At 45.0% G+C, this 143,811-nt stretch overlaps 3 protein-coding genes across 12 annotated transcripts; 2 read left to right on the top strand and 1 right to left on the bottom strand.

Annotated features, from left to right (window-relative positions):
* The first annotated feature begins 8,132 nt into the window (after positions 1-8,132).
* On the top strand, positions 8,133-33,528 carry LOC100064454 (adhesion G protein-coupled receptor E2). Of its 5 annotated transcripts, none has more exons than XR_011440594.1 (20): positions 8,159-8,257; positions 10,728-10,781; positions 11,080-11,229; positions 13,746-13,901; positions 15,552-15,683; positions 17,167-17,313; positions 17,399-17,445; positions 17,573-17,650; positions 18,071-18,248; positions 20,924-21,031; positions 21,222-21,442; positions 21,627-21,806; positions 22,874-23,071; positions 23,354-23,589; positions 24,316-24,522; positions 26,562-26,628; positions 27,037-27,128; positions 28,122-28,290; positions 28,376-28,486; positions 32,544-33,046. XR_011440594.1 is itself a non-coding variant. In XM_070273010.1 (20 exons), exons 1-20 carry the CDS (start codon positions 8,227-8,229, stop codon positions 32,550-32,552), a joined length of 2,511 nt encoding a protein of 836 aa, XP_070129111.1. In that variant the 5' UTR covers positions 8,159-8,226; the 3' UTR covers positions 32,553-33,480. The 5 variants fall into 5 exon arrangements, 3 of the variants coding, with proteins under 3 accessions (XP_014596923.2, XP_005611888.2, XP_070129111.1); XR_011440593.1 differs by having other exon boundaries at positions 24,256-24,522; XM_070273010.1 differs by lacking the exon at positions 24,316-24,522 and adding an exon at positions 16,561-16,707 and having other exon boundaries at positions 32,544-33,480.
* Positions 33,529-48,202: 14,674 nt separating this feature from the next.
* On the top strand, positions 48,203-79,147 carry LOC102149984 (adhesion G protein-coupled receptor E2). The gene is given in 21 exon segments (XM_070274996.1): positions 48,203-48,447; positions 48,544-48,597; positions 48,896-49,023; positions 51,538-51,693; positions 53,349-53,480; positions 54,042-54,188; positions 54,649-54,795; positions 54,881-54,904; positions 54,907-54,926; positions 55,067-55,144; positions 56,645-56,822; positions 56,905-57,012; positions 57,163-57,386; positions 57,947-58,126; positions 59,200-59,397; positions 59,681-59,916; positions 77,484-77,550; positions 77,803-77,894; positions 78,571-78,631; positions 78,793-78,960; positions 79,046-79,147. Coding segments are annotated over 21 exon segments (2,745 nt in total).
* Positions 79,148-96,429: 17,282 nt separating this feature from the next.
* On the bottom strand, positions 96,430-138,983 carry LOC100064396 (adhesion G protein-coupled receptor E2). 6 transcript variants are annotated; one of them, XR_011440591.1, is made up of 18 exons: positions 138,879-138,981; positions 136,337-136,390; positions 135,929-136,057; positions 133,262-133,417; positions 130,161-130,307; positions 130,029-130,075; positions 129,817-129,894; positions 128,711-128,888; positions 128,521-128,628; positions 128,149-128,372; positions 127,407-127,586; positions 126,139-126,336; positions 125,621-125,856; positions 106,448-106,514; positions 106,104-106,195; positions 105,047-105,533; positions 104,851-104,961; positions 96,430-99,637 (listed from the first exon to the last, which is right to left on the bottom strand). XR_011440591.1 is itself a non-coding variant. In XM_014741459.3 (18 exons), exons 1-18 carry the CDS (start codon positions 138,907-138,909, stop codon positions 99,629-99,631), a joined length of 2,214 nt encoding a protein of 737 aa, XP_014596945.2. In that variant the 5' UTR covers positions 138,910-138,983; the 3' UTR covers positions 96,430-99,628. The 6 variants fall into 6 exon arrangements, 4 of the variants coding, with proteins under 4 accessions (XP_014596945.2, XP_070129108.1, XP_014596946.2 ...); XM_014741459.3 differs by having other exon boundaries at positions 105,047-105,215; positions 138,879-138,983; XM_070273007.1 differs by having other exon boundaries at positions 105,047-105,215; positions 126,139-126,204.
* Positions 138,984-143,811: the final 4,828 nt, after the last annotated feature.

The raw sequence follows: 143,811 nt of genomic DNA, 5'->3' as shown, positions 1-143,811 counted from the left end.
AATTCTCCAGAGAAGCTGTCTGTTCCTGGACTTTTATTCTTTGGGACGTTTTTGATTACTGTTTCAATCTCTTTACTTGTGATTGGTCTATTCAGATTCTCTATTTCTTCTTGATTCGGTTTTGGGGGTTGTAAGAGTTTAAGAATTCCTTTATTTCTTCTAGATTGTCCAATTTCTTGACATATAGTTTTTCATAATAGTCTCTTATAATCTTTTGTATTTCTGCATTATCTGTTGTAATTTCTCCTCTTTCACTTCTAATTCTATTTACTTGAGGCTTCTCTCTTTTTGTCTTAGTGAGATTGGCTAAGGGGTTGTCAATTTTGTTTATCTTTTCAAATAACCAGCCGTTTGTTTCACTGCTCCTTTCTACTATCTTTTTTTGTTTCAATTTAATTTATTTCTGCTCTAATTTTTATTGTTTCCCTCCATCTGCTGAGTTTGGGCTTTGTTTGCTCTTCTTTTTCTAATTCTTTTAGGTGTAGTGTAGGATTGCTTATTTCAGATTTTTCTTGTTTGTTAAGGTAAGCCTGTATTGCTGTAAGTTTCCCTCTTAGGACTGCTTTTGCTGCATCCCATGTGAGTTGCTATGGTGTGCTTTCAATTTCATTTGTCTCCAGATGCTTTTTGATTTTCCCTTTGATTTCTTCATTGATCCGTTGGTTGTTCAGTAGCATGTTGTTCAGTCTCCACATCTTCGTCCCTTTCTCAGCTTTTTTCTTGTCGTTGATTTCTAGTTTCATAGCATTATGGTCAGAAAAGATGCCATATGAGTTCATCTTCTTAAATTTCTGGAGGCTTGCCTTGTTTCCCAACATATGGTCTATCCTTGAGATTGTTCCATGAGCACTTGAGAATAATGTGTATTCTGCTGTTTTTGGATGGAGTGCTCTATATATGTCTATTAAGTCCCTATGGTCTAGCTTTTCATTTAATTCCACTATTTCCTTTTAGACTTTTTGTTGGGATGATATTTCCGTTGATGTGGGTGCAGTGTTGAGGCCCTTTGCTATTATTGTGGTGTGGTTAATATCTCCTTTTAGGTTTGTTAATAGTTACTTTATGTACTTTGGTGCTCCCGTGTTGGGTGCATATATATTTACAAGTGTCATGGCTTCTTGGTGGATTGTCCTTTTTATCATCATATACTGCCCCTGTTTGTCTCTCTTTACTTGTTTTTTCTTGAAATCTGCTTTGTCTGATGTAAGTATGGCAACATCTGCTTTCTTTTGTTTTTCATTAGCTTGCATATCCTCTTCTGTCTCTACACTCTGAGCCTGTGTTTGTCTTTGGAGCTGAGATGTGCTTCCTGGAGGCAGTATATTGTTGGGTCTTGTTCTCTAATCCATCCTGCCACCTCTGTGTCTTTTGATTGGGGAATTCAATCTATTTTCATTTGTAGTGATTATTGCTATATGAAGGCTTAATGCTGCCGTCTTATCACTCATTTTCTGGTTCTTCTGCATTTGAGATAGTGTATTTTTACAACAAGAATGAATTCACGTTTTACTTCTTACGAAAAACAAATAAAAATTTAAAAATACTGTGCCTTTCTCAGGTAAAGGCAAGAATGCAGTTGCCGAGAGGCTCACTCTAAGGGATGACGTTTTCCAGCTCTGACTCCTAACATGCGCTCTGCCCGCAGTGCTGCTTGAACTTCATTCTGCCTGCAGAGCGCCATACATACAGACACCTGCTGTCTTCTGTTAAACTGCAGGTTCTGGTCAGTAACCATTAGGCCTTCACCTTCGGTCTGGAAGGAAGACTTCTGTGAGGCAACCTCATGGTCCGTGTGTTAAATATTCTATCAAAATACTTTAAAAATTGATACCTCAATTGGTTTGCACTTCTTACTCCACATCCAACACCAAAGCAATGCAATGAGTAAAGAAAGAAAAACAGGTACAGATTCTTTAAAGAAACACCAAGCAGTCATTATTTGCAGCTTGCATAATTGTCTACCAAGAAAACTTCAGAGTTTGATGGCAAATACTGAGAGTTCAATAAGACACTCACAGCAAGATCAACATTCAAAATCAATGGTTTTCTATCAAAACAAAAACCAATTTTAAAGTACAATAGGAAAAACTGTTTAAAATTTTGTAAAAACTTCAAAAATACCTAGGAAGAATCCTGCAAGAAATGCCTGAAGCTCTCAAGGAGAAACTGTAAGTGAAACGGAAAGAAATCATAACCTCCATAAAGAGGCAGTTTACTGGGGGGGTGGGGATTCTTAATATGGTCAGGAACCATCTCCACAGTCAATTCATCTCCACAGTCAACACAGTCATCAATTCCTAAGACATTTTTCATGGAACGTAGTAAACTAACTATGAAGTTTACTGTGCGCAGAAGAAACAATGTGAAAGGAGAGGCAGCACAGCTGTGAAGAATAATTAGTGACCAAGTTTTCACATTTTGCACTTCTCACCCTCTGCTTTGTCTTGATGAAACTTTAATCAGCTTCTCTCTTTCCTGCAGCCCCCAGAAATCTGCTTCCCCTCAAGGCTGAACAAGAACAAAAAAAGTGGAACGTTTCCCCCTCCCTCCCACCATTCCCCATCAGCTTCCCCTGGGAATTTGCTGATGACAAGAAGACTCTTGCTGTCAGAACTCATTGGTCATTTCCTCTTCTTTCTCCAGCTTCCTGTCCAAATATTCTGATTTTCTCTGCCTGCCTCCTACTTTACCCTTTAAAAGAAAACCCTTGTCTGTGTGATTGTGACAAGCTCACAGAGTCCATCCTCCCTATTGCAATAGTCTTTCTAACTCAAGTCTTTCCTTATCCTACTCACTTGGTTTTATGTGACATAAGTACAGAAATTTGCCTCATAAGATTTACAAGATCAACAAACCTATGGAATTTTAAAAAGTGTGACATGTTTCAGAAAGAGAAACAGAATAAAGAACGCACCAAATATAGCAATTTAGTGTTCAAAAGAAATGGAATCTCAAATCAACGTGTGAAAAGTGTCATGTGAAATCAGTGTAGAAACAATATTCTCCCCAATAAATGGTGTCAGAACAGCAGGATATTCATTTAGGTAAAATTATCTACTAAACAAATTCCATGTACATTAAAACCTACCAAAATGATCACAATATTAGAAAATGAAGGGCAATATTCTAGACAAGAACTAACTCAAAAATCCATACAGTAAATAATGGAAAAACTGGATCAGAAGAAGATGAAAAGTTTATGGTGACACCACCCTCAATTTCATCATTATTCCAATTGTCATAGGGATAAGATTTACCCCATTTATATCAGTGTGAGAACGGACATGCGGTATCATTAGTGAGACTGTTGTTCCAAGACACTCCTGTCCTCGTTGGTCGGACACTGTGCAGTGAATAGGGTGTGCATGTCATCCTGGACCCAGTGCCCAGTGTTCGACTCTCTGACTGGTGGCATCCTTAGCACCTGCCCTCCCTGACAGTACGGTTACTGCTTCCAGGCCCTGGGGGCAGCTGAGCTAGGACAGTCCATGAGCAGTCGGATTCCAGTGTGGAGGGACAGCTGGATTCACATCTGGTTGGTGATGCGCATGCTCTGCAGGTTCCTGGGGCTCCTGTAAGGGCAGGAGAAGGGCTTTGTCAAGAGAAAACATCTAGGATTTGTAACTGCAGCTTAATATGAAAATGCACATTTGAAAGGAGTAACCTGGACTTATTTTCTGTGTGGAAACCCTAATTGGTGATTTGGGGTTGTGGTTCTTTATTCTTTTAACCCACTGAAAATGGACCATCCTCCAGGGAAATTTTTGAATCTCCAAACAAGAAAGTTCCAGCATTCTCTGATGGATCAGAGGAAGCTTAGAGACCTAAAGTTGTTGACTCCATTGCTTCCAATTTAGCAGCCGCTCAAATTCAGTTGAATATTTTCTCTTCTCCCGTTATCCTTCCCCAGAAATAAAGCAGGTGACAGTGTTTTCAGGAAGAATACTTTATGTGACAAAAGACACCATAATAAGAGTTTGGAGACATGTGGTACAATAAAAAGTTTTGCTTTATTTAGCAAAAGATATCTAGATACAGATACGTGCGACACATAAACACACCCACGCACGTATTGTTAACTCCTTAAATAATAAGAATGAAGGAATACGATAGAAAGTGTGTCAAAGATATGAGCAGGTAACTCACAGAGAGAATCTTGAAAATGCAAAAATATGCAAAAATTCGTTGAAATTTACTCTAGTAAATGAGAAAAGCACAGATTGAAATGATAATAAGATAAATTTTTTGCCCTTCAAATTGGGGAAAATGAAAACATTTGATAATGTATAATTTCAAGATTCCAAGACATCTGTGATCCCTAAGCGTCCTAATGGAATCTTAGAATTGTAGAGTTGAGAGGTACCGTGCAGTTCACCTGGTCTGGCCTCGTCATCCTAAGGATGGAGGCACCTGTGATGCTCAGAGAGGTTGGCTTATATTCTTGAAGTCTTTGACTTTCTCCATCCACAAATACATAAGGAACACACCTTCTTGACATTTTAAAGTCCCTGCTTCTCTCTTCTTTTATTAATTTCCTTCTAAATGAGATAAATGATTGACTGGAACATGCAAGTCACTTAAGCCGTGGGTCAACAAATTTTTTCATGTTAAAAATGAAATTCAAAAAAGTATGAATGTGGGAAATTGATCCACTTCTATAGCACCTGGGTAATTTGATAGATCCTACTAGATAGAAGTTTGGCAGAACTTATTACAATGTAAAACATACATGCTCTTCAACCAAGTACCTGAACCACTTGATGAATCTCTTAAGGAAATTTACAAATGATCTCCCTGTGATATTTCTGAGACGTTCACTGCAGAATTATTGTAACAATGAGAAACAAGAGCCCATCTAAATGTGCATCAAACAAGGAATGGAAGATATAATTTATTCATATTGTGTAATCTAAATATATGCAACAACAGCCACAAGGATAGATGTGAATCTGTATGTACGTCATGCGAAAACTCACCAAAAAGTACTGTTGCCTGAAGGACAAGTTGAGAACAATTGATGGTATGAAAAAGTTTATGTTAAAACACAACTACAACTATAGTAAATATAAACATTTTATACATAAAACAACCATAAGAAGACTCTGAAAGGTGCAGAGAAGGCAGATAGCACAGGGACTCTGAGACCCAAGTAAATGTAGTGTTGATTCTGTGGGTTTTCTTCCTGCCTCATACATCCCTGACTTTGAACGAAGCGGGTGCAACCCAGCAATACCAATGGGTGCAGATAAAAGAAGTGCCCGCGAGAGAAGCCTGCTCCCCCTTTAACCAAAAGACCGAGAAAGGGGTGGCCAACACAACAGAGAGTACGTCAATAGTAACTGCCCACTCCAACCAAACACCACAGAAAACACCGTGTCTTCCCCTCAACAGCAGAGGTCAGTTGCGAAGCCCAGCCCTCCACTCCCGCCGTCTGTAAGGAAGCACTCCTCCCACCCCAGCAGCTGCAGCAGAGAAGGAGCTGAGACGATCATCACGCCCATTGAAAAGAGCCCCTGTCTCTGGAGTCAGTGGAGGCATGTGGGGAGGTTTCTCCACAGCCCAGTCAGGTGGTGTCAACAGAGGCCTGGTTCTGAGCGAGACCCTCCAACCCCACCCAGCCGTAACAAGGTATCCCTCCCCCATGGGAGTGTCAGTGGAGCCCAAGTGGGAAATCTGGATCCCACCCTCATGGGTCAGAAACAAGATGGCAGCCCTTTCCCCACTGCAATGATGTCGGAGGAGTCTGCCAAAACTGAAGACTTTAGTAACATAATACCTTAAGTTTATGAGTCTATGAGTTTGAAAACACAATACCTTACATATACAGGGTACAATGAAAGAGTCATTGTCCTCCCAAGAACCAGGAAAATCTCAGTTTGATATGAGACACGTGTTAGAATGATCTGACAGGTATTTTAAAGCCCCCATCAGAAAAAATGTTCCAATGCTCAATCACAAACAAAGTTCTCTGAAACAAATGAAAAACCAGAAAGTCTTGGCAAAGAAACAGAAAACCTTGACAAAGAAACATCTGATATAAAGAAGACCTAAATGGAAATATTAGACCTCAAAAATGCAATAACTGAAATGAGAAATCTACTAAACAGGCTCAATAGCAGAATGGAGACAAAAGAGGGGGATAAATCAGTGAACTTGAAGACAGAACAATTTAAATTATCCAGTCAGAGCAAAGAAGACTAAATAGACTATACAAAAAAAAAAAAAAAAAAAAAAAAAGAGCAGGGTCTCAGGGACCTGCAGGACTATAACAGAAATCTAATATTTGTGTCCTTGAATTCCAGAGGGAGATTAAAAACAAGTGTGCACCTGAAAAGTTATTCAGGAAAAGTGCCTTAAAACTTCCGAAATTTGCCAGAAGACAAAATGCAATAGATTCGAGAAGCTGAGGCTACTCCAAGCCGGGTAAACTCAAATCTAGGCCAAGATACAGCACAATGACACTTTTGAAACTAAAGACAAAGAACGAACCCTGAAACAGTGAGAATAAGGAGGCCTGATCTATAAGGGATAACAACTGGAATCACTGCTGACTGGTCATCAGAGACCACGGGGGCCAGACCAAGGCACACACTCTGCAAGTGTTGAGACAAAAGAGTTGTCATCCTAGAATTCTAATACAGAAAAAGTATCCTCAGGAATGAAGGGAAAATGAAGACATCTTTTTTTTAATTAAATTTACTTTTCCCCCAAATATTAAGTAAATGTGATGTAATGGACACAATTGTGTCCCCCTAAAATTCATATGTTGAAGCCTGACCCCCGCATAAGGACATGTGGAGATGGGCCTTTTGGAATAATTAAGGTGAAATGAGGTCATAAGGGTGGGGCCCTAGTCCCACAGGATTGATGTCTTTTTTTTCCTGGGAAAGATTCGCCCTGAGCTAACATCTGTTGCCAACCTTCCTTTTTTTTCCCACCCGAAAGCCCCAGGGCACAGTTGCATATCCTGGTTGTCAGTTGTTCTGGTTCCTCTACATGAGCCACCATCCCAGCATGGCCCCCGACAGACGGGTGGTGTGGTTCTGCCGCAGATGTGGTGAGTGCCGAATTTAACCACTAGGCCATCAGGGCTGCTCAGGCCTGATGTCTTTAAAGGAGAGGAAGAGACAGCAGAGATCTCTCTCTTCTGTTCCACACGCAGAGGAAAGGCCACATGAGGACAAAGCGAGAAGGCCTCCATCTGGAAGCCAGGAGAGAGACCCACCAGAAACCAGCCCCGCCAGCACCTTCATCTTAGACACCCAGCCTCCAGAACTGTGAGAAAGTAAATTTCTGTTGTTGAAGCCACCCATTCCACGCTATTTTGTTGTGGCAGCTCTAGCAGACTAACACACATGGACGTGTGGAAAACACAGAAAATGTAAAAGCTGAAAGCAAAGAAAATCACCATAATCCCACCACATAGACTATTGGAAGATTTGGGGAGTGTGTTTTTGTCCTCTTCTAAAACGTACCACGAATATTTTCCTTTATCAATAAATATGAATCGGGGACCATTTTGACATTGTTGAAGAGTGAGACAACTTGGTTTTAGACCTGCCGGGGTCTGGGATGTTGGGCAGGATGAGGGGGACCTCTGTGGTGCTGGAATATTACACCTCGTGACTGCAGGACGGTTATGGGCACGCGCACTTGGGATAAAGTGACACCCACCTGTACACACGCGTTGTCCCAGTGTCAGGTGCTCAGTTTAGACCTTGGACGATCATCCCATAAAAATGTAAGCTTTGACAGAAACTGGGTGAAGGGTACACAGGACAGCTTGGTATCGTTTTTGCAACTGCCTGTGAACCTATATTTATTTCACAATAAGAACTTTGAGAAATCTGTTAATAGATAATAAATAGACATGTCTTTTCATACTGAACCGAGATCCTTGTAGGGGCAAAGAGATCAGTAGAATCATTCTTCATGTTTGGGAAGCCTTTTAAACACAGTATCACATCTTCTATCAAAAAGATATGAATATCAGCCTCAGGCAGGGTTTGAGTGAAAATATTAGTGATGTTGCACAAATACTTAAAAGCAGAACTATGAGGTTCAGAGAAGTTAATCATGGGGCAGATCAGGGGAAGAAAGCATTGACATAAGAGATTTCCTAAGTCAGCTCATGAAGACGGAAGTCATACTAAAAACAGGAAGACTTTGTCACACACAGACCAAGATCCCACATCCTCCGTGGCTGAGCTTGCTGGACTCTGCACCATGAGAAACAGATTTCTAAGGTTGCCGCCAGGTAGGAAGAATTATAACAACGATGAGAGAAGAAAATAAGCTACCTGGGAAGTGTCTTTACAGTTTGAGAATGTTCTCTGTTCTTTGCCCGATTTCTGGCTCGTTTTCCCACCATCTCTGTAAGGAAGAGCAGGGAAGAAGTTTTAAGAAGGATATTAGCTCAGTTCTGTTCAGTCCTCAAAGGAGAAAGTCAGTGAAACTCATTGCGAGGGCAAAGGTGAGGACTAAGGGATTTACCACCCATATTAGTTCAGGTTCTCCCGAGAAACAGAACCAACAGGATGTATCTCTCTCTCTGTCTCTGTGTCTCTCTCCGTCTCTGTCAGTCTGTCTGTCTACCTACCTATCTAGATTTACTTTAAGGACTTGGGTCATGAGATTGAGGAGGTTGGAAAGTCCAAAACCTGCTGGCAGGCTGGAAACCCAGGGAAGACTCGATGTTGCATCTCAAGTCTGAAGCCAGTCTGGAAGCAGAATTCCCTCTCCCTCAGAGGGGGTCAGTCTTTTTTCTCTTAACTTCTTCATCTTATTGAGTGAGGCCCACTCAGATTGTGGAGGGTAATCTACCTGCCCAACGTCTACTGGTGTAAATGTTACTAGGATCTAAAAATACCTTCACAGCACCGTCTAGACTGGTGTTTGATCAAATATCTGGGTGCTGCGGCCTGGGCAAAGGGATGCATAAGATTAAACATCATGCCACCTATACCACTGGTTTTCAGAAGAGTAGACAACCAAACTCTCAGAAAATTCTAATATTTAAGAAAAACAAAGCCCTTAAGTCTATCAGTTTTGTGTGGGTCGTGGAATGATCAGAGTTCAACGAGAGTGAATTAGTGAAAACTGATATCTGTGAGGTCAGCTTACTTCTGATTAGCCTCTATTTCCCTCAACGTTTAGGATAATACCTGTCACCTTTTGGGTTAGATGTTACCTACATGTTGTCCTCATTGGTTGTAATTAGTTGCCTGGTTTTTATGAAAATAGCTGTATTTCTTACCATTTGCTTTCTGGAACATGATTGTTTTTAAAAATCTGCACGTATTTGGCAGGGTCCAATGTGCAAAATACTGTGGGGCTTTGAAAGAAATGGAGAGCAAAGTTAGCTTCTCCCAGATGTGCACATTTTTAGGTGTGCGTGTATAACATCTCAGTAGACTATTGACCTTACACACGCATGGGACATTAGGATCATTTGTGCCTGCTCTGGGTGCCACACTCCAGGAACAGGAGCACGGTTGACAGGCATCTGAGGCATGGGTCACCTGCACAGCTTTCCCGAGGCGCAGCTCCGGGCTGGATGTGGACTCGGGCAGTCTGGCCCTGGAGCCTGGCTCTCCTCAGCACCAGACGGAGCCACAAGAGAAAAGGACATTTCGTGGGCAAGGAGGGCAGAGTAGAAGTCTAGGAATCTGACCTCTGAGAGAACCAAACTGAGCGTGTGATTCCGCCTGACCCTGGAGTCTGACCCATGCAGCTGTGTCTCAGGGAACAGGAAGGTAGTAGAGGAGCAGGAGGGAGCTGCTCTTCCTTTCCTTCTTTTGCTTTTTCCTTCCCTTTAGCTGACGTGTGTTGTCTGTTTGCTCTGTGTCAGGCACTGCCCTAACCCGTTGTTAGTGTTCTCTAATCCACGGTCAGAATAAAGCTCACCCTATCACAGTTACCGTTGCACCCACTTTGCACTGGGGCAAGTGTGGGCAAAGGATGGGCAGCGTTCCTGAAGCCGTGCAGTCACCAGGGGGAAGTCTGGGCTGCAGACGTGAGCGTGTCCATCCCCAAACCCATCGTCGTCCAGGGTCCTCCGCCACCTTGCACAGGGAGAACTGGCAGTGCAGCGTTAAGGGAAATTCATCTTTGCTTCTAGCCGAAAAGAAAAATCCCGTAAAGGCATGCAGATTTGAAAAGATTTTCAGCTCACGTGGATGTGACGACCGACCCTGTGAGGCAGACTGGTTGTTGCCTGTACAGCAGATTCCATTCCTTAGCACCCATAGTGGCTTTGACCCCACAACGCCTGCTCAGTGACTCATTTCTCAGGACTGGCCTGGGAGCCAAGGGGGAAGGCTGTGCCCTCAGTGCACTAGAGGACTCCAGGAGCTCATTGGAGGAACCAGGAAGCCATGGCTGCTGTCCCTGGAGAGTCCACTCACCAGAGAGAGTCGCTCTCCCTCCAGCTTCCTTAGTTCTCACTCCTCACCTGTCGTCACCGCCCCCTCCTGATTCCAGGGCTCCGTGCCCTGCTGGTATGTCTGTGGCTGTGGCTGTCAGTGACCGAGTCCTCGGGGAGTCCTGGTGGATGGAGGGAGAGGCTGAGTCCTCGATTCCTGTGAAGGACAGGAGCCTTGGGGATGCTGCCGGAAAGCCGTGCGCTACAGGCCAGAGCCACCTCCACGGGAGGTGGTGGTCATGCGGACAGGGGCTGAAATTGGAGCTTAACTCTCTTGTCTTTGTCATTTCTCTGTCTGCTCCAGGATTCTTGGTGCTGCTGCTGTTGTCATTGGGACTTGCAGCCCAGAACCTTAGAGGTGAGTCTGCCCAGCCAGTCCCATTAGTGACATAAGCTGGGGCGTCCATGCTGGGGTCTAGGTCCTGTCACCCACAAGGTGGGGAAAGGAGCCTTATTCTGCAAGCGAGGCTCAGAGATGGCCCTCTGGGGACAAGAGACGCTCATTCTTCTCCCCTAGATGTCCAGAGTTTTCTGAGCTCTTCTTCTTCTGATGGGGTCGTCCCATTCTGCCCTACTCTCCTCTACTCTTGGAACCCTAGCTGGCAGCTGACTTTCTCTGTTCCATGGACTTTCTGAACGTGGTCCTTGTCCCACAGCCTCTGCCTCCACAGCCTCTGCCCCTCCAGGCTGTGCTCCCTGGTGCCCTCGGAACTCCGTATGTGTCAGTGCCACCGCCTGTCGCTGCCATCCGGGATTCAGCTCCTGGTCTGGGGAGATCATCACCAGCCCTGCAGACAGTTGTGCCGGTACAGTAGTGTCTTGGGGTGGTGAGGACACTTGGGGATGTTGGGGGAGACTGTGGGGCATCCAGAGTCCTCAGCCCTGAGAGCAGCACAGAAGCACGTTGTCAGGGATGAGAGAGGAGACAGGCAGGGGAAGTGTGAGGGACGTGGGCACCTGCTTTCACGGTCAGTAGGGAGAGTGTCGCGAGCTCACACAGGGCAGCTGGGCTCCAAGGGCTCCGAGTGCTGCTCTGCCCCTGACTGGCTCTCCGACATTTGGGAAATTAGCTCTCCTCTCAGTTTGCTTGTCTGTGAGTTGGGGATAATCACTGCACCTGCCCCAGGTGGATGGTGTGAGATTTAACATTTCTCTGTGGGAAGAACAGGGAAAGACTAGTACACAGCGAATTCTCAACAAATGACAGCTATCATCATTGCTACTGATGTTATCATTGTGCTTATTCTAATAATACAAAGAAAGGGGAGAAATAATGGAAGCAGCAGGAGGAAAGACACAGCCCGGGCCGGGGAGCTCAGGCCTTCCTACCAGCCAGAGCTCGCCAGGAACCCAGCTCACGACCACTGTCTCCCACCTCCTGCTCACAGCAGCCCCGTGAGGCAGGCAGAGCTTGGCTTGTGGTTTAAATGATCAGATTTGGTGGAAAGAGATCGAGTGACTTTTCCAAAGTCCTACAACTAATCATGTGGTCGAATCGAATTCCAGGTGTAAAACAAAGCAGTTTTCCTTCTTCAACAATACAGGGTTATAAAAGAACATTGTTCTATTTAAAAATAGTTCAGATGGTAAATTTTGTGTTGCGCATTTTACCATGATTTTTAAAATTGGGAAAAGAAGAAAATTATACTGTTTTACACTAGGAAATACTCCTCATTGACTCAAAATCGTCTTGGATGTGTATTTATTGATATTGATGGTAAAAGATTTCTTATATGTTTGAAAAAATGAGAGAAAATACCCTTAAAAGTTTCACTAGTCTGTGGAGTGGATTATGTATAATTTTCTTTGCTTCCTAGTATACGTGTGTTATTTAATATTTGGGGGAAAGTAAGTTTTGTCAGGTGGAAAAAGCCGATGTTGCTGTGACAATGGCCCAGCCATCCACGACCCTGGCGGTGTTCCTAAAGGCTCCTCTGTGTGTGCGTGTGTGTCTCATGGAGCTTTGTAGACAGGTGACCATGGACAGGAGACCCTGCTGCTAATGCCCCTGGATCCTGGCGCCTGTCTGGGAGGGCGCCTGTCAGGTGGAGATGTCCCATCCTCGTGTCTCCCCGCCATCCCTTGCACCTCATTCTCAGTGGTCCCACACTTGACTTCACACCCTCCCGTCAACCTTGGGAAGAGATGTCCAGCCATTGCCGCCATCATAGAACAGAGGAGGGAAGCCCCGTTGCCAGGTGGGGGCTGAACACGAATCCCTCAGGCGTGTGTCCCTCCTGCGTCCTGTCCTGTCCTGGTGCTGACACCCGCAGCCTGGGTCTGGGCCTTAGAAGGGAAGTATGCAGGTGCAGAGAAGAGAGCTCCCATCTGGGGGAGACTAGCCATCTGCCTCACTCACCATGACACTGTGAGTCCTCTCAGGCACTGAAGTCTCTGGTCCCCTCCTTGGATGCACAAGGGCCGCCATCCTGCCCTGCATGTTGATTCATTTTTGTGTCTGTGGTACTTACTAAGCTGATGCTGTTTTCAGTTATACTGTGCAGCCCCTGCTCTGTGGGCCCTGAGCTGCTCAAAGGGGATGTGGCTCATGGGCATCTTTCCTCTCATGATGGGAGAACAAGGAGAGAGAAGATGCCAGAAGACACCCCGATGACTCAGCCCTGAGCGGCTTGTGCTGCTTCCTCATTTCACATCCACCACAGGCTCTGATAAGGAGAGACTTCCCTCAGGGGTGGAGACGGCAAGACTCCCCTGGAGACATCCTGGGGCATCTTGGAAAGGCCTGACCTGGGGAGCTGGGGGAGTGCCTGATGGGGAGTGTGGGTGCACTTGGGCCACTGTGAGTAAAGGGGAACGGAAGCCAGCGCTGGGCAGGCTCCTGACCACCTGGCTTTATCCCCAGGTGTGAATGATGAGCGTGGCCGTGGACAGCCCCTACTATGGCTCCATCCCCTTCCTCGGCATCGAGAGTGGCCTTCAATGCCACTGTCACCCTGACTGGAATGTCCTCCCAGGTCCCTGATGGTGCTGAGAGCACCCCAGGGGAGGGTCCGGAGCTGAGTCAGTGCCTCCGTCCACCACTCCAGCTATGGAGAGGGGTGCACACCTCCTTCCAGCCCTTGTCATGGGACAGCAGAGTTTCTGAATCTAGGTGCCTTCAGGCCCAGCCAGAGAACAGAGATGAGCAGACAATTAGCAGAATTTCTGGAGCAGATGGCTCCAGCCCAGCCGTGTCCCAGGGGTGCCCCCCGGGAGCTGAGTTCTGTGCTGTCCCAGTGGCTGGGTCAGCCTGGGACCAGGGTCTCTGATCTCTGGGAACTCTCACCTTTGGGAGGTAACCCTTTGTCCTGTTGTGTTCCAGACATCAACGAATGTGGACCACCCTTGGCGGTGTCCTGCGGAAAATTCGCGGATTGCCAGAATGTGGATGGGAGCCACTACTGCACATGTAGCCCAGGATATGGGCTCGTTTCTGGGGCAACAACGTTCAGAAACGAGAGTGAGAACACGTGTCAAGGTAAGAACCACCCCACGCCTGCCATCCTCGCGTCTATGAGGTTTGGGGTCATTTGCGCCACTTTCTCCAGGTAACAGAGGGCCGTCCTGGCACTGACCTAGTCACTCGCCCTCTTTGAACCCCAAGGCTCAGAAACTTCCACAGAGGGACACTTCTGCAATTTTGGAATGTGGTCCTTGCCCTCCAGGCATCTTATTTTCATGAAACAAAAAAGAGGGTTGGCATTGAGAGACCTCACAGGCTCACAGTGTCTTGGTACCAGCACAATATCCATCCTCTTCAGTCACTGCCAGAAGCCCACAGGGGCTCGGCCACACCTGGAGCCCCCTCAGATCCCCCAGGCCATGATGGACCCAGGCGCCCCATCCAGAAACACGAGAGGGGGGAGATTCAAGGGCAGGTCCACATTCCCCGGCTGGTGCTGCCCCTGGCCAACATCCCCACCTGGTGAAGACGCCTCCTGGCACCTGACCCGACTGCTCTGCCTCTATCTAATTCTCTGAACAAGGGTCTGCCCGGACCCTCTCCAGTAATTTCAGCTCATGGGCCCGTGGGCAACGCGGATGACCGGGACCCGGGGGAAGCAGGGTCAGAGGTGGACAGCATGACATGGAAACCCCCCACACAAACCCAGAGAATCGGGTGAACAGAAGAGCTCCTGTCTGGACCAAATGGCAAGAGAGGACATTGTCATGGACCATCGCCTCAGGCTGACCCTCTCCCAAGGGGTCAAGCCCGGCCTCATGTCAACCTGGACCACTTGGGGCCAGAAGATGGAGGCTGAAACAACCCCACGGGACCCACAGTCTGCATCTCTTGGGGGAGACTGAGGACTGAGAACACAGAAACCTCCGCCACCCCTCGCCCATCAACACCTGCTCCCCTTCCAGCCACCAGCCCTCGCCCACCACTGGCCTTGATCCGATGTGAATCTCCCCACTTCTGTCAGTCCAGAGGATGTCTTCATGGGAATCAGGAAAAGGCACCTTCACAGCCCCAAGGCTTCCAGGCCGGCCGTCAGCCCCACTGTCCACCCAGCCTGGCGCCCGCTGTCTGTGTCGCCCTGGACTGTCCAGCACCATCTCCACTCTCCCTTCTGCTGCCGAATGCCTCCTTCTGCAGCGGCCTGGCTCAGGGGTGGCTCATGGTCCATTTCCACGGAGCTGGAGTCTCAGAGTGAGCATGGATGGAGAACACTGTCCTGCCAGGCTCACGGGGATTCCAAGGAGAGCTCAGCCAGAAGCACCCGCCCTGAGCAAAGGCCATCACTGGGTCCAGGATGGTGCTGCTCGGGGAACGCAGCATTTCCCTGCTCTCGATCCCAGGGAGGCCCACCTGGCCATTGACCACATCCTCAGACACAGGTGGCCTTGCTGTCCCCACCCTGTCTGGAAGCTGCCCAGGGAGGCTGAGAGAGTCAGAGCTGGGGACAGGGAGGACTCAGGCCACCTCCAGCCACTTCTGGACATCAGCGCATCCAGGCCACCACATCCACCCACAGGCCTCCACGTGAATGAGAAAGGGTGCCCACTCACCCGGGAACAGACAGTGGGGCCTTCCAGATGCTTCTCTGCCAGGAAATATGGCTGCCTCCCAGCCCCGAGGGCTGCCCACGGCTACAGGCCGCGTCACCTCTCCTTCCCCTTGCAGACGTGGACGAATGTCAGCAGAAACCCAGAATCTGTAAAGGCCGCAGTGTCTGCATCAACACCCTGGGCAGCTATACCTGCACGTGCCCGCCCGGCTTGGAGCTCAACCCAAAGGACCCGAATCTGTGCACAGGTAGAGCCCCGGGGAGACACCGAGGCTGGATGGACTGGGAAGGAGCCGAGGCGGGTCCTGCAGCCCGAGGAGGAGCCGATCCTCAGGCCCTATGAAGACACCCGCTGAGCCTGCCCAGGGCCCCGCCTCCCTGAAAGTCCCCCACAGAGCAGGGAGGTGGCCGGGCCTCTGAGCCTGGGTCCCCTATGGATCCCCCCTGCCCCTGAGAGCACCCCCAGATCTCGCCCCTTCCACATGTGTCACCTGGGAGCAGAGGGAGGTGCCAGTTCTGAGAATGAGAATCTGGGTCCAGGCCTAGGAGGAAGTGGGTAAGAGCCCTGATCGGGAAGTCCAGCTGCCATGACTAGTTTCCCTCTTTCCCTCAGTTTTCTCCTGAAAACTGGGGATGTTGTCCCTCCTGAGAGCATCCTGAAGAAGCTGACATAACGAGGCTTTTCAGGAACGTGGTGTCGTCAGTGCTGCCCGGGGAGATGGGGCGGGGCAGGGCCAGCCCTCTGGGCTCTGGTCCAATAAGGGCAGGGGTGCCGCCACCCACCCACCCGCGGCACGTGTGTAGCTATAGTGCCTTAGCCTCCCTGGCTGGAGCCCCTCGCAGCTCCCCCACAGTGCATCCCGCACCATGTGTGAAGGGACTCCATCTGTCGGGGTCAAACTTGCACACACATGGTTCTGCCCTGTCACCCTGCAGGGGCCTCTGGGCTTCTGGTGTGTTTAGTGGAAAACGCTGCCACACGGTTGTGTCCCGACAGGGTGGGTGGCTGGAAAGCGGGGCGTGGGGGTGTCTTCAATGTGAGGTGCTAAGGAATTTGAGAGCCGGGGCAGTGAGGGGGGTGCAGTGAGTGGAGGGCAGGGCCTGACCCTCTGGCTTTGTCCTGAGATGTGAACGAATGTGCCTCGGGGCACAATCCCTGCCACAGCTCCACCCACTGTCTCAACATCGTGGGCGGCTACAAGTGCCACTGCTACCCTGGCTGGAAGCCGGTTCCTGGGTCCCCCGAAGGCCCAGACAGCACCATCTGTGCAGGTCGAGAGCCCGGCGGCTGCACTCCTGGGGACCCCCACTCAGAACAGCTGCTCACATACTCGATGGCTCCCACGCAGACCCAGCAGCATGAAGGCTGAGGGCGGCTGCTGGGCCAGGCGCTAAGCCTTTAGAGACCAAATGGGAAAAGATCTGGGGGTCCTGGGGAAGGAGCTGGGGTACCACGGGGAAGGGTCACGGGACCCCAGGCAGCAGCTGATTACTAACTGGGATGAAGGTTCCCACTATTTCACAACCTGCACATCCGTCTGGCTCACCTGTTGTGTCACCTCTGCACTCCCCATGACCTCTGGTCACCACTTGGGTGTGCCCTCACCTGGTGGCATCACCTCCAGCCCAGGGGGTGAGGGGACGCAAATAGAGAGAAGGGGGTGGGGCGTGGAGGGGAGAGGGGCCTCCTCCAGGCTGTGGCCTGGCCTTACCCCGTCTTCCTGTCCCCAGATGTCGACGAGTGCAGCTCCGGGCGGCACCCATGTCACAGCTCCACCATCTGCGTCAACACCGTGGGCTCATATAGGTGCCACTGCCACCCAGGGTGGACACCCCTGCCGGGGCTCCGGGACAACCAAAACACCACCGTGTGCGAAGGTACCTGATCTCACACGACCCCAGACTCCACCCTAACAAACAGAGACCCTCTCAGCCCTAATGAACCCCTGTCTGTCCCCTGCAGAGGTGTCCTTCCCCATCTGGACTCCGCCCCCAGGAATCCAGAGCCAGGTGAGTGGCTCCAGCAGGGACCGGGAGGCAGGAATCTCCCTGTGCAGCCCGCTCTGTCCGCCTGTTTTCCCTAAGCTTCTCACCCACTCTCGAGGCTTCCTGACACCCTCTGCTCCCCTCCCCCCAGCATCTCTCCCACTTCTTTGAAAGAATCCGGGATCTGCGCAGACGCTTCCAGTCAGCCTCGGCCCAGGACACCTTCAAGGTAGGGGCAGGACCCACAGGAGACAAGGTGGAGTCACCCCTTCCCCATAGAGGCCTGGGAAAGCTTTGGTTCGGGAGGAGCCGGACCCCACCATGGTGGTGCCCTGCTCTGAGGCCCCGGTCCTCCCGAGTGTGTGGCGACAGCCCCCAGCGTGTGTCTGTACTCACTGTGAGACGCCCACGTGCAGCTATTGACACCTTCCCTCTTGCTTTCCTGGACTTTGGGTTGACGTCACCCTTGGCATTCACCAACAGGATGACCTCTGAGTGGCTGGATTCTGGGAAAAAAGACACAGGGAATCCCATCCGGTGCCACGTTTATTCCCAAATAGTCTCTAGGGTCTGTTCTTTGAGCTAAGTGGGCAGGGTCTTCATGCAGACCCTCTGCTCATGGCCCACTGGCTCTGTCCCCATCCTCCAGGGTCTCATACACGCGGTGGATCATCTGCTGGAGACCCCAGGGGACCTGGAGACCCTGCCCCGCTCAGAGCAGCACTGTGTGGCCGCTAACCTGCTCTTTGGCCTGGAGGATGTCCTGAGAGGGCTGAGCCAGGCCCTGTCCAATGGGTCGTTGACCTTCAATTCACCTGCAGGCACAGGCAAGTACCCGAGTCTGCCCCCGGATCCTGCTCTGCCCGTCCTCCGCGTCGTTCCTCCCCTACCTCACTGGAGCCAGTGACCATGCTTGCATCTCACTGTTACTCATAAACAAATTAGAATGAAAGGTTAAAAGAAATGAAGAAAAACTATAAATAATAGGCATTTTCATCATAATATACATTACCAGAAGAGGATGATTTGAAGTTAATTTAATGAATTTCACATAAAATGGGAATGGCTTCAAAAGAAAACATTATTAAATGTGGACAATATTAATTTAATATTATTTGATATTGAAGTATGATTTGTTTTATTGAGGTTAAATTCACATAAAATAAAATTCACCATTTGTACCAAAGTGTAAAATTCAGTGGCATTTGGTACATTCATGGAGTTGTACAGCCATCACCTCTATTTCTGAAATATCTTCATCGCCCCGGAAGTAAACCCTGCAGCCACTAAGCAGTCGCTCCTCATTCCTCCCTCCCCCAGCCCCCAGCAACCACGAATCTGTTTTCCGTCCCTGTGGATTAGCCTATCGTGGACATTTCATGCACATAGAATCCTACAACATGTGACCTTTTAGTCTAGCTTCTTTCACCCAGCATAGTGTTTTTGAGGTTCATCCATGTATTAGCATGTGTCAGTAATTCTTTGCTTTTTATGGTTGAATAATATTCCCATATAAGTATATACCTCTCTGTTTATCCATTCATCCATCGATGGACAGTTGGGTTGATCCACCTTTTGACCATTGTAAGTGGTGTTACTCTGAATACTGGTGTACAAGTTTTTGTTTGAATACCAGTTTTCAGTTCTTTGGGGTACATACTTAGGAGTGGAATTGCTGAGTGATATAGAAATTCCATGCTCAACATTTGGGGAACCACCAAATTATTTTTCCAAGATGGCTGCACCACTTTCTGTTCCCACCAGTGAAGTACAAGGGTTCCAATCTCCTCATCCTCAGAGACATTTGTTACCTCCATTTTGTTTTTTCATCACTGGCTTTTAGTGTCTGTGAGGTGATTTGTCATTCTGGATATGATTTGCATTTTCCTGACGACTTACCACATTTACCATCTTTTCATGCATTGGTTGAATATTTGTGTCTGTTTTTTGGTGAAATGTTACTGAAGTCCTTTGCCCATTTTTAAATTTGGTTGTTTGGCTTTTGGTTGTTGAGTTGTAAGAGTTCTCTGTGTATTCTGAAGGTAGACCCTATGTGATTTCAAATGTTCTCCCATCCCATAGGTTGTGTTTTCACTTTCTTCAAGTTCTTTTCCTGTCAATGAACAGATGCTTCAATTTTGATGAAGTCCATTTTATCTGTTTTTTCTCTTGTTGCTTGTGCATTTGGTGTCCTATCTAAGAGTCCATTCCAAATTCAAAGTCATGGAGATTTACCTCTATATTTTATCCTCACTGTTCTGATATTAGCGCTGAAATTTAGGTCTCTGGTCCATTTTGAATTAATTTTTGTGTATTGTGTGAGGTAGGTGTCCAGCTCCCTTCTTTGCTTGTGGATATCTGGATGTCCCAGCATCGTTTGTGGAAGAGACTATTTGTTCTCCATTGAAGGGTCTCGGCATTCCTTGTTGAAAATCAACTAACCGTAGATATATGGGCTGATCTCTGGACTCGCAATTCTATTTTGTTGTCCTATCTGTCTATTCTCATGCCAGCACCATAGCGTGTTGATTACCGTAGGTTAATACTAAGTTTGAAATCAGAAGGTGTGAGTGCTCCAAATTTGTTTTTCATTTTCAAGATTGTTTTGGGTCTTTGGGCCTCTTGCAATGCCATATGAATTTTAGGATTAGCGTTTCCATTTCTACAAAAAATAATAAATGTTGTTGCATATTGATTGTATTGCACTGAATTTGTGGGTCATTTTGGGGAGTATTGCCATCTTAACAATATTAAGTTCCAAATCATGAACAAAGGATGTCTTTCCATTTATTTAGGGTTTTTAATTTCTTTCACCAATGTTTTAGAGTCTTCTGTGTATGTATCTTGAGTCTCTTTGGATAAATTATTCCTAATATTCACTGAAGATGTTTTCATCTGTGTCCATAAGAGGTGTGTCCGTAGTTTTCTTTTATTGCGACGTCTTTCCCTGGGTTTGTTTTCAGGGTCGTGGTGGCCTTCTAGGGTTATTTAGGTAGTGTTCCTTCCTCTTCTATTTTATAGAGGAGTTTACAAAGGATTCCTGTTAATTCTTCCTTGAATGGTGGGTAGAATTCACCAGTGAAGCTGTCTGGTCTGATCTTTTCATTTTGGGAATTTTTTTGATTACTGATTAAATCTCTTTACGTCTTTATATGGCTGTTCATACTTTTTTATTCTTCAGTCACTTTTGTAGTTTATGTCTCTAGGAATTTGTCCATTTCATCCAGGTTGCCTAATTCATTATTGAATAATTACTCATAGTTTTTGTTATAATCCTATGTAAATTCAGATGATATACCTATATAACCATTATTATTTTTACTAAATATTAGATGCAATATTATAATGTATATAAAATAATGGTTTTGTTTGGTACAAAAATAATAGCATTACACGTAATATTGGCATATACATACATATATGTATGAAATAATGGTATTGTATCAACCACTGCAGGCACAATTACTAATCTAAGTCCCTATGTGCCTCGCATGACTCTCAGAGCTGACCCTGGAGGTGCTGGAGCAGGGAGACAGGAGTATCTCCTTGAGTCAGAATCGGGCAAAGATGCTGCTGAACTGGGAGACGGTGCAGGGATCTGCTGACTCAGGTAAAGGCTGAGATGGGGAGAAGGCCACTGAGGCTTCACAGTGGGACAAGTGTCCAGGGATGGGACAAATAGAGGATTAAATGTTAAAGGGAAGTGTCGGGTACGGAGAAGCCAGAAGGAGAAAGTCCCTCTGAAGAAGGAGGGGTCCTGTTGGGGACACCAAGATGTCAACCTTGCCCTCGTCCTGCAGGCCCTTCTGTGGTGGGCCTTGTCTCCACCCCAGGGATGGGAAAGCTGCTGGCTGAGGCGCCCCTGGTCCTGGACCCTGAGAGGCAGGAAGTTGTATGGGAGACACACAAGGACTTGCTGCAGGAAGTCACCCATGTCCTGCTCTCAGATGTCATCACTGCCTTTTTGAGCAACAGGGACACTCAGAACCTCAGCTCCCCAGTCACCTTCATCTTTAACCATGTGAGTCCAGGTGGGAGGGGGCTGTGGGTGGGGAAGAGGCCTGAGTCCTGGGCGCAGCCTTGGGGTTCAGGTGGGGTCCCCATGGGTGCATTATTTACCCAGGAAAGCCCTTTATGAGCCAGGTTCGGGTCAGCATTTCTGAGCACCAGAACTACGAGCTCACATTTACTCCCTGATCCTGCAGTCAGTGACCCCTCGGCCAAGGAAGAAGGTGCTCTGCGTCTTCTGGGAGCACAGCGGGAATGGAAGTGGTCATTGGGCCACCACAGGCTGCACGATGGTGGGCACCAGAGACACCAGCACCACCTGCCGGTGTACCCACCTCAGCAGCTTTGCCGTCCTCATGGTCCACTACAATTTGCAGGTGAGGGCCCTGAGAGGGGCTGCGTTCAAAGTCTATCACACTGTAACCAATTCCCACAGATGCAGCAGCTTAAAGACCCACAGATGTGTCACCCCCAGTCTCTGCAGCTCAGCAGTCCTGCATGGTGCAGCTGGGCTGTCTGTCGGCATCTTACAGGTCTTACGAGCCTCTCCTCTGAACTCTGAGGTCCTCCTCTAAGCCGCGTGGTTGTTGGCAGAATTCAGTTCCTTGCGGTCATAGGACTGAGGCCCCACTTTCTTGCTACCTGGCAGTGGGGGACCATGCTCAGCACCTGGGGGCTACCTGCATTCCTTCTCACGTGGTCCTCTCATAGGTTCTCTCATAAGGTGTCAGCATGCCTATCTGGAGGCCAAAGCTGAAGCTCCCTTGCATCAAAACTCTCTGACACTTTGAGTGTTTTTCTCCAGAAACAGCCTGAATCTTTCAGGGGCTCACCTGGTTAGACGAGGCCCACCCAGGATAAACTCCTTCTCTTCAAGTCAGTTGATGTAGGACCTGATGTGGGACCTCCATCTGCCATATCCCTTCACAGCAGCACTCGGATTGGCTTTTGACTGGAAATCTGGAAGAAGGGGTGTGTCACCTGGGGGCAGGGATATGGTCGCCAAATTAGACCTCTGCTCACCTCAGGGGTCTCTGGTGCAGCAGTGCTCAGGGGCTGCAGAAGGTCGACTTGGCAGAGGGCAGAGGGCACCAGGGGAGCCAGCGAGAACAGGTGGGTCAGGGGCCGTGTTGGCCTCCTCCCCTGACCGGGTGAGCTGGTGAGTTCCTCTAGGTCACCAAAACCAGAGACTCACTCAGGTGACCTCTAAAGGGAAAAAAGCCCTTGTGAGAGGCAGGGCTTCGTCCAGGCTCTGAATCAATCAGTTCACAATCCCATAGTGTCCTAACGTTCTGAACCTGTAGGTACTTAGTCAAACATCACAAGTTTACCTGGCTCCTCCATTCCTAATTTTTCTATGCCTAAAAATAAAGAAAAATGGTGGAAGGGCCATTACCCCAGAGCAGGAAGGGGTGACTCTGGTCTCCTCTTTGCTGGGTCCCAGGAGGAGGATCCCGTGCTGGATGTGATCACCCACGTGGGGCTGAGCCTCTCTCTGCTGTGCCTCCTCCTGGCGGCCCTCACCTTCCTGCTGTGCAGAGCCATCCAGAACACCAGCACCTCGCTCCACCTGCAGCTCTCACTCTGCCTCTTCCTGGCCCACCTCCTCTTCCTCACGGCCATCGACCGAACAGAGATCCAGGTACTGACCCTGTCACAGGGGACCCTCTGGCCTGCCCAAGGGGGTGCTGAGTCCATGGAGCCACGCTGCCCTGGATGCCTTAATGAAATGATCTTGGGTCCCAGGGAAGGTTAGGGGGTGAGTGACCAATGTCACATTGACTGATGCAACTAGACGACAAACCCTCTCTGACCGCTCCTTCATACGCATCAGACTTCTCCCCAATGGCAAGGCACGGGAGAGGTCCTGGGGCCACACTCCACCCCCACAGTCCCTCCTGGTGACACCTCATTCCTCCCCCAGATGCTGTGCGCCGTCATCGCAGGCGCCTTACACTATCTCTACCTGGCCTCCTTCACCTGGATGCTGCTGGAGGGGCTGCACCTCTTCCTCACTGCGCGCAAACTGACGGTGGTCAACTACTCCAGTGTGAGCAGGTTCATGAAGAAGCTCATGTTCCCTGTGGGCTATGGAGTCCCGGCCGTGATCGTGGCCGTTTCTGCAGCATCCAGGCCTCGTCTCTATGGAACATCAACCCGGTAAATGCACTTTCCCGTTTGTCCTTCTCTTCTCTAGCACAACCACGGCCATCATGGAACCAACACAACACTTTAATTTTACCAGGATATGATAGGCAGGGAAAAACTCAGTAACCACTCCAAAGACATTTCCTGGTTTCATGATTGCATTCATTGAAGTGACTGTTTTAATTCCTTAAGATTTAATCCTTTTAAATGCTAATTATATTATGTTAATAATTCTATATTTATGCAATACTTATGTTTTATATTAACTATACACTAATATAATATTGATGATATGTTAATAATTATGAATTAATATAGTTAAAATATACGATGTGACTCGTGTTGATGTTTTAGATTTTATTACATTAAATATTAATTTTATGTTATTTTAATGACTATATTATACTAATGGCTATCATATGTAATATTAATTGCATCTATATATTAGTGTATGTATATTAATATAATACCCATTGCATTAGTTTTGGAGACTGTTTTAAATCTTCTAGAAAGCGAAATTAAAGAGAAGGGGTGGCATTGATTTGTGTAATCCACTTCTCTCTCCTAATTAAAAAAAGGGAGATAATTTAGACAATGAAATCATTATGACAAGAGCTAAGATTTGTAAATCACTTCTGTAGAGCAGTCTTTGTTCTAAATATTTTTCATGTATATCAGATCAAATCATCCTCCGCACAACCTTCTGAGGTAGAAACAAGTAATATGCCGGTATTACAGATGACAAAACTGAGGCACAAAGAGATTAACTAACACGGCCGAGATCTCAGAGCTGGCTGGTGGCAGAGTTGGGATCAAATCCAGTGTCACTCACAACGCAGTCCTACACTGATAAAATCAATGTTCATCTGCATCGGACGAGCCCTGGCCAGCTAGCCTTCCTAGATAACAGGATAAAAGCGAACTCCATCTGTAAAGGGCCAGACGGTAAATACTTTTGGCTTGTGGGCCATCCCATCCCTGTTGCAAATACTCATCTCTGTCCTTGTAGCACAAAAGCAGCCACAGACGATACGTAAGGGAACGAGTGTGACTGTGTCCCAGTACAGCACATTCACAAGATCAGTTGGCAGCCCACCTGGCACAGGCTGCAGTCTCCTGCCCAGCCTCAGTAGCTTTCTCTTCCCTTCTCCCTGATGGAGCCACCTCTCCATGCTCCTCCCACCTCCCATCTCATTCACAATTCCCTTCACCTGGGATCAAATTCCAGTCCTGTCACTTGCATCAGTGTGGCCTTGAGTGACTGCCTCTGTTTCCTTAAGCCTCAGATGCCTGACCCGTCAGGAATAAAGGCATTATGCACGCGAGCCCCGCCTTAGTGCTGTGTCAGGCTTACTGTTACTTCTTCTTCTTTTTATTTTTTTTTGGCTCTCGTCTTTGGTGTCCCCAGTTTTTTCGCCTTGTCTCTACCTACTCAGCTTTCTTATCTCAGTGTAAACACAATTCATTTCTCTCAGGGAACCCTTCACAACTATCTGAATCTGCCACACCCCAGCCCAGGTGAAGGTTCCAGCTACACATGCTCATATTCCTCATACTATGATCATAAAACTCGTCATCTTGTTTGTTTCTCCTGCCTGACTGTTGACCTTCCACCTGGCTGGAGCTCCCAGAGGACTGAGAACAGTCTATCTTAGTCACGACTGGGGCTTCAGAGCCATGCACAGATCCTGGTAGAAAGGAGACACTCGATATTTGTCATCTAAACCATCAATTAATTGATTGGTTGATATTTTTACTTTTAAAAGTTTGTATTTTTTTCTGCCAGCCTTTTTGGGAGCCAAGACTTGAAAGAAGTTTTCAAAAGGAATTTATTTTTTAAAAAACCACTTTGTTAAGGTATGATAGACATGTAAATAGATGCACATATTTGACGTATAGCTCCTGATGCGTTTGGGGATGTGCATACGCCTGTGAAACCATCACCACCATCAAAAGTATATACAAAATTCAGTTATGCAAGATGAAAAGATCAGGAGACCTACTAAAGAGCACATGTGTATAGCTAATAATATTGTGCTGTACACTTAAAATTTACTAAGAGGGTATGTCTTACATTAAATGTTTTTACCAAAGAAAAGCAATAATAATAATAATATTAATTAAAAAAACAGACAGAGAAAGACAAACACTGCATGATTTCACTCATATGTGGAAGATAACAAATACATGGATAAAGAGAACAGACTAGCGGTTACCAGTGGGGAAGGGGGGTGGAGGTTGGGAGAAAGGGTAAAGGGGTGCATATGTGTGGTGATGGATAAACAGTAGACTACTGGTGGTGAGCATGATGCAGTGTATCCAGAAATTGATCAGTAATAATGTACACCCGAAATTACACAATGTTATCAACCATAATGATCTCAGTAAAATTACTTGAAATAATAATAATGATAATAATAAAGGAGGCAAGAGGGCTTGCCTTGTGGCATAGTGGTTGAGTGCAGCATGCTCCACTTCAGTGGCCCAAGTTTGCAGGTTCAGATCCTGGGCATGGACCTACACCACTTGTCAGCCATGCTGTAGCCGTGACTCACATATGAAAGAGAGGAAGATTGGCACAGATGTTAGGTCAGGGACAATCTTCCTCAGCAAAAATAATAGTAATTATAATAATAAAGGAAGCAGGAAGAAACTTTGGGAGGTGAGGGATATGTTTATTTACCAATTCTTTATCCACAAAGACCAATATATTGTTTTTTTTTCCTGAGGAAGATTCGCCCTGAGCTAACATCTGTCACCAATCTTCCCCTTTTTGCTTGAAGGATATTGGCCCTGAGCTAACATCTGTGCCAATCTTCCTCTATTTTATATGTCGTTGCCACCATAGCATGGCTGATGAGTGTGTAGGTCCGCACCCAGGAACTGAACCCAAGCAGCCGAAGCAGAGTGCACCAAATTTAACCACCAGAACACCAAGCTGCTCCCATCACAAAGACCAATATATTCTTGAATCTCTTTCTTAGATGCTGGCTCAACACAGACAAAGGGTTTATATGGGCCTTCCTTGGCCCCGTCTGCACCATCTTCTCTGTGAGTAATGGATCACATCAGAGCCTCCTACCTGCCCAGCTGAGGGCCATTCAAAGTCAGGTGTATAAGGAGGGTTACAGGCAGGGTGAGCAGTCATTCCAGTTTGCCCAGGACTGAAGGGGCTCCCATCAGATAGGAATTTCACTTTTAAAACCGGGACTGAAGTGTTTCCTGAGACATGAGATTTCAGGGCTAAAACCAGAAATTCCCCTGCAAACTGGGGCGAGTCGGTCAACCAAGTTACAAGACAATGATATACCTGTGTTACTGGGTGTTGGGTCTGGTTTTCTAGGACTGCTGTGAAATACAAATGCTCTTGCTGCTGGGTTAGGTGTTGGATGAGCTAGGAGGAAGGCTGAGCAGATGTGCAATGCATTTACTATGCCTTGTGGGGATATTCATCTGCAGATCAACTTGGCTTTCTTTCTGATGACCTTCTGGATTGTGAAAAACAAGCTCTCCTCACTCAACAGTGACGTGTCCACCCTCAAGAACACGAGGTGAGGGTGCAGCAGAGGCTGCACACCATCCCCCATACAAAGCATGGTCCAGGGGCAAGGTCATATGGTCCCAAGCTCCCGATGTCCTTCACCCAGATTCTGAGGGGACTGGAGGAGAGAGGTGCACCCAGCCGCCTTGGAAGCCAGCTCAGATACAGTACTTTGCTGCTGACACCCAAGCCAAAAGCCTTGTGTCCATCCGTAACCCCAGCATGAAGCACCTAAGCTACATAGAGAACTGACTTTGTTCTGATAAACGGGGATTACTTTCCTGGCTCAATGAAAAAGGGCCTAAGAACATTCATATCTTTATAACACGCTTAGGAAATCACACAGCTGTTCCCAGAGCCCAGCACGCCCTTTCCCGCCCACACCTCCATGCGTGCTCTTCCTGAAGCCCTCTCCCACTCTCCCACCAGCTAAAAGCAGGTTCATTTGCCACTTATTACATCTTCTAAAGGTTTGGGGATGTCCTTTGCTTTCCTCAACTTTGCACAGAATCAATGGCCTCTATTCTGAGCAAAGGAGGCTCTGGGTCAGTCCATGGAGAAGGTGAGGATGGGAACAGTGCTGGATGGACCTGGGCAGAAGTACCTTGCACTTCACAAATTTATAAATGACCATTTGTTTTTGTCCTTCCACTAGACTGTAAGGTCTGTGAAAACAGAAATCTTGTCTTTGTTGTTGTTAATTCCCAGGCCCACTCCCAGAGCTGGGTGCACAGTGACCTCAGCACTGTAGGTTGAGTGAAATTAGGGATCTTCATGAAACATCATGATATTTTGGAAATCCACATTATGCGATGTCACTACCATCTTAGTCTAATTCAAAATGCCATCCTGGACAAAGATAGCATTTCTTTTTGGGGAATCATGGCCAGTATGATCTAAGTTGATCACAACTCAGTCAGAGGCATCCATGGAGTAGAGATGAAAATGACCTTGGTTTTGCTGCTCTCTGTGCATCACAAGCCTCCTTTCTTCTCCTCTCCAGGATGCTGACGTTTAAAGCTACAGCTCAGCTCTTCATCTTGGGCTGCACGTGGTGTCTGGGAATCCTGCAGGTGGGACCAGCTGCCCGGGTCATGGCCTACCTCTTCACCATCATCAACAGCCTGCAGGGCGTCTTCATCTTCCTGGTGCACTGCCTCCTCAGCCAGCAGGTACCACTGTGTGACGCCCACTCAGGATTCTGCCCATCCTCTCTCCTCCCAGTGAGCTGACTCAGAGTCTGCTTTGCCTCTGCAGGTCCAGCAGCAATACAGGAAATGGTTCAAAGGGGTCACGAAAACCAAAGCCGAGTCTGAGAAGTACACGCTGTCCAGCAGGGCCGTGTCTGATGCCTCCAAACACAGTGCGGTAAGGGCACGCATTGCTCCCAGAGCACTTCACTAACAGATCTGCTTGAGCAGCACATGCCTACCACACCGGGCAACCTGGGTATATAGGAGGAGATGCCCTAGGATGGCTCACATGTGGTTTACTCCTGGACTCACTCAAGGCACTCCCCTGTCATGAAAGGAGCTCTTCCTCTGCTTTCACTCACTGTGTTTCTATGCTCACCTTGACCCTTGCACATGGCCATCTTATTCTCCACACGTGTGGAGCACCCACTTTGTGAGAGATGGTGCATGTGCTTTTTAATTTTCCTTGAGAAGAAGATAGAAAACACTTACTCACAAGCAGAGAAAGATGCTATAGTATGCTCTACGAGCAGGAACTAATGATCTGAAGCAGAGATGCACGAGCTGCTCAGAGTCACAGCACCATTCTTTCTCCCAAGTCATTCCAGGCTACCCCTATATCTGAAGGACAATAAACACATGGTATGTATGGTCATAAAAGGCAGGTGAAATCAGCATTAAGTTGGATCTGAGACTGTCCTTAGAAGTCTGCAATCGTTCCTGGTATTTTCAACACACACATACAATGCAAAACCAGGGAGGAGAATCACAGAATGCGTAGGAGAGATTCTAGCAAGGTGAATAGTACCAAGAATTGTATTTTCAGGTTTACAAACCATTTTCTTGTATTTTTTATTCCTGTGTTCTTCCCATTAGCACTTGGAAGTAAGTGTTATGCTCCCACTTGATGGGTGAAGAGAGTGAGACTCATGGGGTCTGGATGTGTCGTGCAGGGACTTTAGCTGCTTCGTTCTTCCTCCCAACTTCCATGAGCCCCCCACCTGGCAAGGCCTCTGCATTTCTCTCCTCCGCCTGCTTGTCCACCCTCTGCAGCTGCCCCTTCCCGAATACTCCACTCCTCAAAGGTCTCATCCTTCTAACTCTTCCCTCTTCCCAGCACATGTTCCTACCAACTTCTTCACAGGGAAAATCAACTCGGTGGATGAAACAGGGTTAACCTTGTGCTCTCAAAAACGCCAGGCATTTGACACCTGGTTCATTCTCTCCTCGTTCCACCTTATTCCCACAGATAGACAAAATCAGCTTCCAACTTTTAAAATCTAATCCTTCTGCCTGTATTTTTAAAAATTATTTTATTGAGGTCATATTGGCTTATAATGTGTAATTTTCAGGGGTACATTATTATATGTGAGTTTCTGTGTAGACCGCGGCATGTTCACCACCAATACCCTAGTTTTTATCCATTACCATACATATGTGTCCCTTTACCCCTTTTCCCCTCCCCCTACCCCCTTTCCCTCTGGTAACCACTAATGTGTTCTCTTTATCCATGGGTGGGTTTATCTTCCACATATGAGTGAAATCATACGATCTTTGTCTTTCTCTGCCTGAGTTATTTCACTTAGCATAATACGCTCAAGGTCAATCCATGTTGTCGCAAATGACACAGTTTTGTGTTTTTTATAGCTGCATGATATTCCCTCGTACTTATATATACACCACATTTTCTTTATCCATTCTTCCATGGATGGACACTTGGGTTGCTCCCACATCTTGGCTAATGTGAATAATCCTGAAATGAACATAGAGGTGTATAAATCTCTTTGAATTGTTTATGTTCTTTGGATAAACACGTAGTAGTGGGATCATATGGGTCATATGGTATTTCCATTTTTAATTTTTTGAGGAATCTCCATAGTATTTTCCATAGTGGCTGCACCGGTTTGCACTCCCACCAGCAGTGTATGAGGGTTCCCTTTTCTCCACATCTTCTCCAAAACTGGCTGTTTCTTATCTTGTTAACTATAGACATTCTGACAGGTGTGAGGGGATATCTCATTGTAGTTTTGATTTTTATTTCCCTAATAATTAGTGATGTGTCACATCTTTTTGTGTGAGTTTTCCTCCACCTGTATTTGGTTCCTGACATTCGACTTCTCAATAACTTTACATTATTGCTCATACATTCTCTCTCTGGTTCTTGCACAGTCTCCCCTTCTGAACAGCATCTTTTCCACCTTCATTGCAGCATGCTAAGTCGCTCTCGTTAAAAATATTAATGCTATATGTTTTACCCCTCCCTGTTCTTCTATACACTCAAGACTAGCTTTTGCCTCCTTCATTCCACCAAAAGAGCTCTCTCTTAAGCCCCCAATGGCCTTCATATCAAGGGGTGAAATAAATATCCTTTGGTCCTCTCAGCAGTATTGGATGCTGTGGTTAATGCCTCCGTCATGAAACTTCTCTCTGTCTCTGGCTTCTATGTCTCAACACTCCCTGGAGTTCTTCCTTGCTCTCTCGCTGAGCTTTATTCATCTTCTTTACATTTCATCTACCCTACCTGGCTTGGGTCTAGAAACACTTCTATTCTCATATTAACGTACCTCAGACAATCTTGTCCACAGGGACTCAATGAACCACGCAGGAAATGATGGTCAAATATATTTCTCTGACTCTGAATTACCTGTGAGCTCCAGACCACTAATCCCAATTGCCTACTCGAGACCTCCACTTAGATATCTCAGAAGTAGCTCAACATTGTCATAACAGAACTTATCGTGTTTTTCACCAGTTTAATCCTCTTCAGGATTTCTCATCTCTTTGGGTGACATCTCCAGCCATCTTGCTCTAGCCAGGACCTGGAACATCCTTCACATTATCCTCTTCTCTACCCTGTTCCACCCCAAACCAATCCATGGCTGAATCGTGCTAATATTTCCTCCTCAGTAGCTCACAAATCTGTCTTGTTGACACCGTGTCCATCACCTTGTCCCTAATTCCAGCTCCCATCTTCTCTTGGCCAGATTGCAGTATCCTCCTAACTCGTCTGCCCTCTACTCTTCTCCGTCTTCCTATTAGTTTTCCACATAAAATTCAGAATTATCCTCTCAAAACAAAAATTTGATCTTGTACCGCCTTGCATAAAAATCCCCCGAATGGTTCCCCATTGCCACTAGCAGCAAGACCAAAATACATGAGGTTCCAATTTCCTCCACATCCCCACCAAAACTTGTTATCATTTGTGTTTATACCTTGGTGGGTGTGAAGCAGTTTTTCATTATAGTTTTGATTTGCATTTCCCTAATGTCTAATGATGTTGAGCATCTTTCCAAGTGCTTATTATTCATTTGCATGTCTTCTTTGGGGAAATATCTATTCAAATCTTTTCCCTATTTTTAATTCAGTGATTTCTCTTTTATTGATAAACTGTAAGAATTCTAGGTGTGTTCTGGATACAAGTCCCTCGTCAGATATTTGATTTGCAGTTATTTTCTCTCATTCCGTGGGTTGACTTTTCACCCTCTTGATAGTGTCCATTGATGCACAAAAGCTTTTTATTTTGATCGAGTCCAATTTATCTATTTTTTATTCACTTGTGCTCTGGGTGTCAGCCCTAAAAAAGAATTGCCTAACCCAGGGTTCCAATGATTTACACGTATGTTTTCTTCCAAGACTTTTATGCTTTTAAAATTACATTTAGGTATCTGATCCATTTGGAATTAATTTTCTAAAATGCTGTGAGGTTGTTAACATGGCGTGACATCCACATGCTTTTGCATATGCCTATTCATTTGTCCCATCATCATTTATTAGAAAAATTATTTTTCTCTCCATAAATTATCTTGACATCCTTGTCAGAATAAATTCACCATAAATGTAAGAGTTTATTTTTGGTCTCTTGACTCTATTCCATTCATCTCTCTTGATCATTGTAGCTTTGTAGTAAGTTTGAAATTGGGGAATTGACTCTACAAATTTGTTCTTTTTTCAAGAGTTATTCTGGACTAATTGAAGTCCCGTATAAATTTTAAGATGTGCTTGTCAATTTTGAGAAAAATTTAACTGAGATTTTGACAAGAATTGTGTTAAATCTGTAGATCAGTTTAGGGGGATGCTGCCATCTTAACACATTAACCTTTCAGACCCATGAACACAGATGTTTTTCTGTTTCTTTAGAACTTCTTTGACTTCCTTTGACAATGTTTTATAGTTTTCCTTGTACAAGTCTTGCACTTTTTAACACAGTATCATTTTTCCGCTTTCCTTCTCAGGAGAATTAAGTGAACAACTAAGCCAGAAGATCTTGTATCCTGGAATATTCTGAACTTCATCCTTTGGGCAAAGTCTATAAAAAATACTTCTTCACGTCTGTTACCAGTTACTCTTCATGGCACCATTGCGGGAGAAAGTGTGCAGGAAATGTTTGACATTCAGTTGCTGGAAGATTTGGGTTTCCTCATCCATACAGCATGATGTCATTCCCTGCAAAGTCAGGGAGCTATGGCCCAATTCCTCAGTTGCCTTGGATTAACCCCCTCTGCCCTAACCTCTTTTCCAACAAAGATGCTCCTCACTTTGAAGATCTATAGTAAGGAAAACCAACCTCAAATGACTTTCTTAAAATAGCATAAAAGAGAAAAATATTGTTCAACCTCCTGCATGTAGTGTAAACAACTAATCCAGTTGCCCAACTTTCCTCCCTTTGGTACCAAATGTCGTACGTCTCATGAAACACTTGGGCTACAGGTGAAGTAAAACAGTTGGCCTCCCTACATACATGCTTCAACTTCTTCACTCTCCATTTCTAAATGCTTACTAATTTATTCATTCAAAAGTGTATTTTTATTACTCACCATATGCTACACACAGAACAAGACAGATCCAATTCCTGATTTCACTGAGCTCACAAGGAAAAAATAGTATTTCTTCTCTTAGTGTGAACCCTGTGGATAGAGTCTGTGCATCTTTACATTTTATAAGCAGAGCTGTGTAAAAGTGTATTTTAATAGTACCCGTTATGTAAGATGTATTTGTATATAACATTATTTCAACCTCAGCATGCAGTCTAGGCAAGATCCAAATCCAGAGCTGTGACACCTACAAGAAATTCCCTGTGGGCCCCACTGACCAAATCTGCATCAATTTGAACATCAAGGAAAATTACTGTAAATAAATATAACATATTAAATAAAAATATGCATGAATTTATGGTGATATATAAAACATCAGCCAATAAATGTAGAAGATATGATAAAATGAGAATATCATGTTGTTTTCAATATCCAGTAAGAGGCCACTAAAAGCACTGGGTGAAAGGCTGCTGGAGGACAGGCTGGTCCCACAGTGACCAAGAACCCCCTCAGATTACTGGTTCATCACAAGGGCCAAGGTGCACGTCTACAGCGTGGAGATCTGCCAGTCACCATCTGAACTTAATGATCAGGCTCAACATCACCACTATGGGAAACCTGACATCAGGTATCTCCTGAGAAGACATGAAGTTACAGCATCCCATTTGTGGTGAATAAAGAATTTTGACAAATCAGTCTAACCTAAACCTAATCCAGCCTTTAGACCAAGGGTGGACAAACTGGAGCATGCAGGACAAGTGCAGGCAGCCGCCTGCTCTGGTGAATAAAGATTTATTGGAGCACAGCCACACCCATTCATGGATGTATTGTCTATGGCTGCTCTCATGCTACAGTGTCAGAGTTGAGCAGCTATGACAGAGACTGTAAGAATGACAAGCTAAAAATATATACCACCTGGCCCTTTATAGGCAACCTTGTCAGTACCTGTTCCTCCATATCTAACTTTCAGTATACACGGAATACAGAGGACAGAAGAACAGGTTAAATGACATCAAGAGGAAACAATCAGGCAAGTTGAGAGTGTGGGGCATTCAACAAGCAATTGGCTTGGCTTCTTCTAAAGTCAATATCATTTTAAAAATGACTAGAGGCTGCTTGAGATTAAGAGACAGAAGTGACAATACAATCAAATTCCATGTCAATTTTAGTGGGACTCTGATTCAGATATACAGCTATAAAAGGTGTTTTGCAGGCAATTGGGATAATTTGAATATGCGTCAGATATTAAAAGTTATAAAGTTGTTAATTTTCTTGGTTGTAATAATCATATTATGGTTATCTGGAGAATATTCTTTGAAATCTTCAACATTTGTTGAAGGAATATTGAAGAATGGAGCATCATGATGTCTGCAAGTGACCATCAAATATTTTAGCAAGAACATGTATGTTTGCATATAGAACTAAAAAGACTTCTCAATGTAGCACTATGCTAATAATTGCTGAATCCAGATGACAGTCTCTTATATCACCCTTTCAGATTCTTTCTATGCTTAAAAATTGTAAATTGTAAGAAAAGTGACTACATATATTTAGTTATTAACTTATTAAAGATATCCACTCATAAATTCCTGATGTCCAAATCAAATGCTTTTTCTCCTGCAGAAAACTAATTTTGGGAAATGACATTTCATAAAATTATGAACTTTCATGGCTATATGGTGATGGATTTAAAATCTGAAAGTTGAAAATAAAATTTTTTAAATATTAGAAGAAAATACAGGAGATCTCTTAGGAAATAGAAAATGGAAATGAGTATCACTCCCAACTTAATAAGAAGAAAAATCCATATAAACTACAAAATCATTCATTCTCTTGAACCCATAAGAGAGCTGAGGCCACAGGGCAACAAAGTAACCTAAACTCTAAGGGAAGGCAGGCTCGTGCAGCAGAGACTGTCAGCGCACCGGCTCACCTGTGGCAGAGCACAAACGGCAGGGATCTGCGTGCCACACAAACGGTTAAGAAGAATCCACCTTCACTTTTTAATGATTGACCAGGGCCAAGGTGGGCAATTGCATGAGTGTAGAATTTCTGAGGGAGTGGCAGGAACGTGCAGAGACCCTCCCTGAGATGCAGCCACGCTGGGCAGGTCTACAGCTGAAGGCGGAGCAATGAGGAACACCCTCTGGCAAAACAGCCACAACCAAAAGCACAAGATCACAAGGTAACGGTAGAGTAAACTGAAGCCCAGGGCACAATGCCTCCTGACCAGATAAACTCAAGCCCCCTCAAAAGCAGCCTAGCAGAAGAATAGCGTGCCCACTTCCAGTAATAAATATAAATCCCTCAGTGTCTACTTGTGATGAGAAACAGCTATTTTGAGTTGCTGCCAAGCCATTTTATAGCGTCACAACCCTGCCCACACCCAGAGTCTGGACATTTAGATAACGACCTGAGCTTAGGATTTCTGCCACAAGTTCCTGTGGTTTCTTTTTTTCCCCTGGGGCAGCTTTTAAAATAACCACTTAGAGTCGAGCCCATGAAAAGTTAGTGACGTCTGCCCCAAGCACCCCATAATCGATAGGTGCTTGCTACCCTGCTCTCTATCTCCTGCCCTCATCACCTGGGCCAGAGGACTGTCCTTCCCTTGGTCATTGCACACACACCCTCCAGTCCTGTGATCTGTAAGTAATAAATCTTGTTACTTTACTGCCTTTGTTTGAGTGTGTGGAAACTGTACCTTCAGTCAGGACAACGCTGGGTTTTCACTTCCTCAGAGTGGGAGCTTGGATGCTGAGGGTGCCATCCACTGACCCACGGGGGTGGCTCATGCCTGCTCATTCAGCAGGTCACAATGCATATTCTTAACTTAATACACTAGCTATGGGCCCTCCCAAACACTACTGTCCTACACACATTGTCCAGCATTTGATCAAAAATTATGAAACACAAGCAAAAGCAAGAAAACACAACCCATGGAGAAATCAGAAGAACCAGAATTAAAGATAGGCTAACAAGCAGGAAATTTTAAATAACTAAGATTAATGTGTTAAAGGCTCTAGTGTAGTCGTTCTCACCAGGGGCACAGTTTTGCCCCAGGGTGCAATTTCTGGAGACATCTTTGGTTTCTCAGCTGGAGGGGTGCCTACTGGCATTTAGTAAGTGAGGGCAAAGGATTCTGCCCAACAGTCTACAACGCACAGGACAGCCTCGGCCACAAAGAGTTATCCAGCCCCCAAGGATCAATACTGCTGAGCTTGAAAAACTATGCTCTAACTCCTTTACGTTATAGATGCTAAAAACGGGTGTTTCCTTTCTCCCTTAGAAACAGGAAAATTTCCACAGCAACAAATAAAGCGTAAAAAGAAAGTAGGTTTCAAGAAGAAATTTCATGTTCTCTTCTGTTACCCTCAAGGTTGAGAAACCCTGTTCTACCCAAAAAGGTGGACAACATGTATGAAGATATGGGAAATTTCAAAAGAAAATAGAAGTAACAGTTTAAAATTTCATTAATAACATCCTTTCAATCAACAATCAAAATCCACAGGCATAGAGAAAAATTGACAAGCCTTACTACTGAAATAGAAGTGTCTGGATGATAAACTACACCATTAACAAAGCCTGAAGACAAGATGAAATATTTGCAACGTTAACAAAAGATTAATATCTAAGATGTACAAAGAACTTGTAAAACTCAATAATTAAAACTCTAACAAAATGTTAAAAAAGAAATGTAGAGGTAATTAACAGGAAAAGAAAAGTTCTAATAAGTATGTAGTAATCAAGGAAAGTGAGGTTAATATAAGGAATTGATACTGTCAAGCATCATACTGTAAAAATCTAGAGGGTTGGATAGCATGCAACATTGGTGAGACCATAGTGAAATGGATAGCCCCATATGGTACGAGGGTAAATTGATACAGACACTGTATGTTGCAATTTGGTACTAGCTATGAAAATTTAAGATGCACACACCCTGGGGCCCAGAAAGCCCACTTCTTATAACCTACCTTAGAGAAACGCTCCCATGTCCATAGAAAAATATTTACAAGAAGGATTTTTGCAGGATATGTGCCAAAGGGAAAGAGCGGAAGAGATGCAAGCAGTAGAATGGACAACACCAGAGTGGACCCTGATGTGGTCAGAGACCTTGGTGGTTGTGACGTGTCAATGGAGGTGCCTCCATTGTAACTGGGGTACCCGTCTGGTGAGGGATGTGGACAAGGCCATGCATGCGTGGGGGTAGGGGGCACGTGGGAAATCTCTGTACCTTCCTCAGTTTTGCTGTGAACCTAAAACATCTCTAAAAAGTTAAATTTTGTAAAAATAGAGCAATTTGGCCGAGGCTCAAATCTTCTCTAGAGGCTGCCCACTTGTTCTCCTGTCCTCTAAGGTGCCCCGGAAACTACTACACCAACGCGGTCACTCTCACACTTTGCTTCTGAGCTCACCAGTGAGCTGGGAGAATCTTCCCAAAGGACCGTAACCCAGTACAAAGACAAAAGCCTTTTTATGGCACTTAAGAGTGCACAGCAATAGCCATTCATTTTACTTAAACATTAGTAATTACAAATATCTATTAGGGAGTAAAAATGTGCGTTTCCAAATTAAAAGTAAGGTTTTTTAAAATTTTCCAGAGGACTAAATTCAGTATTCTACCCTGAAATCTGGCCTCAGTGCTTGGCAAAGTTGGGAAAGTCTTGTGGTGCAAGTGTGCCTGCAGAGAACTGAAGGGCCTGTGTGTGGGGGGAAAGACGCTTCGCCAGATGGAAAACACCAGAACTGTTTTGACTTCGTTGTGCTTTTCAATCACTGATATTTTTGTCCTCTAATTAAAAATGACTGTTAATTTTTCTTAAATATGCAAGCATTGATGAAATGTAAAAAAGAATAAGATACATCTGTCTATAACACAGCTTCTACACTGACATGAAATGAGCTACAATGTACATAGTTGAGCATAAAAAAGAAACTTGAAATGCAGTCTGCATAGTACTGTTGAGTTAATTCTTATGAATAGTAAAATATGGTATGTTTTACAGGTGCAAAGTGAGGAGCCTAGGTTTGGGGACACTGATTAAAGGGTATGACAACTTCTGTAATATCTGAGATGTTGCAACAAGAATATGTTATTAGTAATGTGGTCAAAATGTTGTAAGTTCTGCCTTGAGTTTTTAAGGAAGAACACGCATCCTATCCATAAAGGATTTCTGCTGAGGGGAGTAGGATCGGGGCAGGGTTCAAGAAGAAATTTGGCAGAATCTCTAATTTGTGGATGGTTATTTAAAACTACAACATAAGCACACAGTGTCTGTGTACTTAATAAATAGCGTGTAAAAAGAAGAGGTGTCTTCTGGGTGTTTGGAAGAACAGTCAAGTTTTCTCAGTTATTACCCATTTTTGTTTTGACATGAAGATCAAATAGAAATACAGAAAAAAGACAACGCTAAAATTTCTCATGAAGAGCAATATTATGGGAACACAGGAAGCTTTGGGGTCCCAGCCTCCCCAGGCCTTACACGTGCGACTGCAGGGAGCCCCAGATCTCAGCTCAGTGTGGGGGCCGTGATGCTCTGGGTGGAGCGGGAGCAGTAAGTTATGGGTGTTCACAGACTCACCCTCTCCCTGCCCCTTACGGAACATTCAGCCTTAGACCGTTCAGTTCTCCAGCTTCCAGACGCTGCAGCCCTGAGATCTGTGTTAGACCATGGGCCTGAATTCTTCTTATCAGGGTAACAGGTCAAGGATTTCACAGACAGGTCTGGGGTCTTTGCTGTCCTCCACACTCAATATCACATCCGTTTGTCTGTCAAATAATCAATGATGTACCCACTTCAAATTTCCCAGTCCTCCTTCAAAACTAAAGTGTTTACTTACTAATAGGGAGCAGTTTAACAAATCAGAGTTCAACCATAGTAGGAAAACCTATGGAACTGTGAAAAAAATTGAAGGAATATGTACATAAAAAGGAATAGTTTCATGTGAAAATGCTAGTTGCAAAACCTTACACATATTTAATACAGGTTTTTAAAATATAGATAGATACATAAAAATAAGTAGATTAACATTTAGAAAAATGCTTGGGTACATTACAAAGTGTGAGTCTTGAGTCCCTTTGTAAAGGAGAGAGAACACGCATGTTCACATGTGCCTGTGTGTTGCAGGGCTCAGCTATGCGACATAAGGGAAATTTCTCATATTTTGCTGAGCACATACGTTGCTGAAGTCATTTAAAAGAGAATACTGTTATATTTCTTATGGTGTGAAAAAGAAAAATAAATTCCAAGTTGCTACAAAGCAAAATACTTTGAAAACTGATACCTGAATTGGCTCACAGTTCTTTGCCTCCAAGTCCAACCAATGCACTGAGGAAAGGAAAATAAACAGGTACAGTGCTTGAAAGAAAACACAACACAGTCACTATTTGCAGGTAACATAACTGTCTACCAGGAAAAGTTCAGAGAGTTCACTGACACATACTGAGTTCCCAAAGATGTCCATAGCAAGATCAAAATACAAAATACAACGGCATTTTCCATCAAGGGAAAAACAAATTTTAAAATGCAATAGCAAAAACTGCTTAAAATAAAAGAAATAATGCTTCAAAAATACCTGGGAACAATCCTACAGAAAACGCATGAAGCCTTCAAGGAGGAAAATACGAAGTTTAACTGTGAAACATCATAGCCTCCATAAAGAGAGAGTCATGCTGGCAGGATGGGGAAATCTTAATCTTTTGAGGAAGCCATCACCTCCAAATTAATCTGTACAGTCAATGCGATTGCAAAGCTCCAGGGTATTTTTCATGGAACTTAGTAAACTAGCTATAATGTGTATGTAGAAGGAAAAATAGGAAAGGAGAGGCAGCACAGGTGTGAAGAATAGTCAGTGACCAGGTGTTCACATTCTGCCATTTCTCACCCTCTGCTTTGTCGTCACCCAACTTTAACCAGCTTCTGTCTTTCCTACAGACCCTGGAACTCTGCTTACCCTCAGGCCTGAACAAGTACAAAAAAGGGGAGCTGCCGCCCTTGTGACTTTCTCCTGGGAACTGGCTGACCACGGCGAGACTCTCTCCCCGTCAGAACGCACCAGTCAGTCCCTTATTTGTCTGGCTTCCCTCCAAAGGTTTCTGCTCACCTCTGCCTGCCTCCTTCGGGTAAAACATTTTTCCATGTGATTTCAGATTTCTGAGATTGGAGCGTTCTCTCGAATATGGTAGTCCTTCTAATGAAAGTCCCTCACTCTCAAAGTCCAGTTTGGTTTTACTGGAAATAAATACAGAGATTTGCCTCCTGGGACCTATAAAACCGTCAAAACTACAGCATTTTTAAAAGTGCGGTGCAGTTCCAGGTACAGAAAAATTTTCGACGAAACAGAATAGAGAATACATTATATGTAACAATTTAATATTCAATACAAGCAGAATTTCAGTGCAATGTGTGAAAAGGGGCATGTGAAAACAGTGTAGAAACAATATTCTCTCCGATAAATAGCGTCAGAGCAGCAACCTATTCATTTGTGAAAACATCTTTACTAAACAGATTCCAGGTACATTAAAATTTACCAAATTATTAAATTATTAGAAAACGAAGGACAATATCCTAGATAAGAACTAAAGTAAAAATCCATACAGTCAATAATGGAAAAACTGGATCAAAATAAGACGAAAAGTTTATGGGTTCATGGTGACATCTTTATTCCAATTGTCATGAGGATGAGATTTACCCCATTTATATCAGTGTGAGAATGGACAAGCGGTATCATTAGTGAGACTGTTGTTGCAAGACACTCCTGTTCATGGTGGTCGGACACTGTGCAGTGAACAGGGTGTGCATGTCATCCTGGACCCAGTGCCCAGCGTTCGACTCTCTGACTGGTGGCATCCTTAGCACCTGCCCTCCCTGACAGCACAGTTACTGCTTCCAGGCCGTGGAGGCAGCTGAGCTAGCACAGTCCATGAGCAGTCGGATTCCAGTGTGGAGGGACAGCGGGATTGTCCATCTGGTTGGTGATGCACATGCTCTGCACGTTCCTTGGGTTCTCGTCAGCGGCGGGGGAAGGGTGGAATCAAGAGAAAACATCTAGGGTTTGTAACTGCAGTTTAATGTAAACATCCGCTTTTGAAAGTAGCAACTGGCCTTATTTTCTGTGTTCAAACCCCAGTTGGTGATTTGAGGTTGTGGTTCTTTGTTCTTTTAACCCACTGAAAATGGACCATCCTCCAGGGAAATTTTTGAATCTCCAAACAAGGAGGTTCCAGCATTCTCTGATGGATCAGAGGAAGCTTAGAGACCTAAAGTTGTTGACTCCATTGCTTCCAATTTAGCTGCTGCTCAAATTCAGTTGAATATTTTCTCTTCTCCCCTTATCCTTCCCCAGAAACACAGCAGGTGACAGTGTTTTCAGGAAGAATACTTTATGTGACAAAAGACACCACATTCAGAGTTTGGAGACGTGTGAACAATGAAAAGTTTTGCATTATTTAGCAAAAGATATCTAGATACAGATACATATGACACACAAACGCATACACACATGCACACATTGTTAACTCCTTAAAGTAAATAAGAAGAATGAAGGAATACGATAGAAAGTGTGCCAAAGATATGAGCAGGTAACTCACAGAGAGAAGCATGAAAATGCAAAAATACATGAAAATTTGTTGAAATTTACACTGGTAAATGAGAGAAGTACAGACTGAAATGATAAGATAAATTCTTTACCCTTCAAATTGGGGAAAATGAAAACCTTTGATAATGTATAATTTCAAGATTCCAAGACATCTGTGATCCCTAAGCGTCCTAATGGATAACTGCTCAGCTTATGGATCTTAGAATTGTAGAGTTGAGAGGTACCGTGCAGTTCACCTGGTCTGGCCTCGTCATCCTAAGGATGGAGGCACCTGTGATGCTCAGAGAGGTTGGCTTATATTCTTGAAGTCTTTGACTTTCTCCATCTACAAATATAGAAGCAACACACCTTCTAGACATTTTAAAGTCCCTGCATCTCTCTTCTTTCATTAATTTCCTTCTAAATGAGATAGATGATTGAACTAGCATAGAAGTCACTTAAGTCACAGGTTTACAAAATTTTTCATGTTCAAAATGAAATTTAAAAAAGTATGAATGTGGGAAATTGATCCACTTCTATAGCACCTGGGTAATTTGGTAAATCCTACTAGATAGAAGTTTGGTGGAACTTATTACAATGTAAAACATACATGCTCTTCAACCAAGTACCTGAAACACTTGATGAATCTCCTAAGGAAATTTACAAATGATCCCCTTGTGATATTTCTGATATGTTCACTGCAGAATTATTGTAACAATGAGAAACAACAGCCCATCTAAATGTGCATCGAACAAGGAATGGAAGACATAATTTATTCATATTGTGTAATCTAAATATATACAACGGCAGCCAAAAAGACAGATGTGGATCTGTATGTACCTCATGCGAAAACTCTCCAAAAAGTACTGTTGCCTGAAGGACAAGTTGAGAACAATTGATGGTATGAAAAAGTTTATGTTAAAACACAACTACAACTATAGTAAATATAAACATTTTATACATAAAACAACCATAAGAAGACTCTGAAAGGTGCAGAGAAGGCAGACAGCACAGGGACTCTGAGACCCAAGGAAATACACAGTGTTGATTCTGTGGGTTTTCTTCCTGCCTCATACATCCCAGACTTGGAATGAAGAGGTTGCAACCCAGAAATACCAATGGGTGCAGATAAAAGAAGTGCCCGCGAGAGAAGCCTGCTCCCCCTTTAACCAAAAGAGGGAGAAGGGTCAGCCAACACAACAGAGAGTAGGTCAACAGTAAATGCCCACTCCAACCAAACACCACAGAAAAGACTGTGTCTTCCCCTCAGCAGCAAAGATCAGGTGGGAAGCCCAGCCCTCCACTCCTGCCGTCTGTAAGGAAGCACTCCTCCCACCCCACGGGCTGCAGCAGAGAAGGAGCTGGGATGCTCATCACGCCCATTGGAAAGAGCCCCTGTCTGTGGAGGCATGTGGGGAGGTTTCTCCACAGCCCAATCAGGTGGTGTCAGCAGAGGCCTGGTTGTGAGCGAGACCCTCCAACCCCTCCCAGTGGTAACAAGGTATCCCTCCCCCATGGGAGCATCAGTGGTGCCCAAGTGGGAAAGCCGGATCCCACCCTCATGGGCCAGAAACAAGATGGCAGCCCTTTCCCCCACTGCAGTGATGTTGGAGGAGTCAGCCAAAACTGAAGTCTTTAGTAACATAATACCTTAAGTTTAGGAGTCTATGAATTTCAAAACATGATACCTTACATATCCAGGGTTCAATGAAAAAGTCATTGTCCTCCCAGGAACCAGGAAAATCTCAGTTTGATATGAGACACGTGTTAGAATGATCTGACAGGTATTTTCAAGCCCCCGTCAGAAAAAATGTTCCAATGCTCAATCATAAACAAAGTTCTCTGAAACAAATGAAAAACCAGAAAGTCTCAGCCAAGAAATAGAAAATCTTGACAGAGAATCATCTGATATAAAAAAGACCTAAATGGAAATATTAGACCTCAAAAATGCAATAACTGAAATGAGAAATCTACTAAACGGGCTCAATAACAGAATGGAGACAAAAGAGGGGGATAAATCAGTGAACTTGAAGACAGAACAATTTAAATTATCCAGTCAGAGCAAAGAAGACTAAATAGAATATACAAAAAAAAAAAAAAAAAAAAGAGCAGAGTCTCAGGGCCCTGCAGGACAATAGCAGAAATCTAATATTTGTGTCCTTGAATTCCAGAGGGAGATTAAAAACGAATGTGCATCTGAAAAGTTATTCAGGAAAAGTGCCTTAAAACTTCCGAAATTTGCCTAAAGACAAAAAGCAACAGATTTGAGAAGCTGCGGCTACTCCAAGCTGGGTAAACTCAAATCTAGGCCAAGATACAGCACAATGACACTTTTGAAACTAAAGACAAAGAACGAACCCTGAAACAGTGAGAATAAAGAGGCCTGATCTATAAGGCAGAACAACTGGAATCACTGCTGACTGGTCATCAGAGACCACGGGGGCCAGAGCAAGGCACACACTCTGCAAGTGTTGAGACAAAAGAGTTGTCATCCTAGAATTCTAATACAGAAAAATATCCTCAGGAATGAAGGGGAAATGAAGACATCTTTTTTTAAATTAAATTTAATTTTCCCCCAAATATTAAGAAAATGTGATGTAATGGACAAAATTGTGTCCCCCTAAAATTCATATGTTGAAGCCTGACCCCCATGTAGCAATATGTGGAGATGGGCCCTTTAGGAATAATTAAGGTGACATGAGGTCATAAGGGTGGGGCCCTAGTCCCACAGGATTGATGTCTTTTTTTTCCAGGGTAAGATTCCCCCTGAGCTAGCATCTGTTGCCAACCTTCCTTGTTTTCCCTCCCGAAAGCCCAAGGGCACAGCTGCATATCCTGGTTGTCAGTTGTTCTGGTTCCTCTACATGAGCCACCATCCCAGGATGGCCCCCGACAGACAGGTGGTGTGGTTCTGCCGCTGACGTGGTGAGCACCGAACTTTAACCAGTAGGCCATCAGGGCTGCTCAGGCCTGACCTGTTTAAAGGAGAGGAAGAGACAGCAGAGATCTCTCTCTTCTGTTCCACACGCAGAGGAAAGGCCACATGGGGACAAAGTGAGAAGGCCTCCATCTGGAAGCCAGGAGAGAGACCCACCAGAAACCAGCCCTGCCGGCACCTTCATCTTAGACAGCCAGCCTCCAGAACTGCAAGAGAATAAATGTCTGTTGTGAAGCCACCCATTCAACGCTATTTTGTTGTGGCAGCTCTAGCATACTAATACACATGGACATGTGGAAAACACAGAAAATGTAAAAGCTGAAAGCAAAGAAAATTGCCATAATCCCACCACATAGACTATTGGAAGATTTGGGGAGTGTGTTTTTGTCCTCTTCTAAAACGTACCACGAATATTTTCCTTTATCAATAAATATGAATCGGGGACCATTTTGACATTGTTGAAGAGTGAGACAACTTGGTTTTAGACCTGCCAGGGTCTGGGATGTTGGGCAGGATGAGGGGGACCTCTGTGGTGCTGGAATATTACACCTCGTGACTGCAGGACGGTTATGGGCACGCGCACTTGGGATAAAGTGACACCCACCTGTACACACGCGTTGTCCCAGTGTCAGGTGCTCAGTTTAGACCTTGGACGATCATCCCATAAAAATGTAAGCTTTGACAGAAACTGGGTGAAGGGCACACAGGACAGCTTGGTGTCGTTTTTGCAACTGCCTGTGAACCTATATTTATTTCACAATAAGAACTTTGAGAAATCTGTTAATAGATAATAAATAGACATGTCTTTTCATTCTGAATCGAGATCCTTGTAGGGGCAAAGAGATCAGTAGAATCATTCCTCACATTTGGGAAGCCTTTTAAACACAGTATCACATCTTCTATCAAAAAGATATGAATATCAGCCTCAGGCAGGGTTTGAGTGAAAATACTAGTGATGCTGCACAAATACTTAAAAGCAGAACTATGAGGTTCAGCAAAATTAATCATGGGGAAGATGAGGGGAAGAAAGCATTGAGATAAGAGTTTCCTAAGTCAGTCCATGAAGACAGAAGTCATATTAAAAACAGTAAGTCTTTGTCACACACAGACCAAGATCCGACATCCCCCGTGGCTGGGCTTGCTGGACTCTGCACCATGAGAAAGAGATTTCGAAGGTTGCCGCCAGGTAGGGAGAATTATAACAACGATGAGAGAAGAATAAGCTACCTGGGAAGTGTCTTTACAGTTTGAGAATGTTCTCTGTTCTTTGCCCGATTTCTGGCTCGTTTTCCCACCATCTCTGTAAGGAAGAGCAGGGAAGAAGTTTTAAGAAGGATATTAGCTCAGTTCTGTTCAGTCCTCAAAGGAGAAAGTCAGTGAAACTCATTGCGAGGGCAAAGGTGAGGACTAAGGGATTTACCACCCATATTAGTTCAGGTTCTCCCGAGAAACAGAACCAACAGGATGTATCTCTCTCGCTGTGTCTGTGTCTCTCTCTGTTTCTGTCCGTCTGTCTGTCTACCTACCTATCTAGGTTGCCTTTAAGGACTTGCGTCATGAGATTGTGGAGGTTGGAAAGTCCAAAACCTGCTGGCAGGCTGGAAACCCAGGGAAGACTCGATGTTGCATCTCAAGTCTGAAGCCAGTCTGGAAGCAGAATTCCCTCTCCCTCAGAGGGGGTCAGTCTTTTTTCTCTTAATTTCTTCAACTGATTGGGTGAGGCCCACGCAGATTGTGGAGGGCAATCTACCTGCCTAACGTCTAATGATCTAAATGTTATTAGGGTCTAAAAAATACCTTCACAGCACCATCTAGACTGGTGTTTGATCAAATATCTGGGTGCTGGGGCCCGGGCAAAGGGATGCATAAGATTAAACATCATACCACCTATACCACTGTTTTTCAGAAGAGTAGACAACCAAATTCTCGGAAAAGTCTAATATTCTGAGGAAAACATCATCCTTTAGTCTATCAGCTTTGTGTGAGTCATGGAATGATTGGAAGGACAATAAGAGTAAATTACTGAAAACTAATATGTGTGAGGTCAGCTTACTTCTGATTAGTCTCTATTTCCCTCAACATTTAAGATAATACCTGGCACCTAGCAGGTTAGATGTTACCTATATGTTGTCATCATTGGTTGTAGTTAGTTTCCTGGTTTTTATGAAAATGGCCATATTTCTTACCATCTGCTTTCTGGAACATGATTTTTTAAAAAAAATCTATGCATATTTTGGAGGGTCCAATGTGCAAAATGCTGCGGGGCTTTGAAAGAAATGGAGAGCAAAGTTAGCTTCTCCCAGATGTGCACATTTTAAGGTGTTCATGGATAACATCTCAGTAGACTAATGACCTTATTCACATGCATGGGACATTAGGATCATTTGTGCCTGCTCTGGGTGCCACACTCTAGGAACAGGAGCACGGTTGACGGGCATCTGAGGCATGGGTCGCCTGCACAGCTTTCCCGAGGGGCAGCTCCGGGCTGGGTGTGGACTCGGGCAGTCTGGCCCTGGAGCCTGGCTCTCCTCAGCACCGGACGGAGCCACAAGAGAAAAGGACATTTCATGGGCAAGGAGGGCAGAGTAGAAGTCTAGGAATCTGACCTCTGAGAGAACCAAGCTGAGCGTGTGATTCCGCCTGACCCTGGAGTCTGGCCCACGCAGCTGTGTCTCAGGGAACAGGAAGGTCGTAGAGGAGCAGGAGGGAGCTGCTCTTCCTTTCCTTCTTTTGCTCTTTCCTTCCCTTTAGCTGACGTGTGTTGTCTGTCTGCTCTGTGTCAGGCACTGCGCTAACCCGTTGTTAGTCTTCACTAATCTATGGTCAGAATAAAGCTCATCCTATCACAGTTACCATTGCACTCACTTTGCACTGGGGCAAGTGTGGGCAAACGATGGGCAGCGTTGCTGAAGCCTTGCAGCCACCAGGGGACATCTGGGCTGCAGACGTGAGTGTGTCCATCCCCAAACCCATTGTCCGCCAGGGTCCTCCACCACCTTGCACAGCGAGAACTGGCAGTGCAGCATTAAGGGAAATTCATCTTTGCTTTTAGCTGAAAAGAAAAATCCCATAAAGGCACAGACATCTCAGGGTGCTGCCAGGTAGGAAGGATCATAACAATGGTGAGAGAAGACTAAAGCTACCTGGGAACTGTCTGTCCAGTTTGAGAATGTTCTCTCTTCTGTGCTCAATTTCTGGCTCATTTTCCCACTATTTCTGTAAGGGAGAGCAGGGAAGAAGTTATAAGAAAGATAGGTAGCTCCATCATATTTAGTCTCAAAGGAGAAAGTCAATGAAGCTTATTCGTAGGGCGCAGGTGGGGACTTAACAGAGATTTTAACAGATCTGAATAGAGTTTCAGCTCACGTGGATGTGATGACAGACCCTGTGAGGCAGACTGGTTGTTGTCTGTAAATGAGCTTTAATTCCTTAGCGCCCATAGCGGCTTTCACCCCACAGCGCCTGCTCAGTGACTCATTTCTCAGGACTGGCCTGGGGGCTAAGGGGGAAGGCGGTGCCCTCAGTGCACTAGAGGACGCCAGGAGCTCACTGGAGGAACCAGGAAGCCATGGCTGCTGTCCCTGGAGAGTCCACTCACCAGGAGAGAGTCGCTCTACCTGCAGCTTCCTTAGTTCCCACTCCTCACCTGTCGTCACCTCCCCCTCCTGATTCCAGGGCTCCGTGCCCTGCTGATATCGCTGTGGATGTGGCTGTCAGTGACCGAGTCCTCGGGCAGTCCTGGGGGATGGAGGGAGAGGCTGAGTCCTCGATTCCAGTGAAGGACAGGAGCCTTGGGGATGCTGCTGGAAAGCCGTGTGCTGCAGGGCCAGAGCCACCTCCACGGGACAGAGATTAAAATTGGAGCTTAACTCTCCTCTCTTTGTCATTTCTGTGTTTTTTCTGCCCCAGGACTCTCAGTGCTGCTGTTGTTGCCATTGGGAGCTGTAGCCCTGAGTCCTGGAGGTGAGTCTGCTCGGCCAGCCCCATTTTGACATAAGCTGGGGCGTCCATGCTGGGGTCTGGGTTCTGTCACCAACAAGATAGGGAAAGGAGCCTTATTCTGCAAGCGAGGCTCAGAGTTGGCCCTCTGGGGACAGGAGAATCTGCTTCTTACCCCCTAAATGTCCAGATTTTTCTGAGCTCTTCCTCCTTGATGGGGGTCATCCCTCTCTGCCCTCCTGTCCTCTACTCTTGTACCCTCCTGCTGACAGCTGACTTCCTCCATTCCATGGACTTTCTGACCATGGTCCTTGTCCCATAGCCCTTCCAGGCTGTGCTCCCGGTGCCCTCGGAACTCCACATGTATCAATGCCACCGCCTGTCGCTGTCATCTGGGATTCAGCTCCTGGTCTGGGGAGATCATCACCAACCCCACGGACAGTTGTGATGGTACAGTAGGGTCTTGGGGTGGTAGGGTCACGTGGGGACAGTGGGGGAGACTGTGGGGCATCCAGAGTCCTCAGCCCTGAGAGCAGCGCAGAAGCACTTTGTCAGGGATGAGAGAGGAGACAGGCAGGGGAAGTGTGAGGGACGTGGGCACCTGCTTTCACAGTCAGTAGGGAGAGTGTCGCGAGCTCACACAGGGCAGCTGGGCTCCAAGGGCTCCGAGTGCTGCTCTGCCCCTGACTGGCTCTCCGACATTCGGGAAATTAGTCTGCTCTCAGTTTGCCTGTCTGTGAGTTGGGGATAACCACTGCACCTGCCCCAGGTGGATGGTGTGAGATTTAACATTTCTCTGTGGGAAGAACAGGGAAAGACTAGTACACAGCGAATTGTCCACAAATGGCAGCTATCATCATTGCTACTGATGTTATTATTGTCATTATTCTAATAACACAAAGAAACGGGAGAAATAATGGAAGCAGCAGGAGGAAAGACACAGCCCGGGCCGGGGAGCTCAGGCCCTGCTACCAGCCAGAGCTCGCCAGGAACCCAGCTCACAACCACGGTCTCTCACCTCCTGCTCACAGCAGCCCCGTGAGGCAGGCAGAGCTCGGCTTGTGGTTTAAATGATCAAATTTGGTGGAAAGAGATCGAGTGACTTTCCCACATCCTACAACTAATCATGTGGTCGAATCGAATTCCAGGTGTAAAACGAAGCAATTTTCCTTCTTCAACAATACAGGGTCATAAAAGGACATTGTTGTATTTAAAAATAGTTCAGATGGTAAATTTTATCTTGTGCATTTTACCACGAGTTTTAAAAATGGGAAAAGAAGAAAATTATACTGTTTTTACACTAGGAAATACTCCTCATTGACTCAAAATGGTCTTGGATGCGTATTTATTGATAATGAAGGGAAAAACACTCCTTATAGATTTGAAAAAATGAGAGAAAATTCCCTTAAAAGTTTCAGTAGTCTGTGGAGTGGATTATGTATAATTTTCTTGTTTTCCTAGTATTCATGTGTTATTTAATATTTGGGGGAAAGTCAATTTTGTCAGGTGGACAAAGCCGACGGTCTTGTGACAATGGCCCAGCCATCTACGACCCTGGTGGTGTTCCTAAAGGCTCCTCTGTGTGTGCGTGTGTGTCTCACGGAGATTTCTAGACAGGTGACCATGGACAGGAGACCCTGCTGCTTATGCAGCTGGATCCCAGCTCCTCTCTGGGAGGGCGCCTGTCAGGTGGAGAGGTCCCATCCTCGTGTCTCCCCGCCATCCCTTGCACCTCATTCTCAACGGTCCCACACTTGGCTTCACTCTCTCCAGTCAACTTTGGGAACAATGTCCAGCCATTGCCGCCATCATAGAACAGAGGAGGGAAGCCCTATTGCCAGGTGGGGGCTGAACACGAATCCCTCAGGCATGCATCCCTCCTGCGTCTTGTCCTGTCCTGGTGCTGACACCCACAGCCTGGGTCTGGGCCTTAGAAGGGAAGTATGCAGGTGCAGAGAAGAGAGCTCCGATCTGAGGGAGACCAGCCGTCTGCCTCACTCAACATGACGCTGTGAGTCCTCTCAGGTGTTGAAGTCTCTGGTCCCCTCCTTGGATGCACATGGGCTGCATTCCTGCCCTGCATGTTGATTCGTTTTTGCGTCTGCGGTTCTTACTAAGCTGATGCTGTTTTCAGTTACGCTGTGCAGCCCCTGCTCTGTGGGTCCTGAGCTGCTCAAAGGGGATGTGGCTCATGGGCATCTTTCCTCTCATGATGAGAGAACAAGGAGAGAGAAGATGCCAGAAGACACCCTGATGACTCAGCCGTGAGAAGCTTGTGCTGCTTCCTCATTTCACATCCACCACAGGCTCTGATAAGGGGAGACTTCCCTCAGGGGTGGAGATGGAAAGACTCCCCTGGAGACATCCTGGGGCATCTGGGAAAGGCCTGATCTGGGGAGCTGGGGGAGTGCCTGATGGGGAGTGTGGGTGCACTTGGGCCACTGTGAGTAAAGGGCAATGGAAGCCAGCGCTGGGCAGGCTCCTGACCACCTGGCTTTATCCCCAGGTGTGAATGATGAGCGTGGCCCTGGACAGCCCCCACTATGGCTCCCTCCCCTTCCTCGGCATCGAGAGTGGCCTTCAATGCCACTGGCACCCTGACTGGAGTGCACTGCAGGGTCCCCTGTGGTGCCCAGAGCACCCAGGGGAGGGTCCAGAGCTGAGTCAGTGCCTCCGTCTACCCCTCCAGCTGTGGAGAGGGGTGCACACCTCCTTCCAGCCCCCATCATGGGACAGCAGAGTTTCTGAATCTAGGTGCCCTCAGGCCCAGCCAGAGAGTGGAGATCAGCAGACAATTAGCAGAATTTCTGGAGCAGATGGCTCCAGCCCAGCTGTGTCCCAGCGGTGCCACCCAGGAGCTGAGTTCTGTGCTGTCCCTGTGGCAGGGTGAGCCTGGGGCCAGCGTCTCTGCTCTCTAGGAACTCTCCCGTTTGAGAGGTAACCCTCTCCGCTGTTGTGTTCGAGACGTCAATGAGTGTGGACCACCCTTTGGGGTGTCGTGTGGAAATTTTGCAGATTGCCAGAATGTGCATGGGAGCTACTACTGCACATGTAGCCCAGGATATGGGCTTGTTTCTGGGGCAACAACATTCAGAAACGAGAGTGAGAACACGTGTCAAGGTAAGAACCACCCCGCGTCTGCCATCCCCTCGTCTATGAGGTTTGGGGTCTTTTGCACCACTTTCTCCAGGTAGCAGAGGGCCATCCTGGCACCAACCTAGTCACTTGCCCTCTTTGGACCTCAAGGCTCAGAAACTTCCACAGAGGGACACTTCTGGAATTTTGGAACATCGTCCTTGATGACATGGCATCTTATTTTCATGAAACAAAAGAGAGGGTTGGCATCAAGAGACCTCACGGGCTCACAGTGTCTTGGTACCAGCACAATATGCATCCTCTTCAGTCACTGCCAGAAGCCCACAGGGGCTCGGCCACACCTGGAGCCCCCTCAGATCCCCCAGGCCATGATGTACCCAGGCGCCCCGTCCAGAAACCCGAGAGAGGGGAGATTCAAGGGCAGGTTCACATTCCCCAGCTGGCTCTGTCCCTGGCCAACATCCCCACCTGGTGAAGACGCCTCCTGCCACCTGACCCGGCGGCTCGGCCTCCATCAAATTCTCTGGACAAGGCGCTGCCCGGACCCTCCCCAGTAATTTCAGCTCATGGCCTGTGGGCAACACGGATGACCGGAACCCGGGGGAAGCAGGGTCAGAGGTGGACAGCATGACATGGAAACCCCCCACACAAACCCAGAGAATCGGGTGAACAGAAGAGCTCCTGTCTGGACCAAATGGCAAGAGTGGCCGTCATCATGGACCATCACCCCAGGTTGACCCTCTCCCAAGGGGGTCAAGACTGGCCCCATGTTGACCTGGACCACTTGGGCACAGAAGATGGAGGCTGAGCTCCACTCCACGGGTCCACAGGTCTGTGTCCCTGGAGGGAGGCTGAGGGCTGAGAAGACAGAAACCTCTGCCACCCCTCTCCCATCAGCACTTGCTCCCCTTCCAGCCACCAGCCCTCACCCACTGCTGGCCTTGATCCAATGTGAATCTCGCCACTTCTGTCAGTCCAGAGGATGTCTTCATGGGAATCAGGAAAAGGCACTTTCACAGCCCCAAGCCTACCTGGCCAGACGTCTGTCAGCCCCACTGTCCACCCAGCCTGGCGCCCGCTGTCTGGGTCGCCCTGGACTGTCCAGCACCATCTTCACTCTCCCTTCTGCTGCCGAACGCCTCCTTCTGGAGGGTCCTGGCTCAGGGGTGGCTCGTGGTCCATTTCCACGGAGCTGGAGTCTCAGAGTGAGTGTGGATGGGAGAGTACAGTCCTGCCAGGCTCACGGGGATTCCAAGGAGAGCTCAGCCAGAAGCACCCACCCTGAGCAAAGGCCATCACTGGGTCCAGGATGGTGCTGCTCGGGGAATGCAGCATTTCACTGCTCTCGATCCCAGGGAAGCCCACCTGGCCATTGACCACATCCTCAGACACAGGTGGCCTTGCTGTCCCCAACCCAGCTGGGAGCTGCCCACGGAGGCTGAGGGAGTCAGAGCTGGGGACAGGGAGGACTCAGGCTGCCTCCAGCCACTTCTGGACATCAGCGCATCCAGGCCACCACATCCATCCTCAGGCCTCCACGTGAATGAAAAAGGGCGCCCACTCACCCGGGAACAGACAGTGGGGCCTTCCAGATGCTTCTCTGCCAGGAAACGTGGCTGCCTCCCAGCCTGAGGGCTGCCCATGGCTACAGGCCGCGTCATCTCTCCTTCCCCTTGCAGACGTGGACGAATGTCAGCAGAAACCCAGAATCTGTAAAGGCCGCAGTGTCTGCATCAACACCCTGGGCAGCTACACCTGCACGTGCCCGCCCGGCTTGGAGCTCAACCCAAAGGACCCGAATCTGTGCACAGGTAGAGCCCCGGGGAGACACCGAGGCTGGATGGACTGGGAAGGAGCCGAGGCGGGTCCTGCAGCCCGAGGAGGAGCCGATCCTCAGGCCCTATGAAGACACCCGCTGAGCCTGCCCAGGGCCCCGCCTCCCTGAAAGTCCCCCACAGAGCAGGGAGGTGGCCGGGCCTCTGAGCCTGGGTCCCCTATGGATCCCCCCTGCCCCTGAGAGCACCCCCAGACTTTGCCCCTTCCTCGTCTGTCACATGGGAGCAGAGGAAGCTGTCACTTCCACTTTCCAGAAAGGGAACCTGGACCAGGGCCCAGGAAGGAGCCAGCAAGAGTACTTGGTCAAAAAGTCCAGCCCCCATGACTCAGTTTCCCTCCTGGTCCCCTGCCTGTAAAGTGGGGTCTGTGGTCCCTGCAAGGCCACGTTGCAGGGAGGCCACCATAAGGTGCTTTGAGGGTGAAGGCGAAGTTCACCAGGTGGTGGCGCATGCAATAATGGTGGGGTCCTAGTGCCAGGCAGTGAGGGGTGTGCAGTGAGTGGAGGGCAGGGCCTGACCCTCTGGCTTTGTCCTCAGATGTGAACGAATGTGCCTCGGGGCACAATCCCTGCCACAGCTCCACCCACTGCCTCAGTGTCTTGGGCAGCTACAAGTGCTGCTGCCGCCCTGGCTGGAAGCCGGTTCCTGGGTCCCCCAAAGGCCCAGACAGCACCGTCTGTGCAGGTCCAGAGCTCGGCTGCTGCCCTCCTGGGGACCCCTACCCAGAACACCTGCTCACATACTCGATGGCTCCCACGCGGACCCAGCAGCATGAAGGCTGGGGGCGGCTGCTGGGCCAGGCACTAAGCCTTTAGAGACCAAATGGGAAAACATCTGGGGGTCCTGGGGAAGGAGCTGGGGTACCATGGGGAAGACTCCCGGGACCCCAGACAGCAGCTGATTACTAACTGGGGTGAAGGTTCCCATTATTTCACAACCTGCACTTCCGTCTGGCTCACCTGCTGTGTCACATTTGCACTCCCCATGACCTGGGGTCACCACTCGGGGTGTGCTGTCACCAGGTGTCATCGCCTCCAGCCTAGGGGGCAAGGGGACACAAATACGGAGAAGGGGGCGGGGCGTGGAGGGGAGAGGGGCCTCCTCCAGGCTGTGGCCTGGTCTGACCCCATCTTCCTGTCCCCAGATGTCAATGAATACAGCTCTGGGCAGAACTCATTTCACAACTCCACTGTCTGTGTCAACACCGCGGGCTCATACAGGTGCCGCTGCCGCCCAGGGTGGACACCCCTACTGGGGCTCCGGGACAACCAACGCACCACCGTGTGCGAAGGTACCTGATCTGACACGACCCCAGACTCCACCCCAACAAGCACTGACCCTGTCACCCCTAATGAACCCCTGTCTGTCCCCTGTAGAGGTGACCTTCCCCACCTGGGCTCCGTCCCTGGAATCCAGAGCCAGGTGAGTGGCTCCAGCAGGGACCGGGAGGAGGAATCCCCCCCCTCCCCCCCCCCAGTGTAGCCTGCCCTGTCTGCCCCTTTTCCCCAAGCTCCCCGCCCACCCTCGAGGTTCCCTGACCTCTACTTCTCCCCTTCCCCCAGAGTCTCTCTGGCTTCTTTGAAGGAGTCCAGGATCTGCGCAGACACTTCAAGCCAGCCTCGGCCCAGGACACCGTCTGGGTAGGGACAGGACCCAGAGGCCCAGGACTGTCCCCTGCGGTGTCTGGGGGATGCTTCCGTGTGAGTGGAGACAGCCCCAGCAGGGCCTCTGCTCAGGGAGACTCATGTCCATGTGGGCCACATACACGCCATGTCTACACCAGTTACTCAAGCGCGGACGTGCCCACACAGCCTGAAAAGCACGCGTGCACTCGAGGGGGAGAAGGGAGCAGTTAAGGATTTTCTCTCTAGAGCTGGGCCACAAGGGTTCAAATCCCCCGTCCCACCCTCTGCCCCTCCCTGCCGTGTGACTTCAGGCAAGTGACTCCGCCCGTCTCCTCACTTCATAAAGGAACTAAGAGAAGAGGCTCCAAGAACAGCAGCTGGCGCCCGGGGCGCGGTGTGGAGCACGCTTATCAGGTAGAAAAGCGGGAGCCCGTATGTCATTTTAAATTTCCTGGTAGCTATGTTAACAAAAAGTACAAGTAAACAAGGGAAATTACTGAGAAAATGGCCTTTAACCCAATAGATCCAAAATATTACCATTTTAACCCAGAATCATAAAAATGTCACTGAGATATTCCACGTTCTTTCAAACTAATTGTTTGCAATTTTGCTGCGTATTTCACATTCAAGCTTGGCTCCATTTGGAGCAGCCACATTTCCAGTGCCCGACGGCCACGTGGCTCGTGGCGACTGTTCTGGGCGGAGGGGCAGGAGGCCCGTCCTGAGGGACTTCGAGCGCCGTGGCTGTGACACACGCACAGGACACAGGCTGCCTCCTCACTGGTCTTCTGGCTCCTGCGGGGTCTTGATGATGCCCGCGTGTGTTCCCCAGGCCCCAGGTGGTCCTCCTGTGTCCCTGGTGTCGACGAAAATAATCCATAACCAATCTATAAATGAAAATTTGGGTGAGTTTATTCTGAGCTTAAATCTTAGGATTATAACCCGGGAGAGTCTTTCCACAAAGGAACGGAGCACTCCAAAGAAGTGGGGGTACATAGGGTGGTTTTATACCCTCAAAGAGTGTGTTTCACATATGATTGAAGTGTCCCTTTTACAGTAGTCACTAGGCTGCCCTGTCAGCACAGCTCTTGATGGAAATGGCAGATAGGTCTGCTGTCTTAGTGAACCCCGCAGGGTGGCAGGTGTGTTGCCTCGGGCTGGGCGGGGTCACAGATGAGCGCTGCAATCTGTTCCCAGCCTAAAGAAAGATGCTTAATCTTTAAGGAGATGCCAAAGTTGGGAGGGGGAGGGAAGTTGCACCTTTATCTCAAGGGCCTTTGCTCTTGCCATAGGGAATCTCTAAAGCAGATATACAATGCATGCTCAACGGCCTCAGTCAGGCCCTTTTGGAAAGACAAGTTCAGGCCGAATTAGGTTTACACCAAATGGCTTCCTCATATACTCCAATATATCCTATTCCTTGCCATTTTTATTTGACACTGGTGGGGGAGAGCAGGGTCATTCAGGGGGCCCCTGTGGTGCGATGACCCAGGGGCTGTCACCCACCACCCCCAGGACCTCATCCAGTCAGTGGACGAGCTGCTGAAAGCCCCCGGGGACCTGGAGACCCTGGCCCTGCCTGACCGGCACCACACGGTCACCCACCTGCTCTCGGGCCTGGAAGAAGTCCTGAGGACCCTCGCCAAGGCCGTGCCTGGAGGCTCCTTCACCTACCAGTCTCCTGCAGGCACAGGTGAGGCCTCGTCCTGCCCTGCCTGCCCCAGCCCTACACGCGTCCTGCCCCGGACCCCCAGTCACTGCCCCTCTCCCCTCAGAGCTGTCCCTGGTGATCCAGGAGCAGGGGCACGGGAACGTCACCCTGGGCCAGAGCCACGCACGGATGCTCCTGGACTGGGCCGTGGCGGCCGTGGCTGCGGGGTCGGGTAAGGCAGGGTGCGGGGGGCACCCGTGGAGAGGGAGGGGGCTGGGATGTGGCCAGGGGTGAGGGTCAGACGGGCCCCCAGGAATGGCCAGCCTGGATGAGGCATCTCAGGGAGGAGGGAGGGCAGACGGGCCGGTGTGTCTGTCCGCAGGCCCCACCGTGGCAGGCATCCTCTCCAACCCCAACATGCAGAAACTGCTGGCCAACGCCTCCCTGGAGCTGGACCCCGAGAGGCAAGCCGAGCTGGAGGAGACCCACGAAAGCCCCCTCTATGGCATCCAGTTGAGTCTCCTTTCGACCGTCAACTCGGTCTTTCTGAGCAACACGAACACGACGAAACTCGACCCCAAGGTCACCTTCGCCTTCTCCCACCCTGTGAGTCCTGGGGTGGGGAGGGGTCAGCCCCACTGCTCACCCGGTGGCCAGGGTCACAGTGGTCCCTCTGCAGCCCACCTGCGCCCACTCTGCTCCTTCCTCAAACCTCAGGGCCTTTGCACTTGCTGTGCCCTCTGCCTGGGACACCTTTCCCTCCCGTGACTCAGCCCTTTCCCTGTTTCCAGTGTGTTCAAATGTCCCCTTCTCTTTTAGGCCTCCCCGGACCTCCTGATTGAAAATTACAACCTGGAGCCACAGCTCCCCTTCCCCTCCGCTGTGTCTTTCCTTTTATGTTTTTAAATAGCGCCTGACACCTTCCAACACACTGTCTAGTTTACTTACTTATCAGGTCTATTATTTACCCTCTGTCTCCCCGAGCGTGTCAGCCCCCCAGGGCAGGGACGTGGGTCTGCCCTGGTCACTGCTGCGCCCCCACCTGGCACACGCAGCAGGTGCTCAGCAGGCAGCTGCAAATGAACAGCATCCTCAGCCTCAGCCCGCGCTCAGGACCCAAGGGAGGTTCCAGGCTAACCTCTCTGGTCAACCCCACCTGCCCACAGCCAGAGAAGCCCGGGACACGGCAGGAGCTGATCTGTGCCTTCTGGAAGGGAGCTGATGACGGGGGCGGGCACTGGGCCACCACAGGGTGCCGGACGCTGGGCAGCTGGAACGGCAACACCACCTGCCTGGGCTTCTTGCCAGGCAGCATTGCTATCCTGGTGAACCCCGAGGATGTGGAGGTGAGGACCCTGAGAGGGGCTGTGTTCAATGTCTGTCACACTACAACAAACTCCCACAGATGCAGCAGCTTAAAGACCCACAGATGTGTCACCCCCAGTCTCTGCAGGTCAGCAGTCCTGCGTGGTGCAGCTGGGCTGTCTGTCGGCATCTTACAGGTCTTACAAGCCTCTCCTCTGAGGCCTGGGGTTCTCCTCTGCTCTGCCTGTTGTTGGGGGACTTCAATTACTTGCAGTTGTAGGACTGAGGTCCCACTTTTTTGCTACCTGGCAGCGGGGGACCATGCTCAGCACCTGGGGGCCGCCTGCATCCCTTCTGATGTGGTTGTCTGCTGGGGTTTCTCACAAGGTGTCAGCGTTCCTATCTGGAGGCCAGCAGCTGATGCTCCCTCACATGAAAACTCGCTCGAACTTTGAGTGTTTTGCTCCAGGAAGACCCTGAATCTTTCAATGGCTCACCTGGTTAGACCAGGCCCACCCAGGATAAACTCCTTCTCTTCAAGTCAGTTGATGTAGGACCTGATGTGGGACCTCCATCTGCCATATGCCTTCACAGCCGCACTTGGATTGGCTTTTGACTAGTACCCTGGAAGCAGGGGTGTGTCCACCCGGGGGCAGGGATATGGTCGCCAAATTAGACCTCTGCTCACCTCAGGGGTCTCTGGTGCAGCAGTGCTCAGGGGCTGCAGAAAGGATGACTTGGAAGAGGGCAGAGGGCACCAGGGGAGCCGTTGAGAACAGGTGGGTCAGGGGCCGTGTTGGCCTCCTCCCCTGTGCAGGTGAGCTGGTTACTTCCTCTAGGTCACCAAAACCAGAGACTCACTCAGGTGACCTCTAAAGGAAAATAAGCCCCTGTGAGAGGCAGGGCTTCGTCCAGGCTCTGAATCAGTCAGTTCACAATCACATAGTGTCCTAACGTTCTGAACCTGTAGGTACTTAGTCAAACATCACAAGTTTACCTGGCTCCTCCATTCCTAATTTTTCTATGCCTAAAAATAAAAAAAAAAAAATGGTGGAAGGGCCATTACCCCAGAGCAGGAAGGAGTGACTATGGTCTCCTCTTTGCTGGGTCCCAGGAGGAGGATCCCATGCTGGATGTGATCACCCACGTGGGGCTGAGCCTCTCTCTGCTGTGCCTCCTCCTGGCGGCCCTCACCTTCCTGCTGTGCAGAGCCATCCAGAACACCAGCACCTCGCTCCACCTGCAGCTCTCACTCTGCCTCTTCCTGGCCCACCTCCTCTTCCTCACGGCCATTGACCGAACGGAGATCACGGTACTGACCCTGTCCCAGTGGACCCTCCAGCCTGCCCCAAGGGGGTGCTGAGTCCATGACGCCATGCTGCTCTGGATACGTTAATGTAATGATCTTGGGTCCCAGGGAAGGTCAGGGGGTGAGTGACCAATGTCACATTGACTGATGCAACTAGACAACAAACCCTCTCTGACCGCTCCTTCATACGCATCAGACTTCTCCCCAATGGCAAGGCACGGGAGAGGTCCTGGGGCCACACTCCACCCCCACCCTCCCTCCTGGTGCTGCGTCACTCCTCCTCCAGGTGCTGTGCGCCATCATCGCGGGCGCCTTACACTATCTCTACCTGGCCTCCTTCACCTGGATGCTGCTGGAGGGCCTGCACCTCTTCCTCACTGCGCGCAACCTGACGGTGGTCAACTACTCCAGTGTGAGCAGGTTCATGAAGAAGCTCATGTTCCCTGTGGGCTACGGGGTCCTGGCCGTGATCGTGGTCATTTCTGCAGCATCCAGGCCTCGTCTCTATGGAACATCAACCCGGTAAATGCACTTTCCCATTTGTCCTCATCTTCTCCAGCACAACCACGGCCACCATAGAACCAGCATAGTATTTTGATTATCCAAGACCATAATATGGAGAGAGACACTAAGTAATAATCCCTAGGATGTTTTCTGGAGGAAGATAGTAACAGTTAAGGAGAATGTCTTTCAATCTCTGTCCTTGAAATTACAAAGATGAAATCAAAATTAAAAAAATCTAATCTGCTTCCTTATTGAAATCCAAAGGATATTCCAATTTTTCATTTGGAAAAGTAGACCTTATTTAAATAATCAAAATAATAGATTGTATCATAGTTAAGATTTACAAGGTGCTTATTTTTGGCCAGGCACTTTTCTAACCATTTTTGTCTGTGTTATCTTAATCAGTCCTCACACCAATAGTATGAGGTAGATGTGCACTGTCACTTGCCCCATTTTGCAGATGAGTAAACTGAGGCACACATAGTTTAGGTGAATGCCCATAGGTGCACTGCTGGCACGTAGCAGAGCTGGGATTCCAATCCAGACAGCCACGCTCCAGAGCTTGCAGTCTTTTATTTTCAGCTTTTCATACTAGGTTTATTGTTTTTACATTTTTATTAAAATATATTTCACATCCCTAAAATTTACCCCTTTAAAGTGTCCAGATCAGTGGCTTTTAGACTAACCATTGAGTTGTGCAGCCTTTGCCACAATCCGATTTTAGAACACTTTCAACTCCCCAAAGGAAAGCTCGTGTACAGTACCATTCACTCCCCATTCCCGCTACCCACTCCTCCACCCCATCCTCCGACAGTCACTCATCCACTTTGTGTCTCTGTGGATCTGCCCATTGTGGATATTTCACATAACTGAAGTCATGCATGTGATCTTCTGTGACTGGATTCTTTCACTTAGCATGGTGCGTTCAAGGTTCATCCATGTTGTAGTGAGTATCATGACTTCATTCTTGTTGTTTTGGAAATATTATTCCATTATATTCATATTCTGCATTTTGTTTATCTGCCCACCAGTTTATGAGCTTTTACTTATTTCCATTTTTTTGCTGTTATGAATGATGCTGCTGTAAACATTCACGTACAAGTTTTTGTGTGGACGCATATTTTCATTTGTCTTGGGTGTATATCTATGAGTAGAATTGCTGGGCCATATGGCAAGTCTTCTTTTTTTTTTTGCTGAGGCAGATTTGCCATGAGCTAACATCTGTGCAAATCTTCCTCTATTTTGGATGTGAGTTGCCACCCTAGCATGGCCACGGGTGGTGTAGGTCCACACCTGGGGATCAAACCCGGGACGCTGAAGTGGAGTGTGCTGAAGTTAACCACTATGCCACTGGGGCTGGCCCCATGAAGTCTTTGTTTTGCCCGCTCGATTCTGTTGAGCCACTCTGAGTATTTTTTCATTTCAGTTATTGTACTTTTCCACTCTAGAATTTCCATTTTGTTTCATTCATAATTTTTATTTCTTTATTTGTATCCTTTATTTGGTGAGACAGTAGTCACACTTCCCTTTAATTTTCCAGACATCATTTATTTTAGTTCTTTTAATATATTTATAATAATGCATTTAAAGACTTTGAGTACTAAGACCAAAATCTGTGCCTCTTCAGGGGCATATTCTTTTGGCTGATTTTTTTCATGTATACGATGCATACTATTTTGTTTCCTTATATATCATACATTTTTTAAAAACTAAGTGTTTTAGATCATATATTGTAACACTCCTGTTATCAGATTCCTCAAAGGTGGTGGTTGTTTCTAGTTTGTTTTTGTTCGTTAGTGACTCTCTTGAACTAATTCACTCTCCATTGTCCTGAAACATTCCGCCTCACTCTCCATTGTCCTGAAATGTCCCGCCTCACTCTCCATTGTCCTGAAATGTCCCACCTCACTCTCCATTGTCCTGAAATGTCCCTCCTCACTCTCCATTGTCCTGAAATGTCCTTCCTCACTCTCCATTGTCCTGAAATGTCCTTCCTCTCTCTCCATTGTCCTGGAATGTCTCACCTCACTCTCCGTTGTCCTGAAACGTCCCACCTCACTCTCCATTGTCCTGAAACGTCCCGCCTCACTCTCCATTGTCCTGAAATGTCCCGCCTCACTCTCCATTGTCCTGAAATGTCCCACCTCACTCTCCATTGTCCTGAAATGTCCCTCCTCACTCTCCATTGTCCTGAAATGTCCTTCCTCACTCTCCATTGTCCTGAAATGTCCTTCCTCTCTCTCCATTGTCCTGGAATGTCTCACCTCACTCTCCGTTGTCCTGAAACGTCCCACCTCACTCTCCATTGTCCTGAAACGTCCCGCCTCACTCTCCATTGTCCTGAAATGTCCCACCTCACTCTCCATTGTCCTGAAATGTCCCACCTCACTCTCCATTGTCCTGAAATGTCCCTCCTCACTCTCCATTGTCCTGAAATGTCCTTCCTCACTCTCCATTGTCCTGAAATGTCCTTCCTCTCTCTCCATTGTCCTGGAATGTCTCACCTCACTCTCCGTTGTCCTGAAACGTCCCACCTCACTCTCCATTGTCCTGAAATGTCCCGCCTCACTCTCCATTGTCCTGAAATGTCCTTCCTCAATGATGAATGGATAAACAAAGTGTGGCATAGCCAGACAGTGGAATATTATTTAGCCATTAATAAAGAATAAAAAATATTATTCACCCATGAAAATATGCTGCAACATGAATGAGCCTTGAAAACTATGCTAAATGAAAAAAATCCAATTTTAAAAAATCACATATCTTATGATTCCACTCACGTGAAATGTCCAGAATTGGCAAACCATAGAGATAGAAAGTAGATTAACGGTGCCCTGAGGCTAGGGTGGGGGTGGGGCACCTGCCAGTCAGGATGAGGTGTGACCACTAATGTGAAGGAAGTTTCTTTTTTATTCTCTCAAAAGCATTTTGTTAATATAAAAATCACATATTTTTCTTTTAAATATATTTCTACTACCAATGGTTGCATACCATATACTTTGTTCTGCACTTTAAATTTTTTCATTTAACATCGTATCTTGAACATTCTTCAGCTATACATATAGAGATTCTTCATTTCCTTTTACAGATGATAAGATTTTATTATATAAATTTTTCATAATTTCAATAGCTAGCCTTGTATTGATGGACATTTAGTTTGTTTTCAATCCTTTAGTTTTATAAACAGGTAGCACGTGCTAGGGTGGAATTTGTAATTTTTAAAAAATTGTTTTATTTCGATCATATTGGCTTATAACTGTGTAATTTTCTTTGTACATTATTATATTTCAGTTTCAGTTTCTCACCACTCATAGTGTAGTTTTTATCTGTCACCATACATATGTGTCCCTTTACCCTTTTTGTCCTCACCCATCCTCTTATCCTCTGGTAACCACTAATCTGTTCTCTTTCTCCATGTGTTTGTTGAAAATTTCCTACAGTTACATTGTGGTGATGGTTGCACAACTCTGAATATACTCACGATCACTGAAATGCACAGTGTAAATCCGTGAATGTTACAGGTGCGAAATATGTCTCAATAAAGCCAGAAAAATGATTTTAGACTCAGTGGATGGCTTTTGCAGCAGGTGAAGGATAAATAAATTGAATAGTTCAGGAAAACCCTCTCAAACCACATTAGGTTCACGAGACTCTTGAAAACTTGAGTCCCACGAACCTAAAGAAATTTCAGGCCCCTGCCTCAACACTGTTTCTCTCAGTGACATCCACTCATTGCTCATATCTCAACTAACCTGTAAATTCCGGTGGGAATCTTCACTAACCATCCTAATCTCTCAGGCCCAGAACTAAGTGGGACAACTATGATACATTGTCATTGCCCCACATTTTTGTTTATTGTCACAGTGTGTCTAACTGTGTGCCTCTTACTGATGTGATATTTCTGGGGCTTAAAAAGATGTTTACTTTTTTTTAATTCATTATGTTTTTTAAAATTTTAATTTTTGGTTTTATTGCAGTAACGTTGGATTATAACATTATATGACTTTCAGATGTACATCATAATATATTTGAATTCTGTGTAGATTACACCATGTTCACCACCCAAAGACTAATTACAATCCATCACCACACACATGTGCCTAATTACCCCTTTCACCCTCCTCCCTTCCCCTCTGTAACTATCAATCCAACATCTGTTGCTATGTGTTTGTTTGACATTGTTTTTATCTTCTACTTATGAGTGAGACCATATAGTATTTGACTTTCTCCCTCTGATATTTCACTTAGCATAATACCCTCAAGTTCGATCAAAGTTGTCACAAATGACTGCATTTCATCATTTTTTATGGCTGAGTAGTGTTCCATTGTGTATAAATACCATATCTTCTTTATCCATTCGTCCCTTTATGGGCACCTAGGTTGCTTCCAAGTCTTGGCTATTGTGTATAATGCTGCAATGAACATAGGGGTGCATGTATCTTTATGCATTTGTGTTTTCAAGTTCTTTGGATAAATACCCAGCAGTGGGATAGCTGGATCATCTGGTAGATCTATTGTTAATTTTCTGAGCAAACTCCATACTGCTTTCTATAGTGGCTGCACCAGTTTGCACTCCCACCAGCAGTGTACGAGGGTTCCCTTCTCTCCACAGCCTCTCCAACATTTGTTGTTTCCTGTCTTGTTAATTATAGCCATTCTGACTGGAGTGAGGTGATACCTCATTGTTGTTTTGATTTGCATTTCCCTGATAGCTAATGATGTTGAGCATCTTTTCATGTGCCTGTTGGCCATCTGTATATCTTCTTTGGAGAAATCTCTGTTCAGATGTTTTGCCTGTTTTTCAATTGGGTTGTTGGTGTTTTTGTTGTTGAGATGTATGAGTTCTTTATATATTTTGGATATTAACCCTTTATCAGATATATGGTTTGCAAATATCTTCTCCCAATTGTTACTTTGTCTTTTCATTTTGTTGATGGTTTCCTTTGCTGTGCAGAAGCTTTTTAGTTTGATGTAGTCCCATTTGTTCACTTTTTCTTTTGTTTCCCTTGCCCGGTCAGACATGGAACTTGAAAATATGCTGCTAAGACCGATGTCAAAGAGTGTACTGCCTATGTCTCCTTCTAGAAGTTTCATGGTTTTGGGTATTACATTCAAGTCTTTAATCCATTTTGAGTTGATTTTTGTACACAGTGTAAGATGATGATCTACTTTCATTCTTTTGCATGTGGCTGTCCAGTTTTCCCAACACCATTTATTGAAGAGACTTTCCTTTCTCCATTGTATGCGCTTGGCTCCCTTGTTGAATATTATCTGTCCATAAATGTGTGGGTTTATTTCTGGGCTCTCGATTCTGTTCCATTGATCTGTGTGTCTATTTTTGTGCCAGTACCATGCTGTTTTGGTTACTATAGCTTTGTTGTATATTTTGAAATCAAGGAGTGTGATACCTCCAGCTCTGTTCTTTTTCCTCAGAATTCCTCTGGCAATTCAGGGTCTTTTGTTGTTCCATATACATTTTAGGATTCTTTGTTCTATTTCTGTGAAAAACGTTGTTGGAATTTTGATAGGGATTGCATTGAATCTATAGATTACTTTAGGAAGTATGGACATTTTAACTATGTTAATTCTTCCAATCCAAGAGCATGGAATATCTTTCCATTACTTTGTGTCTTCTTCAATTTCTTTCAACAATGTTTTATAGTTTTCAGTGTATACATCTTTCTCCTCTTTGGTTAAGTTTATTCCTAGGTATTTTATTCTTTTAGTTGCAATTGTAATTGGGATTGTATTCTTAATCTCTGTTTCTGCTACTTCATTGCTAATGAATAGAAGCACAACTGATTTTTGTCTGCAGATTTTGTATCCTGTGACTTGACTCTATTCGTTTATTATTTCTAAAAGTTTTTCGTGGATTCTTTAGGGTTTTCTCTCTATAAAATCATGTTATCTGCATATAGTGACAGTTTCACTTCTTTTCCAACTTGGATCCTTTTTATTTATTTTTGTTGCCTGATTGTTCTGGCTAGGACTTCCAATACTATGTTAAATAAGAGTGGTGACAGTGGGCATCCTTGTCTGGTTCCTGTTCTTGGAGGGATAGCTTTCAGTTTTTCTCTGTTGAGAATGATATGTGCTGTGGGTTTGTCATATATGGCCTTTATTATGTTGAGGTATTTTCCTTCTATACCATTTTATTTAGAGTTTTTATGATAAATGGATGCTGTATCTTGTCAAACGCTTTATCTGTATCTATTGAGATAATCATGTGATTTTTTATTCTTCATTTTGTTAACGTGGTGTATCACTTTGATTGATGTGCAGATATTGAACCATCCCTGCATCCCTGGAATAAAACCCACTCGATCATGATGTGTGATCTTTTTAATGTATTGTTGTATTCGATTTGCTAGAATTTTGTTGAGGATATTTGCATCGATTATCATCAGTGATATTGGCCTGTAATTTTCTTTTTTTGTGTTGTCCTTGTCTGGTTTCAGTGTCAGGATAATGTTGGTTTTGTAGAATGAGTTATGAAGCCTCCCCTCCTCTTCAATTTTTTGGAACAGTTTGAGAAGGACAGGTATTAAGTTATCTTTGAATGTTTGGTAGAATTCACCAGGGAAGCCATCTGGTCCTGGACTTTTATTTTTTGAGAGGTTATTGATTGCTGTTTTGATCTCCTTGCTGGTGATTGGTGTATTCAAATTCTCTACTTCTTCTTGATCCGGTTTTGGAAGGTTGGATGGTTCTAAGAATTTATCCATTTCTTCTAGATTATCCAATTTGTTGACATATAGCTTTTCATAGTATCCGCTTATAATCTTTTGTGTTTCTGAGGTATTTGTTGTAATTTCTCCTCTTTCATTTATGATTTTATTTATTTGAGCCTTCTCTCTTTTTTTCTTGGTGAGTCTAGCTAAGGGTTTTCAATTTTGTTTATCTTTTCAAAGAACCAGCTCTTGGTTTCATTAATTTTTTCTATTGTTTTTTTGTCTCTATTTTGTTTATTTCTGCTCTGATTTTTATTATATCCTTCTTTCTGCTGATTTTGGGCTTTGTTTTTTCTTCTTTTTCAAGTTCCTTTAGGTGCACTGTTAGGTTGTTTATTTGGGTTTTTCTTGTTTGTTGGGGTAGGCCTGAATTGCTATAAACTTCCCTCTTAGAACTGCTTTTGCTGTATACCATAGATTTTGGCATGTTGTATTTTCATTTTCATTTGTCTCCAGGAGTTTTTTGATTTTGCCTTGATTTCTTCATTGGCCCAATCGTTGTTCAGTAGCATTCTGTTTAATCTACACATTTTTTTTGGCTTCTCTTATTTTCTTCCTGTAGTTGATTTCTAGTTTCATATCTTGGTGGTCAGAAAAGATGCTTGGTATTATTTCAATCATCTTAAATTTATTGAGATTTGTTTTGTGGCCTAATATGTGATCAGTCCTGGAGAATGTTCCATGTGCATTTGAAAAGAATGTGTATTCTGTGGGTTTTGGATGGAATGTTCTATATCTACTAAGTCCATCTGGTCTAACGTGTCATTTAAGGCCAATCTTTCCTTATTGATCTTCTGTTTGGATGATCTATCCATTGGTGTAAGTGGAGTGTTGAAATCCCCTACTATTATTGTCTTACTGTCTATTTCTCCTTTTATGTACGTTAATAGTAGCTTCATATATTTAGGTGCTCCTATGTTGGGTGCATAGATATTCACAAGTGCTGTATCCTCTTGTTAGACTGTTCCCTTTGTAATTATGTAGTGCCCTTCTTTGTCTCTTGTTACAATTTTTGTTTTAACGTCTATTTAATCTAATCTAAGTATTGCTGCCCTAACTTTCTTTTCTTTGCCATTTGCATGGAGTATCTTTTTCCATTCTTTCACTTTCAGTTAGTGAGTGTCTTTAGATCTGAAGTGTGTCTCTTGTATGCAGCATATACGTGGATCTTTTTTTTTTTTTTTATCCAATTGGCCACCCTCTGTCTTTTGATTGGAGCATTTAGTCATTTGACATTAGAGCAGCTATTGATGAAACTGTATTTATTGCCATTTTGTTACCTCTTTTTCCTAGTTGTTTTAGTAGTTCTTCTCGTCTTCTTTCTTCTTCTCTTGCTCTCTTCCTTTGTGGTTTGATGGCTTTCTTTAGTAATATGCTTGATTTATTCCATCTTACTTATTTGTTTACTTATTATAGGTTTCTGTTTTGTGATTACCATGAGGTTTCTGTATAATAGTCTACATATATAGCAATCTATATTGAGTTGATATTCTCTTTAGCTTGACCTCTTTCTAAAAGCTTTACTCTTTTAATCCCCTCTTCACACATTTTATGTTTTTGAAATCATATCTAATCTCTTGTTTTGTGTGTGTCTATCCATTACCCTCTTATCATTGTAATAGGTAATTTTAGTACTTTTGTCTTTTCACCTATATATCATCTTAATGCTGTATTTTTGCCTTTACCAGTGATTTAATTGCCGGGTTTTTTTTTATATAATTTTCTTTTTTGTTCTCTGTAAAGATTGGCACCTGAGCTAATAACTGTTGCCAATCTTTTTCTTTTTTTCCCCCCTTCTTCCTCTCCCCCAATCCCCTCAGTACATAGTTGTATATTTCAGTTGTGGGCCCTCTTAGTTGTGGCACATGGGATGCCACCCCGACGCGACCTGATGAGCGGTGCCATGTCGGCGCCCAGGATCCAAACTGGTGAAACCCTGGGCCACCAAAGGTGGAGTGTGTGAACTTAATCACTCAGCCATGGGGCCAGCCCCCTGATAATTTTCTTATCCCTATTTGTGGTCTTCTCTTTCCCACTTAAATAAGTCCTTACAGCATTTCTTGTAGAACTGGTTTCTTGGTGATAAAACTCCTTTAATTTTCCTTGTCTGGGAAGCTCTTTATCTCTCCTTCCATTCTGAATGATAGCCTTGCTGGATAGAGTATTCTTGGCTGTAGTTTTTTTTCTTTGACCACTTTAAATAAGTCTTGCCACTGTTTTCTAGCCTATGACTTCTAGTCTTCTGGCTGAGAAGTGCACTGATAGCCTTATGGGGTTTCCTTTGTATGTCACTTGTTGCCTTTCTCTTGCCACTTTTAGGATTCTCTCTTTATCTTTAATTTTGAACATTTTAATTTTAATATGTCGGTGTAGGCCTCTTGGTGTTCATCCTGTTTGGTGATCTCTGTGCTTCCTGTGCTTGGATGTCTGTTTATTTCCTTAGGTTAGGAAAGTTTTCAGCTATTATTTTTTCAAATAGATTCTCTGCTTCTTTGTCTTTCTCTTCTCCTTCTGGGACACCAATAATACGAATGCGAGTGCACTTGATATTGTCCCAGAGGTCCCTTAGACTGTTCTCATTCTGTCTAATTCTTTTTTCTTTTATCTGTTCAGCTTGGGTGATTTCCTCTAGTCTTTCTTCCATCTTGCTGATCTGTTCTTCTGTATCATCTACTCTGCTATTGAGTCCCTCTGGTGAATTTGTCATATCCAGTATTGTATTCTTCATTTCTGATTGGTTCTTTTTTTACATTTTCCAATTCTTCGTTCACTTTCTCATTGTGTCCATCCAGTCTTCTCCCAATATCAGTGAGTATCCTTAGGAGTTTTTGTTTGAACTCTTTTGTGAGGTAAATTGCTAATTTCCATTTCATTTAGTTCTTTTTCTGGGGTTTTTGTCCTGTTCCCTTGCTTGGAATGTATTCCTTTGTCTCCTCATTATGCCTCTTTCTCTGTGCTTCTATCTATGCATTAGGTGAATCAGAGAAGTGGCCTTATGTAAGAGATGCCTTATGAGGCCCAGCAGTGTGCTTCCCTCTCATCACCAGTCCAAATGATCTAGGAGTGACCCCTGTTTTGCCTACTTGTGTGCTTCTGCTGTGGCAGGGTTGCTCTTACTGTAGGTACTCTGGGAGTCTAGTCTTTCCTTCCCTAGCCAGCTGTTTTTAAATTGGGTTTGGGGACCCCCAGCACCATTGCCTACAAGGTCTATTAGCACACTCCTTTTGCAGTTTTCCTGTTAATTGGGTAGGTACTCATGTAACTGATTGCTAGGCTCAGGGGCTTACAGTTGCTGTAGGTCTCAGACCTCCAAGGCTATTGTCAGCTCTCTTAGGATTGCAGCTGAGTGTGGCTGGTGTAGACAGGGGAGCATCCAATTGTTTCAGGCTTTGGAAGGTGGATCCAATCCTCTTTGTGGCTAATTGTGAAGCACAGGTCTTCTGTCACTGATAAGCACCACCCCCCACAGCTCTACACACATTGTCAACACAGCCCTGGTCCATGCACACTTCCTGATCACCTGGAGCATACCCAATTGCCCCACTGCAGTGGCCCCCACCTCTCCACCAACGCCCCCCACCGTTCACCTTGTCCTCACACAGGCCCTGTCCCACAGCCACAGAGGCAGACACACTCGCCTGCCTTAGAGGATCAAGGCACCCAGTCTATGCAGGTCGACAAGTAGTCTGAGGGCTTGCTGTTGGGTGAGGCTGATCTCTAGGATGGGCTTCCTGCCCTGGCTGAACTGGATTAAATCTGTGCTCTAGTGGGTATGACAGACCTCTGGGCTATCAGGCCATGGGAAGAACATCAATGACATCTGCCACCATCTGTGTCAGCATGCCTGTACAAGGTCACAACAATGGCTGCCACCGAAGTCTTAGTCTCTGGAGAGGTCTCACCTCTCACTGAGATTCACCCAGAGCCTATCAGGTGAGTCTCTCTTCACCAAAGGATGGTGCAGCTGTCTTTTTGGTGATTTTAGGTTGCTGAGATGGGTGAGTTTGTGCATGGGCCCTTTAAGAGCCAGGTATTTTTGGCTTTCATCCGATAGCTTTTCTGTGGGTATTTGCTGCTGCAATTAATAACCAGCAATGCCAGATAGTAGGACCCTTGTCTCAGTTGTGCTGAGTCTAAAGGATGCTTACAGTGGTAACGAACTCCCACTCAGGTCCCCACTCTGCCAGGGAGGGCTGTGTACCTTAGGGTGGCTCTTGCCTGGCTGGCTGTGAAGTTCTGCTGCTTGCAAAGGTAGTTTTTTTCTCTCCAGAAGGCATGTCTGCCTCTTCCGCCTCAGTTAGGACTGTCCCTTGTTGTAGGAGTTCTTTTTATCCAGTTTTGAGTTTCTCTCCAGGGTAATTTTTCCAAGAATAGTTGTAACCTGGTTGTGTTTGTGGGAAGAATCTGCCTACACCACCATCTTGACAAGATCCTTTCTTTGTTTTTAATTGAGTTCATAATAGTTTACATCATTGTGAAATTTCAGTTATTCATTATTTCTTGTCTGTCACCACATGAGTGCTCCCCTTCACCCCCTTCCCCCTCTCCCCCTGGTAACCACTGAACTGTCGTCTTTGTCCATGTGTTTGTTTATATTCCACATATGAGTGAAATCACCTGGTGTTTGTCTTTCTCTGTCAGGCTTATTTCGCTTAGCATAATTCCCTCCAGGTCCTTCCATGTTGTTGCAAATGGGATAACTTTGTCTTTTTTATGGCTGAGTAGTATTCCATTGTATATATATATACCACATCTTCTCTATCCAATCATTGGTCAGTGGGCGCTTGGGTTGCTTCCATGTCTTGGCTATTGTGAATAGTGCTGCAGTGAAGATAGAGGTGCATATGTTACTTTGGATTGTTGATTTCAAATTGTTTGGGTAGATCTCAGTGGTTGGATAGGTGGGTCATATGGCATTTCTATGTATATGAGCGTTCTCTTTTCTCCACATCCTCTCCAACATTTGTTGTTGTTTTGTCTTGATAATTATAGCCATTATGACTGGTAATTATAGCCATTGTGATATAGCATTGTAGTTTGATTTGCATTTCCCTGATGATTAGTGATGTTGAACATCTTTTCATGTGTTTATTGGCCATCTGTATATCTTCCTTTGAAAAATGTCTGTTCATATCCTCTGCCCATGTTTTGATTGGGTTGTTTTTTTGTTGTTGAGTTGTGTGAGTTCTTTATATACTTTGGATATCAACCCCTTGTCTGATAAATGACTTGCAAATATTCTCTCCCAGTTAGTGTGTTGTCTTTCCATTTTGTTGATGGTTCCTTTGCTTCGCAGAAGCTTTTTAGTCTGGTGTAGTCCCATTTGGTAACTTTTTCTTTTGTTTCCCTTATCCGACTAGACATGGTATTTGAAAAGATGTGGCTAAAACCAATGTCAAAGAGTGTACTGCCTATATTTTCTTCTAGGGTTTTTATAGTTTCACTTCTTACATTTAAAACTTTAATCCATTTAGTGTTGATTTTTTCGTATGGTGCAAGATAATGATCTACTCTCATTCTTTTGCATGTGGCTGTCTAGTTTTACCAACACCATTTATTGAAGAGACTTTCCTTTCTCCATTGTATGTTCTTAGCTCCTTTGTCAAAGATTAACTGTCACAGATGTGTGGTTTTATTTCTGGGCTTTCAATTCTGATCCATTGATCTGTTTGTCTGTTTGTCATGGTTTTGTGCTGGAACCATACTGTTTTGATTACTGTAGCTTTGGAGTATGTTTTGAAGCCAGGGATTGTGGTGCTTCCAGCTTCGCTCTTTTTTCTCAAGATTGCTTTAGCTATTCAGGGTCTTTTGTTGTTCCATATAAATTTTAGAATTCTTTCTTCTATTTGTGTGAAAAATGTTGTTGGAGCTTTGATAGGGATTACATTGAATCTGTAGATTGCTTTAGGTAGTATGGACATTTTGACTATGTCTATTCTTCAGGCTCATGAACATGGAATATTTTTACATTTCTTTATGTCTTCTTCAATTTCTTTCAATAACGTCTTATAGTTTTCAGCGTACAGGTCTTTCACCTCTTTGGTTAAGTTTATTGCTAGGTATTTAACCCTCTTTGTTGCAATTGTAAATGGGATTGTATTCTTGATTTCTTTTTCTGCTTGTTCATTGTCAGTGTATGGGAATGCAACTTATTTTCAAAAATTGATTTTGTACCCTGCAATTTTGCTGTGGTTGTTGATTATTTCTAATACTTTTCTGTTGGATTCTTTAGGGTTTTCTATATATAGAATCATATCATCTGCAAATAGTGAAAGTTTCACTTCTTCCTTTCAAATTTGGATTCTTTTTATTTCTTTTTCTTGCCTAATTGGTCTGTCCAATACCTCCAGTACTATGTTGAATAGGAGTGGTGAGAGTGGGCACCCTTGTCTTGTTCCTGTTCTCAGAGGGATGGCTTTCAGTTTTTCCCCATTAAGTAGGATGTTAGCTGTGGGTTTGTTGTATATGACCTTTATTATGTCGAGATGCTTTCCTTCTAGACCCAATTTATTGAGAGTTTTTAAAATTATAAATGCATGTTGGATCTTGTCAAATGCTTTCTCTACATCTATTGAGATGATCATGTGATTTCTATTCCTCATTTTATTAATGTGTTATAGCACATTGATTGGTTTGCAGATGTTCAACCGTCCCCGAGTCCCTGTAATGAATCCCCCTCAATGGTAGTGTACGATTCTTTTAATGTATTGCTGTATTCAGTTTGCCAATATTTTGTTGAGGATTTTCGCATCTAAGTTCATCAGTGATATTGGCCTGTAGTTTTCCATCTTCGTGTTGTCTTTGTCTGGTTTTGGTATCAGGGTAATGTTGGCCTCATAGAATGTGTTAGGAAGTGTTCCATCTTCCTCAACTTTTCGAGTTACAAAAGACAATGAGAGACAAGAGGGGCAGTATAGAATGATAAAAGGTTTATTCCACCAAGAGGACATAATACTTATTAATATATTTGCACCTAACAATAGTTTGAGAAGGGTAGGTACTAAATCTTTTAATGTTTGGTAAAATCCTCCAGAGAAGCCATCTGGTCCTGGACTTTTGTTTTTTGGGAGGTTTTTGATTCTTGTTTCCATCTCTGTACTTGTGATTGGTCTATTCAGATTCTCTATTTCTTCTTGATTCAGTTTTGGGAGGTTGTATGAGTCTAGGAATTCATCCATTTCTTCTAGGTTATTGAATTTGTGGGCATATAGTTTTTCATAGTATTCTCATAATCCTCTGTATTTCTGCAGTATTTGTTGTAATTTCTCCTGTTTCATTTCTAATTTTACTTATTTGAGACTTCTCTCTCTTTTTCTTGTTGAGTTTGGCTAAGGATTTGTCAATTTTGTTTCTCTTTTCAAAGAACTAGCTCTTAGTTTCATTAATCCTTTCTACTATTTTTTTTTAGTCTCTATTTCATTTATTTCTGCTCTGTTTTTTATTATTTCCCTCTTTCTTCTGACTTTGGGCTTTGTCTGTCCTTCTTTTTCTAGCTCTGTTAGGTACGTTTTAAGATTACTTATTTGAGATTTTTCTTGCTTGTTGAGGTGGGCCTGTATTGCTGTGAATTTCCCTTTTATGACTGCTTTTGCTACATCCCATAAGAGTTGGTATATTATATTTTCATTTTCATTTGTCTCCATGTATTTTTTAATTTCTTCTTTGATTTCTTGAATGATCCAATGGTTGTTCAATAGCATGTTGTTTAGTCTCCACATATTTCTGACTTTCCCAATTTTGTACTTATGGTTGATTTCTAGCTTCATAGCATTGTGGTCAGAAAAGATGGTTGGGATGATTTCAATCTTCTTAAATTTATTGAGGCTTGCCTTGGTTCCCAACATATGGTCTATCTTTGAGAATGATCCATTTGCACTTGAGAAGAATGTATATTCTGCTGTTTTCAGGTGGAATGTTCTATATATATCTATTAAGTCTATCTTATCAATTGTTTCATTTAAATCTACTGTTTCCTTGTTGACATTCTGTCTGGATGATCTGTCCATTGATGTATGTGGTGTTGATGTCCCCTACTATTATTGTGTTGCTGTTAATTTCTTCCTTTAGGTCTGTTAATAATTGCTTTATGTACTTTGGTACTCTTGTCTTAGGTGCAAATATATTAATAAGTATTATGTCCTCTTGGTGGAATGGACCTTTTGTCATTACATACTGCCCCATTGTCTCTCATTGTCTTTTTAACTTGAAGTCTGTTTCGTTTGAAAAAAGTACGGGAACACCTGCTTTCTTTTGTTGGCCGTTAGCTTGGAGTATTTTCTTCCATCCCTTCCCTCTAAGCCTGTGTTTGTGTTTGGAGCTGAGATGTGCTTCCTGGAGGCAGCATATTGTTGGGTCTTGTCTTTTAATCCATCCATCTACTCTGCGTCTTTTGGTTGGAGAATTCACACCGTTTACATTTAAAGAGATTTTTGTTATATGAGGGCTTAATGCTGCCATTTTACCTTTTTTTTTTTTTGGTTGTTCTATGTTTCCACTCTTCTCTTCCTTTGTATTTCTGATTGTCATTTCATTTTGTTGGTTTTCTGAGACGGATTTCTCAGTTTTCTCTCTCTTTGTGAATTGTGGCTCTGCTCTGATTTTTTGTTTAGTGATTACCATGAGGATTGTAGGAAAGATATTGGAGATGAGATAGTCCAGTTTCTTATAACCTCTTAGCTCCATTAATCTAGGCAGGTTCCTTCCTTTTCATCTCCTCTTCTGAGTAACTGCCATTACAAATTTTATGTTTTGAATTTTGTACGTTTGTGGCTGAGTTGAAGTGCTTATCATTGTGTTTGATGCTTTCTTTCCCTTCATCTTATAAGTTGTAATTGAGCCTTTGAATCCCTGCTCTGCTAGAGAGCTGCAGATTTCTGATCATGTCAGTTTATTTGTCTCCTTGCTCAGAGCTTTGTAGACCTTTGACTTTTTGTTGCTGGTGTGAGGGCTTCTTTATTTCTTGTAGGGGAGGTCTAGTGGCAATGAACTCCCTCAGCTTTTGCTTACCTGGGAAAGCTTTCATTTCTCCATCGTATCTGAAGGAAAGTTTTGCTGGATAGAGTATTCTTGGCTGAAAGTGTTTGTCTTTCAGTATTTTGAATATATCCTTCCATTCTCTCCTAGCCTGTAGGGTTTCTGCTGAGAAATCCACTGAAAGCCTGATAGGGTTTTCTTTGCAGGTTATTTCCTTCTGTCTTGCTGCTCCTAACATTTTTTCTTTATCACAAACTTTTGCCATTTTTACAATTATGTGCCTTCAAGAAGGTATTTTAGTGCTGATGAAGTTGGGCGTTTGATTAGCTTCATTTATCTGTAAATCTGAAACCACCCCACCCTTGGTAAGTTCTCAGCAATTATTTCTTTGAACAAGCTCTCTGCTCCTTTCTCCCCTGCTTCTCCCTCTGGAATACCTATAATCCTCATGTCACTTTCTATAATTGAGTTGGATATTTCTCAAAGAATTCCTTTTTTTTTTTTTTACCAATCTTAGTTCTGTCTCCCCCCCACCTGTAGAATTGCCACATTTTTATCTTCAAGGAGACTAATTCTTTCTTCCATAAGATCAGTTGTATTTATTAATGATTCTTGATTATTTGTTATTACATCAATTATGTTTTTCATATCCAGAATTTCTGCTTGATTTTAGTTTTATAGTCTTATATAGTTTATATAGTTTTATAGTTTTATTGACTCTTTTGTTGCAGAGGTTCATTTTATTGCTGAGCTCCTTGAATTGTCTCTTTGTGTTTTCTTGTAAGTCATTGAGTTTCCTTATGATGGCTATTTTTGAATTCTCTGTCATTTAGGTTGTATATTTCTGTGCCTTCAGTGTCAGTTTCTAGAGAATTGTCATTTTCCTTCTGCTCTGAATTGTCACTGCAGTTTCTCATGGTGTTTGATGAACTAATCTTTTGTTTGGGCATTTGTCATCTTCTTGGGGCACAGATTCCCCCTGTTACTGCTGGGGGGAGGGGAGCAGGAGCAGTGTTCCTGGCCCCACCTTGTCTGCTGGAAGCTGTGAGGGTATTATGGGTGCTTGCCTGGGGTGTGTTCAGGCACTTATGTGGACTGTCCTTGTCAGTCGGGGCTTCCTCGCTGGGCTAGGTTCACTCTGGCGCTGCAGGGGCCCTCCCTGCCCAAAAATGATCACCAGTGGGCTCAAACCTACCATGCCTATTCCCTCAACAGCCTGGGAACTGCCTCTTTTGGGGCTCAGCAGCACTGTGAGCTCTTGTGAGTTTTCCTGGGAAGATTTTGCCCCAGAATGTAGATTTGCTGACATCTCTGTTTATGGTCCACAGTCCATGGTCCACAGGCCTGCTGTGCTTGGAGGGGTGCGGTGGGCTCCCCCTCTCTGCTGGGAGATTGACCATGAGCACGGGCTAAGGGTTACTGCTGCCTCCTCTTACAGTCGCCCTGGTGCATGTTCCCACTTTCTGGGAACATGTACCAGGTGGGAAAGCATTCATATGTGTGCACAGGCCCACCAGTAGAGAGCAGGGTGTGCTCACCTATCTCCACCACTTCCCAGGGGGCCAGTCCATCCACCCTCAGATGTATAAGCTGCGTGTGTCTTTCAGGAGTCCTGTTGTGCTGTGTGGGCCTCCTCTGTTGGTCAGGGCATGCCAATTTAGTTGTAGTTCAAAAGGGAGAGAGACGAAGGGGACAGCTCACTCTGCCATGTTGTTTGGAAGTCCAATGTTTACTTTCTTCACTGCTGTATCTTCAGAGCCCAACCACATAGCCTATCACAGACAAGATACTCAGTATTTGTTGAAGGATGAATGGATGTCATTACATTGTCCTTCTATTTCCCTAAGGACCCATGTATTTTTTATTCTCTGTCTTGCTCAGCTGCTGGCTCCGCTCAGAAAGTGGATTTATATGGGGCTTCCTTGGACCAGTCTGTGCCATCTTCTCTGTGAGTGATGACTTCAGAGCATCCTTCATGCTCAGCTGAGGGTCATTACAAGGGCAGAATTATAAAGGGGTGAATGAGCCGGAATGTCCTTGGGTTGTCATGGTTTCAGTTTGGTTTTCTAAGACTGCCCCCAAAACTACAAACTCTAACACTGTTAGGAAATATGAAAACTATGTGGAATTGATGTTGGATGGGCTAGGATACAGAAAATGATTGGAATTTAATCAATAATCCTTCTGCGGTTTCCTGAAGGTCAACCTAGCTTTCTTTCTGATGACCCTCTGGATTTTGAAAAGCAGGCTCTCTCCCCTTAACAGTGATGTGTCCACCCTCCAGAACACAAGGTAAGCCGGAGGAGCAGGTGACAGCCCACAGCCGCATGTGGTCCCAAGGGCGAAGCCATGGTCCTCAGCAGCCCCTGCTGCCGCTTCTCAGGGTCTTCTGAGAACCCAGAGTAATCAGACCCAGCTATGCTTCTGTAGCAGCCAGCTCAGACTCAGCGGTGTGTGGCTGACACCACAGCCAAAACTTTCCATCCATCTCTAATCCCAGATTGTTCCTCCCTCAGCAGCAGGAAGAATTGACATTGGTTGATAAGCATTCTTTGGACTTTTATCAGCAGTCCCATGACAAAAGTGCAAAGAAGATTTATGTTCCCATGAAGCACTCAGAAAACTCTGTGTCTGCTCCCACACCAGCCTACACTTTCATACAACACCTTCGGCTAAGGTTACTTCTCACCCCTTGTCCATTTCCTTCTCTGGAAAAATCCTAGTCAACATCAAATCTAGGAGGTTGGGCAGCCCTTTGCTCCAGGAACCCTTGTGCAAATTTAACACTCTTTCTTCTATATTCCTATCATCATCTTTTCCAAATGAAAATAGAATCTTGCCTTTGTTATTTTTAATGCCCAGACCCCAGCACAAAGCCCGATGCACAGTACCTCCTCAGTAGTGTTTGCTGAGTGAAAATAGGGATCCCCGTGGAGCGTCATAAAATTTTTGAACCTTACATTTGAAGTATCACTATCCTCCTCGATTTGAATCAAACTGCCCTCCTGTACCTGAGTGCCGTTTCCATTGTGGGGAATCATTGATGGTAAAGATCAAAGATGATCACAGCGCAGCCTGAGAACTCATCACCAGCAGAGGAAGGCAGGAGCATCCATTGGGTGGAGATGAAAATACTCTTGGTTTTGTTGCTCTGGGTGCCTTAGGAGTCTCCTTTCTCCTCCTCCACAAGATGCTGACTTTTAAAGCTACAGCTCAGCTCTTCATCTTGGGATGCACGTGGTGTCTGGGAATCCTGCAGGTTCGTCCAGCTGCCCACGTCATGGCCCACCTCTTCACCATCATCAACAGCCTGCAGGGCGTCTTCATCTTCCTGGTGTACTGCCTCCTCAGCCAGCAGGTACCACTATACAGCTGCCGCCCAGGACTCTTCCCATCCTCACCCCTCTCAGTGAGCTGATCCAGAGTATGCTTTTCCTCTGCAGGTTCGGAAACAATATGGGAAATGGTTCAAAAGGGTCAGGAAACCCACAGCTGATTCTGAGACTTTCACGCTTTCCAGCAGGGCTGTGCCTGATGCCTCCTAACCCTTCATGGTATGGTCATGCGTTGCTCCCAGAATATTTCACCAACTGATCTGCTCGAGCAGCACGTGCCTATCACACTGGACAACCTGGGGACACAGCAGGTGATGCTGTAGGCTGGCTCTGGCTCACCTTTGGCTCACTCCTGGACTCGTTAACCATTAGCCATGGTCTCATGTCAAAAGTTTATTTAAAAAACATATTTTGCTCTTACTGCTTAGGGAACAGTGTTCGCTTGACTTTTTACATTTTTTTGTTTTAATTAAATTCATAATAGTTTACGTCAATGTGACATTTCAGTTGTATATTATTCCTTGTCTGTCACCACATAAGTGCCCCCCTTCACCCCCTGCACCTACCCCCCGACCCTCCTTCCCCTGGTAACCACTAAACTGTTTTCTTTGTCAATGTGTTTGTTTATATTCCACATATGGCTGTTATCATCTGGTGTTTGTCTTTCTTAGCCTGGATTATTTCGCTTAGCATAATACCCTCCAGGTCCATCCATGTTGTTGCATATGGGACCATTTTGTGTTTTTTTTTACAGCTGAGTAGTATTCCATTGTGTATATATACCATATCTACTTTATTCAATCATCAGTTGATGGGCACTTAGGTTGCTTCCACGTCTTGGCTATTGTAAATAATGCTGCAATGAACAATGAACATTGGGGTGCATGGGACTTTTGGAATTGCTGACTTCAAGCTCTTTGGATAGATACCCAGTAGTGGGATAGCTGGGTTGTATGGTAGTTCTATTTTTAATTTTTTGAGGCCTCTCCATACTGTTTTCCATAGTGGCTGCACCAGTTTGCATTCCCACCAGCAGTGTAGGAGGGATCCTTTTTCTCCACAACCTCTCCAACATTTGTTACTATTTGTTTTGGTTATTTTTGTCATTCTAATGGGTGTAAGGTGATATCTTAGTATAGTTTTGATTTGCATTTCCCTGATGATCAGCGATGATGAACATCTTTTCATGTGCCTATTGGCCATCCGTATATCGTCTTTGGACAAATGTCTGTTCATGTCTCCTGCCCATTTTTTGATCAGGTTGTTTGATTTTTTGTTGTTGAGTTGTGTGAGTTCTTTATATATTATGGAGATTAACCCTTTGTCAGATGTATGACTTGCAAATATTTTTTCCCAGTTAGTGGGCTGCTTTTTTGTTTCAATCCTGTTTTCATTTGCCTTGAAGATGCTCTTTAGTCTGATGAAGTCCCATTTGTTTATTCTTTCTATTGCTTCCCTTGTCTGAGAAGACATGGTGTCCAAAAAGATCCTTTTAATACTGATGTCAAAGAGTGTACTGCCTGTATTTTCTTCTAGAAGCCTTCTGGTTTCAGGTCTTAGCTTTAGGTCTTTGATTCATTTTGAGTTTATTTTGGTGAATGGTGAAAATGGTCAATTTTCATTCTTTTACATGTGGCTTTCCAGTTTTCCCAGCACCGTTTGTTGAAAAGACTTTCTTTTCTCCCTTGTATTCCCTCAGCTCCTTTGTTGAAGAATAGCTGTCCATAGACGTGTGGTTTTATTTCTGGGCTTTCAATTCTGTTCCATTGATCTGTGCACCTGTTTTTGTACCAGTACCATGCTGTTTTGATTACAGTAGCTTTGTAGTATGTTTTGAAGTCAGGGATTGTGATGTCTCCAGCTGTGTTCTTTTTTCTCAGGATTACTTTAGCAATTCGGGGTCTTTTGTTGCCCCATATGAATTTTAGGATTCTTTGTTCTATTTCTGTAAAGAATGTCATTGGGATTCTGATTGGGATGGTGTTGAATCTGTAGATTGCTTTAGGTAGTATGGACATTCTAACTATGTTTATTATTCCAATCCAAGTACAAGGAATGTCTTTTCATCTTTTTATGTCGTCATCCATTTCTTTCAGAAAAGACTTGTAGTTTTCGTTGTATAGGTCTTTCACTTCCTTAGTTAAATTCTTCTTTTATTCGTTTTGTTGCGATTGTGAATGGTATTGTGTTCTTGAGTTCTTTTTCTGTTAGTTCGTTATTAAAGTATAGAAATGCTACTGATTCATGTAAATTGATCTTATACCCTGCAACTTTGCTGTAGTTGTTTATTATTTCTAAAAGTTTTCCAATGGATTCTTTGGGGTTTTCTATATATAAGACCACGTTCTCTGCAAACAGCGAGAGTTTCACTTCTTCCCTCCCTATTTGGATTCCTTTTATTCCTTTCTCTTGCCTAATTGCTCTGGCCAGGACCTCCAGTACTATGTTAAATAAGAGTGGTGATAGAGGGCACCCTTGTCTTGTTCCTGTCCTCAGAGGGATGGCTTTCAGCTTTTGTCCATTGAGTATGATGTTGGCTGTGGGTCTATCATATATGGCCTTTATTATGTTGAGGTAATTCCCTTCTATCCCCATTTTGTTAAGAGTTTTTATCATAAATGGCTGTCGGATCTTGTCAAATGCTTTCTCTGCATCTAGTGAGATGATCACGTGGTTTTTATTCCTCAATTTGTTGATGTGGTGTAGCACATTGATTGATTTGCAGATGTTGAACCATCCCTGTGTCCCTGGTATGAATCCCACTTGATCATGATGTATGATCCTTTTGATGAATTGCTGAATTCAGGTTGCCAAAATTTTGTTGAGAATTTTTGCATCTATGTTCATCAGCAATATTTGCCTGTAGTTCTCCTTTTTCATGCTGTCCTTGTCAGGCTTTGATATCAGAGTGATGTTGGCCTCGTAGAATGTGTTGCTAAGTATTCCATCCTCCCTAATTTTTTGGAATAGCTTGAAAAGAATAGGTATTAAATCCTCTCTGAAAGTTTGGTAGAATTCCCCAGGAAAGCCATCTGGTGTTGGGGTTTTATTCATTGGGATGCTTTTGATTGCTGTTTCAATCTCTTTCCTTGTGATTGGTCTGTTCAAATTGTCTGCTTCTTCTCGACTAAGCTTTGGGAGATTGTAGGAATCCAAGCATTTATCCATTTCCTCTAGGTTATCCATTTTGTTGGCATATAGTTTTTTGTAGTATTCTCTTATAATCCGTTGTATTTCTGCGGAGTCTGTTGTTATTTCTCCTCTTTCATTACTGATTTTGTTTATTTGAGCTTCCCTCTTTTTTATTTGTAAGTCTGGCTTGGGGTTTATCAATTTTATTTTCTCAAAGAACCAGCTCTTTGTTTCATTGATCCTTTCTACTCCCTTTTTTGTTTCAATAACATTTATTTCTGCTCTGATTTTTTATTATTTCTCTCCTTCTGCTGACTTTGGGCTTTGTGTGTTCTTCTTTCTCTAATTCAGTTAGGTGTAGATTAAAATTGCTTACTTGGGATTTTTCTTGTTTGTTAAGGTGAACCTGATAAATGAAACCAAGAGCTGGTTCTTTGAAAAAATAAACAAAATTGGCAAACCCTTAGCTAGACTCACCAAGAAAAAAGAGAGAAGGCTCAAATAAATAAAATCAGAAGTGAAAGAGGAGAAATTATAACAGACACCTCAGAAATACAGAAGATAATAACAGAATACTATGAAAAGCTATATGCCAACAAATTGGACAATGTAGAAAAAATGGATAAATTCTTGGAAACATACAACCTTCCAAAACTGGATCAAGAAGAAGTAGAGAATTTGAATAGACCAATCACCAGCAAGGAGATCAAACAGCAATAAAAAACCTCCCCAAAAATAAAAGTTCAGCACCAGATGGCTTCCCTGGTGAATTCTACCAAACATTCACAGAAAACTTAATACCTATCCTTCTCAAACTGTCCCAAAAAATTGAAGAGAAGGGGAGACCTCCTCCTAACTCATTCTATGAAGCCTACATTATCCTGATACCAAAACCAGACAAGGACAACCAAAAAAAGAAAATTACAGGCCAATATTACTGATGAACATCGGTGTAAAAATCCTCAACAAAATACTAGCAAATTGAATACAACAATACATTAAAAAGACCATACATCATGATCAAGTGGTTTTCATTCCAGGGATTCAAGGATGGTTCAACATCTGCAAATCTATCACCATGATACACCACATTAACAAAATGAAGAATAAAAATCACATGATATTCTCAATAGATGCAGAGAAAGCATTTGACAAGATACAGCATCCATTTCTGATAAGGTGCACCTGTATTGCAATGAATTTCCCTCTTAATATGGTTTTTGCTGCATCCCATATAAGTTGCTATGGTATGTCTTCATTTTCATTTTTCTCCAGATAATTTTTGATTTCTCCTTTAATTTTTTCAATGATCCGTTTGTTGCTCAATAGCACGTTGTTTGGTCTCCACATCTTTGTCCTCTTCTCCACTTTTTTCTTGTATTTAATTTCTGGCTTCATAGCAGTGATCAGAAAAGACACTTGTTATTATTTCAATCTTCTTAAATTTATCAAGGATTGCCTTGTTTCCCAACATATGGTCTATCCTTGAGAATGTTCTGTGTGCACTTGAGAAGAATGTGTATTCTGCTGTTTTTGGATAGAGTGTTCTATATACGTCTATTGAGTCCAACTGGTCTAGCTTTTCATTTAATTCCACTTTTTCTTTGTTGATTTTCTGTCTGGATGACCTGTCCTTTGATGTGAGTGGCGTGTTGAGGTCCCCTACTATTATTGTGTTATTTTTGATATCTTCTTTTAGGTTTGTTAGTAGTTGCTTTATGAACTTTTGTGCTCTTGTTTTGGGTGCATAGATATTTACAAGTGTTAGCTCTTCTTGATGGAATGTTCCTTTCATCATTATATACTGCCCCCTTTGTCTTTCTTTACCTGTCTTATCTTGAAGTCTACTTTGTCTGATATAAGCATGGCAACACCTGCTTTCTTTTGTTTGCCATTAGCTTGGAGTATTGTCTCCCATCCCTTCACTCTGAGCCTGTGTTTGTCACTGGAGCTGAGATGTATTTCCTGGAGGCAACATATGGTTGGGTTTTGTTCTTTAATCCATCTCTCCACTCTGTGTCTTTTTATTGGAAAATTTCAATCCATTTACATTTAGGGTGATTATCAATGTATGAGGTCTTAATGCTGCCATTTAATCACTCGTTTTCCAGTTCTCCTGCATTTCCGTTCTTTCTCTTCCTCTGTGTTTCTGTCTACCAATTGAGTTATGTAGTTTTTTATGTTGGGTTTCTTTGTTTTCTCCTTATTTATTATTTGTGTCTCTGTTCTGCTTTTTTGTTTAGTGGTTACCATGAGGTTTGTATGCAAAATCTTGTGGATAAGAGTAGTCCATTTTCTGATGGCCTCTTATTTTCTTAGACTAAACCAATTCAGTCCCCTTCCTTTTCCCTCCTCTGTTGTTTTTGTCACATCTCATTCCATCTTGTGTTGTGAGTTTGTGGTTAAAATGGCAAGAGTATCTTTGTTTTTGATGTTTTCCTTCACTTATTTTTAATCTTATTCTCGAGTATTTGATAACCTGTTCTGATGTATAGCTACAATTTTCTGATTTTGTCTACCTATTTGTTTCCTTACTCCATGCTTTGTAACCCCTTTCTCCCTTTTTCTTTTAGGTATGAGTGCCTTCTTGAGGATTCCTTGTAGGGGAGGTCTTGTGGCTATGAACTCTGTTAGCCTTTGTTTATCTGGGAAAGTTTTTATTTCTCCATCATATCTGAAGGATATTTTTGCTGGATAGAGTATTTTTGTCTGAACGTTTTTGTCCTTCAAAGATTTTAATATGTCATTCCAATCTCTCCTAGCCTGTAAGGTTTCTGCAGAGAAATCCACTGAAAGCCTGATAGGGGTCCCTTTGTAGGTTATTTTCTTCCGCCTTGCTGCCCTTAGTATTTTTTCTTTGTCATTCACTTTTGCCAGTTTCACTACTATATGCCTTGCAGTAGGTCTTTTTACATTGACATATTTAGGAGATATGGTAGCTTCTTCCACATGGATTTCCATCTCCTTCCCCAGGTTGTGGAAGTTCTCTGCTGTTATTTCTTTGACAAGCTTTCTTCTCCATTCTCCTTCTCTTTTCCCTCTTGAATACTTATAATTCTTCTGTTGCACTTCCTAATTAAGTTGGATATTTCTCAGAGACTTTCTTCATTTCTTTTTAACCTTAGTTCTCTCTCTTCCTCTAACTGGAGCATTTCAACATGTCTATCCTTGATTATGGTGATTTGCTCCTCTATGATGTCTGCTTGAGCAGTCAGGGAATCCATATTTTGTTCTCTCCCATCCATTGTGTCTTTCATCTCCAATGTTTCTGATTGGTTCTTCTTTATAGTTTCAATATTCTTTGTGAAGTAGCTCCTGAACTTGTTGAATTGTTTCTCTATATTCTCTTTATCTCATTGAGTTTTTTGATGATAACTACTTTGAATTCTCTGTCATTTAAATTACATATTTCTGTGTCTTCAGGACTGATTTCTGGGTCCTTGTCATTTTCTCTCTAGTCTAGAGTTTTAATATAATTTTTTTATATTGCTATAGGGTGTGGCTATTTTCTTCTGCATCCTGGTATTATTGATCACTGTTACTACCTATTGCCTCTGGGTGGGGGTCAAGAGCAGCATATTCTGAGCCCTCTGCATTCTGCAGGGATCCCAGATGCTGGAGTCAGGTGCTGGGCTTGTGGGGGGTGGAGGGGAACTTTCTTCTGCATGCTCTCAGGGTTTTCTCACTCTGCACTCGTTATCTGCACTCTCAGGGGTGTTGACTTGAGGAAGTCACCCTCGTGACAGTTTTCACTGTGGTAGAGGACTTCCCCCTAGGCTGTGAGGGCCCTTGGGGATGTTTGATGTTCCAAAAAATGGGCACCCCCTCCCCACTTCCTTCCCTCTGGGAGGCTGCACACAGTCCTGGATCACAATCTTCTGGGGAGGAAGCAAAGTTTTCTCTTACCCTGTTCCACCTCCTCTGAGGGAGTCTCCAGCCTCTCTGCCTTCCATCATATGGCTTTGTGGATTTCTCAGATGTCTTTTGAGTTGCGTGCATGTTCTCTGTTGGAATATGAATGTCTTTTTCATTGTATCATGGAGAGGAGAGATCACTGGGAGAGCTCACTCTGCCATGATGTTGATGTCACTCAATCTTGACTTTTTTACATCAATGCTTCTACCTAATACCTACTATGTCTGTGCTTGGTTAACTAGATAAACAAGAATCAATGATCTAAAGTGGTGATGCATGCTCTAATCAGAGCCACATTATTCTATACTTTTTCTCTGCACCCACTTCTGTTTCATAGTCACTCGGCAGTACCACCAAAAAGGCAAAAGTGGAGGGAAATGATGTATACATTTATTAATTAAACACACATAAGTGTTAGCTGGCATTTTAAATTTTCTTAAAAAGACTGCCTGATATTTTCAGCACCTTCTACCCTCTGCAAAACCACAAGGGAAAGGAATCGCATGGGATAATTCATGGCAGTGATTACCAATTGGTAATCACCATTTACCAATCACCAATAAACCATTGGTAAGAACCAATACTTAGTGGCTTAAACTTAAAAAGCCCTTTTATCCATATTTTCTCACTTCTTCCATCTTCTTTTAAGCCTATTCAGTCGTCTTTACCATTTAAATGAGTCTACTATTCTACCAAGAAGTCCTTGTGCATTTCTCTTATTACCTATTTCACCCAGCACTAGTTCCACCACTGAATCTTCTGTCTCCACTCCCTTTCTCAGAAAATGTTCTCATCACCTATTTCACAGAGAAAATCAAATTCATTACGATGATACTTTGTAAATTTCATGCCATCCACCATACCCACCAAACATCAGCATGCATCCCCTCCACATTCTTGTGTCATTGACACAATTCCCTTCTCCTCTCTGAAGACAATGCTTCCACCTGCACTTTGGATCCCATCATTCCTGCCTTATCAATTATCCTTACATTATTGCTCACACATTCTCTCCTTCTCTCTTTCCCTTCCTCCTTCCCTCCTTCTTTTCTTCCCTCACCTTCTCAACAGTGTTCTTCCCATAGTCATGGAAACATGTGTGGTTCTCTTCTATCTTAGAAACATGTACAACTTGGCCCCCTTCTAGCTACCAGCCAAGAATTGACTTTTCTCTGTGTCTCCATTTCCTTGCCTTAAACTTACTCCCTAAATCCATGCAAATATGGCTTCCTTGCCCCATGATTCCACCAAAACATATATCTCTTAGACCTACAGTGATCTCCATGTCCATAAAAGCCCTCTCAGAAACTTCTGACACTATTTATCACTCCTTTCTCACAAAACTCCAACCTTATCCCCTCTATATTGTACTTACACCCCCCTCAGTATCTTTCTTCCATTCCCTCTAGATTTTCTCTCTGTCTCATTCATAGCTCTAGCCAATAGATTGCTTCCAGAACAATTTCAGTTCTCATTAATTCCTTTTCTCTTAGACAATAGCATCCATTCCTAAGATTCAGTCACATCTAGATGCAAATGATGGCCGTGTATGTTTCTCTAGCTCTGACCTTTCCTATGAGATCTAGAAGAGTATCTCTGCTTACTTATTTGACACTGTTGATATCTCAAAGACACCTTCAACTCAGCCTTCCTATATAAGACTTGCGATCTTTATCCTAATCTCGTCCTTTCCTATGGTGTCTGTTTTTATGAATTGCACTACATCCATCCTATGGCACAAGTTTGGAAATTAAAAGTTACTCTCAACAATTATTTTATTTCTTTTCACAAACTATCTATTGTTCAGTCCTGTTGTTCTCATCTTCTCAATACGTCCCTAATATGTCCAGCTTTCTCAATATCCATCACCTCCTCCTTGGCCAGGCTGCCATCTTTGCTCACCTGAACAACTGTACTATCCTCCCCACTGACCTGCCTTTTCTCTTCTTGTCACTTTCCAATGCATCCTGTGTGCAGAAGCCTGAGGGAGCTTTTCAAAACACAAATAGAATCATGTCACTCCTTTGTTAAACCCATTTCATGTAGGATCAAACCCCAAATCAATACTTCAATGAGAATTTGCTTGGGTTGTCTCCTGCTTAGCTCTCCAGCTTCATATGCTACATAGTCACCATTATTCCAGCCACAAGGGATTTCTTTCAATTTTTAAAATTCACTGTGCCTCTTTGGAACAAAGGCTTTGCACATATTCTCTCTTCTTAAACATTATTTTGTCTTCCTTGATTCAAAAGCCTTCAGGTCTCAGCTCATGTATCAATTCTTCCAAGAAGCCTTCTCTGCCTCCTCAGAATAGGTCAGATTCTCGGGGTTTTCACTCTGGTAGTCACTCTGCCTTTCCTGCACAGCATCTGTCAGAGTCATTTCACTCTTGTTTTTCACTATCTGGTTAATGTCTGTCTTCCCTCCTGATTTGAGCTCCAGCAGGCACCATGTTGCTTTTCCTTCCTATTGCACATGCATCATTGCACACAGGACCAGGCCTGTAGAAATACTCAGTATTTAATTGCTGCATGAATGATCAAATTAATGAATAAACAAACTGCAGCTGCAGAAGAGGCAGGAACTGTCTGTTTGTCAATCTCTCTCCAGCGTCTAATATTCCCAAGTGCTCAAAATTGCCTACTGAGCAAATGAATGAACGAATGAACTACCTGACCATGATGGGGGTAAATATTGGAATAAACTATTGAGCAGTTTGTGGTCACTCTTTCTCTTGGGAATTTCAAGATAATCCTCTGCCTTAGTTATTGTTTTGTTATTAACCATCATGTCTACCTGTTAACACCCTAATATTTCCTTATTATCCAAGAGCTTTGTGTAGATCTTAGTTCCCAGACTGAAACAGATCTGGAATAAAATAGCAGCTCTACCAAGTGCTTTCTATGTGAACTTGGTCAAACTGATCAACATTTTAAATCCTCAGTTGCTCCCTTAATCTCTTGTCTACAAATGAGACAATTTTCTGAGTCTCGCCCAATCAGAACTAATTAATTGCTTCCATTTGAGGCTTTCAAGTGAATCGTGCTTTGGTGGGAGGGGGATTCACATCCCCCCACAGTAAATGTTGATTCGTCCAAGGATGCACAATGTAACTAAGCAGGAGCAAATGCAGCATCCCTGAGTACAGCTGATGTTGAACACGTAAGGGAGGGTCCCACAGATCTGAGAGGCTGAATTCTCATTGTTCCACAGGCCTGTCCCACTCGGGGCTTGCACTCATTCAGGAAGAACATAGCAATAATCCACGCCTTTCTGTTTAGGGGGATGCTAGCAGTACCTGTCCCTCATGTTCTTGAGTCAGCTCAGCCTCAGCAAGGCCATATCCTCATTCCTAGGAGCTGGTTCCCAGGAGTCCCTCAACCAAGTCAGAGCTGCCCTCACTCCAGAATCCCAGAAAACTGATTCTTCCACATCTATACTTTGAATGTATTTATTCTCTATTGCTGTTGGACCAAATTACCACAGACTTACTGCTGAACCCAACACACATTTATCTTACTGCTCTAGAAGTAGAAAGTCCCAAATCGGTCTTAGGAACCAAAATCAAGGTGTCATCAGAGCTGCGTTCCTACTGGAGATTCTAGGGGAATATCCGTTTCCTCACCTTTTCCAGCTTCTAGAGGCTGCCTGCATTTCTTGGCTAGGGGCCCCTTGATCCACTCCATCATCAAAGCCTGCAGTGTAGCATCTTCAGTCTCTCGGTCTCTCTCTCCTCTGCTTCTGTCACTCGATCCCCTTCCCCCGTTTGACTCTGCTGCCTCCTCCTTTCCCTTATAAAAACCCTAGGCATTAAATTGGCTCACCTGGATAACCTTCCCATCTCTGTTTCTCAACTTGGTCCATTTCCATGTAAAGTAACATATTCATAGGTTTCAGAGATGAGGATGAGGGCATCTTTGGAGGATCATTATTCTGTCTATTTATTGTACATAGGTTTGGTTTTCCTATTGTAGAGCCATCAACATCTGCCTCATGGTATAGATAATTGAACAAATATTTACCCCCCTCTCACCAGGCTAATCTTCCTCCTTCCCAGAGATGATATACATAGAGAATCAAAGAAACGTACACTTTCTGTGAGAAAAATGCAGCAATGACATCAGACAGCCAATGAAACCTTCTAAAATTCAAGAAATCTCATTACTTATATCTACTATCTATGGGTAAAGGACCAAGGAAATTTACTGGTTAATGTAATTTTATCTTCTACAGTTTCCTAAAATTTGGTGTCTCCATTGTGTGAAGATGTAAAAGTGTCTCCCTCTCGTTTGTCATCTCTGCCATGGCTTCCTGCAGTTTCATTCAAGGGAAACAAAATATTTTCTCTTGTTCTCAGGTCTGAACAATTTCCTGGAGTACAGTACTGACAAAGTTTTTGAGTAAAGATAAGCAGGTGAAGTTGCCCATCTAAACACCAGAAATTACACTGAGCTTCCTGTATACTGAGGAATAAATAACCCACATTGCAGATGGAAAGAATAAGGGAACAAAAAGAATTTAATGCCTCTTCCTTTCTATCTTAGGTGAATAACTATAGATAATCTTTCCTGCATTTCATTCATTTCTCAGCTGCTGTCTTATATGACTCCATCTATGCAGAGGGATCAGGAAACACATTTAAAACAGGTGGATAATTTTTTGGAGCAGATTTAATTGCTGTTATCTTCTGTAACTTGGGGGTTAGGAAATGTAGGGAGATGGGACTTCTGAGAAAGACCAGGGTCTAGCAGAATGCAATCTGATACGGCCTTTTGATCTGACCCTGACAAATCCATCTGGCAAGGAAATTCTGTGATTAAGGCCTTCCTAATTTGTTTTTCAAAGGAGACTTTAGATCATCTCTAAAATATTATCTTCCACGTGAATTGAAAAGATCTTTTGAACTGTTATTCTTTGAGCCATTAGGGGAAGATAAAGAAGACTTTGTAGTGTGTTTCCAGAAACTCATCGTCAGCAATGTGAATGGAGTCATGGTGGACATGCTCATGCTCGATTCCTGTGAAATCTAGAACTTTTCTGTGCCCCACAGTATGCTCAGAAAGCACTCCACACAGAAAAGGTCAGCTGAGGGCCAGTTCTTTGGTATCTTTGGGTTAAGCCCTTTTCTGAAGCCTCTCCTTCCTACAAACACTCTTCCAGATGCTGAAAGTCTATGAGCAGGAAAACCAGCCTGAAGGTATTTTCAAACCAACAACATCCAAAAGATCGGGAATGTTCACACCATAGTCTGGATTTTTAAATTTCTTTGTTCTGTTTTCTATAGGTTTAATTATTCACTCCTTCAAAAGTATTAATTACTCACCATGTCCAAGGCAGAGATCAGGAGAGAATGGGCCCTCCTTCATGGTGCTTTCATGGGAAAGGAGGTGATTTTACAGCCAGAGTTGACACTGAGGCTGAAAGATTCCTATAAACCAAGTCCTACAGCTAGACAATTGAAGTATGAACTATTTCACAGACTCTATCTCCTTTAATCCTTACGCAAAGCTGCAGATATTTTGAAAACTCAGATCATGATGTGTATACTTTAGGCTTTGTGGGCTAATGTAATAGTTAGGGTTCTCCAGAGAAATAGAACCAATAGGATACACAGAGACACACACAGACACACACAGATACATAAATGTGAAATATGAAAAGACTTATTATGAGGCATTGACTCACTTGATAATGGAGGCTGAGAAGTCCCACAGTCTGGCACTGGCCATCTGGGAACCCAGGAAAACCGGTGGTGTAGTTTGAAGGTCTAAGAGCCAGGGAGCCATAGATTAACATCAGGGCATGAAAGCCTGAGATCCAGCAGCACCGAGGGCAGGAGACTGATGTCTCAGCTCCAGCACTCAGCCTGAGTCAATTCAACTTCCTCCATCTTTTATTCTATGCAGACCCTCAGTAGATCGGGTGATGCCTATCCTCACGGGACAGGGCCATCTGCTTCACACAGTCCACAGACTCAAATGCTAAGCTCCTCTGGAAACACCTCACAGATACACCCTGAAATCACGCTTAACCAGCCATCTGAGCATCCTGCGCCCCAGGGAGGAGGACACAAAAATTAACCATCACAGCCAGATAGCTACAGCAACAGCTCAGCTCTGCCATTGTAGCATGAAAATGGCTATAGACGCTCAAAATTGAATGCTCATGGCTGTGTCTTCATAAAACTTTATCTATGGAGATATTATGGGTGTTCTGGGGAGCTCCTCATCTGACACCAATTTATTCATTCACTCTTCAAATATTCGGTGAGCACTTACTCTTTGGAAAGGCATCATGCTAAACTGAAAGAAACTAAAATTAACAAGGCAGACGAGATCCCCAGATCCCGGAGTCGTGAGGACATGTGGATTGGTCAGCTCAGGCTTCCATAACAAAACCACAGACTGAGCAGCTTAATCAACAGAAATTATTTTCTCACCGGTCTGGAGACTGGGAAGGCCAAGAGCAAGGTTTGTCAGGGTGGGTTCTGGTGAGAGCTCTCTTCCTGGCTTGCAGATGGCCACCTTCTCACTGTGTCCTCGCATGGCCTTTTCGTCCAGCTCAAGCCTGATGAGACAGAGAAACGAAACTCTTTGATGTCTCTACTTACAAGAGCACTATGCTATGATGAGGGTGCCACTCTCATCTAACCCTAATTATCTCCCAAAGGGCCATCTCCAAGTCCCATCAGGGGATTGCATATTGGGGCATCAGGGGTTAGGGCTTCAACACATGAATTTACAGGGCAGCACAAACATTCAGTCCACAACAGTCTGTAAGGTGGAAAACCAGGAGAAAGAGAAAATTAAGTATAGGAGATACTGTGGTCTAGGGACACACAGCCCTGTGGGGACACAGCAGAGGTGGAACCAGCCGTGGTTGGAGAGAGCTGGTGGGAGAGAGCTCTCGGTCAAGTGAGGGCAGCGTTCCGAGATGTTTACAGTTTGGGAGGCAGATCTCAGCATTCGCCCTCATATCTTCGCCTTTACAATCTATCAAATATATTCTCCTTATTTATCAGGGGAATAACAATAATAATTTCCTTGTGGGTCATTTTTGAATGTTAACTGAGAAAATAAAGATTAAGTTCTGGTAGGAAACCCAAAGACAAACAAGAATTAACCAGGACGAGTGAGCTTGGGGGTTCCCAGCTCATTTATCCAGAACTCTGTCAGTGATTTAGAAACAGCCATGAGACAGGCTCTGAAGTGGGGTTCCACTTCTCATGACAGGGCTCCAGTACATGACCACGCCCATCAAAGAGAGCAGGTGGGCAGGTTGAAGAGGTTTCTCCCTTCAGCTCTCCACGTTGGGGGTCTGCTGTGACAGCTCCCCTCACTGGTTGCCCCCTTTCCTGGTTCTGATGGTCACCGTGTGGATGAGGAAACAGGGACTCATTGAGGATTTAGCCCCTTGGTGGAGAACATAGAATCCAGACACAAGAAGTATATAACAAGAAGCTGTCGGACGCTAGCAGTTAAGGAGCCCATGTTCACGGAACCGGAAGTGTCTAGCTCAGGGACCATAAAACTACAGACAGCAGGATCTGCAGACTTGGAGTCATTAAATCTCAGTGATGACTCAGAGATGCCAAGAGTCTGGGCACTTGGGTCCTAAGATTGTGCATGCAAGAGTGACGATCCCGGATGTGGAAGTTCCTCAGGGTAGGAGGGGTGGCCTAAGAAGTGAAATGGAAGGAGGGGTATTGGGGAAGGAGTGGACAAAAGGAGTGAGTGGAGGGGCATTGGGGCTGCTTGGGGCTGCACGAACCTTGGAAGGACCCAGCTGGGCCACTCAGTCTTCCTCTGGGGCATTCTGGTGTGGGAGTTCGAAAGACCGATAGTGAGATGAGGCCAGGGCCCTGGGAAGAAGTGCGTGGGAAATTGTGTGAATGAGGATGGGAAAGTTGGGGAGAAGGTGAGGTGACCTGATTGGAATTGGGTTGTGTTGGAAGAGACTGGTATTGGGGGACCTGGGGAGTCACTGGGGGGATGAGGAGAAAGTGAGGGTTACAGGTAGTTGGAGAGAGACTGCATCAGGGGTAACTGCAGGCACAGAGAGGGGCAGGGTAGGATGGGAGACACCAGGAGGGACAGAGGATACAGGGAGATGTGCAGGAATGGGGAGCTCAGAGGGCTTGGGGCTGTGGGACGGGGGCTGCGTAGGTCTGAGGCGGTACAGCAAATGGAGGAACAGGAGGGGTGGGGGTGATAAATTGGGGAGGTCTGGGGGCCTGAGGGAAGTGAGGAGAGCTGCCTGGACTGGCAAAACTCAGGATATGCTGAAGATTATGGACACAGCAATCCGGGATGGACAGAGGTCCTATGGTTCTCAGGTGATTGGGACCACTGAGTATAAACAGGGTGGGTGACAGGGACAAGTATGAGAAACTGGAATGTGTGGTTGACAAAGAAGGGAGTGAAGTACAAGAATCCTGAAAGAATGAAAAGGAGTGAGGATTTAGAGAGGAATTAGAGTAACTTTGATATGGAGTGGAGTTTGGGAGGGAGACAGGAAGGCTTGAGGGGTCTGGCTACCTGATAGGGCTCAGGGGGCCAGGTGAGGGGCGGAGAGGCTGCTGCTGGAATGCAGATGAGGGAGAGCATGGAGAGAATGGGCAGGCTGGGCCAGCAAGACCAGGGAGAGAAGCAGCTGATGGGCATTTGAAGGAATCAGAGTGTTCCCACTGCTCTTTGGCAGCTGGGGGCAGGGTGATTCTGGGCTTCACAGAGGTGACTGAACTAGGGAGCTTGGAATGGGAGAGAAAATGGGACAATTAGGGGACAGGCAAGGGGTTTGGATAGGGTGGACGTGGCATATGTAGTTGGACTAGGGAGATAAAGGTAGGAGAACACAGTGATGGTTGCAGGACAGAGAGGGGAAGGAGGTGGAGAAAAGGACTGAGAAGTGGTGAGAAGAGGGGGGAGCCTGGAGGAGCGAGGTGAAGAGACCAGTCTCAGGAGTTTCTCCAAGAAAAGAGGAGGAAGGAGCAGTTGTGCCCACACCTCTCTCTCTGCCCCCTCATCCATGGGTAGATGTGCCGTGTAATGCCTTCGAGCAACTGTTGTTGCGATAATGAATACAGCACTGACTCCTTCTTCGGAGAGAACACAGGATGGTTTTCTGATTTCAAAGCAATGCAGGAAAAACGCAGAACATTGGAAATGTTTGAAAAGCACAAAGACAAACTAAATGCCAGGAATCTCACAGTGAAAATATCATGGTTGACTTGATGTGCATGTTTCTCTCTGTCTCTCGCTCTCGTACTTTGACTTCCTGTCACCCACACTGAAGTGGGTAACACCCCCTGGGGCACACTTGGTTCTCATCCCCTCCAGGTTGTTCTGAGGCCAAAGAGCCTGGCGTGGAGCTGGTCCAGGAGGCTTCTGCTCATGTCGACTACCACTCACTCAGAAGCCACCACTGGGAGGGTGGAACCCTATGAGTGAGGTCAGTGTTCGCCAGCTCCAGGCACTCCTCTGATGGCGTCATGATTTCTGCCACACATGATGTCCTCTGTCAGTTACATTTATCTTTACCCTGACTCTCAGGTTTTTTCACTTAGCATTATCCTAAGCAATCACCAATTTTCTTCTTCAATATACTTGAAATTAATCCGAGTTCATAAAAATTGAGAAAAGCTACATCTATATAACAACTAACATCTCAAGGATTATATCTTGGACAGAAGATTTTAAGGGTGCTCATTTCTTCCATAGCACTCACCTCCGTTTGTGCTGAGCTCCGTTCCTTTGTGCAATTGCTAACTCACACATGTCTCTCTCACCACATTTCTGCTCTAAGGAGTTAGAACTGTGTGTGTTTTGCGTCCCCACTGGGTATCGAGTGCCAAGCACATAGCACAGGGCCAGACTCATGGGAAGGGATCTATCACCATTTGCTAAGTGACCAAATAGATTATTTACACATCAAACAACTCTGTAAGCAAAGTAGCTTTTACACCCACTTTAGGGTGAAGAAAATGAGGCTTAAGGATAGGAACTAGTTTGTCCATGTTCACGCAGCCAGCACGTAGCAGAGCCAGGATGTGTCCCCATTGTAGAGAGACTGCAGATAAACACAAATGCTCAAAAATGCTGCTACCCAGAGACAATGCCTGAAAGGAGGGTTGACAGGAAATGAAGTTGGACAGTCTGCGTGGAGTGGTACTGGAAGCAATCTGCATGCTGGGAAAGGAGGAGTTTGGGGTTTATGCCATCTGCCTTACAAAGCTATCTGGAGCTTTCAGACAGGAAAGTGATTTATCCTTCTGAGGATTGTTGTCTTTACGGAGAGAGACGAGTGAAATAAAGAGACTGGAAAATGGTAAAATGTGTTTCTGTTCCCACACCCAGAGATGACGCCATCCTCTAGAGTGAGAATCAGAGAAGTCAGGGTTTGAGCATCACCAGCCACAGACAGAAGTAATTATTCACCTACATGGCTTTGTTGCTTTCTTTTTAATAATTTTTGTGTTTGATGTTTTTATTTTTCACTGTACAAAAAATTCAAAAATTGCTTCTTGGTTAAATCATTTAAACACCACAGAAGTCTATAAATTGAAAGTTTCTCCTCACATCCCATTTCTGACCCATCTCTCCCTGCAGACACACACAGTCATTCTTTCTACAGTTCCGTCCTGTTTACAGTTTATATCTGTCCTTCTAGTCATTGTTTTTATGCATGTACACACATATCCCTCTGAGTCAGGGACTAATGTTCAGGATGTGGTGCTCATAATGGAAGGAGATGATCCTTCACATACTACACCAGAGGTCAGCAAGCCTTCTGTAAGGGCCCAGACAGGAAATATTTTCAGCTTTGTGAGCCATCCAGTCTCTGTCACAATGTCAACTCTGTGGTTGTAGCAAAAGCAGCCACGGACAGTAGACAAACAGCTGGATGTGGCTGGGTGCTCCTTAACTGCTGGCATCCGACAGCTTCTGGTTATATACTTCTTGTGTCTGGATTCTATGTTCTCCACCAAGGGGCTAAATCCTCAATGAGTCCCTGTTTCCTCATCCACACGGTGACCATCAGAACCAGGAAAGGGGGCAACCAGTGAGGGGAGCTGTCACAGCAGACCCCCAACGTGGAGAGCTGAAGGGAGAAACCTCTTCAACCTGCCCACCTGCTCTCTTTGATGGGCGTGGTCATGTACTGGAGCCCTGTCATAAGAAGTGGAACCCCACTTCAGAGCCTGTCTCATGGCTGTTTCTAAATCACTGACAGAGTTCTGGATAAATGAGCTGGGAACCCTCAAGCTCACTCGTCCTGGTTAATTCTTGTTTGTCTTTGGGTTTCCTACCAGAGCTTAATCTTTATTTTCTCAGTTAACATTCAAAAATGACCCACAAGGAAATTATTATTGTTATTCCCCTGATAAATAAGGAGAATATATTTGATAGATTGTAAAGGCGAAGATATGAGGGTGAATGCTGAGATCTGCCTCCCAAACTGTAAACGTCTCAGAATGCTGCCCTCAGTTGACTGAGAGCTCTCTCCCACCTGCCCACTCCAACCACAGCTTGTTACACTTCTGCCGTGTCCCCACAGGGCTGTGTGTCCTTAGACCACAGTATCTCCTATACTGCATGTTCTTTCTCCTGTTTTCCATCTTGCAGACTGTTGTGGACTGAATGTTTGTGCTGCCCTGTAAATTCATGTGTTGAAGCCCTAACCCCTGATGCCCTAATACGCAATCCCCTGATGGGACTTGGAGATGGCCCTTTGGGAGATAATTAGGGTTAGATGAGAGTGGCACCCTCATCATAGCATAGTGCTCTTGTAAGTAGAGACATCAAAGAGTTTCGTTTCTCTGTCTCTTCAGGCTTGAGCTGGACGAAAAGGCCATGCGAGGACACAGTGAGAAGGTGGCCATCTGCAAGCCAGGAAGAGAGCTCTCACCAGAACCCACCCTGACAAACCTTGCTCTTGGCCTTCCCAGTCTCCAGACCGGTGAGAAAATAATTTCTGTTGATTAAGCTGCTCAGTCTGTGGTTTTGTTATGGCAGCCTGAGCTGACCAATCCACAGGTCCTCACGACTCCGGGATCTGGGGATCTCGTCTGCCTTGTTAATTTTAGTTTCTTTCAGTTTAGCATGATGCCTTTCCAAAGAGTAAGTGCTCACTGAATATTTGAAGAGTGAATGAATAAATTGGTGTACGAGGAGCTCTGATGAATTTCCTAGGATGGGAGTCCGCAGCGACTCACGGGTTAAATTTGCCTCGCTGCCTGTTTCTGTGCAGCCCACAAACTAAGAATAGTCTTTACATTTTTACATTGCTGAGAAAAGTCAAAAGAAGAATGATATATCTTGTCACATGAACAGTGCATAAAATTCAAATTTGCTCTCCATGTGTAGTTTTATTAGAACACAGCCATGAGCATTCAATTTTGAGTGTCTATAGCCGTTTTCATGCTACAGTGGCAGAGTTGAGTTGTTTCTGTAGCTATCTGGCTGTGATGGTTAATTTTTGTGTCCTCCCTGGGGCGCAGGACGCCCAGATGGCTGGTTTAGTGTGATTTCAGGGTGTATCTGTGAGGTGTTTCCAGAGGAGAGTAGCGTTTGAGTCCATGGCCTGTGTGATGCAGATGGCCTTCTACCGTGAGGATGGGCATCACCCGAACCACTGAGGGTCTGCATAGAATAAAAGATGGAGGAAGTTGAATTGACTCAGGCTGAGTGCTGGAGCTGGGGCATCAGTTTCCTGCCCTTGGTGCTCCTGGCTCTCAGGCTTTCAGGCCCAGATGTTAATCTACTGCTCCCTGGTTCTTAGGCCTTCAAACTACACCACCGGCTTTCCTGGGTTCCAAGATGGCCAGTGGCAGACTGTGGGACTTCTCAGCCTCCATTATCAAGTGAGTCAATGCCTCATAATAATTCTTTTCATATTTCATATTTATGTGTTTGTGTGTGTGTGTGTATCCTATTGGTTCTATTTCTCTGGAGAACCCTGACTAATACACTGGCCCACAAAGCCTAAAATATACACATCATGATCTGAGCTTTCAATATATCTGAAGCTTTGTGTGAGGATGAATGGAGATGGAGTCTGTGAAATAGTTCATACTTCAATTGTCCAGCCGTAGGACTTGGTTTATAGGAATCTTTCAGCCACTGAGTCAAGTCCATGAAGGAGGGCCTGTTCTCTCCTGATCTCTGCCTTGGACATGGCGAGTAATCAATATTTTTGAATGAGTGAATAATTAAATTCATAGAAAACAGAACAAAAAAAATTTAAAAATCCAGACTATGGTGTGAACATTCCCGATCTTTTGGATGTTGTTGGTTTGAAAATACCTTCAGGCTGGTGTTCCTGCTCATAGAATTTTGGCATCTGGAAGAGTGTTTGTAGGAAGGAGAGGCTTCAGAAAAGGGCTTAACCCAAAGATACCAAAGAACTGGCCCTCAGCTGGCCTTTTCTGTGTGGAGTGCTTTCTGAGCATACTGTGGGGCACAGAAAAGTTCTAGATTTCACAGGAATCGAGCATGAGCATGTCCACCATGACTCCATTCACATTGCTGACACGATGGGTTTCTGGAAACACACTACAAAGTCTTCTTTATCTTCTCCTAATGGCTCAAAGAATAACAGTCCTGATTTTCCATGGGAGAAGAGGATATAGTTCAAAAGATCTTTTCAATTCACCTGGAGAGATAATATTTTAGAGATGATATATAAGACTATAGAAAGATAACAAAAGTTTGCTTTGGGAAAAAACTAATTTAAGATGTCTTTAATCACAGAATTTCCTTTCCAGATGCATTTCTCAGGGGAAGATCAAAAGGCCGTATCAGACTGCATTCTGCTAGACCCTGGTCTTTCTCAGAAGTCCCATCTCCCTACATTTCCTAATCCCCAAGTTACAGAAGATAACAGCAATTAAATCTGCTCCAAAATATAATCTATGTGTTTCCTTATCCTTCTGCTTCAGGATTTGTGAAATATTACTTTGTGCATGCAGTCATATAAGACAGAAGCTGAGAAATGCATGAAATGTGGGAAAGATTACCTATAGTTATTCACCTAAGATAGAAAGGAAAATGTATTAAATTATTTTCATTCCCTTATTCTTTCCATCTGCAATGTGAGTTATTTAATCCTGGATGCACAGGAACCTCAGTGTAATTTCTGAAAATTAGTTGGGAAACTCTCCTGCTTATCTTTACTCAAAAACTTTGTCAGTACTGTTCTCCAGGAAATTACTCAGGCCTCTGCAGAAGAGAAAATATTTTGTTTCCCTTGAATGAAACTGCAGGAAGCCATGGAAGAGATGACAAACGAGAGGGAGACACCTTTACATCTTTACACAATGGAGACACCAATTTTAGGAGATCACAGAAGGTAAAATTACATTAACCAATGGAATTTCTTGGTCTTTTGCCCATAGATAATACATATACATGATGATATTACTTGAATTTTGGAAGGCTTCATTAGCTATCTGATGCCATTGCTGCATTTCTCTCACAGAACGTGTACGTTTCTTTGATTCACTGTGTATATCAGCTCTGGGCAGGAGGGAAATTGGTGGGGTGAGAGGATGGTAAATATTTGTTCTAATATCTCTACTATGAGGGAAATTTTGATGGCTCTACAATAGGCAAGCTAAACCTATGTACAATAAGTATGGTAGAGAGAATAGTGATCCCCCAAAGATGCCCACATCCTCATCTCTGGATTTGTAAGTATGTTACTTTACATGAAAAAACAGATTTTGCCGAAATAATTATACTAAGAATCTTGAGATGGGAAGATTATCCAGGTGAGCCAATGTAATGCCTAGGGTTTTTATAAGGGAAAGGAGGAGGCAGCAGAGTCAAACAGGGGAAGGGGATCGAGTGAAAGAAGCAGAGGAGAGAGAGGCAGAGAGACTGAAGATGCTACACTGCAGGCTGTGATGATGGAGTGGATCAAGGGGCCCCTAGCCAAGAAATGCAGGCAGCCTCTAGAAGCTGGAAAAGGTGAGGAAACAGATATTCCCCCAGAATTTCCAGGAGGAACGCAGCTCTGATGACACCTTGATTTTGATTTCTATGACCAATTTGGGAGTTTCAACTTCTAGAGCAGTGAGATAAATTTGTGTTGGGTTCAGCAGTAAGTCTGTGGTAATTTGGTCCAACAGCAATAGAGAATAAATACATTCAAAGTATAGATGTGGAAGAATCAGTTTTCTGGGATTCTGGAGTGAGGGCAGCTCCGATTTGGTTGAGGGACTCCTGGGAACTAGCTCCCAGGGATGAGGATACGGCCTCGCTGAGGCTGAGCTGACTCAAGAACACGAGGGACAGGTACTGTTAGCATCCCTCTAAACAGAAAGGCGTGGATTACTTGCTATGTTCTTCCTGAATGAGTGCAAACCTCGAGTGAGACAGGCCTGTGGTACAGCGAGAATTGAGCCTCTCAGATCCATGGGACCCTCCCTTACGTGTTCAACATCAGCTGTACTGAGGGATGCTGCATTCGCTCCTGCTCAGTTACATTGTGCATCCTTGGACGAATCAACATTTACTGTTGGGGGCATGTTCATCCCCCTCCCACCAAAGCACGATTCACTTGAAAGCCTCAAATGGAAGCAATTCATTAGTTCTGATTGGGCGAGAGTCTGAAAACTGTCTTATTTGTACATGAGAGATGCAGGGGGCAACTGAGGACTTAAAATGTTTCTCAGTTTGGCCAAGTTCAAATGGCAAGTACTTGGTGGAGCTGCTATTTCATTCCAGATCTGTTTCAGTCTGGGAACCAAGATCTACACAAAGCTCTTTGATCATAAAGAAATATTAGGGTGTTAACAGGTAGGCATGATGATTAATAACAAAACTATAACTAAGGCAGAGAATTATTTTGAAATTCCAAAGAGAAAGAGGCACCTTAAACTGATCAATAATTTAATCTAATATTCTACCTCCATCATGATGGAAGTTCATTCATTCATTCGTTCATTTGTTCAGTAAGTAACTTGGGAAGTGTTAGACGTGGAGAGAGATTGAAAACAAGACAGTTCCTGCCTCTTCTGCAGCTGCAGTTTCTTCGTTCATTAATGTGATCAGTCATGCAGCAATTATGCGTTGAGCATTTCTACAGGCCTGACCCTGTGTGAAATGCTGATGATACAATAGGAAGGAAAAGCAGCATGGTGCCTCCTGCAGCTCAGATCTAGAGGGAAGACAGATATTAACCAGATAGTGAAAAACCAGAATGAAATGACTCTGACAGATGCTCTGCAGGAAAGGCACAGTGGCTATCAGAGTGAAAAACCAGAGACTCTGACATATTCTGAGCAGGCAGAGAAGGCTTCTTGGAGGAATTGACACATGAGCTGAGATCTGAAGGCCTATATAGTTTTGAGTCAAGGAAGGTGTAAGAGTGTTTCAAGAAGAGGGAATATATGCAATGCCTTTGTTCCAAAGAGGCACAGTGAATATAAAGAATTCAAAGAAATCCCATGTGGCTGGAATCATGGTGAGTATGTGGCAGACGAAGCTGGAGAGGTAATCAGGAGACAATCCAAGCAAATTCTCATTGATTATGGATTTGGGGTTTGATCCTACTAGTAATGAGTTTAACAAAGGAGTGACATGATTTTATTTGTGTTTTGAAAATATCTCTCAGGCGGCTATGTAAAGGATGCATTGGAAGGTGACAAGAGGAGAAAAAGGTGGTCAGTTGGGAGGATAGTGCAGTTGTTCCGGCAAGTGAAGATGGCAGCCTGCCCAAGGAGAGGGTGATGGTGATTGAGCCAGCTGGACATATTGGGGACAGATTGAGAAGATGAGAACAACAGGATTGGGGCCGGCCCAGTGGCATAGTGGTTAAGTTGGTGCAGTGGGCTTCACCAGCCTGGGGATTCACGGGTTCAGATTCTGGGGGCAGACCTACACACTCTCATCAAGCCAAGCTGTGGTGACATCCTACATAGGAGAACTAGAGGGACTTATGACTAGGATATACAACTATGTATTGGGGCTTTGGGGAGAAAAAAAAGGGAAGAATGGCAACAGATGTTAGCTCAGGGTCAATTGTCTTTACCAAAAAACGCATACCTAAAACCCAAAAAGAACAGCATTGTATAGCGGATAGGTTGTGAAGTGAAGTAGGATCATTGTTAAGAGTAACTTTCAGAGCTCAAAGATGTGCCACATGATGGATGCAGTGCCATTTAGAAAGAAAGACACCATGGGAAAGAACTGGATTAGGATAAAGATTGCAAGTCTTATATCGGAAGGCTGAGTTGAAAGTGCCCTTGAGATATCAAAAATGTCAAATAAGTAAGTGGAGATATTGCTCTAGACCTCAGAGGAGAGTTCAGATCTAGAGAAACATACAGAACCATCATTTGCATTCAGATGTGACTGAATCTAAGGAATGGGTGCTATCGTCTAGGAGGAAAGAAATTAACGAGAACTGAAGTTCTTCTGGAACCAACACATTGGATAGAGCTATAAAGGAGACAGAGAGAAAACCTACAGAGAATGGAAGGAAGACATGGGGGGTGTGTAAGGAGAATCTATAGGGGATAAGGATGGAGAGTTTCGTGAGAAAGTAGTGATAGATGGCGTCAGAAGTTTCTGAGAGGGCTTTTAGGGACACGGAGATCACTGTAGGTCTAAGAGATATATGTCTTGGTGGAATCATGGGGGAAAGAAGCCATATTTGCATGGGCTTAGGAAGTGAGTTTAAGGCAAGGAAATGGAGACTGAGAGATAAGTTAACTCTTGACTGGTAGCTAGAAGGGGGCCAAGTAGCACATGTTTGCAAAATGGAAGACAACTAAACTTGTTTATGTAACTTTGGGAAGAAAACTGTTGAGAAGGTGAGGGAAGAAATGAGGGATGGAGGGAGGAAGAGAAAGAGAGAGAGAGAGAGAATGTGTGAACAATAATGTGAGGATAGTTGATAAGGCAGGAATGATGGGATCCAAAAAACAGGTGGAAGCATTGTCTTCAGAGAAGAGAAGGGAATTGTGTCGATGACACAGGAATGTGGAGGGGATGCACGCTGACGTTTGGTGGCTATAGTGGATTGTGTGAAATATGCAAAGTATTGTAATGACTTTGATTTTGTCTGTGAAATAGGTGATGAGAACATTTTTGAGAAAGGGGGAGGAGAGAGAAGATTGAACAATGGAACCAGTGCTGGGTGAACAAGGTAACAAGAGAAATGCACAAGGACTTCCTGGCAGAATCCTAGACTCCTTTAAATGGAAAGGATGACTCAAGGGATTTCACAGAAGATGGAAGAGTTGAGAAAACATAGGTGAAAGGACTTGTAAGTTTAAATCACTAAGTGTTGGTTCTTTGTAATCACTCCTGTGAATTATCCCATGCCATTCCTGCTTTTCCCTTGTGGTTTTGCACAGGGTGCTGAAAATATGAGGAAGTCTTTTTAAGAAAGTCTAAAATGCCAGCTAACACTTATGTCTGTTTAATTTATAAATATGTGCATCATTTCCTTCCATTTCCCCCTTTTTGTGAGTGCTGCTGAGTGACTGTAAGAAAGAAGTGTGTGCAGAGAAGGATAGAATAATGTGGCTCTGAGTAGAACGTGCATCACCACTTTGGATCATTGATTCTTGCTTATCTAGTTAACCAAGCATGGCACATAGTAGGTGTTCAGTAGGAGTGGTGATGCAAAAAAGTCAAGATGAACACAGTTCCCTAAGGAGTAAAAGCAAAATATGTTTTTAAAAATAAACGTTTAACCTGAGACCACTGCTAATGGTGAACGAGTCTGGGAGTAAGCAAAATGTGAGCCAGCCTAGGGCATGACCTGCTGTTCACCCAGGTTGTCCAGTGTGATAGGCATGTGCTGCTGAAGCAGATCAGTTGGTGAAGTATTCTGGGAGCAACGCATGATCATACCATGAAGGGTCTGGATGCATCAGACATAGTCCTGCTGGAAAGCGTGAAAGTCTCAGAATCAGCTTTGGTTTTCCTGACCCTTTTGAGCCATTTCCCGTATTGTTCCCGAACCTGCCGAGGAAAAGCATACTCTGGATCAGCTCACTGAGAGGGGTGAGGATGGGAAGAGTCCTGGGCGGCAGTTGGATAGTGGTACCTGCTGGCTAAGGAGGCAGTACACCAGGAAGATGGAGACGCCCTGCAGGCTGTTGATGATGGTGAAGAAGTAGGCCATGACGTGGGCAGCTGGACCCACCTGCAGGATTCCCAGACACCACGTGCATCCCAAGATGAAGAGCTGAGCTGTAGCTTTAAAAGTCAGCATCCTGTGGAGGAGGAGAAAGGAGGCTCCTAAGGCCCCCAGAGCAAGAAATCCAATGCCATTCACATCTCCACCCCACGGATGCTCCTGCCTTCCTCTGCTGGTGATGAGTTCTCAGGCTGCGCTGTGATCATCTTTGATCTTTGATTCCCCACAATGGAAATGGCACTCAGGTACAGGAGGGCAGCTTGATTTAGATGGAGGACGATAGTGATACTTCAAATGTAAGCTTCAAAAATTTTATGACGCTCCACAGGGATCCCTATTTTCACTCAGCCAACACTACTGAGGAGGTACTGTGCATCGGGCTCTGTGCTGGGGCCTGGGCATTAAAAATAACAAAGGCAAGATTCTATTTTCATTTGGAAAGGATGACGATAGGAATATGGAAGAAAAAGCGTTAAATTTGCACAAGGGTTCCTGGAGCAAAGGGCTGCCCAACCTCCTAGGTTTGATGTTGACTAGGATTTTTCCAGAGAAGGAAATGGACAAGGGGTGAGAAGTAACCTGAGCTGATGGTGCTGTGTGAAAGTGTAGGCTGGTGTGGGAGCAGGCACAGAGTTTTCTAAGTGCTTCATGGGAACATAAATCTTCTTTGCACTTTTGTCATGGGACTGCTGATAAAAGTCCAAAGAATGTTTATCAACCAATGTCAATTCTTCCTGCTGCTGAGGGAGGAACAATCTGGGATTAGAGATGGATGGAACGTTTTGGCTAGAGTGTCAGCCACACACCCCTGAATCTTAGCTGGCTGCCACAGAAGCATAGCTGGGTCTGATTACTCTGGGTTCTCAGAAGACCCTGAGAAGGGGCAGCAGGGGCTGCTGAGGCACATGGCTTCACTCTTGGTACCATACGTGGCTGTGGGCTGTCACCTTCTCCTCCGGCTTACCTTGTGTTCTGGAGGGTGGACACATCACTGTTAAGGAGAGAGAGCCTGCTTTTCAAAATCCAGAGGGTCATCAGAAAGAAAGCTAAGTTGACCTTCAGGAAACCACAGAAGGATTATTGATTAAATTTCAATCATTTTCTGTATCCTAGCCCGTCCAACATCAATTCCACATAGTTTTCATATTTCCTAACAGTGTTAGAGTTTGTAGTTTTGGGGGCAGTCTTAGAAAACCAAACTGAAACCATGACAACCCAAGGACATTCTGGCTCACCCACCCCCTTATAATTCTGCCCTTGTAATGACCCTCAGGTGAGCATGAAGGATGCTCTGAAGTCATCACTCACAGAGAAGATGGCACAGACTGGTCCAAGGAAGCCCCATATAAATCCACTTTCTGAGCGGAGCCAGCAGCTGATCAAGAGAGAGAATAGAAAATACATGGGTCCTTAGGGAAATAGAAGAACAAGGTAAAGACATCCCTTCATCCTTCAACAAATACTGAGTGTCTTGTCTGTGATAGGTGTTCTGCTTGGCTCTGAAGATACAGCAGCGAGCAAAGTAAACACCGTTTTAAGCCCCTGAAATCTCACATCAGTAGGAGGCACACAGTGAGACACACTGTGACAATAAACAAAATGTGGGGCGATGAGAATGTATCATAACTGTCCCACTTAGTTCTGGTCCTGAGAGATTAGGATGGTTAGTGAAGATTCCCCCCGGGAATTACAGGGTAGTTGAGATATGAACAACAAGTGGATGTCACTGAGATAAACAGTGTTGAAGTAGGGGAGAAGTCTGTAAATTCTTTAGGTTCACAGGACTCTAGTTTTCAAGGGTCCTGTGAACCTAACATGGTTTCAGAGGGTTTTTCCTGCGGTTTCAATTTGTTTATCTTTCACCTGCTGCAAAACCCATCCACTGAGTCTAAAAACATTTTTGTGGCTTTATTGAGACATATTTCACACCAGTAACATTCGCGGATTTAAACTGTGCATTCAGTGATTGTTAGTATATTCAGAGTTGTGCAACCATCACCACAGTCTAACTTTAGGAAATTTTCAGTTCCTCAGAAAGAAACTTCAGAGTGATGTCAGCATCATGATGGAGTGAGTTATTCCCTTTGTCTTCCCTCTAAGTTACAACCCACTGGAAAATCCATTGATGGACAGAGACTCCGTACACAGCGTTACAGGATGCCTGAGAGATCCACGATCTATACATCTGAAGGTGGGTGGACTGGACCCCAAGGACGCAGAGGAACTAGGGGAGCAGCCCCTTCTCCCTCCCCTCACAGCAGCAATCCAGGCAGGGGTCCTCACACCTGTGCATGTGCAAATGAGCACACGCTGTGGGGCAGAAACTAGAGGCACAGGGTGGTCATTGCCCATCCCCCTGTGGATCCACTGTATGTGCCTGCAAACAGAGACTGTGGGAGATGAAGCACCAGACATGGCTTGGTCCCTGCCCCTCCTCTAGTTGAACTGGTATATGTCCCTGTGAGCAGACACTGCAGGGGCAGAAACAACAGGCATGACTTACCCCTCCTCCCACACTGAGCACTGGCAGGCGGTGCACACACGTTGAGAATTCAGGACACGGAGGGGACCCAGTGACCCAGCCCCGTTTTCCCTTCCCTGGCAGTGAGGACAGAATACAAAATTCGGATTTTCCTGCCTGGATCAGGTCACTGTGACCTGAGTTTTCAAAATATACCAGCGGGCACTGGAGACTAAAGGATGCATGAGTGATCAGCAACAACAAACTTTCTCTGCTTAGCTCCTGCTCTCCACAGCCAGTGGAGAGTATAAATTGTGACCAGAGGCTGCAGGAACCACAAGAGAACCAGTGACCCAGCCCCAGTGGTGGCACCCACAACAGTGCATCCACCTGCATCAGGGGTTGCAAGAAAAGTCCCCAGGTCCCCAGGCCACCAGCAGTGACACTGACACTGGTGAACCCAGGACACCTCAGACAAGCCATGAGCAGCAGCACAGGAGGTGCACAGGGCAGCAGCATCCAAGCCCCTGGAGAACCTGTGGGGGAACATGAGGCCCAGGTGACCCCAGAAGCAGCAGAAGTGCTTGCAGCCTGGTGATCCTGGTGGGAACATCTGAGACCACAGCAGCATCACAAGCAGCAAGGCCCCAGCCACCTCAGAAGCACAAGTGGCACAAGGAAGAGACAGACAATGCCCCTGGCAGGGGCAGTGGAGTGTGGAAAGTGTGGGCTCAAATACCACCAGAACCAGCTCAGAACCAAAGTAACCAAAGCCATACCCAAATAAGAAAGGTGTTTACTCCCACAAATGCGCTGGCAGAGGATCAACTCATTAAGCACTCTGAAGAAGTACAGTAACACTGAAGGACGGAAAGAGGATGACAACCCTCCAAAACCAAACGTGAAGTCAAAGAAGATTGCAGTCTAACTGAGACAGAATTCAAAATAGCTGTCATGAAGAAACTCAGTGGGTTACACAAAAACTCAGAAAGACAGTTCAGGGGCTCAGGAATAAAATTAATGAACAGAAAGAGTAATTCATCAGAGATAGAACCTATTAAGAAAAATGAAACAAATTCTGGAGAAGAAGAACACAATTAATGAGATAAAAAATAAAGTAGAAAGCATTAAAAATAGAGTAGACCATGTGGAAGACAGAATTAGTGAGCTCAAAAATAGAAAACTAGAACTGATTCAGATGGAGGAAGAGAGAGAGCTAAATTTGTTTACAAAATGAAGAAATTCTATGAGAAATATCTGATTCTATTAGGAAAAGTAACACAAGGATAATAGGTATCCCAGAAGGAGAAGAGAGGGAGAAAGGAGCAGAAAGTTTATTCAAAGAAGTAATACCTCAGAATTTCCCAAATCTGGAGAAAGAAGTGGACATATAAAACAAATAGAACTGGACGTATGAAGCAATAGGAACTGAGCATATGAAGCAAACAGAACCCCTAATACATCAATGTAAAAAGATCCTCTCAAAGGCATATGTTATGAAAATTGTCCAGAGTGAATGACAAAGTAAGAATAGGAAGGGCAGCAAGAGAGAAGATAACAATACACAAGGTTGCCCAACAGGCTTTCAGCAGAAACCTCACAGGCGAGGACAGAGTGAAATGATATATTGAAAACACTGAAAGACAACGGAAATGGAAATATAAAACAACTGGAAAATAAGAGATGAAATGAAGGAGCCAAGAACGTACAATGGAGAATGGAAAGTCTCTTCAATAAATGGTGCTTGGAAAACTGGACAGCCACATGCAAAAGAATGAAAGTAGACCATTATCTTTCACCATACACAGAAATAAACTCAAAATGGATTACAAACTTGAAGGTAAACTCTGAAACCATAAAGCTTGTGAAAGAAAATATAGGTAGTACACTCTTTGACACCAGTCTTAGTAGCATCTTTTTGAATACCATTTCTCCTCAGACAAGGGAAACAAAAGAAAAAATAAACAAATGGGACTACATCAGACTAATAGGCTTCTACAAGGCAAAGGAAATCATCAACAAAACGAAAAGACAACCCACCAACTAGGAGAAAATATTTGCAAATCATATACCTGCCAAGGGGTTAATTTCCCAAATACATAAAGAAGTCATGCAACTCAACAACAACAAAAAACAAACAAACCAAACAAAAAAGTGGGCAGAATATATGGAAAGACATTTTCCCAAAGAAGATATACAGATGGTCAAGAGGTACATGAAAAGATGTTCAATATCAGTAATTATTAGGGAATTGCAAATAAAAACTACACTAAGATACCACCTTACACCTGTTAAAATGGCTATAATCACTAAGACTGAAAAGAACAAATGTGGGAGAGGTTGTGGAGAAAAGGGAACCCTCCTACACTGCTGGTGGGAATGCAAACTGGTGCAGCCACTCTGAAAAACAGTATGGAGATTTCTCAAAAAAATTAAAGATAGAAATGCCATACGATCCAGCTATCCAACTATTGGGTATTTATCCAAAGAACATGAAATCAACAATTCAAAGAGACTTTGCACCCCTCTGTTCAATGCAGCAGTATTCACATTAGCCAAGACATGGAAGCAACCCAAGTGCCCATAAACTGATGAATGGATAAACAAGAGTTGGTGTATATATACAATGGAATACTACTCAGCCATAAAAAAGACAAAACTGTCCCATTTGCAACAGAATACATGACCCTGAGGGTATAATGTTAAGTGAAATAAGCCAGACAGAGAAATACAAACACTGCATGAGTTCACTCATATGTGGAAGATAAATAAACACATGGAAAAAGAGAACAGATTAGTGGTTATCAGAGGGGAAGGGGATGGGGTGAGGATGAAAAGGGTAAAGGGGTGCATATGTATGGTGATGGATAAAAACTAGACTATTGGTGGTGAGCATGATGCAGTCTATACAGAAACTGAAAACTAATAATGTACACCTGAAATTACACAATGTAATAACCAATATGACTTCAATAAAAATAATTTTTAAAAAATTTAAAATGCCACATTAAAATTGCTACCTGTATCTAAAACCAAAGGACTGAAAGCAATCTAAATGTCCATTAATATAGGGCTAGCTATTGAAATTATCAAAAATTTACAAATAAAATATTATGCATGTATAAAAGAGAATGGAGAAGCTCTATATGTATAGCTGAAGAACCTTCAAGATATGATGTTAAATGAAAAAAATCAAAGTGCAGAAAAAGCATATGGTATGCAACCATTGGTACTAAAAATATATTAAAAAGAAAAATATGTGATTTTATATTAACAAAATGCTTTTGATAGAAAAAAAGAAACTTCATTCTCATTAGCGGTCACACATTCTTACTGTCAGGCACCCCACTCCCACCCTAGCCCCAGAGCACCATTAATCTACTTTCTGTCTCTATGGTTTGCCTATTCTGGACATTTCACATGAATGGAATCTTAAAATATGTGATCTGTTATGACAGGATTCTTTAATTTAGCATATAATTTTCAAAGTTCAATCATGTTGCAGGATGTTTTCATGGGTGAATAATATTTTTTATTCTTTTTTAATGGCTAAATAATGTTCTAGTGTACGGCTATGCCGCCCTTTGTTTATTCATTCATCAGTTGGTGGACATTTAGTTTCCAGTTTCTGGCTATTTTGAATGATGCTGCTATGAGCATTCATGTACAAGTTTTGTGTGGACGTATGTTGTCATTTCTTTTGGGAATATAACCAGGAAAGGAATTGCTGGGTCATGTGGTAGCTATGTGTTCCAATTTTGAGAAACCATCAAACTGTTTTCCAAAGCAGCTGCACTATTTTAAATACCAGCCAGCAATGGGTGAGGGTTCCGCTTTTCCCACAGCCTTGCAAACACTTTCTACCATCTGTCATTTTTTTCATTTTAACCATTAAAACTAATGAGTGTGAAGTGATATGTCATTTTGTGGTTTGTAATTTACCTTTTCCTATTGACTAATGATGTTGAAGAACTTTTCATGCACTTAGTGGTCATTTACATATCTTCAAAGAAATGTCTAAATTTCAAACAGTTCATATTTATATTGAATTATTTGTCTTTTGCTGTTGAGTTATTCAATTTAATTTTAATAATGGTACAATACAGAAGTTCTCTTATGAGGCCGGCCCCATGGCCGAGTGGTTAAGTTCGCACACTCCGCTGCAGGCGGCCCAGTGTTTTGTCGGTTTGAATCCTGGGCGTGGACAGGGCACTGCTCATTGAGCCATGCTGAGGCAGCGTCCCACATGCAACAACTAGAAGGACCCACAACTAAGAATATACAACTATGTACCAGGGGCCTTTGGGGAGAAAAAGGAAAAAAAATATAAAAAAAGAAGTTCTCTTATGATCACAGATTGGTTACTGAGACATAGAGAGCTTATGTCTATTGCTCAAGGTTCTACTAACAGACAGTGAGAGAATCCATTCTTGATCCACCATTAGTGCAAAGTATAGAGTGAGGTAGGACATTTCAGGACAGCAGAGAGTGAGGAAGGACATATCAGGACAATGAATTATATACTGAGAAGAATGTAATCAAGAAGGAACTGAAGTGTCTGAGACAGACACCCAGAAAGAGCTCAGCTGAGCAGGTGAACACAAATTTTAGCAGCATGTTGTCATTAAGAGGGCACGTCCCGGGAGAGTGGCTTCCTGAATGGAGGAGTGAGGACCTTGGTAAACTTGCTCTCCTTCTAAAGCTACAAGAATATAAGCAAAACAGCTAAAAGCAACCATTTCAAAACTCTAGCCACAGAACAAACTGAAAATAGCCTATCCAAGAGAACCTGCTGACCCTCAATAAGACTGGAGAGGAAGGAGTCTGTGAAGTTTCAACTTGGAGCCTTTTCCATTCCTTCTCTCCCCAGCTTGGTGGTGCAGCAGCCAAAAGTTGACAGCATTCCAGACAACAGAGGGAGCCGACTACATCCAGAGATCTGTTAACAGCATCATCATCCTTAGAGCACAGTCAGCATTTTTTTGGACCCTTTGACTCCCTGGGAACATTTTCTTCTCCAAATTTGATGGCTCTTTGATTTGACCAATAGGTCCTCTCAGTGGGGAACAAAAATGCCTACTCCATGGGCATTTCCAAACCAATAGCAAACTGCTGTCGCACACCAGCTGCCTAAGGCTGTGATTTTAGGCAGGGTCAACAAGGGCTTGTATGAGGAATTTTAAAGGAAATACTGGAGAACTAAACGACCATAGGGAATTTTGACAAAGCTCTGAAAGTTTCCTGAAAATTCAGGATCCGTAAGGATGTGCCCATGGTCAGGAAAGGCCTGGGAATAGAAAGACACAATCCTCTCACCTCCAGCTGACCTTGAGGCTTTGTGCAACCAGGAAGTGAAAGCTCAGTCTGTTATGTAAGCCCCTGAAGGTTGAAGGTGTGCCTTGTCCCACAGATGCCTTTGTAAAGGAGTGCAGAGCACGTAGGCAAGGCATTTAAGGAAATCTTCTGACCAGACATTGAGTGGCCACTAAATTATCCTAAACCAGGTATGACCTCCTGGGCTCCCAGGATTAAAAAAAGAAACAAGAACTTTAAAAATCTAGCAGAAATCTGAGAGGCCACACATTGCAGAGAATGATCAATATGCAAAATTAGTTTAGGAAATTCACTAAGACACTAGAAATGACAATAAACCTTTGAGGAATCTGATAACAGGAGTGTTACAATATATCATCTAAAACGCATAGTTTCAAACAAAAATTTATGAAATAAACAAAGAAGCAAAATAGTATGCATCATAGACAGGAAAAAAAATCTGCCAAAAACAGTATCCCAGGAGAGGCACAGATTTTCGACTTAGTACACAAAGTCTCTAAATGAGTTATTATAAATATATTAAAAGAACTAAAATAAACCACGTCTGGAAAATAAAAGGAAAGTATAACAACAATGTCTTACCAAATAAAGAATACAAATGAAGGAAAAGAAATCATGAATGGAACCAAATGGGAATTCTAGAGTTGAAAAGTACAATAACTGAAATGCAAAATTATTCAGAGGGGCTCATCAACAGAATTGAGCTGGCAAAAGAAAGACTTAGTGGGGTCAGCCCAAGTGGTGTAGTGGTTAAGTTCAGCACACCACTTTGGCTCCCTGGGTTCATTCCCAAGGTGTGGACCCACACCACTCATGGCCTAGCAGGGCAGCAACCCATCTACAAAATAGAGGAAGAAGGGCAGAGAAAGTAGCTCAGGGCAAACCTTCCTCTGCAAAAAGAGGAAGATCGTGACAGATGTTAGCTCAGGGTGAATCTCGTCACCAAATAAAATGACAGAGAAGGAATTAAAGAATTTGAATATAGGTCAACAAAGATTATGCAGACTCAGGGAGAGGGGAAAAAAAAGAATGAAGAAAAATGAACAGAACCTCAGAGACCTGTGGCACAGGACTGAGTGCATCAACATACACATAATTGACGTCCCAGAAAAAGACAAAGCAAAAGGGCAGAAAAATACTTGGATAATGAATGGCTGAAAACTCCCTAAATTTGAAGAAAAATATTAATCTACACATCCAATGAACTCCAAGTGGAATAAACTCAAAGAGAGCCACGCCTAAAAACAGCATAGACCCTCTGACAACAGTCAAAGATACAATCTAGAGAGTGGCAAGAGGAAACTGATTTTTCATGTATGGGAGATCCTAATAAGACCAACAACTGACTTCTTGTCAGACATCATGGTGATCAGAAGGCACTAGGATAACATCTTCAAAGAGTCAAAAAAGATAGTGAACCAAGACTTCCATATACACCTAAATTCTCCTTGAATAAAACAAGAAATTAAGTCATTTCAAGATAAACAAAAATAAGATAATTCTTGCTAGCAGAACTGTTCTATAGGAAATACTAAAAGAGCCCTTCAGGCTGATAGGAAAGGCCACCAGACAGTAACTGGAATGCACACAAAGGAATCTTTATTCCAGTGCCAGTAAACGTTAACTACATAGGTATCATGAAAGTCAGTATAAACATTTCTCTTTGTAACTCTTTTTTCTCCTGTTTTAAAAGACAACTGTATGAAGCAATACTTACAAAACTGTGTCAATGTGCTTATAAGAAATAAAGATGCAATTTTTATGAGAACAATAGTACAAAAGAGGAAAAAGGGAATAGAGAAATATTGGAAAAAAGTTTTCATATAATACTGAAATTGAGTTAGACACTAATTGCAAACTTCAGGGCAACTCAAAAAATATAGTAAAAAATCCAGCAAAATTAAACAGGTATGCTAGAAAATGTCTACTTAACAGAAAAGAAGACAGAAATGAGGAATGGAAGAATAAAAAAAGACATAACATATATAGGAAATAAATATCAAACGGCATATAAACCAGATCTTATCAGTAATTACATTATATACGAATGCATTAGACACCACAATCAAAAGTCAGAGAATGGTAGTATAGATTAAAACTTGAAGACATACTTTGGATTCAAAGACACAAATAGGTTGAAAGTAAAAGGATAGAAGGAGTAACCAAATGAGAGTTAGGGTGGATATATGGACATTAGACAAAATAGACTTTGACAAAATTGTTAAAGACGAACAGGACATTTTATAACAATAAGAGGGTCAGTCCCTCAAGAAGATATAACAACTGTTAACATATACACACCAAACAACAGAGTCCCTAACACATGAGGGAAAACCTGAGATTGAAGGGAGAAACAGACAATTCAACAACAGTAGCTGAAGACTTCCACAGCTCTCGAGTGGGTTTGTTCGTGTCCCCTCAAAATATGTGTCCAAGTCCTAACCCCTGGCACCTGTGATGGTGACCTCACTAGGAAATAGGATCTTCACAGATGGAATTAAATTAAGGATCTCAATATGAGATCATCCTCGATTTAGAGTCAATCCTAATTCCAATAGCTACTGTCCTTATAAGAGAAAAGAGAGGGATATTCAGAGACTGATGCACAGATGCATTGGAAGACAGAGGCAGAGATCCGAGTTTTTCAGCTCCCAGCTGAGGAATGCCTGGAACTACCAAAGCTGGAAGAGGCAAGGAAGGATTCTCCCCTAGGGCCTTCAGAGGGGTTGCAGCCCTACCAACACCTTGATTTTGGACTTCTGGCCTCCACAACTGTGAGAGCATATGTGTCTCCTATTTTAAACCACTAAGTTTACAGTACTTTGTTACCACAGCCCTAGAAACTAATACCATGTCACTTTCAATAATGGATGAATAATGAGGCATAAGATCAATAAAGAAATGGAATACTAGGACAGCACAGTAACCGAAGATCTCTAACAGACTCTACAGAATATTCCACTCAACAACAGAAAAAGGCACATTCTTCTCAAGTGCATGAAGAACATTCTTTAGGATGCGATAGACCTTAAGTTAGGCATTAAACAAGGCCTCAATAAAATTTTAAAAATTGGAATCATATAAACTCTTTTTTCTAACCACAAGTGAATGAAATTAGAAATCCACAACAGAAGACTATTTGAATTTCATAAATGTGGAGAAATTAAACACTCTCCTAAATAACCAATACTATTGTCAATTGATTTTCAACAAGGAGGCTAAAACAATTCAATGGAGAAAGAATATCCTTTTCAACAAATGGTCTTGGGAAATTTGGGTATCCACATGCAAAAGAATAAAATTAGGCCCCCTTCCTCACACCGCACACAAAAATTAACTCAACACCTATCAGACATAACTCTTACAGCTAAAACTATAAAAGTTCTATAAGAAAAAACTGGAGAATGTCTTTGCATCCTTGGGTTAGGCAATGGTTTCTTAGATATGACATACTGAGCACTACCAACAAAAGAAGAAAATAGGTACATTTGACATCATCAAAATTAAAAACTTTTCTGCTTTAAAGAAAGCACATTATGAAGACAGTGAAAAGACACAAATTGGTAGAAAATACTTGCAAATTGTATATTAATAACGGACTAGTATCCAGAGCATATTGAGAACACTGACAACTCAACAATAAAAAGACAAATAACCCAATTAAAAACTGGGCCAAAGATGTGAATAGGCATTTCTCCAAAGAAGATATGCAAATGGTCAATAAGCACACGAAAAGATGCTCAACATCATTAGTAATCAGGGAAATGCACATCTAAACCTCAATGAAATATCACTTCACACTCATGAGGATGGCTAAAATAAACAATGTAGAAAATAAGTGTTGACAATGTTGTGGAGAAATTGAAACCCTCATATATTGCTGATGGGAATGTAAAATGTGGTACAGACACTTTGGAAAAGCAATTCTATGTGTAGATATATACCCAAGATAAATGAAAACACAAGTCCACACAAAAAGTTGTACATGTACGTTTATAGCAGCATGATTCATAAGAGCAAAAAAAAAGGAAATAATTAAAAGCTCATAAACTGGTGGACAGATAAACAAAATGTGGTATATCCACATAATGGAATAATATTTCCAAAACAACAACAAGAATGAAGTCATGATACTCACTACAACATGGAGGAACCTTAAAAACGTCATGCTAAGTGAAAGGATCCAGTCACAGAAGATCGCATGCATGACTTCTTTTAAGTGAAATATCCACAATAGGCAGGTCCACAGAGACACAAAGTGGATGAGTGACTGTCCTGGGTTGGGGCGGAGGAGTGGGTAGTGGGAATGGGGAGTGAATGTTACTGTACACGAGCTTTCCTTTGGGGGGTTGAAAGTGTTCTAGACAGAAGACGGTGTCAAGATGGCGGCATAGGTGGACTCTGAACTCACCTCCTCCCACGGACACAACAAATTTACAACTACTCTTGGAAAAATTACCCATCAGAGAGAACTGAAAACTTGATAAAAATAACCCCCACAACAAGGGACAGTGCTGATCGAGGTGGGAAGGCAGAAATTCCTGTCTGGAGAGAAAAAAGGCCACCTTTGCTAGCCACCATGCTTCACAGCCAGTCAGGAGCAAACTTAAGGTACGAGGCCTTCCCTAGAGGAGTGGGGGATCTGAGCAAGAGAGTGTTACCACTATAGTCCACAGCTTTTGGACACAGCACAACCAAGACGAGTGTCACAATATCTGGCTTTGCTGGCTACTAACTACAATGGAGAATACCCCCAGAAAAGCTATTGGACACAAGGGAAAAAAAGCTGACTCTTAAAGGGCCCACACACAAATTCACTCATTTAGGAAAGCAACCTAAAATCACCAGAAAGAAAGGTGCACAGTCCTTTGATGAAAAGAAACTCAGCTGATAGGCTCTGGGTGCATCTTGACGAGAGATGAGACCTCCCCAGGGCCTGAGACATTGGCGGTAGTCATTATTGTGATCTAGCACAGGTGTGCTGAAACAGACTCTGGCAGATGCCATTGGAGTTCTTACTCTGGCCTGTTAGCCCAGGATGTGCCCTAATCACTAGAGTGTAGAATAAATCCACGTCAGCCAGGGCAGGCAGCCTGCCCTAGGGACTGGCCCTAGCGAACAGCAAGCACTCAGGCAACTTGTGGGACCACATAGGTGGGGTGCCTAGAACCTTTGCAACTGGGTGAGTGGGTCTGCCTCTGTGGGGCAGGGTGGGCCTGAGGAGCAGGTGGGGCATGTGAGGCACTGGTGGACTGTGTGGGGGCCTCTGCAGTGGGGATACTGGGTCTACTTCAGTGAGTTCGGGCACACACACAAGACAGGATTGTGTTGATGGGGTATGTGGCCCTGTAGTGGTGGGGTCTGTCGGCTGCAGCAGACTTGTGCTTCTCATCAGCCACATAGGCGATCAGCCTCACCTTCCAAAGCCCGAAACAGTTGGGTGCTCCCATGCCTGGGGCCAGCCCCACTCAGCTGCAATCCTGAGAGAGCTGACACTAGCCTTGCAGGCTGTAGGCCTACAACAACTGTAAGCCCCTGAGCCTAGCAACCAGACATGCTGGGGGCCTACTAAGTTAACAGGAAAAGTGTTACAAGAACGTGCTAATAGACCTTGCAGCCAACTGTGCTGGGTTTCCTCACATCCAACAAAGAATGGAAGGATCCACAGCAGCCACACACAGCTGAGAAACACAACCAGCAGGCCAGGGGAACAGCCAAGCCTCTCTGACCAACCAAGCGAGAACAACCCTGCAACAACAGAAGGACACCTATGGCCCACACAGGGGACACCCCTGGAACATTTGGAATTGGTGATAAGAGGGAAGCACATTGCTGGACCTCATAAGGCATCTTTACATAAAGCCAACTCTCCAAGATCAGGAGATGTAGCTTACTCACCTAATACATAGATATAAGCACAGAGAAAGAGGCAAAATGAGAAGACAAAGGAGTATGTTCCAAGTAAGGGAACAGGACAAAACTCCAGGAAAAGAACTAAACAAAACAGAAGTAAGCAAGCTACCTGACAGAGTTCAAACAAAAAGTCATAGGGCTGCTCACTGATCTTGAAAGAAGAATGGATGAACTCAGCAAGAACTTCAACAAAGAACTGGAAAAATATAAGACAGAATCAATCATAAATGAGGACTACAATACTGGTAATAAAAAATTCACTAGAGGGACTCGATAGCAGAGTAAATGATACAGAAGAATGGATCAGCGAGCTGGATGAAAAACTAGAGGAAGTCACCCAAGCTGAACAGATAAAAGAAAGGAGAATAAAAAAGACAGTCTAAGGGACCTCTGAGACAACATCAAGCACACTAACATGCGTATTATAGATGTCCCAGGAGGAGAAGAGATAGAGACAAAGGGGCAGAGAATCTATTTGAAGAAACAATTACTGAAAACTTTCCTAACCTAAAGAAGGAAACAGACATCCAGGTACGGGAAGTACAGAGAGCACCAAACAAGATAAACCCAAAGAGGCCCACATCAAGACACATTATAATTAAATGTCAAGAATTAACGATAAAGCGAGAATCCTAAAAGCTGCAAGAGAAAGGCAGCAAGTTACATATAGAGGAAACCCCATAACGCTATCAGCTGACTTCTCAGCAGAAACTTTACAGGCTAGAAGGGAGTGGCAGGATATATTTAAAGTGCAAAAAGGAAAAACCCCACAGCCAACAATACCCAACCTGGCAAGGCTATCATTCAGAATGGAAGGAGAGATAAAGAGCTCCCCAGACAAGCAAAATCTAAAGGAGTTTACCACAAACAAACCAGCCCTAGAAGAAATGCTAAAGGCACTTATTTAAGTGTGAAAGAGAAAGCTACAAACAGGAAAAAGAAAATTATTTTTAAAAAAGCAATAAACTCATTGGTAAAGGCAAATATACAGTAAAGGTAGCAGATCAAACGCCTATGAAGATAATATGAAGGTCAAAAGACAAAAGTACTAAAACTATCTATTTCCATGAAAAGAGGGTAATGGATAAACATACACAAGAAAAGAGGTTACATATGATATCAAAAAACATACAATGTGGGAAGAGGGGAGTAAATGAGTAGAGCTTCTAATGAGAGGTCAAACTAAAGAGTCCATGGACTTGATATAGATTGCTATGTGTAGGTTATCATATATGAACCTCATGGTAATCACAAACCAGAAATCTATAACAAATACACAAAAAATAAAGAGAAAAGAACCCAAAGATAACACTAAAGAAAACCATCAATCCACAGGGAAGAGTGAAAGAGAAGAAGAAAGGAACAGAGAAAAATTGCTAAAACATCCCCCCCCCCCCCAAATAACATCATGGCAATAAGTACACAATTATCAAGAGCTACTTTAAATGTCAATGGACTGAATGCTCCAATCAAAAGGAATAGGGTGGCTGATTGGATTAAAAAAAAACAAAAAAACGAGACCCATATGTACGCTGCATACAAGAGACACACTTCAGACCTAAAGACACTCAAAACTGAAAGTGAGGGGATGGAAAAAGCTACTCCATGCAAATTTCAATGAAAGAAAGCTGGGGTAGCGATGCTTACATCAGGCAAAATAGACTTTAAGCAAACATTGTAACAAGAGACAAAGAAGGGCACTAGAGAATGATAAAGGAATCAATCCAACAAGAAAATGTAACACTTATAAATAACTATGCACCCGACATAGGAGCACCTAAATACATAAAGCAATTATTAACAGACATAAAACGAGAAATAGACAGTAACACAATAAAAGTAGGGGACTTTAACACTCCACTTACACCAATGGATAGATCATCCATACAGAATGTCAATAAGGAAACACTGGCTTCCAGTGATATATTAGACCAGATGGACTTAGCAGATATATACAGAATGTTCCATCCCAAAACCCCAGAACACACACTCTTTTCAAATGCACATGGAACATTCTCCAGGATAGATCACATATTAGACCACAAAACAAGTCTCAGTAAGTTTAAGAAGATTTGAAATAATACCAAGCATCTTTTCTGACCACAAGAATATGCGAGCAGAAATCAGCTACAGGAAGAAAAACAGAAAAGCCACAAATTTGTGGAGATTAAACAAAATGCAACTGAACAACAATTGGGTCAATGAAGAAATCGAAAGAGAAGTAAAAAAATACCTGGAGACAAATGAAAATGAAAATATGACATGCCAAAATTTATGGGATACAGCCAAAGTCATTCGAAGAGAGAAGTTTATAGCAATATAGGCCTACCTCAACAAACAAGAAAAATCCCAAATAAACAATCTAACATGCGCCTAAATGAACCAGAAAAAGAAGGATAAACCAAGCCCCAAATCAGTAGAAGGGAGGAAATGATAAAAATCAGAGCAGAAATAAACGAAATAGAGACTTAAAAAACAACAGAAAAATCAATGAAACCAAGACCAGGTCCTATGAAAAGATAAACAAAATTGACAAGCCTTTAGCTAGACTCGCCAAGAAAAAAGAGAGGCAGCTCAAATAAATAAAATCAGAAATGAAACAGGAGAAATTACAATGGACACCTCAGAAATACAAAAGATTGTAACAGAATATTATGAAGAGCTATATGCCAACAAATTGGAAAATCTAGAGAAATGGATAAATTCTTAGAATCATACAACCTTCCAAAACTGAATCAAGAAGAAGTAGAGAATTGGAATACACCAATCATCAGTAAGGAGATCAAAACAGTAATCAAAACCCTCCCCAAAAATAAAAGTCCAGGACCAGATGGCTTCCCTGGTGAATTATACCAAACATTCAAAGAAGAATTAATACCTATCCTCCTCAAACTCTTCCAAAAAATTGAAGAGGAGGGGAGGCTTCCTAACTCATTCTATGAAGCCAATGTTACCCTGATACCAAAACCAGACAAGGACAACACACAAAAGAAGAAAATTACAGGCCAATATCACTGATGATATCAGTGCAAAAATGCTCAACAAAATACTACCAAATTGAATACAACAATACATTAAAAAGATCATACACCATGATCAAGTGGGATTTATTCCATGGATGCAAAGATCGTTCAATATCCACAAATCAATCAACATGATACACCACATTAACAAAATGAAGAATAAAAAAAATCAAATGATCATCTCAATAGATGCAGAGAAAGCATTTGACAAGATACAGCATCCATTTATGATAAAAACTCGGAATAAAATGGGTACAGAAGGAAAGTACCTCAACATAATAAAGGCCACATATGAAAAACCCACAGCTAATATCATTCTCAGTGGAGAAAAACTGAAAGCTATCCCTCCAAGAACAGGAGCCAGACAGAGATGCCCAGAGTCACCACTCTTACCTAACATATTATTGGAAGTGCTAGCCAGAGCAATCAGGCAAGAAAAAGTAATAAAAGGGATACAAATTGAAAGGAAAGAAGTGAAACTGTCATTATTTGCAGATTACATGATTTTATATGCAGAAAACCCTAAAGAATCCATGAAAAACTTTCAGAAGTAATAAATTAATATGGTAAAGTTGCAGGATACAAAATCAACATACAAAAGTCAGTTGTGATTCTATACACTAACAATGAAGTAGTGGAAGGGGAAATTAAGAAGACAATCCCATTTTCAACTGCAACACAAAGAATAAAATACCTAGGAATAAACTTAACCAAAGAGGTGAAAGATCTGTACACTTAAAACTATAAAACATTGTTGAAAGAAATAGAAGAAGCCATAAAGAAATGGAAAGATACTCTGTGCTCTTGGGTTAGAACAATTCACATAATTAAAATGTTCATATTTCCTAAAGCAATCTACAGATTCAATGCAATCTCTATCAAAGTTCTAACAGCATTTTTCACAGAAATAGAACAAAGAATCCTAAAATTTATATGGAACAATAAAAGACCCAAAATAATCACAGGAATCTTGAGAAAAAAGAACAGAGCTGGAGGTATCACAATCCCTGATTTCAAAATATTCTATAAGGCTATAGTAACCAAAACAGCATGGTACTGGCACAAAAACAGACATACAGATTGAAAGAACAGAATTCAGAGCCCAGAAACAAACTCACACATCTATAGACAGCTAATTTTCGACAAAGGAGCCAAGAACATACAATGGAGAAAGGAAAGTCTCTTCAATAAATGGTGTTGGGAAAACTGGACAGCCACATGCAAAGGAATGAAAGTAGACCACTATCTTTCATCATATAGAAAAACTAACTAAAAATGGATTAAAGGCTTGAATGTAAGACTTGAAACATAAAAATTCTAGAAGAAAACATAGGCCATACACTCTACAATATCGGTCTTAGCAGCATATTTTCAAGTGCCATGTCTGACTGGGCAAGGGAAACAATAGAAAAAATAAGCAAATAGGACCACATCAAACTAAAAATCTTCTGCACAACAAAGGAAACCATGAACAAAATGACAAGACAATCTAACATTTGGGAGAAGATATTTGTAAACCGTGTATCAGATAAGGGGTTAATATAGAACATATACAAAGAACTCATACATCTCAACAACAACAAAAACAACCACCCAGTTAAAAAATGGGCAAAAGATCTGAACAGACATTTCTTCAAAGAAGATATACAGATGGCCAACAGGCACATGAAAACTGTTCAACCTCACAATTATCAGGGAAATGTGAATCAAAACAACAATGAGAGATCACCTCACTCCCATCAGAATGGCTATAATTAACAAGACAGGAAACAATTAGTGTTGGAGAGGATGTGGGGAGAAGGGAACCCTTGTACACTGCTGGTGGGAGCGCAGACTGGTGCAGCCACTATGGAGAGCAGTATGGAAATTCCTCAAAAAGTTAAGAATAGATCTGCCATATGATCCAGCTGTCCCACTGCTGGGTATTTACCCAAAGAACTTGAAAACACAAAGGCATAAAGATACACGCACCCCTATGTTCATCACAGCATCATTCACATTAGCCAAGACTTGGAAGCAACCTAGGTGCCCATCAAGGGAAGAATGGATAAAGAAGATGTGGTATTTATACACAATGGAATACTACTCAGCCATAAGAAATGATGAAATCTGGCCCTTTGTGACAGTATGGATGGACCTTGAGGGTATTACGCTGAGTGAAATAAGTCAGAGGGAGAAAGTCAAATACTCTATGACCTCACTCATAAATAGAAGATAAAAACAAGAAGGAACAATCACATCGAGACAGAGGGTGGACGGGTGGTTAGCGGGGGCACAGAGGTGGGTAGACGGGGTGATGAGGCACACGTGTGATGACGGATTCCAATTAGTCTCTGGGTGGAGAACAGGATGCAATCCACACAGAAATCGATATAATGATGACATACACCTGACACTTATGTAATATTATAAAACAATGTAACTGCAATTGAGAAAATGTTCTAAAATTAGATTGTAGTGAAAGCTGCACAACTCCATGGTTAGTCAAAAGCCACTGATCTGGACACTTTAAAGGGGTAAATTTTAGGGATGTGAAATATATTTTAATAAAAATGTGAAAACAATAAATCTAGTATGAAAAGCTGACAACAAAAGACTGCAAGCTCTGGAGCATGGCTGTCTGGATTGGAATCCCAGCTCTGCTAAGTGCCAGCCGTGCACCTATGGGCATTCACCTAAACTATGTGTGCCTCAGTTTACTCATCTGCACAATGGGGCAAATGACAGTACACGTCTACTTCATACTATTGGTGTGAGGACTGATTAAGATAACACAGACAAAAAATGGTTAGAAAAGCGCCTGGCCCGAAATAAGCACCTTGTAAATCTTAACTATGATACAATCTATTGTTTTGATTATTTAAATCAGCTCCACTTTTCCAAATGAAAAATTGGAATAGCTTTGGATTTTGATAAAGAAGCAGGTTAGACTTTTTTAAAGTTAATTTTTATTAAGTTTATGATAGCTTACAATCTTGTGAAATTTCAGTTGTGCATTGTTGTTAGTTGTGTTGTAGATGCACCCCTTCACCCTTTTTCCCACTCCTCCAACCCCCCTTTCCCCTGGTAGCCACTAATCTGTTCTCTTTGTCTACATGTTTAAACACCACATGTGAGTGGAGTCATACAGACATTATCCTTCTCTCTCTGGCTTATTTCACTTAACATAATTCCCTCAAGGTCCATCCATGTTGTTGTGAATGGGACGATTTTATCCTTTTTTATGGCTGAGTAGTATTCCATTGTGTGTGTGTGTGTGTGTGTGTGTGTGTGTGTGTGTGTGTGTATCACATCTTCTTTATCCAATCATCAGTTGATGGGCACTTAGGTTGCTTACATGTCTTGGCTATTGTAAATAATGCTGGGATGAACATAGGGGTGCATGGGGCTTTTGGAATTGCTGACTTCAAGCTCTTTGGATAGATACCCAGATACCCAGTAGTGGGATGGCTGGGTCATATGGTATTTCTATTTTTAATTTTTTGAGGAATCTCCATACTATTTTCCATAGTGGCTGCACCAATTTGCATTAGACTTTTTAAATTTTGATTTCATCTTTGCAATTTCAAGGATAGAGATTGAAAGACATTCTCCTTAACTGTTATTATCTTCCACCAGAAAAATGCTTTAGGGAATTAATACCAAGTCTCTCTCCATATTATGATCTGGGATAATCAAAATGCTATGCTGGTTCTATGGTGGTCATGTTTGTGCTGGAGAAGAGAAGGACAAACGGGAAAGTGCATTTACCGGGTGGGTGTTCCATAAAGATCTGGCCTGGATGCTGCAGAAATGGCCACGATCACGGCCGGGACTCCGTAGCCCACAGGGAACATGAGCTTCTTCATGAACCTGCTCACACTGGAGTAGTTGACCACCGTCAGGTTGCGCGCAGTGAGGAAGAGGTGCAGGCCCGCCAGCAGCATCCAGGTGAAGGAGGCCAGGTAGAGATAGTGTAAGGCGCCCGCGATGACGGAGCACAGCACCTGGGGGAGGAGTGAGGTGTCACCAGGAGAGACTGTCGGGGTGCAGTGGGGCCCCAGGACCTCTCCTGTGCCTTGCCATTGGGGAGAAGTCTGATGCGTATGAAGGAGCGGTCAGAGAGGGTTTGTTGTCTAGTTGCATCAGTCAATGTGACATTGGTCACTCACCCCCTAACCTTCCCCAGGACCCAAGATCATTTCATTAAGGCATCCAGTGTAGCATGGCTCCATGGACTCAGCACCCCCTGGGGCAGGCCAGAGGGTCCACTGTGACAGGGTCAGTACCTGGATCTCTGTTCGGTCCATGGCCGTGAGGAAGAGGAGGTGGGCCAGGAAGAGGCAGAGCGAGAGCTGCAGGTGGAGAGAGGTGCTGGTGTTCTGGATGGCTCTGCACAGCAGGAAGGTGAGGGCTGCCAGGAGGAGGCACAGCAGAGAGAGGCTCAGCCCCACGTGGGTGATCACAGCCAGCATGGGATCCTCCTCCTGGGACCCAGCAAAGAGGAAACCACAGTCACTCCTTCCTGCTCTGGGGTAATGGCCCTTCCACCGTTTTCATTTTTATATTTAGGCATAGAAAAATTAGGAATGGAGGAGCCAGATATATTTGTGATGTTTGTGGCTAAGTACCTACAGGTTCAGAACATGAGGACACTATGGGATTGTGAACTGATAGATTCAGAGCCTGGACGAAGCCCTGCCTCTCACAAGGGCTTTTTTCCCTTTAGAGGTCACCTGAGTGAGTCTCTGGTCTGGTGACCCAGAGGAACTCACCAGCTCACCCGGTCATGGGAGGAGGCCAACACGGCCCCTGACCCACCTGTTCTCAACGGCTCCCCTGGTGCCCTCTGCCCTCTGCCAAGTCGACCTTTCTGCAGCCCCTGAACACTCCTGCACCAGAGACCCGTGAGGTGAGCAGAGGTCTACTTTGGCGACCATATCCCTGCCCCCACATGGACACACCCCTTCTTCCAGGTTTCCAGTCAAAAGCCAGTCCAATGCTGCTGGGAAGGCATATGGCAGATGGAGGTCCCACATCAGGTCCTACATCAACTGACTTGAAGAGAAGGAGTTTATCCTGGGTGGGCCTCGTCTAACCAGGTGAGCCCCTGAAAGATCTGGGCTCTTCCTGGAGAAAAACACTCAAAGTTAGAGTGAATTTTGATGTGAGGGAGCTTCAGCTGCTGGCCTCCAGATAGGAACTCTGACACCTTGTGAGAGAGGCCAGGAGATGACCACATTAGAAGGGATGCAGGCGGCCCCCAGGTGTGAGCATGGTCCCCCACTGTCAGGTAGCAAGAAAGTGGGGCCTCAGTCCTATGACCCCAAGGAACTGAATTCTGCCAACAACATGAAGTGCAGAGGAGGAGCCCAGGCCTCAGAGGAGAGTCTGGTAAGACCTGTAAGATGCCGACAGACAGCCCAGCTGCACCACGCAGGACTGCTGACCTGCACAGACTGGGGGTGACACATCTGTGGGTCTTTCAGCTGCTGCATCTGTGGGAATTGGTTACAGTGCGATAGACTTTGAACGCAGCCCCTCTCAGGGCCCTCACCTGCACATCGTAGTGGGCCATCAGGACGGCAAAGCTGCTGAGGTGGCTGCACTGGCAGGTGGTGCTGTTGTTCCAGCTGCCCAGTGTCCAGCACCCTGAGGTGGCCCAGTGCCCGCCCCCATCGTCAGCTCCCTTCCAGAAGGCACAGATCAGCTCCTGCCGTGTCCCGGGCTTCTCTGGCTGTGGGCAGGTGGGGGTGACCAGAGAGGTTAGCCTGGAGCCCCCCTGGGTCCTGAGCGCGGGCTGAGGCTGAGGAGGCTGTTCTTCATTTGCAGCTGCCCGCTGAGCACCTGCTGTGTGGGCCAGGCGGGGGCACAGCAGTGACCAGGGCAGACCCACGTCCGTGTCCTGGGGGGCTGACACGCTCGGGGAGACAGAGGGTAAATAATAGACCTGATAAGTAAGTAAACTAGACAGTGTGTTGGAAGGTGTTAGGTGCTATTTAAAAACATAAAAAGAAAGACACAGCGGAGGGGAAGGGGAGCTGTGGCTCCAGGTTGTAATTTTCAATCAGGAGGTCCGGGGAGGCCTAAAAGAGAAGGGGACATTTGAACACACTGGAAACAGGGAAAGGGCTGAGTCACGGGAGGGAAAGGTGTCCCAGGCAGAGGGCACAGCAAGCGCAAAGGCCCTGAGGTTTGAGGAAGGAGCAGAGTGGGCACAGGTGGGCTGCAGAGGGACCACTGTGACCCTGGCTACCGGGTGAGCAGTGGGGCTGACCCCTCCCCGCCCCAGGACTCACAGGGTGGGAGAAGGCGAAGGTGACCTTGGGGTCGAGTTTCGTCGTGTTCGTGTTGCTCAGAAAGACCGAGTTGACGGCCGAGAGGAGCCTCCACTGGACGCCATAGAGGGGGCTTTCGTGGGTCTCCTCCAGCTTGGCTTGCCTCTCGGGGTCCAGTTCCAGGGAGGCGTTGGCCAGCAGTTTCTGCATGTTGGGGTTGGAGAGGATGCCTGCCACGGCGGGGCCTGCGGACAGACACACCGGCCCGTCTGCCCTCCCTGCTCCCTGAGATGCCTCATCCAGCTGGCCATTCCTGGGGGCCCGTCTGACCCTCACCCCTGGCCACATCCCAGCCCCCTCCCTCTCCACGGGTGCCCCCGCACCCTGCCTTACCCGACCCCGCAGACCCGGCCGCCACGGCCCAGTCCAGGAGCATCCGTGCGTGGCTCTGGCCCAGGGTGACGTTCCCGTGCCCCTGCTCCTGGATCACCAGGGACAGCTCTGAGGGGAGAGGGGCAGTGACTGGGGGTCCGGGGCAGGACGCGCGTGGGGCTGGGGCGGGCAGGGCAGGACGAGGCCTCACCTGTGCCTGCAGGAGACTGGTAGGTGAAGGAGGCTCCAGGCATGGCCTTGGCGAGGGTCCTCAGGACTTCTTCCAGGCCCGAGAGCAGGTGGGTGACCGTGTGGTGCCGGTCAGGCAGGGCCAGGGTCTCCAGGTCCCCGGGGGCTTTCAGCAGCTCGTCCACTGACTGGATGAGGTCCTGGGGGTGGTGGGTGACAGCCCCTGGGTCATCGCACCACAGGGGCCGCCTGAATGACCCTGCTCTCCCCCACCAGGGACACAGGAGGACCACCCGGGGCCTGCGGAGCACACGCCGGCGTCATCGAGACCCTGCAGGAGCCAGAAGACCAGTGAGGGGGCAGCCTGTGTCCTGTGCGTGTGTCACAGCCACGGCGCTCGACGTCCCTCAGGATGGGCCTCCTGCCCCTCCGCCCAGAACAGTTGACACGAGCCATGTGGCCGTCGGGCACTGGAAATGTGGCTGCTCCAAATGGAGCTGAGCTTGAAGTGTGAAACACGCGGCAAAATTGCAAACACTTAGTTCAAAAGAATGTGCAATATCTCAGTGACATTTTTATGATTCTGTGTTGAAATGGTAATATTTTGGATCTATTGGGTTAAAGGCCATTTTCTCAGTAATTTCCCTTGTTTACTTGTACTTTTTTCTTTTAATGTAGCTACCAGGAAATTTAAAATGACATACGGGCTCCCACTTTTCTACCCGCTAAGTGCGCACCAGCTCCACCCTGCGCCCCTGGGCGCCAGCTGCTGTTTCTGGAGCCTCTTCTCTTAGTTCATTTATGAAGTGAGGAGACGGGCGGAGTCACTTGCCTGAAGTCACACGGCAGGGAGGGGCAGTGGGTGGGACAGGGGATTTGAACCCTCGTGGCCCAGCTCCAGAGAGAAAATCCTTAACTGCTCCCTTCTCCCCCTCGAGTGCACGCGCGCGTTTCAGGCTGTGTGGGCACGTCTGCGCTTGAGTAACTGGTGTAGACATGGCGTGTATGTGGCGCACATGGACATGAGTCTCCCTGAGCAGAGGCCCTGCTGGGGCTGTCTCCACTCACACGGAAGCATCCCCCAGACACCGCAGGGGACTGTCCTGGGCCCCTGGGTCCTGCCCCTACCTGGACGGTGTCCTGGGCCGAGGCTGGTGTGAAGCGTCTGCGCAGATCCTGGACTCTTTCAAAGAAGCCTGAGAGACACTGGGGGGAGGGGAGCAGAAGGGGTCAGGGAGTCAGGGAGCCTCGAGGGTGGGTGGGGAGCTTGGGGGAAAACTGGCTGACGGCGGGGGAGGGGGGGGAATTCCTGCCTCCTGGTCCCTGCTGGGGGCACTCACCTGGCTCTGGATTCCAGGGGGCGGAGTCCAGGTGGGGAAGGACATCTCTGCAGGGGACAGACAGGGGTTCATTAGGGCTGAGAGGGTCTGTGCTCGTTGGGGTGGAGTCTGGGGTCGTGTCAGATCAGGTACCTTCACACACAGTGGTGTTTTGGTTGTCCTGGAACCCCGGCAGGGGTGTCCACCCTCGGCGGCAGCGGCACCTGTATGAGCCCACGGTGTTGATACAGGCGGTGGAGTTGTGACATCGATGCTGCCTGGAGCTGCACTCGTCGACATCTGGGGACACGAAGATGGGGTCAGGCCAGGTCACAGCCTGGATGAGGCCCCTCTCCCCTCCACGCCCCGCCCCTTCTCCATATTTGCATCCCCTGGCCCACTCGCTGGAGGTGATGCCACTTGGTGACGGCACACCCCGAGTGGTGACCCCAGGTCATGGGGAGTGCAGAGGTGACTAGCAGGTGAGCCGGACGGATGTGCAGGTTGTGAAATAGTGGGAACCTTCATCCCAGTTAGTAATCAGCTGCTGCCTGGGGTCCCGGGAACCTTCCCCGTGGTACCCCAGCTCCTTCCCCAGGACCCCCAGATCTTTTCCCATTTGGTCTCAAAAGGCTTAGCACCTGGCCCAGCAGGCACCCCCAGCCTTCATGCTGCTGGGGCCGCATGGGAACCATCGAGTATGTGAGCAGCTGTTCTGAGTGGGGGTCCCCAGGAGTGCAGCCGCCGAGCTCTGGACCTGCACAGACAGTGCCGTCTGGGCCTTCAGGGGACCCAGGAACGGGCTTCCAGCCAGGGTGGCAGCGGCACTTGTAGCCACCCACGATGTTGAGGCAGTGGGTGGAGCTGTGGCAGGGATTGTGCCCCGAGGCACATTCGTTCACATCTCAGGACAAAGCCAGAGGGTCAGGCCCTGCCCTCCACTCACTGCACGCCCCTCACTGCCCGGCACTAGGACCCCAGCATTATTGCACGCGCCACCACCTGGTGAACTTCACCTTCACCCTCAAAGCACCTTATGGTGGCCTCCCTGCAACGTGGCCTTGCAAGGACCACCGGCCCCAGTTTACAGGCAGGGAAACCAGGAGGGAAACTGAGTCATGGGGGCTGGACTTTTTGACCAAGGACTCTTGCGGGCTCCTTCCTGGGCCCTGGTCCAGGTTCCCTTTCTGGAAAGTGGAAGTGACAGCTTCCTCTGCTCCCATGTGACAGACGAGGAAGGGGCGAGGTCTGGGGGTGCGCTCAGGGGCAGGGGGATCCACAGGGGACCCAGGTCCAGAGGCCTGGCTGCCTCCCTGCTCTGTGGGGACCTTCAGGGTGGCGGGACCTGGGCAGGCTCCACAGGTGTCAGCTTCTCAAGGCCTGAGGATCCTCGGCTCCTCCTTGGGCTGCAGGACCCACCTCGACTCCTTCCCAGCCCATCCAGCCTCGGTGTCTCCCTCGGGCTCTACCTGTGCACAGATTCAGGTCCTTTAGGTTGAGCTCCAAGCCTAGCAGGCACGTGCAGTTGTAGCTGCCCAGGGTGTTGATGCAGACGCTGTGGCCTTTACAGATTCTGGGTTTCTGCTGACATTCGTCCACGTCTGCAAGGGGAAGGAGAGGTGACCCGGCCGGCAGCCGTGGGCAGCCCTCAGGGCTGGGAGGCAGCCACGTTTCCTGGCAGAGAAGCATCTGGAAGCCCCCACTGTCTGTTCCCTGGTGAGTGGGCGCCTTTTCTCATTCACATGGAGGCCTGTGGGTGGCTGTGGTGGCCTGGATGCGCTGATGTCCAGAAGTGGCTGGAGGCGGCCCGAGTCCTCCCTGTCCCCAGCTCTGACTCCCTCAGCCTCCGTGGGCAGCTCCCAGCTGGGTTGGGGACAGCAAGGCCACCTGCGTCTGAGGATGTGGTCAATGGCCAGGTGGGCCTCCCTGGGATCAAGAGCAGGGAAATGCTGCGTTCCCCGAGCAGCACCATCCTGGACCTAGTGATGGCCTTGTTCAGGGCAGGTGCTTCTGGTTGAGTTCTCCTTGGAATCCCCGTGAGCCTGGTAGGACAGTGCTCTCCAATCCACGCTCACTCTGAGACTTCAGCTCCGTGGAAATGGACCACGAGCCAACCCTCAGCCAGGCCCCTCCAGAAGGAGGCGTTCAGCAGAAGAAGGGAGAGTAGAGATGGTGCTGGACAGTCCAGGGCGACCCAGACAGCAGGCGCCAGGCTGGGTGGACAGTGGGGCTGACTGACGTCCGGCCAGGCAGCCTGGGGGCTGTGAAGGTGCCTTTTCCTGATTCCCATGAAGACATCCTCTGGACTGACAGAAGTGGGGAGATCCACAGCGGATCAAGGCCAGCGGTGGGTGAGGGCTGGTGGCTGGAAGGGGAGCAGGTGCTGATGGGCGAGGGGTGGCGGAGGTTTCTGTCTTCTCAGCCCTCAGCCTCCCCACAGAGCCGCAGAATGGTGGGCCCCGTGGGGTTGTTTCAGCCTCCATCTTCTGGGCCCAAGTGGTGCAGGTCAACGTGGGGTCTGGCTTGACCCCCTTGGGAGAGGGTCAGACTGGGGCGATGGTTCATGATGACACCCTCTCTTGCCATTTGGTCCTCATGGAGCTCTTCTGTCACCCCATTCTCTGAGTTTGTGTGGGGTGGTTTCCAGGTCACGCTGTCGACCCCTGACCCTGCTCCCCCTTGGTCCCAGTCATCCACATTGCCCATGGGCCATGAGCTGAAACTACTGGGGAGGGTCCAGGCAGAGCTTTGTTCAGAGAAGTCGATGTTGGCAGACCCACCAGGTCAGGTGCCAGGAGACGTCTTCACCAGGTGGGGATGTTGGCCAGGGACAGAGCCAGCCGGGGAATGTGGACCTGCCCTTGAAGCTCCCCTCTCTTGTGTTTCTAGATGGGGCTCCTGGGTCCATCATGGCCTGGGGGCTCTGCGGGGGCTCCAGGTGTGGCCGAGCCCCTGTGGGCTTCTGGCAGTGACTGAAGAGGATGGATATTGTGCTGGTACCAAGACACTGTGAGCCCGTGAGGTCTCTCAGTGCCAACCCTCTCTTTTGTTTCATGAAAATAAGATGCCTGGAGGGCAAGGACCACATTCCAAAATTGCAGAAGTGTCCCTCTGTGGAGGAGTCTGAGCCTTGAGGTTCAAAGAGGGCGAGTGACTAGGTCGGTGCCAGGACGGCCCTCTGCTACCTGGAGAAAGTGGCGCAAATGACCCCAAACCTCATGGACGAGGGGATGGCAGACGCGGGTGGTTCTTACCTTGACATGTGTTCTCACTCTCGTTTCTGAACGTTGTTGCCCCAGAAACGAGCCCATATCCTGGGCTACATGTGCAGTAGTGGCTCCCGTCCACATTCTGGCAATCAGCGAATTTCCCACAGGACACTGCCAAGGGTGGTTCACACTCATTGATGTCTGCAACACAACAGGACAAAGGGTTACCTCCCAAAGGTGAGAGTTCCCAGAGAGCAGAGACCCTGGCCCCAGCCTGACCCTGCCACAGGGACAGCACAGAACTCAGCTCCCTGGTGGCACCCCTGAGACACAGCTGGGCTGGAGCCATCTGCTCCAGAAATTCTGCTAATTGTCCGCTCATCTCCGCTCTCTGGCTGGGCCTGAGGGCACCTAGATTCAGAAACTCTGCTGTCCCATGATGGGGGCTGGAAGGAGGTGAGCACCCCTCTCCACAGCTGGAGGGGTAGACGGAGGCACTGACTCAGCTCTGGACCCTCCCCTGGGTGCTCTCGGCACTATTGGGGACCCAGGAGTACACTCCAGTCAGGGTGACAGTGGCATTGAAGGCCACTCTGGACGCCAAGGAAGGGGATGGAGCCATAGTGGGGGCTGTCCAGGGCCATGCTCATCATTCACACCTGGGGATAAAGCCAGGTGGTCAGGAGCCTGCCCAGCACTGGCTTCCATTGCCCTTTACTCACAGTGGCCCAAGTGCACCCACACTCCCCATCAGGCACTCCCCCAGCTCCCCAGATCAGGCCTTTCCCAGATGCCCCAGGATGTCTCCAGGGGAGTCTTGCCATCTCCACCCCTGAGGGAAGTCTCCCCTTATCAGAGCCTGTGGTGGGTGTGAAATGAGGAAGCAGCACAAGCTGCTCACAGCTGAGTCATCGGGGTGTCTTCTGGCATCTTCTCTCTCCTTGCTCTCCAATCACGAGAGGAAAGATGCCCATGAACCACATCCCCTTTGAGCAGCTCAGGACCCACAGAGCAGGGGCTGCACAGCGTAACTGAAAACAGCATCAGCTTAGTAAGAACCGCAGATGCAAAACAAATCAACATGCAGGGCAGGATTGCGGCCTGTGTGCATCCAAGGAGGGGACCAGAGACTTCAGCGCCTGAAAGGACTCACAGCGTCATGGTGAGTCAGGCAGGTGACTGGTCTCCCCCAGATAGGAGCTGTCTTCTCTGCACCTGCAGACTTCCCTTCTAAGGCCCCGACCCAGGCTGCAGGTGTCAGCACCAGGACAGGACAGGACGCAGGAGGGACGCACACCTGAGGGATTCGTGTTCAGCCCCCACCTGGCAACGGGGCTTCCCTCCTCTGTTCTATGATGGCGGCAATGGCTGGACTTCTGTTCCCAATGTTGACGTGAGGGTGTGAAGCCAAGTGTGGGACCACTGAGAATGAGGTGCAAGGGATGAGGGGAGAGACAAGAGGATGGGACATCTCCACCTGACAGGTGCCCTCCCAGAGAGGAGCTGGGATCCAGGGGCATTAGCAGCAGGGTCTCCTCTCCATGGTCACCCGTCTACAAATCTCCGTGAGACACACACGCACACACAGGAGGCTTTAGGAACACCGCCAGGGTTGTGGATGGCTGGGCCGTTGTCACAACGTCAGCTTTTTCCACCTGACAAAATTGACTTTCCCCCAAATATTAAATAACACATGCATACTAGGAAACAAAGAAAATTATACATAATCCCCTCCACAGACTACTGAAACTTTTAAGGGTATTTTCTCTCATTTTTTCAAACATATAGGAAATCTTTTTACCATCATTATCAATAAATGCGCATCCAAGACCCTTTTGAGTCAAAGAGGAGTATTTCCTAGTGTAAAACAGTATAATTTTCTTCTTTTCCCATTTACAAAAATCGTTGTAAAATACACAACATAAAATTTACCATCGGAACTATGTTTAAATGGTATAATATCCTTTTATGACCGTGTATTGTTGAAGAAGGAAAACTGCTTCGTTTTACAGCTGGATTTAATTTCAACCACATGGTTAGTTATAGGATTTGGAAAAGTCACTCGATCTCTTTCCATCAAGTCTGATCATTTAAACCACAAGCCAAGCTCTGCGTGCCTCACGGGGCTGCTGTGAGCAGGAGGTGGGAGACCGTGGTTGTGAGTTGGGTTCCTGGAGAGCTCTGGCTGGTAGGAGGGCCTGAGCTCCCCGGCCCGGGCTGTGTCTTTCCTCCTGCTGCTTCCATTGTCTCTCCCGTTTCTTTGTATTATTAGAATAATGACAATAATAACATCAGTAACAATGATGATAGCTGTCATTTGTTGACAATTCGCTGTGTACTAGTCTTTCCCTGTTCTTCCCACAGAGAAATGTTAAATCTCACACCATCCACGTGGGGCAGGTGCAGTGCTTATCCCCAACTCACAGGCAAGCAAATTGAGAGGAGAGCTAATTTCCTGAATATCGGAGAGCCAGTCAGGGGCAGAGCAGCACTCGGAGCCCTTGGAGCCCAGCTGCCCTGTGTGAGCTCTCGACACTCTCCCTACTGACTGTGAAAGCAGGTGCCCACGTCCCTCACACTTCCCCTGCCTGTCTCCTCTCTCATCCCTGACAAAGTGCTTCTGTGCTGCTCTCCGGGCTCAGGGTTCTGGATGCCCCACAGTCTCCCCCCACCGTCCCCATGTGCCCCCATCACCCCAAGCTCCTACTGTACCATCACAACTGTCCACGGGGCTGGTGATGATCTCCCCAGACCAGGAGCTGAATCCCGGATGGCAGCTACAGGCGATGGCATTGATACATACGGAGTTCCGAGGGCACCAGGGAGCACAGCCTGGAGGGGCTGTGGGACAAGGACCATGGTCAGAAAGTCCATGGAATGGAGGAAGTCAGCTGTCAGCAGGGGGTCCAAGAGTAGAGGAGGGGAGAGCAGAGAGGGATGACCCCCATCAAGGAGGAAGAGCTCAGAAAACTCTGGACATTTAGGGGGAAGAAACAGCTTGTCTTGTCCCCAGAGGGCCATCTCTGAGCCCCCTTTCCTCACCTTGTTGGTGACAGAACCCAGGCGCCAGCATGGACACCCTAGCTTATGTCACTAATGGGGCCGGCTGAGCAGACTCACCTCTAGGTTTCTTGGCTGCAATTCCCAATGGCCACAGCAGCAGCACCAAGAATCCTGGGGCAGATAGATATAGAGATGACAGAGAGGAGAGTCAAACCCCAATTTCAGCCCCTGTCCACATTGCCATTGCCTCCCGTGGAGGGGGCTCTGGCCCTGCAGCACACAGCTTTCCGGCAGCATCCCCAAGGCTCCTGTCCTTCACTGGAATCGAGGATTCAGCCTCTCCCTCCATCCCCCAGGCCTCCCCGAGGACTCGGCCACTGACAGCCACAGCCACAGACATACCAGCAGGGCACGGAGCCCTGGAATCAGGAGGGGGGTTGATGACAGGTGAGGAGTGGGAACTAAGGAAGCTGCAGGTAGAGCGACTCTCTCCTGGTGAGTGGACTCTCCAGGGACAGCAGCCATGGCTTCCTGGTTCCTCCAATGAGCTCCTGGCGTCCTCTAGTGCACTGAGGGCACCGCCTTCCCCCTTAGCCCCCAGGCCAGTCCTGAGAAATGAGTCACTGAGCAGGCGTTGTGGGTGAAAGCCGCTATGGGCGCTAAGGAATGAAAGCTGCTGAACAGGCAACAACCAGTCTGCCTCACAGGGTCTGTCATCACATCCACGTGAGCTGAAAATCTTTTCAGACCTGTGTGCCTTTATGGGATTTTTCTTTTTGACTAAAGCAAAGATGAATTTCTCTTAACGCTGCACTGCCAGTTCTCACTGTGCAAGGTGGTGGAGGACCCTGGTGGAGGATGGGTTTGGGGATGGACACGCTCACGTCTGCAGCCCAGACGTCCCCCTGGTGGCTGCACGGCTTCAGGAACGCTGCCCATCCTTTGCCCACACTTGCCCCAGTGCAAAGTGGGTGCAACGGTAACTGTGATAGGGTGAGCTTTATTCTGACCATAGATTAGTGAAGACTAACAACGGGTTAGCGCAGTGCCTGACACAGAGCAGACAGACAACACACATCAGCTAAAGGGAAGGAAAGAGCAAAAGAAGGAAAGGAAGAGCAGCTCCCTCCTGCTCCTCTACGACCTTCCTGTTCCCTGAGACACAGCTGCGTGGGCCAGACTCCAGGGTCAGGCGGAATCACACGCTCAGCTCGGTTCTCTCAGGGCTCAGAGTCCTAGACTTCTACTCTGCCCTCCTTGCGCACGAAATGTCCTTTTCTCTTGTGGCTCCGCCCAGTGCTGAGGACAGCCAGGCTCCAGGGCCAGACTGCCCGAGTCCACACCCAGCCCGGAGCTGCCCCTCGGGAAAGCTGTGCAGGTGACCCATGCCTTAGATGCCCGTCAACCGTGCTCCTGTTCCTAGAGTGTGGCCCCCAGAGCAGGCACAAATGATCCTAATGTCCCATATGTGTGAATAAGGTCATTAGTCTACTGAGATGTTATACACGCACAGCTAAAAATGTGCACATCTGGGAGAAGCTAACTTTGTTAAATTTAAACTTTGTTTAAATGCCCACAGCGTCTTGTACATTGGACCCTCCAGAATATGCACAGATTTTTAAAAAAATCATATTCCAGAAAGCAGGTGGTAAGAAATATGGCTATTTTCATAAAAACCAGGAAACTAATTACAACCAACGAAGACAACATATAGGTAACATCTAACCTACAAGGTGACAGGTCTAATCCTAAACATTGAGGGAAATAGAACTAATCAGAAGTAAGCTGACCTCACCGATATCAGTTTTCACTAATTCACTTTTATTGTCCTTCTGATCATTCCATGACTCGCACAAAGCTGATAGACTTAAGGACTTTGTTTTTCTCAGAATATTAGACTTTTCTGAGAGTTTGGTTGTCTACTCTTCTGAAAAACAGTGGCATAAGTGGTATGATGTTTAATCTTATGCATCCCTTTGCCTGGGCTGCAGCACCCAGATATTTGATCAAACACGAGTCTAGATGGTGCTGTGAAGGTATTTTTAGATCATAGTAACATTTAGACCAGTAGACGGTGGGCAGGCAGATCACCCTCCACAATCTGAGTGGGCCTCACCCAATCAGTTGAAGAAATTAAGAGAAAAAAGATTGACCCCCTCTGAGGGAATTCTGCTGAGGAAGAGGGAATTCTGCTTCCAGACTGGCTTCAGACTTGAGATGCAACATCGAGTCTTCCCTGGGTTTCCAGCCTGCCAGCAGGTTTTGGACTTTCCAACCTCCACAATCTCACGATGCAAGTCCTTAAAGTAAATCTAGATAGGTAGGTAGACATACAGATGGACAGAAACAGAGAGAGACACAGAGACAGAGAGAGAGATACATCCTGTTGGTTCTGTTTCTCGGGAGAACCTGAACTAATATGGGTGGTAAATCCCTTAGTCCCCACTTTTGCCCTCGCAATAAGTTTCACTGACTTTCTCCTTTGAGGACTGAACAGAACTGAGCTAATATCCTTCTTAGAATTTCTTCCCTGCTCTTTCTTACAGAGATGGGGTGAAACGAGCCAGAAATCGGACAAAGAACAGAGAACATTCTCAAACTGTAAAGACAGTTCCCAGCTAGCTTATACTTCTCTCATCGTTGTTATAATTCTTCCTACCTGGCAGCAACCTTAGAAATCTCTTTCTCATGGTGCAGAGTCCAGCAAGCCCAGCCACGGAGGACGTCGGATCTTGGTCTGTGTGTGACAAAGACTTCCTGCTTTTAGTATGACTTCCGTCTTTATGAGCTTACTTAGGAAATCTCTTATGTCAATGCTTTCTTCCCCTGATCTGCCCCATGATTAACTTCTCTGAAGCTCATAGTTCTGCTTTTAAGTATTTGCAGGGCATCATTAGTATTTTCACTAAAACCCTGCCTGAGGCTGATTTTCATGTCTTTTTGATAGATGTGATACTGTGTTTAAAAGGCCTCCCAAATGTGAGGAATCATTCTACTGATCTCTTTGCCCCACAAGGATCTCAATTCAGAATGAAAAGACCTGTCAATTTATTATCTATTAACAGATTTCTCAAAGTTCTTATTTTGAAATAAATATAGGTTCACAGGAAATTGCAAAAATGATACCAAGCTGTCCTGTGTGCCCTTCACCCAGTTTCCTGCAAAGTTTACATTTTTATGGGATGATCGTCCCATAAATGACATTTTCATCGTACCCTGGATATGTAAGGTATTGTGTTTTCAAACTCATAGACTCATAAACTTAAGGTATTATGTTACTAAAGTCTTCAGTTTTGGCTGACTCCTCTGACATCACTACAGTGCGGAAAGGGCTGCCATCTTGTTTCTGGCCCATGAAGGTAGGATCCAGCTTTCCCGCTTGGGCTCCAGTGATGCTCCCGTGGGGGAGGGATACCTTGTTATCGCTGGGTGGGGTTGGAGGGTCTCTCTCACAACCAGGCCTCTGCTGACACCACCTGTCTGGGCTGTGGAGAAACCTCCCCACATGCCTCCACTGACTCCACAGACAGGGGCTCTTTCCAATGGGCATGATGAGCGTCCCAGCTCCTTCTCTGCTGCAGCCCGTGGGGTGGGAGGAGCGCTTCATTACAGACGGCAGGAGTGGAGGGCTGGGCTCCACACCTGGCCTCTGCTGCTGAGGGGAAGACACAGTGTTTTCTGTGGTGTTTGGTTGAAGTGGGCAGTTACTGTTGACGTACTCTCTGTTGTGTTGCCTGCCCCTTCTCGCTCTTTTGGCTAAGGGGGAGCAGGCTTCTCTCGGTGGCACTTCTTTTATCTGCACCCATTGGTATTTCTGGGTTGCAACCTCTTCATTCCAAGTCTGGGATGTATGAGGCAGGAAGAAAACCCACAGAATCAACACTGCGTATTTCCTTGGGTCTCAGAGTCCCTGTGCTGTCTGCCTTCTCTGCACCTTTCAGAGTCTTCTTATGGTTGTTTTATGTGTAAAATGTTTATATTTACTATAGTTGTAGTTGTGTTTTAACATAAACTTTTTCATACTATCAATTGTTCTCAACTTGTCCTTCAGGCAACAGTACTTTTTGGAGAGTTTTCGCATGACGTACATACAGATCCACATCTCTCTTTTTGGCTGCCGTTGCATATATTTAGATTACACAATATGAATAAATTATACCTTCCATTCCTTGTTTGATGCACATTTAGATGGGCTCTTGTTTCTCATTGTTACAATAATTCTGCAGTGAACATATCAGAAATATCACAAGGGGATCATTTGTAAATTTCCTTAGGAGATTCATCAAGTGTTTCAGGTACTTGGTTGAAGAGCATGTATGTTTTACATTGTAATAAGTTCTGCCAAACTTCTGTCTAGTAGGATCTATCAAATTACCCAGGTGCTATAGAAGAGGATGAGTCTCCCACATTCACACTGTTTTAAATTTCATTTTGAGCATGAAAAATTTTGTAAACCTGCGACTTAAGTGACTTCTATGCTAGGTGAATCATTTATCTCATTTAGAAGGAAATTAATAAAAGAAGAGAGATGCAGGGACTTTAAAATGTCTAGAAGGTGTGTTCCTTATACATTTGTAGATGGAGAAAGTCAAAGACTTCAAGAATATAAGCCAACCTCTCTGAGCATCACAGGTGCCTCCATCCTTAGGATGACGAGGCCAGACCAGGTGAACTGCACGGTACCTCTCAACTCTACAATTCTAAGATTCCATTAGGACGCTTAGGGATCACAGATGTCTTGGAATCTTGAAATTATACATTATCAAAGGTTTTCATTTTCCCCAATTTGAAGGGTAAAGAATTTATCTTATCATTTCAGTCTGTACTTCTCTCATTTACCAGTGTAAATTTCAACAAATTTTCATGTACTTTTGCATTTTGACACTTCTCTCTGTGAGCTACCTGCTCATACCTTTTGCACACTTTCTATCGTATTCCTTCATTCTTCTTATTTACTTTAAGGAGTTAACAATGTGTGCATGCATGTATAGATTATTTGTAATTACTAACTTTTAAGTAACATGAATGGCTATTGCTGTGCACTCTTAAATGCCATAAAAAGGCTTTTGTCTTTGTACTGGGTTATGGTCCTTTGGGGAGAATTGTGAGCCAATTCAGGTATCAGTTTTCAAAGTATTTTGCTTTGTAGCAACTTGGAATTTATTTTTCTTTTTCACATCATAAGAAATATATCAGTATTCTCTTTTTAAATGACTAAATCAATGCATGTGCTCAGCAAAATATGAGAAATTTCCCCTACGTTGCATAGCTGAGCCCTGCAACACACAGGCACATGTGAACATGCGTGTTCTCTCTCCTTTACAAAGGGACTCACGACTCACACTTTGTAATGTACCCAAGCATTTTTCTAAATATTAATTAATTAATTAATATTATAATATTAATTAATATTTTTATGTATCTACCTATATTTTAAAAACCTGTATTAAATACGTGTAAGGTTCTGCAACTAGCATTTTCACATGAAAATATTCCTTTTTATGTACATATTACTGTAGTCTTTTTTCACAGCTCCATAGATTTTCCTATGGTTGGACTCTAATTTGTTAAACTGCTCCCTATTAGTAAATTCTGTAGTTCTGAAGGAGGACTTGGAAACTTGAAGTGGGTACATAGTTGATTACTTGACAGACATACGGATGTGATATTGAGGGTGGAGAACGGCAAAGACCCCTGACCTGTCTGTGAAATCCTTGACCTGTTACCCTGATAAGAAGAATTGAGGCCCATGGTCTAATACAGATCGCAGGGCTGCAGCGTCTGGAAGCTGGAGAACTGAACGGTCTAAGGCTGAATTATCTGTAAGGGGCGGGGAGAGGGTGAGTCCGTGTACACCCATAACTTACTGCTCCCCCTTCACCCAGAGCATCACGGCCCCCACACTGAGCTGAGATCTGGGGCTCCCTGCAGTCACACGTGTAAGGCCTGGGGAGGCTGGGACCCCAAAGCTGCCTGTGTTCCCATAATACTGCTCTTCGTGAGAAATTTTAGCATTGTCTTTTTTCTGTATTTCTATTTGATCTTCATGTCAAAACAAAAATGGGTAATAACTGAGAAAACTTGACTATTCTTCCAAACACCCAGAAGACACCTCTTCTTTTTACACTCTGTTTATTAAGTACACAGATACTGTGTGCTTATGTTGTAGTTTTAAATAACCATCCACAAATTGGAGATTCTGCCAGATATCTTCTTGAACCCTGCCCCGATCCTACTCCCCTCAGCAGAAATCCTTTATGGATAGAATGTGTGTTTTTCCTTAAAAACCCAGGGCAGAACTTAGAACCTTTTAATCACATCAGTAATAACATATTCTTGTTGCAACAGCTCAGACATTATAGAAGTTATCATACCCGTTAATCAGTGTCCGCAAACTTAGGCTCCTCACTTTGCACCTGTAAAAAATACCATATTTTACTGTTCATAAGAATTAACATTACTGTGCAGACTGCATTTCAAGTTTCTTTTTTACACTCAACTATGTATATTGTAGCTCATTTCATGTCAGTGTAGAAGCTGTGTTATAGACAGATGTATTTTATTCTTTTTTACTCTGAGAGATAGACCCCCATTTACTTTGTCATTCCTGATTCATGAATGCTTGCATATTTAAGAAAAATTAACAGTCCTTTTTAATTAGAGGACAAGAATCACAGTGATTGAAAAGCACAACGAAGTCAAAACAGTTCTGGTGTTTTCCATCTGGCGAAGCGTCCTTTCCCCCACACACAGGCCCTTCAGTTCTCTGCAGGCACACTTGCCGCACAAGACTTTCCCAACTTTGCCAAGCACTGAGGCCAGACTTCAGGGTAGAATACTGAATTTAGTCCTATGAAAAATAAAAAAAAGAAAAACATTAGTTTTAATTTGGAAATGCTCATTTTTACTCCCTAATAGATATTTGTAATTACTAACGTTTAAGTAACATGAATGGCTATTGCTGTGCACTCTTAAATGCCATAAAAAGGCTTTTGTCTTTGTACTGGGTTACGGTCCTTTGGGAAGATTCTCCCAGCTCACTGGTGAGCTCAGAAGCAAAATGTGAGAGTGACTGCGTTGGTGTAGTAGTTTCCGGGGCACCTTAGAGGACAGGAGAGCAAGTGGGCAGCCTCTAGAGAAGATTTGAGCCTCGGCTAAATTGCTCTATTTTTAGAAATCTTAGCTTTTTACAGCAGTTTTAGGTTCACAGCAAAATTAAGGAAGGTACAAGATTTCCCACGTGCCCCCTGCCCTCACACATGTATGGCCTCTCCTGTCATCCACATCCCTCACCAGACGGGTACCCCAGTTACAATGGAGGCACCTCCATTGACACGTCACAATCACCAGGGTCTCTGACCACATCAGGGTTCACTCTTGTGTTGTCCATTCTACTGCTTGCATCTCTTCCGCTCTTTCCCTTTGGCACATATACTGCAAAAATCCTTCCTGTAATATTTTTCTATGAACATGGGAGTGTTTCTCCAAGGGAGATTATAAGAGGTGGGATGTCTGGGCCCCAGGGTGTTTGCATCTTAAATTTTCATAGCTAGGACCGAATTGCAACATACAGTGTCTATATCAATTTACCC

This window comes from Equus caballus, chromosome 7 (assembly GCF_041296265.1).
Source record: "Equus caballus isolate H_3958 breed thoroughbred chromosome 7, TB-T2T, whole genome shotgun sequence".
In the NCBI taxonomy this organism is placed as follows: Eukaryota; Metazoa; Chordata; class Mammalia; order Perissodactyla; family Equidae; genus Equus; species Equus caballus.
The sequence above is the reverse complement of the archived record's forward strand: the minus strand, read 5'-3'. Positions and strand labels throughout refer to the sequence as shown.

Bases quoted from the DNA above. Each gene is read 5' to 3' on its own strand.
- LOC100064454 (XM_070273010.1), top strand. From the start codon at position 8,227: ATGAGAAACAGATTTCTAAGGTTGCCGCCAG. The intron at 17,446-17,572 runs GTGAGTGGCTCC...CCCTCCCCCCAG, and splicing joins CCCCAGGAATCCAGAGCCAG to CATCTCTCCCACTTCTTTGA. The intron at 26,629-27,036 runs GTGAGTAATGGA...ATTCATCTGCAG, and splicing joins CCGTCTGCACCATCTTCTCT to ATCAACTTGGCTTTCTTTCT.
- LOC100064396 (XM_014741459.3), bottom strand. From the start codon at position 138,909: ATGAGAAAGAGATTTCTAAGGTTGCTGCCAG. The intron at 136,391-138,878 runs GTAGGAAGAATT...TATCTGCCCCAG, and splicing joins ATTTCTAAGGTTGCTGCCAG to GATTCTTGGTGCTGCTGCTG. The intron at 130,076-130,160 runs GTACCTGATCTG...TGTCCCCTGCAG, and splicing joins AAACACCACTGTGTGTGAAG to AGATGTCCTTCCCCACCTGG.